This window comes from Perca fluviatilis, chromosome 2 (assembly GCF_010015445.1).
Source record: "Perca fluviatilis chromosome 2, GENO_Pfluv_1.0, whole genome shotgun sequence".
In the NCBI taxonomy this organism is placed as follows: domain Eukaryota; kingdom Metazoa; phylum Chordata; class Actinopteri; order Perciformes; family Percidae; genus Perca; species Perca fluviatilis.
This window is the reverse complement of record NC_053113.1, coordinates 35,113,955-35,224,063: the sequence shown is the minus strand read 5'-3', so window position 1 is coordinate 35,224,063 and position 110,109 is coordinate 35,113,955. Positions and strand designations below refer to the sequence as shown.

At 40.3% G+C, this 110,109-nt stretch overlaps 3 protein-coding genes and 1 pseudogene across 18 annotated transcripts; 2 read left to right on the top strand and 2 right to left on the bottom strand.

The window, feature by feature from the left end:
* Positions 1-2,889: 2,889 nt before the first annotated feature.
* On the bottom strand, positions 2,890-28,921 carry sytl2b (synaptotagmin-like 2b). Of its 3 annotated transcripts, XM_039777826.1 has the most exons (20): positions 27,971-28,921; positions 25,746-25,954; positions 21,331-21,482; positions 20,660-20,771; positions 18,466-18,514; positions 18,245-18,347; positions 17,703-18,132; positions 17,398-17,609; positions 13,610-16,057; positions 12,223-12,336; positions 12,083-12,133; positions 11,887-11,981; positions 11,676-11,792; positions 10,307-10,476; positions 7,628-7,730; positions 7,336-7,497; positions 7,017-7,101; positions 6,797-6,899; positions 4,774-4,979; positions 2,890-3,214 (listed from the first exon to the last, which is right to left on the bottom strand). In XM_039777826.1, exons 2-20 carry the CDS (start codon positions 25,844-25,846, stop codon positions 3,066-3,068), a joined length of 4,962 nt encoding a protein of 1,653 aa, XP_039633760.1. In that variant the 5' UTR covers positions 25,847-25,954; positions 27,971-28,921; the 3' UTR covers positions 2,890-3,065. The 3 variants fall into 3 exon arrangements, with proteins under 3 accessions (XP_039633760.1, XP_039633768.1, XP_039633776.1); XM_039777834.1 differs by lacking the exon at positions 11,676-11,792; XM_039777842.1 differs by lacking the exon at positions 25,746-25,954 and having other exon boundaries at positions 27,971-28,911.
* Positions 28,922-31,577: 2,656 nt separating this feature from the next.
* picalmb (phosphatidylinositol binding clathrin assembly protein b) lies at positions 31,578-55,985 on the bottom strand. Of its 14 annotated transcripts, none has more exons than XM_039782138.1 (24): positions 55,199-55,984; positions 49,046-49,188; positions 48,863-48,938; positions 46,958-47,060; positions 46,411-46,504; positions 46,124-46,235; positions 45,916-46,022; positions 45,761-45,802; positions 45,175-45,186; positions 44,509-44,594; positions 44,049-44,172; positions 43,823-43,950; positions 43,234-43,334; positions 42,929-43,081; positions 42,468-42,551; positions 40,993-41,085; positions 40,654-40,764; positions 37,076-37,192; positions 36,924-36,954; positions 36,618-36,717; positions 36,396-36,455; positions 35,299-35,451; positions 34,842-34,947; positions 31,578-33,050 (listed from the first exon to the last, which is right to left on the bottom strand). In XM_039782138.1, exons 1-23 carry the CDS (start codon positions 55,326-55,328, stop codon positions 34,855-34,857), a joined length of 2,253 nt encoding a protein of 750 aa, XP_039638072.1. In that variant the 5' UTR covers positions 55,329-55,984; the 3' UTR covers positions 31,578-33,050; positions 34,842-34,854. The 14 variants fall into 14 exon arrangements, with proteins under 14 accessions (XP_039638072.1, XP_039638062.1, XP_039638089.1 ...); XM_039782128.1 differs by having other exon boundaries at positions 43,823-43,956; positions 55,199-55,983; XM_039782155.1 differs by having other exon boundaries at positions 35,347-35,451; positions 43,823-43,956; positions 55,199-55,983.
* A 6,265-nt stretch (positions 55,986-62,250) lies between these two features.
* On the top strand, positions 62,251-68,876 carry LOC120548790 (zona pellucida-like domain-containing protein 1). Its single transcript, XM_039785275.1, has 10 exons — positions 62,251-62,469; positions 63,821-64,041; positions 64,154-64,335; positions 64,709-64,781; positions 65,459-65,556; positions 65,871-65,951; positions 66,173-66,344; positions 66,425-66,530; positions 68,338-68,367; positions 68,568-68,876. Exons 1-10 carry the CDS (start codon positions 62,331-62,333, stop codon positions 68,738-68,740), a joined length of 1,275 nt encoding a protein of 424 aa, XP_039641209.1. The 5' UTR covers positions 62,251-62,330; the 3' UTR covers positions 68,741-68,876.
* A 5,844-nt stretch (positions 68,877-74,720) lies between these two features.
* LOC120551719 lies at positions 74,721-79,575 on the top strand (annotated as a pseudogene).
* The last annotated feature ends 30,534 nt before the right edge of the window (positions 79,576-110,109 follow it).

Sequence of the window (110,109 nt, the reverse complement as noted above, 5' to 3'; positions counted from 1 at the left end):
ATTAGTTTTCTGTTGCACAACTAAAACAACCTTTGAACGTACACACTTTCCACCAAAACAAGTTCCTTCCCGAGGCTATTTTGCTGCGGCACTGTGGCTCGTGCAGGATTCGCGGAGCTCAGGCCCGCCAAGACGCACCCCCCCCCAAGAAATTTTTTGGGTTGGGGGTGGGGGGGGGGGAGGGAAAAAAAAAAAGAAAAGGGGGGGGGGGGGGGGAAACCCCGCCTCTTGCGCGGGGGGGGGGGGGGGGGGGGGGGGGGGGAAAAACACAAAAAAAAAAATATGTTTTTTTTTTTTTTTTTTTTTTTTTTTTCAACAAAAAAAATAATATTTTCTTTTCACGATGAATTGGAATAGCAGTTTGTTCATTAACTTTATGAACAAATACCTTTAAAACTCATGACATTCCAATCAGCTTTAGCTGTACTTTGCGCTAAGATGGTAAATGTGGTTTACAATAAACCCGCTAAATATTAGAGTAGCATGTTGTAGTTGTGAGCATGTTTTCATGCTGACATGAGTTTAAAGCACCACTGTGTCTAAGTACAGGGTTACCGAGCTGCTAGCATGGCTGTAGACGCTTACAGCATATTCACATTATAGCCAGACAAACATAAGATACTGTATGAACCTAAATACAGGATGTTTTTTAATGGTATACTTGTATAATGTAAGCTGCTGCACATCACAAGGGCTGTCATAACTGTAATAGGCTTTATGTAATATAATGTAATATAATATATATATATATATATATATATATGGGTGTTTTCCTGTATTCATGTTATGACACGGACACCACTGTTGGGGAAGTTCTACATGCTTTGATGTTGAGGCCCAGCAAATGTTACTCTTTTGTCTGACAAGTTTCCTCTCACGCCTTTTTGTTATATACTGCAAGTATAAATGTAGAGATTTAAAAGCAGATAGCCAGACACAAAATGAAGGCTTAAAGGTGAATCGCTAGAATAACTTAACCATCATTTTCCATGTAATATACAGTACCACTATTGCAACAAATGGAAAGAATATATGTACAGATCATATACTGTTTCTTGATTTCTTGGGAGCCAATGTCACTTTTAACTAGCATTTTGTATCAAATTTATCTGATAAATAATGCATTCAGTGTCATTCTATTTTGTCTCATTTTGCAATTTGTAGGATGTGTGGACCAAATAAAGAAGTGCAACTCAGTTTGCCATTAATCATATCTTGAAAGATTTTGTTGAAGATGCAAGTGAATTCATAATAGTAATTTCATGTAAAGTTACACTTTTATTTGATACATGACCATGCATAAATCCTTACAAAGTCCAGCCAGAAATATGAATTTAGTTTTTTTCCATACTAGCACAGCCACAAGTGACATAAGTAAGGCTTTGTCCTTGTGTAGGTTGATCTGGGGTGTGTGATGATGTGAATGGTGCTGGTGTGTTTTTTCTTTTTCACTGCTAGCTCTTTGTACTTCCATATGTGCAGTCACATTACCTCTGGCCTACCTCTGACATTCATCAGAATTCCCAAAACGATAACAAAAATATACTTGTGAAAGTTGTTTTCTTTAATCCGACTTGTTTTTAATATGATTAAGTGCAACAGTTCATCCGGTGTCACATACTGTATGCTGTCAAATGAGATTTATAACAATACTGTCCAAATAAGAGTTAGTTTGAGGAGCAAGGTTTTCAGAAGATGCAACCGCTTAATGTAATGTCATTTTAGTCATGCAGGGACAGTGCACAATTAAACATGAACCTTGTATGAAAACAAGGAAAGATGCATTGCACCAGGTTGTAGCAAGATTGCTATTTTCAATTTGAAGTGAATATTTGCATTCACTGTGTGTTTACTGTAACCACTGTTTGCAATCACATGTTGGTTAATATTAGCCTTGCAAAATGATAACTGGGATTAGATCTTGATTATTTGGCTCATGAGATATTTAGGGAGTAATGGGTGTGTTGCGCATTGGTAGCAACTAACGAAATGATGGACCTTAGAAATATTGTATATGGTGTTAAATAATAAAAACTTGGTACAACTGGTGGTATTATTCACATGCCTGTGTGGATATTAATTAAAGCCTAACAACTGATGGTCTGTCCGACTTGCCTTTGTTAGTTTTTTAATGTTTTTATTCGGGGTTTACTGTACTATGATTGATGTATGATTTCTTGATTACATTTCCCTGTGTGCCTCAGTGCTTCCTTTTGTCCAGTGACATTCTTGTTTGAAAAAAACCATAAATGGCAAAAGCCAACACAAGCTGTAGACCAGCAGGTGTCTTAAATTTCTGCTTTTCTTCTTGAACAAAAGCTCACAGTTGTTCCAGCGTCTGGATTTACACACAACTCAATCTCCAGTGGGAGAAATACAAAATAGTATTTCCTTGAGCACCTGTGGAGGTTAAAATTACAGTCACATTTTTCACTGTGTGTTTATTTTTCATTTGACATTTTTAATCCTTTGAAAGCTTTTCCTGACTGAATTTGAATCTTTAAAAGTACCCTGCCACACTTATTTCATTACTTTGTGGTAATGTCTGAAGTTCTACCATGGACTCTGTAACATTTTTTGTGGAAACAATGCCTTGGCTACCTTGTTTCAAGCCATTCTAGCGTGGTATAGAAAGCCTACATGAAGACTCAGCTCAATTTGTGGCAGTTCTCATTTATATTCAACAACCTAAGCTGCTGGACTCTGATTGGCTAACAGCTAGCCAATGAGAGCCTGGCTATCAGCAACCTTCATCCAGCGCAACTGGGCGAGCTAATGAATAGTAATGAGCTCAGGCAACACCACGTCAGACTGACCAGCTTTTGTAATTGGCCTGATTTCTCCGCTTATTTCTTTTCAGCGGCTAGAGCTGACAGAGGAGGTAGCAGTTCATTTTCACATTCACGACTTAACACAAACACATATGGACCTAACATATTTAAAAAAATGCAATTAAAAAGAGTTTTGTGTGGCAGGGCGCCTTTAACACTGTTACTACCACTCTGTGTTTTCACCTCTCAAATATATGTCTGTCTTTGCACTATGGCAGTTTGGTATACTTTTACTTATTTGAAACCAGTTTTTGCAGAGTTTATCACTCTTAAGGGGAGTACGTCCTCCACCCATTCATTCGGGGTGGCCATCATGCGCTCCCACAGGGCTGCCTCATAGGGAGTAGAGTCCATCCAGTCCACCAGTGCTCCATAACTTTTGCCTATAGAGAGACACAGAGACACAAACAAGCATTAAAGGCACAAACATTACACTTCTCATATGGTTTCATTTAAGTAAGTTTTTGAGCCTGAGAAGCCTGACCTTTGTTTTCTTCTTTTTTCCCCATAAATCATCTCACAACCCCTCCGATTTATTTAGGGACTTTAGAGGGGGCCCGTCCCTCAGGTTAAATGCTACGTGTGCATTCATGCAGCTGTATTAACAATCTAATAATGTAATATCATTAATGTAATATGATAATAACATATCACTGACTGGGTCATTTTTCTGCCTAATGAGAAGTATTTTCCCTATATTTTGACATTTTTCTGGCCAACCGATAAATCGAGAAAGAAATGGCTCAATTAACCGATAATAATTAAAATTGCAAGTTGCAGCCCTAAATTCAGGCAGCTGCTGGATGAACATTGACCTGAGGAATGTACAACATTTAGACCTCGCCATCTGACAGACTATCCTCTGAATAGAAATCTCTCTCTCTACAGTATATGAGTCAATATATTGTAAGTAGTAAATAGTAAATAAGTGAACAAATTGTCGGCTCAGCGATTACTGCTGTTACATCACAATGAGACGACCCTGGTTTCAAACCCCGCCAAGCTGCCTGACACCAACCCGGTCTCACACCAGGTCATGAAATAGTCACGTTATTTTGATTTATTGATTTGTTTACAGGTCACGATTTTGACGTTTATTTCGTGTACACGTCACAAATTTTGAACGTGTACAAGTCACGATTTTCGAACCTGCTCTGGGGGACGCAACAACAGGGAAATGAGGTGCCACACGCTGGCCACAACAACAGGACTGACCGCCACATGTGGGACGTGATCCCCGGGCGTATCCCCAGGCGCAGGGGCACACAACAACGGGGAAACGAAACGCCACACGCCGGCCACAAAAACGGGACGGGCCGCCACTCGTGGGACGCGAACCCTGGGCGCAAGGGATCACAACAAGGGGACGGTTGTGGTTAGGAAGAGAATAACGAGGAAAGGAACCGTCACACGCGGGACACGCCGACAACAGCGGGACGGTTGTGGTTAGGAAGAGAATAACGAGGAAAGGAACTGCAACACGCGGGACGCGATCCCCGGTCTCCGGGGTGAAAGTCCTGTGTTGTTTGACCCATCCACCCCCCCCGGCCAAACTCCCTGTGCGGACTTTCGCCTTATCAATACTACTCGCTACTGTCATCGTTCTGTGATCACGAAATATGCTTCCCATTGAAATACATTGCTTTAAAATTCGTAATCACCACACGAAAAAAAAAAACATTATCGTGTCCTGTCCACGACTCAATAGATTCAATAACGTGACCATATCACGAACTGCCATGAGACCGGGCTGCTGACACATTTCTGCTCTTACAAGTTCTCAAATAATAATTTTCATATTACACCACATTTTCTGCAGAAAGTGCAGTTTTCTTATTGATACATAAAACAATGTGATGCTCCAGCTATGATCACTAGCATTGCAGGAGTCAGATTGGTCATCAGTTTGTGTATTTCAAATTGGGATGGACCTCACCAGTACCTGTTCCAGCTCCAAGCCTCAGGCCCCCCAGCAGGTTGCTGGCTAGCCTGTCTCGGTCCCACACGGTGAGCTCCACGCAGGCTTCCGATAGATCAGCCTGCCTGATGCCGTCGTACACCATCGTGTGGTTAAACACCGGGTCTACTGTCCTCCGCAGCACACGGGTCTTCTGGCGACTCTTCCTGCTCGTGTCCGGCAGCACAAAGCTTGAGATGAGGAGGGAGGAGGAAACATGTTGACTGATACAGTAGAAAACATCAAAACTAATTGATTAAGGAGTTTGTTTTATTTCTTTTATTTGGATCCCCATTAGCTTCAGCATAAGCTAAAAGCTATTCTTCCTGGGGTCCTACAATCTATCATGTGATAATACAATTTACAATATTATATTACACACCATACACACAAGACATTACTTCACATTACACAACGAGTAATTTCGATTTAGTGCTTAACCGCTTTCTTGCTGAGAGTTAGATGAGAAGATCGATACCAATCTTGAGTCTGTTCATTCAATATGAGGCTAACGTCACAGCTAGGAAAAGGTTAGCTTAGAATGAATGAAACGGGGAAACTGCTTGCCTGGGTCTGTCCGAAGAAAACAAAATCAACCTACCAGGACTTCTGGTGATCACTAACTAACATGCTACATCTTGTTTGTTTAGTCCGTACAAATCAAACTACAATTATTTGTTAAAGGGGAACTAGGCAGTTTTTTTTTAGCTTGATTTACCTTAACTGAACAGCTTCGGAGTCATTGGAATGGTTATATGACTTTTTTTCGGGTTGAATGGTGGTCGTCTCGCTCCCCCCTAGTGCCCGTGAGCGGAAAAACCACCCTTGCAACTTTCGACCGGCGGGCCGCCGGCCTCAGCGTCAGGAAGTATCGCGTGATATCAGGTCTCGCGATGTAACGGATTGCTTCACGGCACTGCACACATACGGCCATCCAGGAACCGGGTAACAAGGTAGCGATGGAGATTTTCACACTATCGTCATGGCTGAGCCAGCAAAAAAGAATCAGAAAGCTAGGAAAGCATTGTCAGAGGAACAGAGAAAGAGGAAACGGCAGACTGACCGAGCAAGTTTTTACATTGTTGCCAAATATCTATTCCGAAGCTGTAGGGGGAGCTCTGTAGAGAAACCTGCGAGCAAAAAGTGAATAAAGAAATGGCCAAAACTGCATAGCGCCCCTTTAAACAGGGAGTTAAGTGGAGACACCAGGAAGGAAATAATCCAGCACATGTCCCACTGTTAAATTGTAAATTTATGTTTTTAGGCTACTGTTTTTATACATTAAAAAAACAATATGTAATGTGTTAATTAATGAGCTTTAAAGGTGCTGGTAGGTGATTTCTTAGTCTTGCTTTGCCAGACCTTCCTCCACAGCGCTGCGGAGGAGGGTCTGGCTAGTCCACACAGCATTCCGGGATGGGAGAAAAACGTGCTCTGGTTTATTGGCATTTCTTTAAACCAATCACAATCGTCATGGGCGGTGCTAAGCACCGGGAAAAGCAGCGGTGCCGCTGCAAATTAGCCTCGGGAAGGAACTTGTTTTGGTGGAACGTGTACGTTCAAAAGTAGTTTTACTCGTGCAACAGAAAACTCAGATTGGACAGATAGCCTAGCTAGCTGTCAGGAATTACCCTGCAGAGATCTGAGGAGCAGTTAACCATAGTCCTCAGAAATCCACCGGAGTTTAAAATGCCAACACAAAGGAAGCCCAAGGCAACGGATATCCGGCCTAAATGAGTGAAATCAGGCGGAATTTCCTTCGGCAACGGAGAAATCCCGGAAGTGGAAGGATATAGACTGGTGATTTCTTTACTTGTAGACAGAGCCAGGCTAGCTGTTTCCCCGTTTCCTGTCTTTGTGCTAGGCTAAGCTAACTGTCTGCTGGCTGCAGCTACATATTTAACAGACAGACTTGAGTGGTATCAATCTTCTCATCTAACTTTGGGCAAGAAAGCAAATAAGAATGACAAACTATTCTTTTAACTTAAGATGAATGTTGTGTGCATACCACTTGACATATGGGTCGATGGTGGCCCTGATTAGAGGCAGGTTTTTGCATTCTTTCACCCAAATGTGAATCTCTCCGGTGTTTGGACCCTCCTTAACTAATCCTAAGAAGAAATGACAAAATATACAAAATATTTTAAGAACCTTGTCTATAGAAAGGGTGTGACTGCGGATAACTAAAATCGACATCAAAAAGCAATAGAATAAAGCCGTGTGCGGACCTTCGCTGTGGATGATCTGTGGCAGGAAACGTACGGCTAGTCTCATCTCTCCTCGACCATGTGATGGCGCCAGAGTGGGTGCAGTCTGAAATGTTTGAAAGAGTATATATTACATAATCAGAAGATCCAAAATCCATCATGAAGCTCCAAAATTCCTTTGTGCACAGGTTATACAGCAACTACAGTGCATGTGATATTGCCAGCTCAAATAGACTCCGGGAAGGCTGCCCACATACTTGGATAACGCCGCTGTTATTTGATGAGAAAACAACTGCTGCAGATAAAGCAAGCCTGTGTGTGCTTTTTTTCCCCTTCTTACCCTTGCTTTCAATGCTAAGTAGTTCATCTGGGTGTGGTCAAAGTCCCACTTTGAGAGGTCCACGTCTACCTCGCCCAGGAAACTGTTCCTGCCAAAGGTGTCGTGATGCCAAACGGAGAGAATGAGCGTCTGGGTTCTGAGGTACTCCATGCGAACTCGATACTGGAAGGACAGGGAAGAGCGAGCTGCTTTTGTTTGTCGTGTCTCACGCATGCCAAGTATTAAACACTACAGTGTGGGAAAGTGTCTGTGTTTGTTTAATATTACAGGCATTATATCTGTGGATTCTTACTCTGAGGATCTCGTTGAAAGTTGGATTTAGTGTCTTCTTTTTTACAGATGTTTTCCTCTTTCCCAGATTAGCTTTGTCAGGAACCAGGTAGCTTTTGACATACCTTAAAAAGCAATAAAATAGCAACCTTAAGAACAACTTGAGTTGTAAGGACCTCAGGAAGAATAGCACCTGCGATGCAGGAGCTAATGAGGATCCTAAATAAACAAACAAACAAACAAACTTCAGTATATAATACCATGTGGAAGTAGTCACAGTTAGTGGCCAAAATGCACTTTCTGACTCAAGTGCCAACAACTGGCAAACTACTTATAAATTACACGCCGGCAATTATCATCCTAAAATGTAACCCTACACATTTACAGTTTTGCTGTATTACATCATACCTGCAAACTCAGAAGGGCTGAAAAAGGTGACACATTTTTTTTTTTAGCTGTCAGCATTTTAACCGTGTTTACTCCAGCTGCTAGCTAACAGTAGGCTAACGTTACCTGCTGTCGAGTGTAGCGTTAACTAGCGTCCCATGCGGCGATGTTTCAGTTGCCTCTGGCTCTAACGTCCGTTTTCGGAGCATCAGAGAGAAGCGCAGGCATTTAAGTGGCACCTAAATAAGGCCCCAAAATCTGCGGTGCTATTCGGTCATAACGGTCATGCCGTCATACCTGTCAAGTTTTGGATTTGAAAATAAGGGAAATTTTCCGGCGCCCACCGCGAGCAGTCCCACCACCCCAACCAAGCTCCAGTATCCCTTACATTTTAAGACAGGTGTACAAGAAAGCTAAAATCACCACTTGATGCAGAATGCTGCAAACATTTACAATTTATAACATTGCTTGTCTTTACATTTTATTTTCATTCCACACATTCTTTTCATTTCATATTGCTTTTCTTTACTCTTTTAGTGAGTTATTGTACACATTTGTTGCAGACTTTGCATTCTTTAAGACTGTTTTGGAAGGAGTGTATTTGTGGGCTGGGCCAGAGTGGTTCATTTTACATGAGAGTAGAGCGCAGACAGTTCTGTTGTCTAACGTCTTCCTATTCTCTGTAACAATCTTTCATACCATGCTAAACACCCTTTCTGAACTTGCATTGTTATGGGGAATGCATAGTAAAGCCTTCAGAAGTTTTGGCAGCACACCGTCTCTGTCGTAGCGTCCATCATCCGTCTCTGTTTTTTTTTCTTTTTTTCCCTGCATTGTCACTCATCATCTGACCTCACACACTAACCTCCCGACAACTGTCACCTACAGTACCTGTAGTAGGCTACTGCAGGTGGCAATTATCGCGAGGCTAGTGGGCTAGTGACAGAGCTCAGATTGGGAATGTTTTTTTTTTTTTACTCCACTCGGGCCCGGGTTATTATTATTTTTTAATAACGCAGGTTAAAATACGGGAGATTTAGGAAAAATACTAATACGGGAGGACGGCGGGAAAGAAGAGTAAAATACGTGACTTTCCCGGCCAATACGGGATACTTGATAGGTATGCATGCCGTATTAGCACCGGGTCTCGGCCCCCCACCCCCCAAATAAAAACTCTCCGGAGCTACACGATTCACGTGGATGACATTTTCCCATTCAAAACAGCGATTTTTGCCGAAAAGCGACTAGTTTGCAGGTATGTTATATACTGTAGTAGTTTACATGAAGTAGCAAAAGGCATTGTATTAATTCTGAGACCATTGAGAAAACACAGTGCAACACATGTCCAAATATTATTGGTCATGATCACACGTTTACATGGACGTTAGTAGTCTTACAGTTATCAGGTTTTTCGAGTATCCCAATTACGTGTTTGTGCGTGTCAACATCATATCCTGGTTTCCGCCCTCATCTCAGTTTCAAGAAACCCAAATGTGCTACCGGGTGTACTCCCATAGAAGCAAATACATGTACACACATTATCCACATCTAATTACAGGCAGGTATTTCCTTAGCTTGAGTTATGTTAGAACGCAGTTAAACAGTAAAGAGAAATAAATATGAAGATAAACAAGGTAATGATGACCTAAATGCTGAAATGAAATTGAAAATCCACAGGCACAAATTCCAATGGCAACCCGGTGGAAACCCAGTGAAGTGGAGTTCGTGCATAACATTGAATCAGCAACAACAGGCAGCAGAGATCTTCCATTATTCATCTCTTCACAACTTTTACATGTTGGTAGTGAAACTTTTTTATTTGAATGTAGCCACTATGAGCCATATAAAATGTTTTATTTTGTTTAAGTGCCGAACAAATCCATCAATTAAAGTTGGCAGAGACAAAAAATGTAAGCATGCGCCTCTTCAACTTACAGAAAATAATACAAAAACAAAAAAATGACGAGCCCCCATAACCACAAACCTGGATACTGTTAAGGTGGAATTACATAGGCTTCTCCGTGCTGCACGTTTTCTTTTATTGCATGTAGTAGGCCTACGTTTCCATTTGTTTTGTTTTAATAGCCAATAAGCAGGTTTCTCTATGCTCCATGTGAGCATCTTGATAATGATAAAAACCAGGATAAGATTTAAAAACTAGAGTGCATGGAAACATGCACTCATTGTACATACTAATTGTCTTTCAGTGGTGGTTAATTTCAGACACATCAACAGTCTTACTTACTTAGCAGAGAATGAACACTACATACAGTATAGAAATATGATGATAGAAAATTCCAGGTACGGTACTCACGGATCTGAGCGGCCCCTCTTTGGGTCGACGGCAGCCAGGTCTTGGCACTCGACCACAAAGATGTGGAACTCTCTGAGCTTCTGGATGTAGTTGATGGAGAACTTGATGTTTCCCTGAACCTCCACATTCCCAAAGTCCCCGCTGTACATGGTCATCACACTTCCACTCAGCTAGGAGCAGACACAAACAGGTAGGCAAACAATTTACGTCATCAATCATAACTGTAATTATTACATACATCTTTTTAATCGGATAATTTTGTGTGTTTTCTGAAAATCTAATCCATCTCCTGGCGATAGAGGACATGGACGAAGAACTCCATCAATTTTACACATCCAAGTCTGTTGGGTCTTAGGAGGGTCTACTACATAATTCTGTATTTGTAAGTTGCTGCTTGTTGTTGTTGGGATGCTTTTTTGTGTTTTGTTTCAACTTTTTATTTTTACATTTCAATGTTCTTTTATACAGCACCTTATTGCTTCTTTGTACAGCACTTTGGTCAACTTAAGCTGTGTTTTAAATGTGCTCTAGAAATAAACTTTACTTACTTACTTTACTTAGTACAGTATATATGAATTACGTTCTACAAAGGCTTTTGTATAAAGCCTGTGTGAAATTTGATACATTGCCTTAAATGACGTCAGTGTCGGTTAATGCTGAAGACTTCAAGTTTGAAAATGAAATCAAACTGGAGCTGTGCAGTTAGAAAGAAGTGATCTTACCAGACCTCTGTAGGTCATCTCTGTTTGAGGCAACATTAGCCGCTACCAGGGGTGTCAGACTGGGAGTGGAAATGGGACTGAGTACCCAGGGCCCTCATGTGAGGAGGGCCCAAAAAGATGCTAGAATGAACAGCTGTGGATGCGGAGAGGGGCCTGTACTGAATGCCTTTCTACAGGGCCCAGAATTTTGTGCTACGCCCCTGGCCGCTACTACTAGCAAAACCCGAATTTCTGACCAGTCAGCAGTCAAGTTGCAATATGGGTAATGTAGGCGCCAAATTTTGTCAAGGAAGCAGAATGCGTTGAATAAAAAAAGACTCTGGTTCTGCATCAATTTCTTTTTTCTTCTTCAAATTGTCAACTTCACATTGCAAATCTGTTTTAGGAGTGTGATGCTAAATGGGTGGAGAACACTTTTAATGGTTGTGCTTGACCATCTGGTCCATACCATGAGTCTGATGGGGATGGGAGTTTAAAACGGGCATAACATGTGATGGGCCTACCACTCCTAACAAAAATAAAGTATGGGTTAATGTCAATCACAATTGAAGCTTAAAAGCCAACGAGTAGCACAGTTGAAGAGAGCGGTGTCTGTGTGTTAGGCGTGCTCATGCGTTAGCAATGCGTGCTGCTGTGTGCGAACATACAGAAGACAAAGACGCCATGCCAGAGGAGCCGGTGAGATTATTCAAAGAGCTGCCCTTCATTAGTCTTCCTGGGGGGTCACTGTCCTCGCAGGCGGAGTCAGTGTCTCTGCCCACGTCCTGAAACACAGACAGCAGGCACGGAAAGCTATGTGCACAGGGATGCAGAGCAAGATTTGACCTACTGGACTAAAAGATGCAGGGGTGGTTTTACCTCCTTCTGTAAGAACGAAGGGACCGATTTGCTCATCTTCTTCAGATGCTCCGGATCCGAAAATAAGGAGGAGGAGGGTGACGGGATGGATGAAACTAAAGAGCGGTGGATTGGGAAGCAGAAGATACAAAATCTTCACTAAATTGCTTGCAAAGATATCCATAATAAAAAGAATCAAGCTTTTTTTTTTTTTTACCATCACTAATCCGTCTCATGTCAGCAGTTGGGTCTTGCCTTCTTTCTTGTCCTGTGAGAAACAAATCGAAATAAATCACAGTGTCCCAAAATGATCTGTGCATATGGACAATCTGACTCAGAAGTTATGGACATGCTCACGTGGCGATAAGGATGCTGTGATGTCCTCCATACTTTTAGCCAGATTTTTAGGCCGTGCTTCTGCTCGCCTTAGCGCTTTCCTTACAAGGCTTGGGCCGTCACCGTCATTCTCACCTACAGTACGTATTGGATAGAAAAATATTGAATAATTTTAATGTTTGTTTGCTTACGGTAGTAAGGGGCAGACAGTATGTTTAACAGAGGAAAAAATTATTTTGAGCTGTAATCTGATCTGAATGCTGAGATTATTTTACTTAAGCAAGTTTATTGCTCACATAACTTGTCTGTCTATACTTATAATTAGGGCTGCATCTGACAATATTCCCATGTTCGATCAATATGCAGATTATTTCTCAATTAATCGATTCATCGTTTGCTCTATAAAACGTCAGAAACCGTCACAACATCACAGAGCACAATGTGACATTATTAAATGGCTTGTTTTGCGAGTAGGAACTGAAATATAAAGGAGATGATGAATGGTACTTTTGTAATATAAAGTGTACTTTGTTAGCTGTAAGTCTTCAATTTGTGTTGTCATTATCCTGCACATTTTTTTGTTTGATTTGATTGCTCTGGTACACATTCATTAGCAAAATATGATGATTTTTTACTGACTAAAATAAAATGCTGTCAGTAATAACCAACAGTGCATTAAATATGCAGTTTAGTGACCTTTGGAAATGGTGTGTACTTGTTTGAGGGATGTATAGGTACAGCTCCTGCTTCAAAGCCAATGAAACTAGCTTCCTAAATTGTAAGCTGGTTTAACACGTCTTTATCTCTGTGGTCTCAGTGAAGTAAGAGTGACGAATCGCCCAGCCCACAAATTAAACATGGGCAGCTGACCACAGGTACACACAGTGTTTACAGAGATTTGCTTCTGCCAACACAGATAACTTGACACGGACATGATACCAAGGATACTGCTGTATAAAACACATGACAATAATCGTCCACCAGTCTGCCAACAGAAAGCAAAAGTTGGACTACTTAAAAACAGCTTTATTTTCAATAAAATGTTCAACACATTGTAAGAATTATATGACATTTCGAAAAGTGAAAACATTTGTTCTGTCTGCTAAATGTTGACTGTAGGAGATCTTCATTTTGATTCATTTTTGACTTAAACTTGTTTTGCTCTCAACATTTACTCCCTTCTTTGAAAAAAGTTGTTTTGATTCCGTTTTAGTTTATTTTCTCCCCAAAATTGATCTCATTCTCTGCCTGTGTTGTAAAAAAATATATTTACCAAAACCTTGTTGTAAAATATCTATCTACATAAAATTGACTTATTATTAATATTACCTATCAAAAATAGTAAATACCAACATTTAACTTACTCTTTCATATTACCGTGTAAAAAAAAACAAAAGTCGTTGCTTACGGTTTGAACCGTTCCTGGACCAGGTTTCGGACGTGCTGCTCACCGAAGACTCTGGACCTGCGTCTGAACTGCTGTAGTTTGGCCACAGGGGGCGCTGACTCGCCTTGCTGCCCCTCCTGCCGTAACGCTCCTCTGAGCTCACCGGAGTGCTGGCCCTCATCGGCCCACCCAGGTCAAACTCATAGGCAGACTTCCCCTCGGACCCCTGGTCCTTCACCGGCGGGGCGAGGGAGGTGTGGACGCTGGTCTCATCGGTCATGCCCAGGTAATGGCGGTAGTCTCTGGGAACACACGCCCGCGCACGAGGAGTCAGAGTCTCCGTTTCCTCTGACGATCTCCTCGGCAAGGCGCCTTTTTCCACGTTCTGCCTCTGCTTCCTGCTCTGGGAGTGGACGGGGCTTACGTCCATTTTAAGCTCTTTTTCATCGGGAACGCTCAGAGCGAACATGCTGGTGGCGCGACGCATGGAATTTCCACGACTGCTCGAATTGCTGAAGCTGTCTTTTCTGCTCTTTGGAGAACGAGTCTCCTTTCCTGAACTGCTTGGCGGTTTGCTGGATTTCTCCTCTCTGCTAGAGTCTTTTGAGCTCCTTTTGGACTCCGCTGTCGTGTAATTAAACTGGCTGTTTTTGCCCTCATTCGCTGCCCTCGACCCCGTCTGTCTATCATGAGGCGACTTCGATCGATTCTGAGGAGGTGGAGATGATTTCGTGACTGCTGGTCTTGTTTTCTCTGATACGCAGTAAACCTCAGGGTCAGCGCACTTTAACTCCTGAGATGAAAGCTGGGCACTTATGGGCTCTTTCCTTTTGGGGCTTTTGGGTTTGTCGAAGGAAAATGATCCCTTGGTATCTGACGTGGCCTCGCCCCAGAACTCGCGCAGAGTGTTAAATTGTGTTCGGCTCGTGCCCAGGCTAGGGGATAACTTGTCTAGTCTCTGATTCAAGGGAAGAACAGTGAAATTGTGACGATTTCTATCAGAGTCTTCATCACTGCCTGAATCATTTCCAATTGACGTCAGGTCGTACTCGGACTTCGTATATCTTTTATTCAGTTTCGCTTGATTTGCGCCACGAGCGACTTTACCTTCCCCAAGAGCTTTAGGTTTGCCGGTGTAAAACGGGGACTTGTTCCTCTCATTCTCCCAAAAAGATTTGAGCTGCTTTATCTTCTCTGCAATGCTTTCTTGATGTGGCAAACCTTGTCTGTTTGAGTGAGTAATTCTGTCTTTATTAAATGAATCCTCTTTCCGTTTGGGAGCCATGCTTGATTGCACGCTTTTATCTTCACTGTCCATTCTCTTTACCTCTTCGCTTGAACCTCGACGCATTTGTGTTTTGGGGGTGATTTGTATATCATTCCCGCCTTGCTTGTAGTCCATATATGGGTGGTTTCTGGACATGTGGAGCTTCTCAGAGTCTGGATCTTTATCCAGCTGAGACACAGGAATAGTCTTGGACAGTTCGTTTTGCAGTGAGGTTTCTCTGGATTGGGAGATACTGTCAGGTTGTGGACTGGACTGGATGGGTGTCCTGGGCTGTGGACTAAGTCTGGTTACACTTAAAATCTCAGTCTCTGAAGCTCTTCTGTCAGATACTTGGGGACCGGCTGCTAACTTTAAATAATCTAAGTTGTATGTTGGCTCATTATTGTTCCTTTGAGTTAAAGTATTCATCCCCAGACTGTCTACCTCTGGTTTATTATTTGATTGAACATTGTCTCCAGTATCTTTCTGTTTTTCTCTCTTTTCCTGATGATTTGAAGCGGACTTATCATAAATCCCCTCCCTGTTGTATACTCCGGGCACAGAGGGCATATCAGGTGCTCTGTGGGGTTTGTTTACTTTTTCCTCGTCTTTCTCCACTGAGAGGTGAACAGGTTTTTGTTTGTTGTGGCCGGGCGTGATTGATTTGCTGATAAGTATTTTAGGTCCCGGGTTGCTTTTCTCCCAGAATGACTTCAGATGACTGATTTGGGGAGGTTGGCTTTCATCGTTAATATCTTTAACGTCCTGTGACAGCATTCTTTCTCTGGTATCCTTATTCACCTCTTCTTGTGTTTCTCGGCCTGTTGCTCTTAACTCTTTATCCTCATTGGTCTGTCTTTGTAAGTTATTCCTCCTCATCTCAAGGGTTTCATTTTTCCGATCACTTATAATATCCCCAGCATCTTTTCGTAATGAATCTTCACCTCTTAGTTTGCTGATTTCGACATGTTTGTCAGAGCTCTTTGTCGCGCTAGGACCGCCGTCTGTCTTTAGCGAATCAATGCTGTCTGTGCTGCGGCTGAACCAGTCCAGCACCTTCGCGATGGAGTCCTCCTCATCACCAGTGGGACTGGTGGTCTGAGTGGATAATTGAAACGCGTGTTTCTGATTGGATTTCTTCTGTGTTTGCTGAGCAGACTTATCAATGAAGTTGAGATCATAAGATTCTGGAGGATGTGGATCTGAAAAGGTATGAATTAAGAATTAAATACTTGTCCAAAAATAGTCAGAAAGCTACTACTGTCTGTGCTGCAGCAGGTTGGCCTTATCTTCCAGGAGTCAGCCATGCTAGCTGCAATGTAAGGCTGTACGTTGAGCCAAATGCTAACATCCGAATGCTATAATGCTCAATGCTAACATGCTCACAATAACAATGGTAACATGCTGACATTTAGAAGGTATAATGTTTATACCATGTTCACCATTTTAGTTTAGCGTGCAAGCTTGCTAACATCAGCTAATTAGCAATAAACACGGTTACATGCTGCCAGTCCGACATGCCGCTATTCCGACATGCTGCTATTCCCTAACCCTAACCTCTAACCCTAATGGAAACAAAAATTGTCGGAGTGGTGGGAGGTTTGAAGACAATGGAAGTGCCGCCACTCCGACAATTAGACGTCAATGTCGGATAGGGGTATGTCAGAATGGATGGCGGAACCCAATAAACACAATGTAGAACTTGATGGGACTGCCATTAGTTTTACAGGTTGTCATGAAACAAAGTATTGGACAAAATGAACTTAAAGTGCTCATATTATGCTCATTTTCAGGTTCATAATTGTATTTAGAAGTTTTACCAGAACAGGTTTATGTGGTTTAATTTTCAGAAAACACCATATATTTGTTGTACTGCACATTGCTGCAGCTCCTCTTTTCACCCTGTGTGTTGAGCTCTCTGTTTTAGCTACAGAGTGAGGCATCTCCCTTCTATTCCATCTTTGTTGGGAGTCGCACATGCACAGTAAGTACTGCCAGCTTGTCAGAAGCAGAGTATGAGGGCGTGCCACGCTAGCAGCTAGGCGAGCATTATAACGTGTGTTACAAAGTAACGCACGTTCGTCACGGAAGTAAACGCTGGACTACAATAGAGCTGTTTGGAGCGGTTTGTAAACAGTGTTTTCTGTTGGAAGATGGTAAGTCCCTTTGGGGTGGACTTTGGGCTTTTTCACTTTGTAAACCTATAACGTGCACAAAAAAGATATATAACACAACAAAGGAAACAGAAAAAGCTAAAAAGCATAATATGAGCACTTTAATCAAGATAGATGAAAGGTTAAGGGATTACCAAAGGTATTAAAAGTATAGCAAATTTCATGACACTCCAGTCAATGAGCCTTGTCACCTTCAGCTCTGGATCTACTTTTAAAGCTACTGCAGTGAGGGATTACACTCATGTTTATTCCCTGAAAACAGTATGAATCGGTCGATCCCTAATTTTTAGGGTCCAAAGGTTAGAAACCACTGCCTCAGTTGACACTGAGGGACAGTAAGTAGAGTTATTTCTTGTTACTGAACTCACCCACAATGCTTTGGGGCAGACTCAGCTCTTCCTGCCTTGTTGCTGTTCCCACACTGCTGTTGTTTTCTCTGTCGGGATCCTGAATGCTGCCGGTGTGCAGGGCAACAGTGTTTACCGCCACGTGTTCTCTTTGTGTCCGATCATCTCGTGTATCGCCCTTCTTTGGGATCTCTCTGCCAGTGGATGCATCACTCCTGCTAAACGTGGCTGGTCTGAAATGATGCAGGTTGTGAGTTGCAGTGGAAGGGTTAGAGAGTTGAATTAAAATGTTGGGGTCAGAGTTGCGGGAGGAAGCGTCCACTGACCTGTCTCTTGTTATAGAAGGTGGGTTTTTTTCTCTCTCCAGACTGGAAATAGACGAAACCTGCGATACATCATATAGTGTATGCTGGGAGTTTTTGTCTAGAGGTTTGAATGGCTGAGCAGACTGAGATACTTGATTAGGAACAACACTTTTCTGAGGTATTTCATCTCGGCCCGTCAGGTAGGACTGGTTAGAGCTGTCACTGGACCCTCGCTGGAGGCTCTGTCTCGGGGCGGGAACAATCCCCGCTGAGCCTCCCTGAGCGTCTGACACAAGGCTGTTGCTTTCTGACTGACTGGAGCTACGTCTTGATAGAAATGTCCTTTTCTTTGGCACTGGCCTGAAAGCTACAGAGGAGCACTCTGATGTGAGGGAGCCCCCTGATGTCTGACTGGCCTCTGCTGGCTGGCTCTTCAGTGGAGATATGGGCTCTGACGGGAAACAACAAAAGAAGCTGCTATAAGTTGGCACTTTGATTTTTTTCGTGTGGTCAATCTCAATTCACATCCTCACAAATGTCTTTTCATGTGTTTCAATTCCAACCTGTCTCAGATGACACCTGGTCCCGACTGGTTGACATGTCATCATTATTTCCAGGTGGCTCAACAACAATAAGGGAAGGGCGGTTGAAAGGGTTGTGCCTCAGCTTGAAGGAAAATGACCATGATGAATGTTTTTACATTGCAGGAGCTACAATATGACTGTTACAAGATGGCACCAGAGAATTTACAGAGAAGAGGCTAATTTCTAACACATATGCCTACCGTTCTTGGAGAGCGGACTGCTGAATTTAGATTCTCTTTTTCTGCATCGCTGTGGGGGTGAAAAAAAAAAATTGAAATATTAAGTTAGAAAAGGTGCATTTAAAAGAAATACAAGCACTATAAAGCATCAGATGAAGTGCAGTTTAACATGATGTGCCTGCTGCAAAACATCTCAGCAGCGAAGTTTTTTCCCCTCAATATTATACTGCAGTGTGCATGACTGGGGCTTGCTGACTCGTAAATAACGCTGATGAATGAACGAAGAGAAGAATGTCTACCCAACCTCAACAAAGGAAAGGAGACAAAACTCGATAAGATAAACTCACAATATCTGGAATTCTGTGGCTGAATCAAAGGATTCATATTAAAGGAAAGCAAATCTTAAAGCTATAGTGCGTAGTTTCTGTCTCCCCCATTCTGAGTCATGACAATGAAACTGTCGGCGCGTCCACATGATACAAGCCTTCCTTGATCGCGCACCACCCCCACCTTTCCTCCACACAGTTGCTTGTAACCAAGGAGGACACGGAGGAATACTCGATTTTCTGCGTGCGAAAGTCGCCGGACGACACCAGTTTCTGAACGTAGCCATACTGAGAGAGTTTTGTGGAGTTGATAGTCTTAATTCGCTTTGTAGCAACTCATTTGGCAACGGCTTTAACGAGGAAGCGAGATGACAAAGTATAAGAGAACCAAATTCTGCATAAGGAGGCATGTTGGGGCTGCGGATGGACAGGCCGTTCACTCACGAGGTTTTACGGACCTTAGTCCGTAACGCAGTCACGTTATGTCCTCATTATTCAGTTTCACGTGACTCATTTTAAGCCAATCACTGATGTTTTACTAACCTTAACTAAGTATTTGCCTAAAGTTAACTTGCTCAGTTTCACAACGTTAAATGAGTGTTTAAAACAGTGGCCGTTATATTTAATAGAACAGGCGTGTTAAAAAATGCCCACCGTGACGCAGTACTGTAAATACAACGGTCGTATGAATTGTTTGGGGAGTCATTGGAAATCAACCTATTCCGTCGTTTAGGTATGAAGATGTGTTGTGTTAACACAGGCTGCAAATAGAGTTTGGGCAGTTACATTCTTGAGTCTATTGTGTGCTTAGGAAATGTGTACATGAGTACAGAGGCTTGGAAAAATCAAATATTGACCCAACTTGTTATAAAATGTTAAATGTGTCTCAGCTGTTGCTGTTATTTGAAGTTACTCAAATAGTCTGACAGGCAAAGTATCTTTTACAGCAGTTAGTTGCACACTGTATAGTATGTACGGTACTATTCATAATGTCATAATAATACAGTTACTTTGAATAAAAAAAAACTCCTGGTATTTCACCTCATACAAAATGATGAGAACATCCTGATCCTTTTGGTGGACTTTCATTCCAGAAATAACCACCACAGTAATATAAACAGCCACTTCTCATTTTTCAGTTATGCCCAGAGCTCTATTGCGTTAAATACTTTGCTAAACTGTCGGTCTGCTAATCCTTTAATATGTCAGACCACATCCTGCAGTGTGAGCAGTAGCTGCTGCTGGGCTAGCACCACCTATGTTTACACAGGCTGAGTCACAAGACACCACACCACACCCCCCCCCCACACACACACACACACACACACACACACACACACACCACCACACACACACAGCGCACAGACAGACAGTGTACACACACACCCCCCCCTCTCCCCCCACAGACCCCCCCCCACACACACACACTCACACACAGGTTTGTGGCACTATCTTTGTGGGGACCCGTCATTAACATAATGCATTCCCTAGCCCCGTAATCTAACTTTAACCATCACAACTAAATGCCTAACCTTAACCCTTACCCTCACCCTAACCATAACCATAACCGAATTCTAACCCTAATCCTAAAACCAAGTCTTAACCCTCAAACAGCCCTTTCAACTTGTGGGGTCCAGCATTTTGGCCCCACAAAGCTGTCGGGACCCCACGAATATAGTTAAACAAGACTACACACACACACACACACACACACACACACACACACACAAATTGGTCGAGTTATTTAATGTTATCTAAAGACTGTTATACGTTGGCATGCCCTTTCAAGTCAACACCGTGGCAGGCTAAATAAGAACATGAACATAAGGAAATGAAAAGGTAAAAGACAGACAGATTGGTAAATCTGTGAATACGAAAGGATTGTGTACTTGATCCCGTGCTGTTGTGGTGGTTCCAAAAATCTGGCAGGTTTTGGTGGAGCGACGATGTCTGAACCTCGACTGCTGGGTGTCTTGGATCTTTCAATTCTGAGGGAACCATCTGCAGCAGAAAGTTGAGAAAAAAAGTAGAACGAGATAATAGAGTTAATAACAACTCGCTGCAATCAAAATATCAGGTTTTTATATGCATTATGTTTCAAATGCTGTATTATTTTGATTTTGGGCAGATGTTAGGTTGATTTCTTCCCTAGCCCGCTGTATGTTACTCAAAAATCTACATGTTATAGTTTCACTTGTTATCCAGCAGCCGGTTTTTATCCTCCAAAGTGTTTTTGTGATCCCACAGTTGTTAACGGTCTGCCCTAACATGGATAACATGTTTCTCAGGGGTGAAATCAGTGTTTAAATCCAATATTATCACAAACTGTGTTGCTTTCCTCTGATCTTCTTCTCATAGGCAGTATTGGCATAGTTGGCGTATAAGAAAGGTATGGATTTTAACTTTGGTTTAGCCATTAAACATTTTATCTTTCAAGGTAGACAGAAGACATCTCAGGGTATGTGAAAATACCTCTGAAGATATAACCGGGTCACAAATGGTGCTAGAACATGTGTGTTAAAACAAACAAGCCCCCCTCAACAGTGTAGAATGAACACACCTAAACCAGCTTTCCTCTTTTTCATGGAGGCCAGGATGATCTCCGAGCCGTGGATCTTGTCCATGTGTCTGCGAGACTTGGCCTCGTAAAACCACTCTCCAGTCCGGTACTTCCGCTCGGTGTCTGGCTGTGATCCGCTGTCCAGAATCTTCCTGGAAGGGAAACACAAATGGGACATGTATAAATGCTTAAGTCAAGAGGTTTGTATAGTGATTAATTATGTTTATGCAGTATGTTCTCCTAGCTGAGAAATACAAGACTTATACATACTGTATATACAAGATTTATGTGTATCAGCTGGTGAAAACCATTTTATTTCAGTTTGAGCAGCACTAATCTCTAAATATGAGGTGAAATATAAAGACAATGGTAGACACAGAAGAGGCAAACCACAAAGTTTGCTCGATGGTGTTTTAAGCCCCCAACTACGACTTCAAGGCAGCGTTGCAACCGTTGACTTTGAGGCACCTAACACTAACCCTAACCATTGTCTAATCCTAGGGCCTTCCAGGCAGCGCTGCCTAACCATAACCCTAACCATAGCCATTGCCTAATCCTAGTGCCTTCCAGGCAGCGCTGCCTGGAAGGAGACATTGGGGGCTTAAAACACTGATAAACTGTTGCCACAACTAGATATAATTTTGTTTCGGAGTTGATTTATTTCATTTGTCACTGCTTGTTTTATACTGTTTTCTGTTTTTAAATTTGTTTTTTTTATCTCTTGAGACACGTTATGGAGTCAGTTTGGGAAAGTGAAATGTAAAAGTTATTTAATATCACTTTTAGTACACCATGTTTCATTCTTCTGCTCCACTTTATAGCGCAACACCAGCTTTACATAACAGCTGCACATGATCTATTTAGAGGAAGGAATTCGGAAAACATTCCCATCAATTTCAAATTGAATCAAAGAGAAGTGACCACTGCAACTCATCTTCCCTCTATAGACGGAGAAGCACAGCAGTCATGTGAAAAAAGGGTAGCACATTATTACAGGCTGTTGGCTTAATCCTTTTACACCAGACCGACTGAGACACAGCGAGCATTCAAAAAAAAAAGGTCGCCTGGCGAAATCTATTAAACTCACAATGAAAAGCACATCGTTTCATGACATTCTTGACTCTTGTAAAATGCAATGAAACCCATCTTCGAAGACGTTTTGTTGTTAAGTTTACATGCATGACTGCAGTTTTATTGGGAAAGAAGAAGAGTTTTCCTTTTGTATCTGCACATGGGAGGGATCAGAAAACATGCTGGGCCTTTGTTTGTCTTAACAAGCCTTGAATATACACTGAGAGGAATGTTTGACCCCTCCCAAAGGTCCAATGGAGATCTTAGGAACAGCCGACTTCAAATTTAAGCTGCAATAATCTGACATTTCTCTTTTATTTCCAAGATGACCGGAGGCAGCATCAGGCATCACCCTCTTCACAGGTGAGGTGTCTCTCATCATTGGGGCCTTTAAGGGTTTCTATTTTTGTTTGTCAGAACAGCATGACCCTCTCTCCCATGTGTGGCTTTCATCTGGGCTGTAATCTAATTGTCCATCACCCATCGAGGCTTCTCAGCGTCTGTTATTGTGTTATTCTATTATGGCGAGAGAAGTATTATTTTCCCTGTCCCACAAAGGCCTCTTCTCACAAAAAGAGGCGTTGGAAGGACTAAGGCGTACTTATCGAATCATTCAAATTACATTAGCTGAACAACATGACATGAGCTTAAATGTCAGCCAAAACATTTCTGCTCGTGTAAAATAAGCCGAGTTGGATGCGGTTGACATTTGAAACCTCTACCAGCCTAAAACGCAATATAAGGATGCCAGATGCTGATTTGTTTTTTCGCTGACGCATATTTCTACTAGGGTCGCGCAATTAATTGCAATTTCATCGAAATCGAAGCGCAGTATATGTTAAAGGCAAAATATGTGTCAAACCATTCTGAGTTAAGTATTGTGGTGCTGCAGAGACGTCCCTGCCTATAAATCGTATCCTACAGTATAAAGAAGAAAAGATAATCTTTGTGTGGTACAGATTCTCGCATAAGTCACACTATAATCATTTCAATTTTTAAAATTGTAATATTTTTCGATGAAAATGAGAATAATGATACAAAAATGATCATTCCCTCCAATATGGTGAATCATATCGCAATCGCAATATCAGTCAAAAATAATCGCAATTTCTCTTGACGCGGAGAAGGCATTTGACAGGTTGGAATGGCCTTACCTCTTTTTCACACTTCATAAATTTGGTCTGGGGGATGACTTCGTAAAATGGATCCAGATCTTATATACCTCACCTCTTTCTGCTGTAATTACAAATGGGCTCAGGTCTAGCAATTTTAGTATTGAACGAGGAACCAGGCAGGGTTGCCCCCTGAGCCCACTGTTGTTTGCCTTGGCTATGGAGCCTCTAGCTGCAGTTATAAGACAGGATGCCAACATAACAGGAATTACCTTAAACGGTCAACGGCACAAAATTTCTCTGTACGCCGACGACGTTTTAATCTATCTCGACTCCCCAAGACAATCAATTCCCAATTTGATAGAGTTAATTAATAGATATGGCTCCTTTTCTGGATATAAAATAAATTTTTCTAAGAGTGAAGCCATGGCACTAGGCAAATCACAATTGTTGGATCCAAACGTCTCACAACCATTTCGCTGGTCTCCGGACGGCTTTTCCTATCTGGGTATTAAAGTTTCTCCACGTTTGAAAGATCTTTATAAGCTTAATTTTACTCCCCTTCTACGTACCATAAAGTACGACCTTGATAGGTGGTGTGGCTTGCCCCTGTCTTTGCTAGGCCGTATCCATCTCATCAAAATGAACATTCTCCCGCGTCTCCTGTATCTCTTCCAAATGCTCCCAATTTTGTTGTCAAAGAAAATTCTGGCACAGCTAAACAGTTCTATCATATCATTTATCTGGTGTAAAAAAAGACCCAGGCTAAGATACAGTTTTCTTAGTCTGCCGGCCAAGTGTGGCGGCTTATCGGCTCCATCATTTTCATTGTATCAACTGGCCGCACAGTTTAAATATCTTGTAGAATGGTTCATACAGGACTCTAACTCTACTTGGCTCAGTTGTGAATCAGCCTTTTTGGATGGTATCCCCCTGCGTAACCTGTTATATATTCCCCCTGAAAAAGTATCGTCATTGATAAATAACAATTGGATCTTAAGGAATATGTTAAATATTTGGAGGCAGATCAGGAAGTTAGAAGGGTACAATAATTGTTTCTCGCTATTAACCCCTCTTCATGATAACCCAGACTTCCCACCTGGCCTTCGGGCTGGTCTAGCTGACTGGGGCCGCAAGGGCATCAAGGTGGTGGGGGACATGGTTCGGGGTGGCTCAGTCCTCACATTTCAGCAAGTTATAAACAAGTTTGGTGTCTCTAATGGTGACTTTCTTAGATATCTGCAAGTTCGGAATTTTATCCTGTCCAAATTAAAAGTGTTCGTTGGGGGTCTTGCCATCTCTCCTGTGGAGTCTCTGTTGGTGGATAATTCACGGCTTAAATTCCTCACCAAACGGCTTTACGGGATACTGTGCGGCTTCAAGGAGGACAACTCCGATAAAGTTAAAGGCAAATGGGAATCTGATCTAGGCACTATAATAAAACCAGAGGACTGGGCTGCCCTGTGCAACCAGCCATCCAATGTCTTAGCTTCTAATTCAGCCTGGGAGAGACAATTTAAGATTATACATCGTCTTTATATTACTCCTGAGGTCAGACATAAAATGAATCCTGCCATATCAGATCTTTGTATTAAATGTCAATCTGCTGTTGGCTCTCTTTTTCATTGTTTGTGGAGCTGCCCCTATATCCAGCAGTTTTGGATCGCAATTGCTCAACAGCTCGACAAGGTCTTTAAGCACCCTTTACATCTGGGAGCCAGGACTTGCGTATTGGGTCATCATCCCTTTTGAAGCCTTTTCCACGGCCTTAAAGGACAAACCCTTTACATTCTACAGGATTTGGGACTCTTTTTTTTGACTACCTGGGGTCTACTAAGGCCCAGAAGTTGAAATCAGGACTGATGGATCTGGCCTGGAGGGGGGCAGGGGAATAGTATCATTCGTCATGGTGTAGATGCCTAGATACAGTATCCCAGATGCAGAGTTCGCTTTACAATACATGCTCCCTGAAACTCCTGTTTCATTTTTTATTTTTTTTTGTTTGTTTTTTCCTTGTCTGTTTATTAGTCTGTTTATCTAATTTTAACGTTGGTCTCATTACATATTGTTTTTAGCTGCCTGTTTTCACCCTGTGCTATTTCAGTGCTGTACCTGTTTTTCTATCGTTTTTGTGCTTTGCAAAACTTGTTCAATAAAAAATATGTTTAAAAAAAAAAATAATAATAATCGCAATGACATATTTTCCTCATGTCTTGCAGCCCTGGCTTCTACCTGATTCTCTCCTCCTCGGCTTTCTTCAGCTCGGCGTCCCTCCTCAGCACCGTCATTATCGCCCCCTGCTCCTCCTCCGTCAGGTGGCTCAGGTCAATCATGGTTCCTCCTCCCCCCCTACACCCCTCCCCCCCTCCTGCTTCTCTCAGCGGGCAGGTGTGTGTGGAAACGCTCAGCAAGCAGGGAGCAACCACCAGCTGGGTCCGTCACTGCCAGGCAAATCACACTGTCAAATCCTTAACCGTTGTGATTTTGTTCCTATATTTCACAAGCGTGTTGAGTACACCAGCACATATTGATGTTAAATGAATTACAAGGGTAAGAATAACATGGGCAGACAGTCTTCTGTTGTTTGGTGAGTTGTTTCTAAAAAAATATGGGAGCAAAATTACAGCATGCCATTCTTGCCCAGCCATTGAACTGCTGTGACGTCCACACAGTAGCCTACAACAGGCTTCTGATTAAGGACAGTGAATGCAGGGGGGCGCCCATTAGCTCTGTTTGAATCAGAAATACTGGAAGCCGTTCCGACAATTCCACCAAATGATTGTAAAGTGAACCACCGTAGCTTCTGTATCTGTTCAGAAACAGTGGTGGAAAGTAACTAAGGAGATTTACTCAAGAACACTTAAGTCAAATGTTGAGATACTTTACTCCAGTACATCTATTTATTTTACTTTATACTTTGACTTTACTACATTTCAGCGGGAAATATTGTATTATTTTACCCCACTACTTATTTGTTATTTGACAGCTAGTTACTTCACAGATTAAGACTTTACATTTAAAACATATGATGAGCTTATGAAATACAAAGCATTGTTAAAAAATAAACTTTTTAACTTAAACCCTTTACCATTTGGGGATTTATGAGTTGATGTTTATGAGCTATATGAGCTCAGATGGTTTCATTTAAGTAACAGTTTGAGGCCCAAAGAGGTCACATTATCTAATATTTCACAAAAAAAGCAAAGATTAGGGATGAAAACTAATTTGTTTAGCAGAACTTTGTTTTATCTCCCATTTATCATCGCACAGCCGCTCAGACTTATCTTGTGACTTTTTGAAGGGGCCTCACCCCTAGGTTGGGAACCACTGGACAAAATTACCAAAATATTTATAAAGTAGTTAAAACTAACTCCAGCTACAACAGTAAAATGCTGCTCATTCATTAATGCATCAGTGTTAAATATCTAATAATGTCATGAATAATAATACTATTACTGAAGAACAACTACTTTCCGCACATTTGTTCTGATAATACTCATACTGTACTTATATTTGAGTAAAGGATATGAGTACTTCTTCCACCACTGCGTCTACACCATAAAGTATTGAAATATACCTTGTGTGCTCCTTTAGCAAGTTTATTTAGGGAACTGATTGTTGACACCACGGGTAAGAACTCCATATAAAGACAAATTCACTGACTGTCGGAGCATTTATTCTTTGAAAAAACACAACACTTTACTTAGAGTAAACCAATACAATGTGTAAAGCAACACATGTACATGGCTTTGTGCAGCTGCAGTGAACAAGCTGCTGGGAATTTTCGGTTTTCTGTCTGTTTAGTAAACTACATTTAATTTGTTTCCTAGAGTAAAATTCAGTGGTAGAAGAAGTGTTCGGATCCTTTACTTAAGTAAAAGTATATAGCCTACTAATACCACACTGTATAAATACTCGGTTACAAGTAAAAGTCCTGTCGGGTATTTTAATTTATAATAAACCATCCTATGTTATTAACTACATGTGGTTTGTGTGCAAAAATCTTAATTCGTAAAATAACTAAAGCTGTCAGATTAATGTAATGGAGTAAAAAGTAGAATATTTCCCTCTGAAATGTAGTGGAGTAGAAGTGGAAAGTAGTGGCATGAAAAGAAAAGACTCAAGTAAAGTACAAGTACCTCAAATTTGTACTTCAGTCATTGAGTAATTGTACTGTTTTACATTCCACCACTGGTTACATATTGACTTTTATACCAGGGTCCAGTCAAATCTTCTACCTTAAAACTAAGTGTAGTTAGACTTGTTTCTACAGACGTTCTAGCAATGGATTGTCAAAAGTAAGGGTTAGAAAAAGTTAAATTATGCGACTGATAACATTTTCTGGTTTATTAGCCCACACTTACAAAGTGTATTTAGGAATAACCTACGATTATAATGTCAGCAACAAAAAAAGAAGACATCAGTGTCCCTTTAATGACTCAGAGTATGTTGCCTACCTTACAGGACGCCTGCAGGCTTGTTGCAAACCGCTCCTGTAACTCCCATCCTGATGTGTCGGTTACAACAGAAAACAGGTGAAGTAGGAGTAGAAGTGTTTGGCTCCTCCACAGGTCTGATGCTGCTGAATGTGCTGGACTCCCCGGACAGGAGCTGAGGAGAGGGGGCGGACTCTCACTCTCTCTGTGTGTTTGTGTGTGTGTGTGTGTGTAGGAGTAGTGAAATACTTGTTTCAGTGAGGTATGTCATCTGTGCTGTAGTGGCAGGTGGCGTCCAGCAGGTGTGCTCAGTTTCCACACGTTGACATCATCAGTGTGTTTGCCAAAAGGGTGTGGACATCCGCACAGGCAGACCAGCTGAACCTGACGTATTTCAAACAGCAATAACATGCTCACAGTACAAATAATAACAAGCTTGTAAGGCCTTAAAAGTGTTTGGAGAATACTGTAAAGGTTTCTCATAAACTCTGTCGATCAGCTCCTTTCCATCACCATCCTCCTCGAGATCCTTGTGAGCTTTCTGTAGAGCCTCCTGAGTTTCAGTGAGTGCATTGCGCAGGGTCTTGAGATTCACCTTGATGTCCTCCGATAGCTCTTCATGCTCAAGAATCTTTGCTAGTCGTTTATGGATTAGAGGCTCTCTCCGGAGCAGGATGCAGTGCACGCCCCGCCTGTAGTGCTTCCCTCGTAGTGCTTGGTCTACAGACCCCTCCACTACTACCCCTGCTGTAACCAGAGGGTCTGCCATTCCAGAGCCCTTGAATCTCTTGTAGATAGCATTAATGTAGGACACATGTGTCAAACTCGAGGCCCGCTGGCCAAATCCGGCTCGTTGCAGATTTAGATCCGGCCCGTATATCTATTTGGGTTCACAATACATTTTGGCTCGCCTAGTTGTGAGCCAAACCAAAAATAACAGGAAAGTGTTTTTTTTAAACTGCACTTACGTGACATTCAAAGCAGAATATGGAAGATTTGCCGACTTTGAGACTCAGAAATTCCCCCAGAAGAAGCAGAGAGAGAGAGTTTTCATATTCAGGCTGAGAAACCGGTTGTTGTTAAAAAAAAAAAAATCATTGTTTTGCTTGATTTGCTAAATTCTATGACGGCTAAGGAACTCTTTTGTAGGGCTTCACGTCAACAAAAAGCGTACAAAAATGTCGGAAAAAGCAGCAAATTTACAAAAAGGTGACAAATGTCTGAGAAAGCCACAAAAATGAGGAAAAAAAGCTACCAAAATGTTTTTTAAAAAAAGTGACAAAAAATCACATAAATAACCTCTACATGTCTGGCCCTGGGTGTGATTCTCTTTTTCCAGTGTGGCCCCTAGTGAACATGAGTTTGACACCCCTGATGTAGGACATCTGTTGGTGGAAAGCGCCGAGGATTGGGATAATGTCGTTGGAACATTTGCGTATTCTCTGCCTTGAGCTGAACGATCGTCTTGTAGGTGGGCAAGTTCTGGAGGGGCTGCTCATCGCTGATGCCAAGGGATGAGACCGCAGCCACTCTGGAGATGCATTGCATCATCTGGCTTGAAATGTGCATGGTGGATGTGCTTCATCCAACAGACATGGTGGTACATTATGTCATTTGCAAAAGGATCGGACAGTGCTGACGTTGACTCAATGAGCCTTGTGAGACGGTCCCTCAACTCTTCATCTTCTATAAGGGCCGCATGGCGCTTGAAGGCGCACCATGCTGTGTGTTGATTCTGAACAGCTTGCTTTGCACTCTATTTGGGTGCCTCGTGTCCTCACCTTGCATGCACCACACCTGGAGAGGCCCATCCACAGATGAACGCAGCCTGCTCTTTGGTGATGGTCCCTCTGACTCTTTGTCACACAGAGCCTTCTGAGCTGGCATTTCAGAACTTGAACACTGAGCAAAGCCACTTTCTTTCTTTGTGCGCCGTCTGGCTTTTTCAAGCTTGTCTAAAGATGAGATGGCGATATAACATGACTGATGTACGAAGTGGTGGTGTAAACATGACCAATTTGTCAAGCCCGGACCAGTTTTTGGCATTGGATTGTATACTGACCCATTTTCCTTAGTTGACTAAGACTCACAACTGACTCACAAGGCTTGCCACATTTCAGCACACATTCATAGGACATTGTGCCTTGTTTTTCATGCTACATTCACATAAACCTAAAAAAAGAGAAGAAAATAAACTAGTGTAGAGTACCAATAGAAGCTAGTCATCAGCTATCTAGCTAGGGTAGGCCTATTGGAGCTGAATCATGTAAGTAGCTAACAGTTTGAGGCCCAAAGAGGTCAAATTATCTAATATTTCACAAAAAAGCAAAGATTAGGCATCCCATTTATCATCGCACAGCCGCTCAGTTATCTTGTTACCTTTTGAAGGGGCCTCACCCCTAGGTTGGGAAACAATGGACAAAATTTCCAAAATCTTAGTAAGTAGTTAAAACTAACTCCAGCTACAACAGTAAAATGCTGCTCATTCATTAATGCATCAGTGTTAAATATCTAATGTCATGAATAATAATACTATTACTGAAGGACTACTTTCCGCACATTTTTTCTGATAATACTTCTTCCACCCCTGCGTCTACACCAATAAAGTATTGAAAGAGAATCATGTAAGTAGTTAGGTAGGTAGCTAGCTAGCTAACTTAGCTAGCTAACACTAATTATCAATGATAACTTCTGCACATAAAGTTATCTCTTTGCTGTCATACATTCATAATGACAATATTCTCTTTGGACTAGTGAATAATGTTGAGTATAACTTACCTCAAACAAAGTGTCTCAATGCAGCAAGGAATTTTCTAGTGACATGAAACCGTGGAAACGTAAACACTGGATGTGGGGCTGACTGATTGGGAGTGGGGTATGTTGACTTACTGCAGAAGACAACTTGAGAGATATCTTATGGCATTGAGAAATGTTTAAAAAAATTGACATTTAAAGAGCCAAAAATTGGCAGCCATCTTGAATTTGAAGGTTAAAAATGGGTCAAATCAATAAATCTACATCATGTATACATCAGAAACCATGTATTATGCAGCACTGTGGGCAACACCATTAAAAAGTTCATGTCCTGCTCAAGGGGGTTTTACCTTATGATTTATCAATCAATCAATCAATCAATCAGCAGTTAGTCACAGCCCTAGGTGAAAGTATCCAGTATTTGGCAAGACAAAAAAGACAAAAGAAATAAGAAAGAAAATACAATTTTGAGACCCCTCTCTTTCTAGGCTGGATTATGAACCACAACTGCCCCAGGGTCTTAAGAATTGTAACTTGGTCTAGGAATATGGCGATCTGCACCACTGAAGCAGAATATCAAATGACATGGTATGATCCTGTAGAAGGGTCCGGTCCAGTCTTACAATGGCAACACATAATGTACAATGGCAAAAGGTCTCTTATGCAGGACCATGTATTTACAGTATTTCAAATTAGTAATAGCCTACTTTGTATGTTGTATAATCTTAAACCAGAAACATTACTGGTTTATAAATTGCCTATAAAAGTATTTCTACTTTCTTTAACGTCTTGCTGTATGCCACAGTGTAAACAGTTAAAATTCAAAAGATTTAACATTCACCCTGATAAAAGAAATACATAAACTGTACAGCAGTTTGTGGAAGCTGCTCTTTATTTGTAAAAGAAAGAAAAGACTTCAGTCATTGTCTGCTACACGTTCTAATTACATAAAGAAAATATCTGCGGAGACAAACGCAGAGAATATCCTGAATCAAACTTAGGTAGAGTCAAATTTGATTGAATTGCTTTCATATTTCATACATCTTTCACTTTTGAACTCAAAGGACAGTCAGTTTTTTTTTATATACACAGAGCGCCGATCAACAGTGCTCCTCCACTCCACCCTGGTCCTCTGGATCTTTTTATACATTAATTTACATCGAATCTGTGACCCTTTTCCCGTTAGCGTGGCGACAGCTAACCAACAAGCAGACGCGCCCACATGCTCTCGACCCCACCCACCCACCAACCAACCCACCCACTCCCACTGAGGAACTTCAGTGGGGAAAGATGTGTGCAACATGAAGACAACTCTTTCACATTCAGAGTAAAGGCAGCCTTGAATACGGTCAGTGAGTCAATGGCATGCCAAGCTTAAAGCAAATGGAGCCCACCACCCAGTGCGGCGCTTCAGATTCATGGATTAAGTGTTTTTCAACTAGACAGGAAACTGATCCATTGCAAAAAACCCTAGGCACAGAATCGACTATATACTGGTAACTGACTCGTACTCTAACCCCTGCACTTTAATTACAATGGAGATTGTGAAATCTTTCATCTAGTAAAAAAGTTTCTTAACACAAAACTCATAGAATATTTAGTGCTCTATCATTCCGCTTAATAGGTGTAATTTATAGAATAGCTATTTTTAACTCTACCTCTCAATGATAGTCTGAGATCCTTGTTTAATGCTGAAGCACTCCCACAGGTGTTCAATGTACTGTAGATTTTACATTATTTTTTCCCCCCCCAATCTTAAACCAATAATCATAAATAAATACAAACAACACACAAGGAATGTCTACTGTAAACACGGTAAAAAAGACAAAAACTAAACAGGTGTAAACGCCATTAGCATCACTACTTAGTGACAGTTAAATAACTGTAGGGAGTGGATGACTGATGATCGGATCAAGAAAGGGAAGGACCGCTCTCCTTTTTCGCTGAACATCAAACCTTTACATCCAACCACAGTATTTCCAAATACATAACATCAAAGTTTCTCAGCACCCATATCTATCTTTACAGATTACACTGTAAAATGGACACGGAATCCTCTTTAAGGGGGGGGTTTAGACAGCAGCATCACTCGACGTCTCGGACAAGTTATAGAATAATGGGTGTGAGCTATCGCCAAACGTTGTTTGGACATGGTTGCCATGGTTTTGGACAGTCGTTGCACCATTGTGTTCTTGACATGTGTGTGTGTGTGTGTGTGTGTGTGTGTGTGTGTGTGTGTGTGTGAATATTTCTCTGAAGAGTTAGACTGCAACGAGGAGGACAACGCTTTGCTGCTAAGTGCTTCATCTTCCGAGAGACACATTTCTTCAAATTACATGAACTGCATCTGCAAGAAAGGCAACAGACCATGGTAGTTAGTTTGGCTAAAATGTGAACAGAAATAGATAAAATAATTAATTAGTCAATTGACTGTTCGCTAAACCCTTCCCCAGAACAGCGTTGGCCAATAGCAACCATAACGAGGCACGGCAGGTCTTTCAAAGCTTGGAATGTATGATGACGTGGTGTTAATGGGGCTGTTCATTGGCAGGCCGTGCTCTTTTAAGCCTCAAAAACAAAACACAAAAGCGTACAAATGAATTAAACTGTTTTTCTGCGCTGACGTAAACCGCAATGGTCAGATGGATAAAATCCGTCAGTATCAGTTTTCATTTCAGCTGGCAAAATCTACAGTCGGCAGTTCAAAATGAGAAGATTACGCCCGACTACATCTGTGGCCCATTCGTTTTAACTAGGACTTCGAATTTAGATGGCAACACTGCCATCTTTATCATTATAAACTGTAAGTATATACATATATGCTGTGTGAGAACGGACAGCTTGACAGTAACTCAGAAGGACCGGATCATAGTGAACAGTCAATAACTTAAATTCAACAACGGCTACAAGGTTCACAGGAAACAGGTTTGAGCAATATGTGATGACAGTGGAAGAACAAAGGGTCAGAATGAGTCTGGCTATGTCAAAGACACAAGAAATCCAAGCAACAAAGGTCAAGATGAAACAGAATAAATGAGAGAAATACATGTAGCATCTAAATGAGAGGAGGCATTAAGTATGTAAAGATAAAAAGAAAGAAAAAGGGTAGTAGGACATTAGAGTTGTTCCGATACCAGTATAAGAAATACCTCCGATACTGCCTAACATGCAGATATCGGTGAGTACGCGAGTCAATGCACCGCTCCGATACTATGTAATTTAGCACCGTGAAAAGTCTATTTTAAAAGTATGTTTAACCCTGTTTTTGCTAATGTTAGCTCTGACTCGGGCTGCAGCTATCAATTATTTTAGTAATCAAGTATTCTACCGATTATTCCATCGATTAATCGGATAAGAAATACTTTTGTTTTATTGAGGAGCAATAATATACAATAGTTTGGTTTAATTTTCGGAAAAAGCTACATTTTTATTGCCTACATTGCTTACAATATCATCTCTCAAAAAACTCAACATATTAAGTGCATTTAAGTGCCATATTACATTGTTTTTAAAGAAAACATTTTCTGAAATACAATAACCTCAAACTAAGGCATACATTAAACATCTAATAATACATAAACATTACCTTAAGTTTCAACCTGAGACTGATCTGTATATATGCCTATATGTAAATATTAGTTATACTCAACCTATTTTCATTTATACATTTGATTACAATGTCACACAGCTCTGTTACACTTATGCTAGTTGATCAGCTGTTTCTCCGTGAAGAGAGAGAGTGAGAGAAAATGGTGCGCAACAATCAAACAACTGTTTTTCCCGAAGGGATAGTCAACAAGTCGGCTCTTTAGATCAAATTGTGGTTAATTAATAAAAAAATTTTAACCTGACCTTAAGCATATAACAATGATAGCAACACACACACACACACACACACACACACACACACACACACACACACACACACACACACACACACACACACACACACACACACACACACACACACACACACACACACACACACACACACACACACACACACACACACACACACACACACACACACACACACACACACACACACGGTAGTCGGAAAGTAAAATATAGTATCGGAACATCTCTACTGGGCATGCAACACATGCAGGTGCACCCGCTAGCATAGAGCATGCTGTACCTAAAGAGACGCTCTACAAGAAATCCTTGAGAGAGAGGTGTGCAAACGGGTCCTGTCCAGGGGCTCGGAGAGGACTCTGGCTGGAAGGACTAGAGGCTGCGGAGGGCTATTTCAGGAAGAAATACAGGAAGTAGGAGGACCAGAGGAGAAGTCAGAGAGTCAGTACAGAGACTGAAGGAGGGATGATATTAGTTTGGAGAGGCTGTGATGTATAAAAGAAGGGTTAATAAAAAGGAGTTGTTGGGGGGGACAGGGGAGTCAAAACAAGGGAGATGATTCACAGTTTTGTCCCCCTTTCAGCTCATGGGAGTGAAGGGTCTATTGTAAAAACTGTCATCATCTTCAGCAGTATTCACACCAACAACAAAGCTCACACAGTGACTAATTATGGAACACGTCACAGCACAATGGATACACCTATTTACTCAACCTGATAACTGCGCAAATAGATACTGACTTCATTGTGCATCCGCTCGGTGGCGTGGTCGGACGGCAGTGCACCCACCTGAGCACTCGACACAGAGCCAAAGGGGTTGGGTGGCCTCATCACAGGCTGGGAGTACATCATGGTGGGTGGATTCATCATCCCCATAGAGCCCATTTGTGGAGGCTGCAGCATGTTGCACAGAGAGGATAACAAGTCATTTCAGTGGTGGTGTATTTCATTTCATTTGCTTTACAAATTTAAAGCCACTTTGTGTAGAATGTGTATGTGTTTAGGGCTGCAACTAGAGATTATTTTCTTTCTCAGTTAATCTGATGATCATTTTTCAGATTTATTGATTCATCATTTGGTCTGTAACATGTCAGAAAACAGTGAGAATTGCTCAGAGCACCAAGATTACATATTTAAATCGCTTGCTTTGTCCCAACAGTTAAAAAATCCAAATATTATATTATTATAATAGAAAACTTACAGCAGCCACATTTAAGAGGCTGGCAGCATTACAGTTTGGCTTTATTTTTGTTACAACTAAACACAACGATTGCAGTTTAATTTCAATACTTGTTTCTTTATCGGTTGATCTATAATTTATACAACCACTAGGGGGCACCCGAAACAGACATTTTCAAACTCTACACATACTGGCTTTTCATTTAAACATATTTGAAGCAGCATTCTTGACTAATAAACGTTGCACTCTAATCAATATGAAGATTAATCACATTTGCTCAAGACGTGTGCTGAATAATCTTTGAACCTTCCAGTTTTCACTTCCAAATCAAAAAGTAAATCATTAAGAAAACCTGTGTGCCTGACAGTAAAATTAAATATTTATAAGCGGAGTGTGCTTTAAATAAAAACTATTGAGACTCCTCCACCCTTTATTTTATTCCTACAACTTTAAGATAATATTCATAATAACATTGGCTTACTTGACCCAATTAATTCTCTAAATAATGAGCAGGTAAAAAAACAAGACATTTATCTGAAATGAAGTGTTTTACCAACATTCAGAATGTAATATGTGCTTAAACAGATAGGGTCTGAACAGAAGCTACACAGACTGTTCTTAAATGCTACACATACTGTGTATTTGCCATAATACTGACCATGCCATATCCCATCATGCTTGTGGGCGTGGTGGCAGGGAAGGCCATGACTGACGATGGCTGAAGAGACACAAACGGGCCAGTAAGAACACAAATGACCTCAAAAACAATAAAGCAGCGTAACATTACAACATCTCCAGTTATCTGGCAGTGAAAATAAGACAGAAATACAGCAAGAGCAGAAATCATCAGCAGCACTACAGTTAAAAAACGACATGTCACCATGGAAACGGGGTTCCAGGTCGTGCTCGGTGCTGCTTTGGGCTGCCAGTTGGTGCCGCCGGTCATCCTCTTCTCCCCCGGCTGGCTCCAGTGCATGTCACTGCAGATTAAGACAGTTGATGTTAGCACCAGCTTGTGACTGCCCTGAAAGCACAAAGCTGCTGCCTTTTTTTGTGCAGCTGTGTGTGTGTGTGTGTGTGTGTGTGTGTGTGTGTGTGTGTGTGTGTGTGTGTGTGTGTGTGTGTGTGTGTGTGTGTGTGTGTGTGTGTGTGTGTGTAAGCCACAGAGCGCTGATCCATCACTTACTTTTTCATCATGCCGTTCCCGATGCCGAGGTCTAAAAAAAGAAAAGACAAATTCATGGGGTAGACGTCTATCTGCAAAATCTTTGTCGTTCTTGTGCCTTAATGAACATGCGCTTTAATTAGTGCAGCTGAAAGGCAAAGCATCACACTCACTGCCGACAAGGTTGGCCAGGGAGGAGTCGAGGTCATCTGACACCAGCTTATCTGGCAGCTGACCGGACGCCTGGTTGGAGCCGGCGAGAGTCGGTTTCAGGATGCCCCCAGAAATATCTGACAACACAGGCAGAGATAATAAACCTATTTGCACTTACAAAAGGTACAATTGTTCATTTGAAAAGAATTGTGTATTTTGTCAGTTGTAGTTTTACAATAAAAAAATAAATAATGGAAATCGTTTCTGGTTTGATCTCTGATGGAGTTTGATACGTTGTATTGTACAGTATTATTTTTCATTCATTTTGTGCCTTTTATTATATTAGATAGCCGACAGTGAGAGAGAGAGGGTGAACACCCCTCAATACACTGTGTACACCACTGTAAATACCACTGCTCATGTGATAAGAGTGGTTAACTTGAATACATGAATGCTAAACTGCAAAACCATCAGTCTTAAAAAGTGAATTAGTCTCATATTTCTTCTTCAAGACCAAAGAAATGCTGTCAGCGGGGAGAGAAAGTGATGCAGTTCCTGTGTTTCAGGATCTTTCGTCTACAAAAAGGTTGAGTAAGATCACTATTACATTACATGAATCTGGCTTTGGTCCCAATAGACTTTAACTAAATAAGTGACTTATGTAAAAGTAAATTGTGAAGTGAAGAACTAGATGTTACCAAAGCTAGAGGTACAACTCTCCAAATAAACCAAAAGAGTGTTCAGAAAGCTACTTTGCAAGCGCTTAGTGTTCATTTTAAAAGAAATGAGACACAAGTGCTACCATGAGCTGTCGAGATGTACTCTGAAAGGTGTTTTTGATTCAGTATTACCCGCTACATATACCCATTACATGTTATGTCTGCAACATAACAATGGTTTGAGATTGGGCAGCGTTAAATAGTGGTATATTGCACTTATGTGCTGTTTGCAGATGCTGACAGAGGTGTGGTAAAAGCAGTGCAGAGAAGACAACAGTCTGTTCTTGTACTGGCGACTCTCAAGACAGGGTTTCAGCTGTATGCGACATCTGGACGTGATACAGCGCTCCACTATAACTACTATACTAGATAATATACTATACACAAAGATTCTATGTTTCACTGTTTTCTGCATGACTCCTTTTTTTCCTTTTCACAGCTGAGTGACTTTTATTTGATTTAGTTTGTTATCAAACATTGGACGAGGGCTTCGTGCTAGACTGACTTTTGAGTCATCATCTGAAAACACGTCTACCTTACTAAAACACAGAAACCTATTGCACAGTTATTGCATGTTCACTTCAGGCTTGTGCACAATTCAGAATTGAATTGAGAATGACTCCTAAATTCCAATTCAATTCTTGAATTGATGTCAAAAACAGGATCTAGAATTACAATTCGAATTAAAGGAAGCAGAATTGCAATTCAATAAAAATTCAAAGAAATTCATATACATAATTTAAGTGGAGTGTTTAACAATGAAGCTTTACAATATATGTCAGATATGATTGCATTACATATTCTATAAATGATATTAGTTTGAACTACTTGTACAGATTATATTAACAGGAAATGTTTTCCCCCCCAACAATGAATGTTAAAAGCTCTAGTCACAAAACTAAATAATTAAGTTTGATTTATTGTAATTGTAATTTTGTGGAACATGATGGAACATGACTCCATTTCCCAGAATGCTTTACTTTAACCAAGTATTTAAAATGGTTACCAAAAAAATTGAGGTGGATGTTTGTTTGAAAGCTTCTTTTCTACACAATTTGATGGTCAACACTGGACTTTTTAAGTTTCAGAAGTCCCTTACAACTTCCGATTACAAACGTTTATAGATTTGACACCTGTAATAACATGGAAAATAATAGCAGGCCTAAAAGGTCATCTGTACTAGTTCATTTTGAAGAACCAATTCCAACACGAACACCTGGAAACCGCAGAGCCATATGCAAGCACTGCAGTGCTCCAGTCTGTGGCTCCATCAAGGCTAATTCAAATTTCAAAAGGCATCTACAAGGAAGTTAACAGACAGTCTTTTATTTTGAAAACCATCTCTTGATGTTATTATGCTACTCATATTTGATATAATCAGTGTTGGGGTCACTACTCAAGAACGTGTAATACACATTATTCACTTAAAAAAAAAGAAAAAAACATAATGCATTACCTTACTTGTTATTCTCTATGGATAGTAACTCATTACTCTACTCATTACATTACTGTAGCGCAACACAGCAAGAGCCTGGCATATAGCTCATAAAGGGCTAAAACACGCCTTCAACTCACAACACAACAGTAACAGTAAACTTAATGTGTTACATTACTCAGTTATAGCCAAATGTGATTATATTATGGCATTACTTCGCAAGGAGTTACCCCAACACTGGATATCTTATGTGTTTAAAATCATGCAAGCACACTTTTTACTTATTACTTGTAAATCAAGAAAACAATTATTGTCAATTGTGGAATTAATATACATATTTGTTCTCTTAAAGAGTGATCTACATTGAGGGACTTTTTTCCTACAGAAGAAACCTCAGGAAATCTTGATGGACTGTGAAACCAGCGATTACACAATCCAGCCAAACCAGAATGAAGATGATGGTGGTGTTATTTGATTACTTTGAAATGAAAATAACATTGGAACAAAACTAATTAAACAACATTGAGGGGGTAATTTATTTCAAGAATTTGATCATTATCTATATTCTGGAACAAAATATATGCAGGGTTGAGGAGTGACTAGTTACGTGTAATGAAATTATGTTATTAAATTGCAAAATTAATGTAATTGTATTTAGTTGTATTACTGAGGTAAAATGTGTAATTCAATTAGTTACTAATCAAATCGAAAGGAAATTGCTTTACACTGATAAAGAAATCCAAATAAAGTAATCCAAACCACATTTACAATGGGTAACTTCTAACAGTAAGCAATTACATTTGCAAAGTAACCTTCCTAACACTGAATGTACACTATGTGAGATTCATCACATTTTTTCTGTTGTGTGACTGTGTGGAATTTCTTCGAATTGCAATTAATTTAATTCCACTTCCTGTCATTCCAATTCCAATTCAACTTCCTGTGGGGCTGAGTCAATTCAATTCAAATTCCAATTCATGAATTGAATGGAGGCCAATTCTGAAATTCTGAATTTTGCACAAGCCTGGTTCACTTATCATATGTAGGGCTGCATGATTAATCTAATCGCAATTGCGATGTCACTCCGTGCGATTACATAACTGCAAACATTGTGTGCTTGATACTGTGTGCACTCCACGTCTCCACGTTGTAACACCCAAGGGCGTAATTTCCACTGGGGACAGGAGGGACACCCCACTTTTCAAAATCTAGTTTGATATTATTATATTTATAAGTCTTGGTGATCAGCCCCTATTTTAAAGAATAAACATAGTAAGACATCTTTTTCTTATACATAGTTTAGTACAATTTTTTCTGGAAGAATTTATCATTATGGTCAACTTAATTATTTCCTGGATTTTGTATCACCATAGTCCCTGAACTTATAACATTATATTGCAATTGTAAGCGCAGCCCTACTTATATGTAAACACAAAATCCTCACCATCAGAATTGAGGATGTTGCTGCCTGCGGCCTTGGCTCCAAAAACAGACTCAAAGTCCACTTGGAGTCCCCCTGCTGACTGTTGTGGAGGAGCCTGTGGCGTCGAGTATCCTTCATAAGACATAAGAGAGACGACAGCTGCAGTTACAGAGGTTAGATGAAGTAAAATGACTCTGAAATCTAACCTGGACTTTTTTTCTGCACTGGCCCTTGTAAGTACAGTGTCCATTTATCAATCACTGGTTACTTGAACAGAGAGCTGAATACCACTGCTTTCTCTGCAGGATAGAAAACTAGCATCGATCTACTGCTGAATGTGCTGGAGAGAGCCTTGAGTACCTCTGAATAGACCTGCTACAGTAGAGGGCTCAGTGGGGAAGGTAGCCTGGTGTGGGAGGTGCTGGGCAATGGACACTGGACCACAGAAGGAGTCTGACACGCCACAGGAAGCAGGAAGACGAGAGAGAGAGAAAAAAAAAGAGAGAGAGAGAGAGAAAGAAAGAAAGAAAGAAAGAAAGAAAGAGCAAAAGGAAAAGGCATTTCAAGGCCCAGCCAGAGAAATATGTGGGAAATGACATACAGGCAATACAGGCAGAAAAAAAAGACAGCTAACATGTCTAACAATTTTGTAGTTGTTCTGGGTGTTTTAAGTAAAGTCTAAAAGTTGTAGAGGGATAGAATAATGCAGAACAGTATTGCAGCAACCAAGAGGGAGGGATCAAAGGAATAGTTTGACATTTTGGGAAATATGCTTATTTGCTTTCTTGCTAAGAGTTAAAAAAAGGAGATCAATATCACTGTCATGTCTGTATGCCAAACAATAAGCTACAGCCAACAGCCATTTAGCTTAGCTTAGCATGAAGAATGGAAACGGCTAGCCTGGCTCTGCCCAAAGGTAACAAAATATGCCGTATGTTGCGGCTTCATACAAATATGGTTTAAAATGAAGCTATTTGAATGGCTGTACGGAAACATCTACGTAGACGGAGAATGGTATTCCAACTAATTAATGCTCAAATACGGGGCGCCATCACGTAACGAAAAAACAAAAGTACAAATTTCTCCGTTTTGGTTTCATATTATTTCTTACAGGACAACACAGCATTTTAAACTCTGGATTTAAAAACTGGATTTCTGAGGACTATGGTTAACTGCTCCTCAGATCTCTGCAGGGTAAATCCAGACAGCTAGCTAGACTATCTGTCCAATCGGAGTTTTCTGTTACACGACTAAAACAACTTTTGAACGTACACATGGTCCACGAAAACAAGTTCCTTCCCGAGGCTATTTATGCAGAGGCACCGTTGCTGCGTCTGGCGCTTAGCGCCACCCAAGGCGATTGGGATTGGTTTAAAGAAATGCCAATAAACCAGAGCACGTTTTTCTCCCATCCCAGACAGCTGTGGGGACTAACCAGACCCTCCTCCGCAGCGCTGTGGAGGAAGGTCTGGCAATGCAAGACTACTGATTGGGTAACACCTCTGACACACCCACCGTTCAGAGGAAACATGTCGTTCAACCCAGATACCGTAGCAAAGTGGTGCACACCGTTGAGATTGAACGTGCCCCTGGACCGTATCTACAACGCCTAATCTGGCTCAGAACTGGCAGCCATACACAGGCCAGAACCCGTTTTGGTGCTGGCAGCCATGTATAAGTGTATTTCCCAAAATGTCAAACTTTTCCTTCAATATTAGTTTATGACTACATTTCTACCATGTCTATCAAAATAAGAGTCCTTAGGGTATTGCATAAGACCCTATGTTTGCCAGGGTTTAGGAAACATAGGCTGAGATGGTGAGCCATCATAGTACCTGAGATGGAGTGTTCTATCCGCACTGTGCGTTTGAAATTGGTTGAAACGGATGAGTTTGTGTCAATAAAGGGATTGTAACGATCTGGAGAATCAAAAATAAGGTTGGCACAAGAAGAACAGGTTTCAACTTAAAAGCTCTACGGCATGTTTGTATTACAATGCAACACCAAACGGTTCACTGAAAGAGAGGATGAAAGGTAACTGTAAAGCAAAATGGGTGTATGGCCTCTACAGTGGGACATCCTAGTTGATTCATTAGGAGGTGTTCTCACTAAAAAAGCAACATAATTGAAATTGGTATGAACTGCAATGAGGATCATTGTACAAGAAGACAAAAGAAGATCATTTCAATCAACATTCAGAACAGTAAACATGCAAGCTAGTCATGCTTATCAGGGACAACAGAGAAATGAGCAAGAGTGACAAGACTTTTAAAAGAGAAACAAAATGAGTCGTTACCACCAAACACTTCATGACCAGGTGTCCTAGAGGAAAAGCTAACACCGTCTGAAGACACGACAGGTAAGTGAGTGGCATCGACAACGAGTTTTGAGAGGAAAGGGTTAAGGTTGGGCATGGATTCATCTCCTGCTTCAGCAGAGGTGAAAGGATCTAGGCAGGCAGAGGAGAGAGAGACAGAGAAAAGACAAAGACAGAAAAGAGTGGAGAGGAAGAATCAGACAACAACAAGAGAAGGAGAGAGAGCATGCAGAAATGGTCCAAGTCCAGAAACACGGATGTTGGTTGGATGGTGTTGAAGATACCTGCCCACGCTGTTGCCACTGGAAGCCCTGTTGAGCCTGATTGCATTGAGGGCTGGAACCCTGACTGCAGATCAAAAAGGTCACTCTCCATCTTCACTGCGCTGCAGACAGAAAAAGAAAAAATTTAATAAATTTCTTTTTTTTTACCCCTTTAGAAGCACCTCCACAGTCCTGATTCTGCATTTATAGAAATACAAACATCGTTTAAATGTGTTTTTTCTTGCCTATTTAATTCATTTTCAAACTTAGTTGATTTTTTCTTTTTTTATAACTGTTGTGTTTTGCTTGCACTCATCTGACAAATTAGTTTTCACAGTTTTTGTTATCGTAAAATGGTGAACACAGGTAGAATCACAGGGCATTGTGCTTTCAGTGTAAACATCATATAGCTTCAAAGAAGAGTGGTAACAAGCCAATACCGAATATATATATATATAAATAAATAAATAAATAAATAAATAAATAATCAAAAGTAGATGGAGGCTAAGGGACTAAAAAAATGTCCGAATGGATATAAAATAGTTCCAAAATAAATTGAAAAACATATTTCCTAACTAAAGAGGGGCTATGCTGTAGATGAATGCCGTACCCATTAGAGCAGCTGGGTGTAGAGAAGAGGTCGATGGCTGGTGCTGTGCTGATAGTGCCCCCGGTGGTGGAGATCGGTGACGTATCAGTGGTGGCAAAGGAGGGCCTCTTGGAAAGCTCTTTGAGCCTCTGTTCCTGAGTGAGAGTGAGACTTTCATTCAAACATACAGGCAACATCAATGCACGTTTAATAGTAAAGCTTTGTCTTTTGAAAACAGCAAAGCCACCTTCAGAGCTTTGAGTCGAGCCTGTTCCTCTTCGAGAGCGGCCTGCTTCTCCCGCTCATCCACTTTAGTGAAAGACATCCCCGTGCTGGCCAGTGATGACACTGCATTTGATAGAGTGCTGGCCCTGCAGGAAAACAGACACAGATCCACTCTAGATTGATTAATTTATGCATTTTTTGTTGTTTTATTATCACATTTCCGTCATTTTTTTTATCTCGCAAGCCTTAAACTGCTTCACTGATTACATTTGTACTGTCTGTCTTAAGATCAGCTTGTCAGTCATCTGTAAAGCACTTTGAATTTGCTATACAAATAAAACTGGACTGATTGATTGACAAAATACAGCACGACCACAATAAAAACTTGGCATCTTTGAGCAATATAAATGGGAAAGGCAGTCTCTGAGATTCAAGGAAAAGATGAGAGGAATTCAGAAATAGGGATGGGAGGATTAATGTACCTGCTGGCTGCAGTGGAGTCTTTGACCTTCTTGCCCTCTAAAGACGCCAAGTGCTGCTCCAGAGCTTCGAGAAGGCTACTGGGAGCCTGCCGTGACAGAAAACACACAGTCAGCAAGTTCTTGACACACAGAAAATGTAGTCTGCATGGACATTAAGACCATAAACGACAGTGGTGGGCAACCAAGACAGAGCAGAAAAAAATAAAAAATAAATCACACACCACGACTACACATCGAACAACCAATTTATGTCTATGATTAGGAGGTTTAATTTTGCTCCACAAAGGTAAGCTAAAACTACCAACTTTGGGCTTTTAGTTACCCACCACTGATCGATGACTGCATTCCAGCCAAAAAGCTACTTTGGATGAGAGCAACATCTGTGTGGGATGACGTACTGCACCACGGCACATCCAACAACCTGGGCGTTGTTTGAACCGGCCGTGTCTAAGCACAAACGGGGCAGCCACTTGACAGTAGATGAGCTACACTGGTTCAAAACCTCAAAAACGTGACCAAAGTGAACTGAATTTACCACAGAGAGTGTTTTTTCCTTCAACTGTTTTTCACCACGATGTAGGAGACAGAGTCAGAGCAGAGGCATGCAAAAAGACAACACTGAAGCAAGTCACAGACATAGAAGAAGAGTGAAATGATAGTACTTACACAAACTGTGAACTAGTGGAAAAATAAGGGGAAAATACAGAATATAAAGGTGGTGACAGTCAGAGGGGGAATGTGATTTTAGCTGCAGTTCTCTCCGGACTAAAATATTGTAAAATTGGACCCCGTAGCACAACACAACAGTTTGTGCAATTTACTTTTAAATAGGAAACATCTAACTATCCCTGTGCAGATTTACTGAGTCGATTGCAATTACAGTGATTACTCTAAAACACTTAGTGTGGACAACACCTTTATTTGCTGTAGAAAGAAGAAGAAGAAGAAGAAGAAGAAGAAGAAGGGCAAGAAGAAAAGGAGGAGAAGCAGAAGAAGAAAAGGAGGAGAAGCAGAAGAAGAGGAAGACCACCTCCTCTGGCAAACATGCGCTCGAGAAGGAAATCATGCAAAGTGTCTCATGTTAAAGAACATTTGTTGGTGTGTAGGTGTACTACACTCTAGTTTGACAAAGACAACGCTGATGATAAAAGGGGCGTTAGAGCTGGAAATAGGAGAAAGAGAGCAAGGAAAGACTTTCTATTAAGAGTGGAAAATCTGTGTTTTCAGATTGCTTTGAAGGATCGGTGCTTACCTGTGAAAGGTCTGGGATGTCTCCTCGATCGATGCCCACCTGCTGTTTAGACGAGAAAGAAAACCAAGTTACAATTGTGTCTCCGCGGCATTAAGACGCATGTGACAGCTGGTGCATCTGTGACAAAAACTCTACAAACATTTCGTGTAATTTACCTCTGCTACTTTGAGGAACTCTGATATCCGGGTCATTCGGGTGAGAAACTTCTTGTAAATGTCCAAACCTTCTTTACACTGAGTCTTCTTCATGTCAAAGTATTTCTCTATTTGGTGGTAGGGAAAAACGGAATTGGAATGATGGACCAAAAAATATATTGGGAAAAACATGAACGGAAGAGAAGGTTGAAAGTGAAAGTGTTCTTACCAAGCAGGTTGATAATGCCTTCGTTATAAGCAGCGAAGAGCCTGATGGAGTCTTTGAAGAGGAGCATGAAGGCTGCATTGATGACTCCATTAGTCAGCTCGTTGGCATTGACCTGAGCGGAAAGCAGTCATTTATCTTACAGCTTCTCAAAACAAAGCCTGTATGTGTGAACTACGATCACGCATTTGTGTTTGCAGCAGCCGCAGCGACATCTGCACACTCCAGACGAGCAGCTTCTTACTACACAGGCTGCAGAGCTGGGGGGGGGGGCTTCACCTTAAACTCACATTGAAATCGAGGAGGGCATCCATCTGGTTCTGAATAATGGGGATAGTCTTGAGCAGCTTCTCTGTGTTCATTGTCCTCATCACGCCGTCCACTCTGTGTGGACACATGGAGAGTCGGAGCAAGAGAGGGCGCCGAGGAGAGAGGGAAGATGGAGAGGAGACAAAGAGATGGATGAGCAGCTCCTAAAACACGATAACGGACCGACTTAACTTTCCTATAATGTCCCACAAACTAAGGGGATGTCTGCGGATGTCTTGTTCTGTCTGAACAACAGTCTAAACCCAAATCATAATCAGTTTGCGATCATATGTGACAAAGGAAAGCACCAAATCCTCACATCTGAGAAGCTGGAACTCAAACACCTTTTGGCATTTTTGCTTAATAAAATGGCTAAAATTATTATTTGACTATCAAAATAGTTGTCAATTAAATTTCCAAAGAGCAATTAATCGATTAATTGTGACTGAATGTTTGATTTTCTTTTGCATTTAAATCTTTAATAATAATAATAATAATAATAATAATAATAATAATAATCATCCTTACCCGCGTTTAACTTTTGTGAAGTCAAAGGCGACCTGTCTGTACGAAACGGCTTTCTCGTTCAGGTATCGACTATACCTCCTGATAAATGTGGACATGTCATAACCTGGAACGGAAAACGACAGAAGAAAAATTACTCACTCACACACTCACACACACCACACACCCCCCCCCCCCAAAATTTCCCCCCTTTTTTTTTTTTTTTTTTTTTTATTACTATTTACACTTGTAGATTCTAACTGAATGCATCAAAACTATGAATGAACACATATGGAATTATGTACTTAACAAAAAGTGTGAAATAACTGAAAACATGTCTTCTATTTTTATTTCCCAAGTAAGCCACCCTTTGCTCTGATTACTACTTTGCCACGACTTTGGCGCATTCAGCTTCAAGTGGTTACGTCACCTGAAATGGTTTTCCAACAGTCTTGAAGGAGTTCCCAGAAATGCTTAGCACTTGTTGGCCCTTTTGCCTTCACTCTGCGGTCCAGCTCACCCCAAACCATCTCGATTGGGTTCAGTTCCAGTGACTGTGGAGGTCAGGTCATCTGGCGCAGCACTCCATCACTCTCCTTCTTGGTCAAATAGCCCTTACACAGCCTGGAGGTGTGTTTGGGGTCATTGTCCTGTTGAAAAATAAACGATGGTCCAACTAAACGCAAACCGGATGGGATGGCATGTCGCTGCAGGATGCTGTGGTAGCCATGCTGGTTCAGTATGCCTTCAATTTTGAATAATTCCCCAACAGTGTCACCAGCAAAGCACCCCCACACCATCACACCACCTCCTCCATGCTTCACGGTGGGAACCAGGCATGTAGAATCCATCCGTTCAACTTTTCGGCAGTTGGAACCAACAATCTCAGATTTGGACTCATCAGACCAAAGCACAGATTTCCACTGGTCTAATGTCCCTTCCTTGTGTTTCTTGGCCCAAACAAATCTCTTCTGCTTGTTGCCTCTCCTTAGCGGTGATTTCCTAGCAGCTACTTGACCATGAAGGCCTGATTCGCGCAGTCTCCTCTTAACAGTTGTTCTAGAGATGTGTCTGCTGCTAGAACTCTGTGGCATTCATCTGGTCTCTAATCTGAGCTGCTGTTAACTTGGGATTTCTGAGGCTGGTGACTCGGATGAACTTATCAATTCAATTCAATTCAATTCAAAAACATCAGCAGCAGAGGTGACTCTTGGTCTTCCTTTCCTGGGGCGGTCCTCATGTGAGCCAGTTTCGTTGTAGCGCTTGATGGTTTTTGCGACTGCACTTGGGGGACACATTCAAAGTTTTCGCAATTTTCCGGACTGACTGACCTTCATTTGTTAAAGTAATGATGGCCACTCGTTTCTCTTTACTTAGCTGATTGGTTCTTGCCATAATATGAATTCTAACAGTTGTCCAATAGGGCTGTCGGCTGTGTATCAACCTGACTTCTGCACAACACAACTGATGGTCCCAACCCCATTAATAAGGGAAAAAAATTCCACTAATTAACCCTGACAAGGCACACCTGTGAAGTGAAAACTATTTCAGGTGACTACCTCATGAAGCTCATTGAGAGAACACCAAGGGTTTGCAGCGCTATCAAAAAAAGCAAAGGGTGGCTACTTTGAGGAATCTAAAATATAAGACATGTTTTCAGTTATTTCACACTTTTATGTTAAGTACATAATTCCACATGTTCATTCATAGTTTTAATGCCTTCAGTGAGAATCTACAATGTTAATAAAGAAAACGCATTGAATGAGAAGGTGTGTCCAAACTTTTGGCCTGTACTGTGTGTGTGTGTGTGTGTGTGTGTATGTGTATATATATATATTTTTTTATTTATTTATTTTATTTTTTTAAATGATGCATAAATTAGGAATGATTTAGAACCGAAATCAACAACAGCGAAAATCAAATTGTTACCTTGTAACCCACTTTTGTCCAAAAAATTACTGAGGTTGAAAAGTGTATTCCTGGAAGCCAAGTACTGGACAAAACGCTGTAAGAAAGGGGGAGGGTGGAAGTGGTTAGACAACACCACCACACTATAAATTAGTAACACCCTAATGCTCAAATAATCTGCTGGTGTGTGCTGAAGCATCTCACCTCGTTGCCGTAGACCATGAGGTGGTGTGTGGTGATAAGTGACTTAAACACAACCACCCAGCTGGTGTTGGTGGTCCTCTCGAACAGCGAGTCAGCCAGCTGGGGAATGTTCACGTTCATCTCGTTGGTGCAGTGGATCAGATCTGAAAGCAAATAGAAGTTCATAAGATCAGGAGGTTCAGCTGATCATCATAAAAGGGACTGGATTTTGTGATGTGTGGTGAGCGTGTGGCGCCGTAAGGCTGCCGTGCATCACCCAGGTGGGTGCTACTACACATTGGTGGTGGTAGAGAGTAGCCGCCCCCACCCCCCAAAGCGCTTTGAGTGTCTTTGATAAAGCGCTATATAACTGTAAGCAATTATTATTATGATATTAACAATCAATCTGCAAAACAAGCCCATCAAAATGAACCAAGTCAAACAGCTCGTCTTCAACAGACCATGCTTTTCCCCCTCAAATATTTCAAAATAAGTGAAGGCTAGAATATATTCTTAAATCCATGAGTCGATCAACAGAGTATTAATCTGAAACTATTTTGATAATCGATTAATCGTTTAATGGTTGAAAACCCCACGTGTAATTTGTCTATATAAAATCACTGAAATTTACCTCCGTGTCCCCAGTTTCATAAATGACTGATTGACTAATTAAACAAATAATCAGATTGTTAATCAATATAATGGTTAGTGGCAACTAACTACACTATATAGGCCTACCTGAGTTATAATACTGTAATTATTCCATTATAAGTAAAATGGTGCAGTATGTTAAACAAGGAAGTTTTGTACATACAATTAGCATAATAACCAGCAAATCATCATGAATGCTATCAGGGATCCCTGCAGCCAAAGTAGAAACTGATATCATTCATTTCCATTGTTAATGCTAACAATACATCCTTTTAACACACCAACATAAAGCGCAGGGGCATTAAGATGTTAAGCATACATGTTGTGTGCCCCACTTCCTCTGCTAACATGTTCATCCTACATCCATGTGCTGGTTGAATGAGGTTAGTCAAAGTGCTAATGACCCTGCCATTCACAGCAGTGATCAGACTGACGGGGTAATTGGGCCTTCCTTTTTGTCCTATATTTGACTTTTCAAAAGGCGGGGGACTTTAAGTAGGACAGGATAACCTTCCAGAGAAGCAGCAGCAGCAGCTAGCATGGGTGGCTCAACTGCCCAGAGAAGAAGATGACGGAGATGAGACGAGTAGGAGGGAGGGGGAGGAATAACAGTGACAGCTCTGTCATGTTACAATCAGCCCGCAATATATACATATTCACAGTGGTTGACTAACAATTTCTAATCTAATTCATTCATGGGACACAAATGTGTTCATGTAACAGTCATGACGGTGCATGCTGCTGCTTAACAGTGTGTTAATCACCGTTTGTGCGTAACTTTTTTTTTTTTTTTTAATCTTTTTAAAAGAAATTGGGCATTTCTGCCTAGGAAAGCGAAGATATGAAAGGGGGGAGAGAGAGAGGGGAAGACACGCAGGAAAACCGTCACAGGTCGGACTCGAACACGGACCCTCTGCATATGTGCGCCCGCTCCACCAACTGAGCCAACCGGCCACAGCGCGGGGCCTTTAAGGCTTTAAGGCTGGGTTATATGGTGGGAATCAATGTAAATTACAATTAATTAATTCAGGATATTATTTAAAAAGTGTGTTAAAATGTCTTCTGAAAAATGTTTTTTTAATTCATGAGAATATTCAAACCAATGTAAAGAACTGTGTGAAACAAAAAAAAATGTGAAAAACTTCATTTGTTCATGTTACATCCAGGTGAGGTCTAGGGGTGAGGAAAGCGATTTAATTTGCTTGAAATTATTTCGTAAAAAGACTATACTGTAGTATGATCATAGTGTCATAATACGACGATATAATAGTACCATAATAATACTGATTTATCACCCAACAGCACTATGTGTAGGGCTTGGTATCAAACCTTGAGGGCCCTATCTTGCACTCAGTGCAATTGCCTTTGTACACCGACGCATGTATCATTCCTATTTTGCACCCGACGCACAGCGGACTTTTCCCTCCACAGACGCACGTCGGTAAATTAGGGAATGGATTTGCGCTCCCGGGGGTGGTTCAGCGAAAAGAGGAGGCGTGTTCCAGCGCAAACGTTCCCTGGTGCTATTTTGCAGTTTCAGAAAACAAAAAAATTCGCCACTGACCAGGAAAAACCTGGTCTAAAGTCAGTGTCGCTAGTCTAAAGTCAGTGGCGCGTTATTCAGATGCTATTTTAGGGCGCGCATGGCCGTATATAGCGTGCAGTACACAAGCCGCGACATATACTTTGCTTCATCATAAACGGACACAGCGTTCCCATTTTTGCAAACCATACATAATTACAAGGAAAAATATTACTGAAAATGCGCTTCAGGTGTTTGGATAGGTCAGGAGCACTTTACAGTACAGTCCGCAAAAGTCGCAGCATTCTTTGTGGCTTGTTGTGTTTTACACATTTCCATGAATCATGGATGTGTTGATGACAAAAAATGGATATTGGAAATATAGAACTTAGGGAGAGATGTTCAACTACGTGCGGGGATTGGACACTCTGGCGGAACCTGGCCCGGAGTAATGCGCGGATCGCTCCTGATGGAGCGGGTGGACGGAGATGGAGTAGGTAGAGGAGGAAGGGGCACAACAGGTGCAGGTGGTGCGGGTTTGGAGGCCCACGCTCCATGGCTGCAGCAATCCTCTCCAGACTTGAGGAGATGCGGCGCGCGAGAGCAAACACCGCCACCCGGCCAAGACGGGCATTTGTTACTTTGCCGCATCTCGGACAGCTCCCGCTGGCGTGCGCCAGGCAAATCCGCCGTCATAATAGCAATCCGCCATGGAACGAGCGCGCCTGCTCTTAAAGGGAATGTGAGATTACGCTCCGATTGGTTTACGCCCAAACCACACCTAGCTACTTCAGACCAACCCATTTTAGATTTGTGTCGGGCGCAAGAGTCATTTATCCCGCCGGTATAATAGCAACAGCGCTCGAGATCCGCCCACAAAGCTACTTGCGTTTTGCGTTTGATACTTGCGTTTCAGATCGTTAAAATAGGGCCCTAATACTGTTTTGGTACAAAACATGTTTGTAGCAGTGATTAGCATCAAATGTCAGATTCATAATGTTGTTTACTTAAAAAGGTTCCCTGTGGAGTATTTGACACTATGCCATCAACAGGTGCCCGGTAACACACCACGATACACACTAACGCGTGAAGAACACAAGGGAAGAAGAAGATCGCAAGCTAGTACTATAAACATAGATGTTAACTATGCTGGATTTAAAATATTAATTTAAAAAAAATGTAAAAAAAAATAATCTTTGAGAATCGGCTTTGAGGAAGAAAAAGGGCTTCAACATTTGTTAGAGCTCAATGATGCACACAATGCATAACACTAAATACAAACATAACTTTTGTTTGTTTATTAAAAAGACTCCATATTTTTATCAGACATTTTATTTTAATCAGAATTTTGCCAACTTTAATATACACATTGTGAAAGGCTGTGACATATCGCGAAAGACACTTAGAGCTTTTTTGTGTTAGTAAAAAAAATATATCAGCAGAAAACTGTACTTAAAATCGGTCACCTTTTTAGTGGTGCCTTTTTTTCTTCAATTCAAATGTTAAATTTGCTCAATAAAAGAAAGTTGGATTTCCTTTTATTTGTCTTAAATTCAACAAGCAATTTGTTGAATTTTAGCAGAATACTGAAAGCAGCAGAACTGGGGAACTGAGTACACTTCAGTGTTTAATAAATTAATATAATATATAATATAAAAACAAATAATATTATTGCAATATTCAACAAATCTATCTCGCATTGCGTATTTCCCTCATATCGTGCAGCCCTAATTTAGACTTTTAACATGAGAACTTTGGCTTCTTTGTTAAATAACAAAAAAATATTATTTTGGTATTTTATCAAAACTTGGGTACCTTATTGACACTAAAATCAAAGCAATCGGTTAATCGTCAAAGTCATTTTTCCAAGCAAAAATGCCAAATTCCCTTGTTCCAACTTCTCAAATCTGAGCGTTTGTTTCTTTCATTTGTCTTATATGACAGTAACCTGAATATCTTTAGGTTTTAGACTGATGGTCGGCCAGAATCAAGCATTTTGAAGACATCACATTCAATACTGTCCAAAACCAAATTATTAATCAATTAATTGAGAAAGTATTTGGCAGATTATTTAAAAACAAAAATAATCATTTCATTGCCCTGGATTCTACTTAAAGTTAATAAGATAACACTGAATTACTGTCCATCCTTAAACATGCTTAAGGCTGGGACTCAAACTTCAAAATACATCAGATGAAGCTAGTAGTAGAGCCCAACCAATAAAAAAATGTTTTGGCTTATATTAATATTTGAGTTTATAAAAAAAAAAAATTATATATATATATATATATATAAAATTTTCCTGATTTTAAATCAAGATTTTGCCAATTCTAGAACAAGATCTTCTCGTACAACTGCTTACATTTACACTTGAGTAGGCCTACCTTTTCACGTTTATAGTTCTTACAATGAGGTTATAAAAAAGGAAAGAAACTCATGTGTGTATCGGCACTACTATTATCAAAAGATTTCAAGCATATCCAGCAATATTTGTGCATTCCTATACTTCCAATACTTTCTCTAAACTCTGGTTGTTCCCCATCTCTCTCCCCCCACATTTACAGTAACATATCATCTCTTGAACGCTCTTCTAAAGGCATAAAAAGACCATAGACTTATAAAACATTAAGTAATTATGCAAAAACTGTTGCTTCTATTCTGTCAGAAGGGGGTATGAGAAAACATTAGCTGACATAAAGAATCCCAAAAAAAAAAACGTATAAAATGAACTTTTTATGTTCCGACATAAAAGAAGAGGCCAACGTGTTATTATCTGTATACATTATACACTCTGTTTAGTTGTGTCGTGAGACACGTCAGTCACGTTTGATAGCTGGCTTGGTTGAAATGAGCCAACATCACTGTGTCACTCTGCCAACTTTTTACTCATCTCACCTCAGGGAGTCACCTGAGCAGCACAACAGGTGTGGAACCTGCAACTTTTAACATGAAGCCAAAATTTTCACCACTTACCAGTTAGCCTATACCAATTAAGAAATCAGATTTTGACTCCATTTCACTCCACAGACCATTACAAGGAGTCTGGAGTCTGAAGATACAGCCTGAACCCTTTTTCCTGGACTGTTACTAAACTCTTGTGATGACGCAGGACCTTCATTAAAACCACATTCATTGCCGATATCATGCATTTGCAAGAGCAGATCAATATGCAGAAAATCTTTCACTGCATCTCCAAGTACAGACGGATAGTGACTCCTCTGACTCTGAGTGCATCAGACTAATGATCACACAAGGATTTAAGCTTTTGTGCTTACATCAGGTGCAGAAGTGTGTTTGGTGTTCTGAGTAAAGAAGGAAGGAAACTCACAAACTGTCACGACCCTACCATGAGACACAGCAGGTTATTACACTACTATTCAAATCGGTTCACCATGTAGCCTGAGACAGACACTTGTCCTGCTGCAGGTGCACCAAGATGGGAGATGAAATTGGATTCCTGTAACATTAGATGTTAATTTCAGGGCCTGTGAGTGGCAGGGGCCCACTTGCTAACACTGATTTTAAAAGGTGTTCCTGTTAAATACTGGTCAAATAAACATGTATACGGATTGTTGATATGTAGGCTAAACATTCAAGCTATAGTCCAATGAGTAGCCTAACGTTAGATATGAGAAGGACTACAGAAAGGGGTGAACAAAACCAGACAGCTAGACAAGCTAGTTTGACAGCTAGTTATGACAATAAATGAATAGGAAACCACGTGTAAAGCATTAATAAAGGCTGCTACCCCTTTAAACCCGTCTTAAATCACGTGTAGCACTATGTCAACAAGACCTGAGCTCGATGTTATAACAATATAATCTCCCTGACATGAACAAGCATTAGCATTTAGCCTACCCTGAGGCTTTGAGGCCTTGTAGCTCCTCCACCGCCATAACTCAGCAAGTTAAAGCGGTGTTTCCGCTTGCGAGGAGCCTTTGGTGATTTAACACTTGTGCGCTGGTTTAAAAAAAAAAGAAAAAAAAAAAGAAGATACTCACAGTCCAAATGTTTCTTTTTCGGGCCCATTACTTCGTGAGTGGTGGCCTTGCATACTGTTTTCGACACGGCGGATCCCGTTACACTGTGCTGGGCTGCAGTTATCCTGTCCGTAATGCTCTGCCCCGACATCTTCACACACTGAATGCAACAAAAGACTTTGCAAAGGTATTCTGGGTGTATCTTCGGGTGTGAGCTTTGAATAAAGAAAGAAAATAAAACCTCCACCTCCTCCGCAACCTTGCTGGACCCCCCCCCACCCCTTTCCCACCTTGGTGATAATAATAATGATAATAAAAAATAAATAAATCTAAACTAGGCTATGGCAGACGCGGGCCAGGGGAGGGCGGAATAAAAAGAAGCGGAATCTGACAACAACAACAACAATCAAAAAATGTTAGACTGTTTCTTTTTTTGTTGCGCCGCTCAGATTTCAGGGATGCCGTGATTGCAGGGTCCACTCGCTGACTCATCCGACCCGGGTCTGTGTCTCGCTCTCATCCCGATGTGGCACACCGGATCCCTGCGTCTCTCCTCCTGCCTGCCTGCCTGCCTGCCTGCCTCCGCCGCTCCGCCAGTCGTCGCCGCCGCTTCTTCTCCTCCTCCCCTCCCGCTCCGCTTTAAAACGCTATGAAAGAAAAAAGACCACCAGGGAGGGGAAATGGCGGGCCTGCTCTTATGAAAAAGGCTACACACACAACAAACACCGCCCCTGCAGAGCCTGAATCAGATGTTACACCGCTGAGCTCCTATTAGATATGCTCTGTGATGCAGGTGTACACGTACTGTAGCCTATACCAACTGACCGCAGGCCAGCTGAGGGGAGGGCGGGCGGGGGGGGGGGGGATGCACAAATGCTCAGTCACAGGAGTGCCAGAGGCCTGGCTGAGGATGAAGCCTGTATTGATTTAGGAGTGGACATAGGGAAGTAACAGCAGGGTGCAACAGGCCTGACAAAGTGTAGCAATTAAGACTTTTTGGATGTTTTGAACTGAATTTAGAACTCTCACGTGAAATCACTGTAATAAAGAGTTGTTTTATTCAATGATATCATGATATATTTTCATAATTTGTCTCCAAAGACAAACTGAAAAATGTCTATAAACCAGAAATTTGACACATTAACAGTCTTGTTTTCGTTAAAGATGCTGATAAAGGCTACATTCTGGTGTGACAAAAAAAAAAAGCCAGATACAAATCACCCTTTACCATCATTCATACCAGTTTGAAACAATTCAACCAAAACTCTTGAACTGATGAGGCGACACAGAGACGTTTTTTACAACATAGGAAATGTGTGGAGAACTAAACAAGCATGTGTTGTGTTTTTAATTAACTAAACATCCCTGGGAGTGTATTGAGATTTCTTATGCATATGAGTCTATAGGCTTGGTTTTGGCGTTAGTGGTCCTTCTGTTCCCTTGTCTCTTTTAAATCTTAATGTTCAACGTGGGTCATGTTGATCAAATGTATTTGTAATCTCCCAATCATCTCATCTCTTAACTTTGTTTTGAAAAGTTTTGTAAAAATAAAGGTTAATATTGGTTCCTCAAAGTATATCAGCTGCCTCATACATCTTAAAAATCCACCTAAATAATACCTGTTTGACCCTATACACAGATATTTTAGTCCATCAGGACAGAATTTCTTGTCTTTATTTAACTGTAAAGTTCTGGGGGAATATTGATGCTTGCATAGGGTTAAAACTCTTTAGAAGTATAAAATGAGGCAAGTGTAGGAAATGAAAGCAAAGCAGTGGCATTTCAAACTATGATGAAAGCCTAAATGTAATGCTGACTGAATGTCTAAAAAGCTTTCTTTTGTATCAGAGTCATCCATCATTTATTTCAGCAGGTTACAATAAACTCTGTTATGTCAAACATTTTAAATGCAATAATAACTTGCTTATCATTCAATTTGACTGGAAACCAGTGGAGGAGAAAGTACTCAGATGCTACTCCGTCCGGCATTCAAAATAACTTAAGTAAATGTACAAAAGTGTTTGCATCAAAATATACTTCAAAAAATAAAAGTACTTGTTAAGCAGAATGGCCAATTTCAGAATCATTGGATTATAACTATGGATGGGCAATGCATTAATATGTAAGAATCCTTTTAATGTTAAAGTGTTAAAGGTGGGGCTAATTTTAAGTTTAATTCATAATAATACATCATAATTTATAAGTTGTTAGTATTTTGTGTTAATAATTTGGAGCGAATAAAGTATCTTAAGCTGTCAGATAGGCTAAATGTAGTGCGGTTAAAAAGTAGAATATTGGCCCCCGAAGTGTAGCAGAGAAGTATAAAGCAGCATAAAATGGAAATACTCAAAGTACAAGTATCTCAAAATTGTACTTAACCACAGTAGCCTACTTTAGCAAATATATTTAGTTACTTTTCAGCACTGCAGCTATTCTGCAGTGTGACACTGTGAGCACAGGGGGGCAGCACAGTGCCACCAAGTCCATCATGTAGCTCACTCATGGATTCTGTATCAAACTTTCAAATGTCATGTTTTAATGAAACTGATACTGCAACAGTGTATAGTGAATAATCCAGTCAAACATTAGGAATTGAAAAACCATCCGGTTCTTATCATCTCAGTACTGTTATAGTCAGTCCTGTGTCCCAGTCCATGGACTGTCAGTGAAAATATAATAAAAGACTGTCATGTAGCCCAGTACTGTCTTCTCTCACTGACTTATCTCTCATGTGCACATCCTCTTAAATAGATGTGCAATATAAATGTACAAATGTAAATACATATTCATGCTGTATATTGGTTTTAATTTATTCAGACATAATAACACTGTACAGTTGCAACATTGTTGTGCATACATACTTACCTTCAGTATTCTATTTATTGTTCTTATTTAATTGCCCTCTTCTTTCTGTTTTGAGTGATATACATAAGCTAAACTGGAGTCAAATTCCTTGTATGCAAAAGGTCACTTGGCCAATAAAACTGATTCTATATATCTAGCTATATCTTTCTGCTTGATTACTAATTTAAACCCAATTCAGTTTTACAACCTATCAACTAACTTATTCAGTGTATTACTTTATCTCTTAGTTTTAAAGAACAATACCTATCGGCCTGATTCTTTAGTCTCATAAATATTCATGTTAATTTACATTTTGTTTTATCACAATTAAACAGAGAAATCTGCATTACCATGTATCTAATCTTGAATTCCTCAGTGCGTGCATGTGGATACATGAACTGTGTGAAATACAAAAATAGCTAGTTTCCTCTGACTGACATCCTCGACAAGGTTATGTTAAGCTCCTACAATCTCATATTTTATGAAGATAGTTCACCGAAACGTGTTTCTGAAAACATTTTCAGCGAGAAATAGGCCATGCAGTTGCTGAATCTGTCTTCATTTCAGAAATCACCTTGAGAAACAAACCCTGTTCTTTTAACAATCTGCAGCTAATAATCTGTACTAAATATGTAATCTGTGGCAACACATAAACAATCTTTTTTTACCTGAGTACATTGGAAAATTGCCATATTGCTGAGGTAAAAAAGGAGGTTTCTGGCTTTCGGAAACATTACTCGCTGAGGATCAAATCGCAGCAAGGCCCATGAGGAGGTCTTCACTATCCTGCCAGTGTTAAAACTGGAGCGTCAGATTACAGCCGTCACTCTCACGGGTTTTGTGAAGCAGCCCAGATTGTGTTTATTTAGATGTCCGTCTGTTGAGTCTGGATGTTTCAGGTTGATCCGATAGAGACGGCTCTATCAGACGCGTGGCGGTGGGTCCGGAGCCATTAAAAGCACAACGACCTGCAGGAAACATTCACAAAGCTCAGGAGGGATGCACGGAGGTGTATGATAAGAACGTTTTCCTGCAAACTTGACAACTGGGAGATGAGGTTCAACATAAGGTGAAATAAGGGGAGCTTCTAATGGAGCTTGCTATGATTTTAATGGCAAATTAACAGGTCAATTATGATGAAAATGACTGCGAAGAAAATCACCATGATACACAAGACATTGAGCACTGCTTTAGGTGTGTGCGCACATGTTTTTCACAGATCCACACGGGTATGATTTCATCTCATATCTCAAAGATACAGAAGTATACTATACATTGGCTACATAGGTCATTTGCTGGGTGGGATTTGTAAAATAAGCAGGATGGTAAAGGGTTCACCATATGTATTCATTTCATGTGCGTGTGACCATGTGATCCTGTTTGCTCTGGGTGGCACTTGTCTGCTTGCAAGCGTTTCAGCCCTACGTCACCAGAGAGGCAGGTGAGCAGCAGTGAATAGCAAACACCTGCAGCCAGCTGAGGGTTTCTCAGGGCTCTGCAGAGGGAGACGTGTCTGTACGGCTTCAAGTCTGGATCTGAGTGTGACACGTGATGCCACAGGATGAGTCTACACCGAGTGACACACAGATGCATTTGACGAGGGCAGCTGTATCAGGGGGTTGGAGGAAAACAACAATTAGCTCTACTGGCTATGACTCTTTATAGTGATATATTTTTATTTATCTATTTATCTCACTCCATTCTCTCATATCCCGTATCTCACACCTTTTTCGCATTACATTTCTGCAAAAGCGTTGGATAAACTTATCACTTACTTTTACACACTTGACTCATATTCATATATGTATATAGTGATATATTTTATTTTTTGTTTATTTAGGTCATCTCATCCTACATCCTATTATCATTGAATCTTATTTTATCTTCATATGACTAGTGCTTTTGTTGCTGTTGTCTCAACCAATACATTTCAGTGTACCGGTAACCCTGTGTTAATCTACACTTGACTAATAAAGTAATACTAAAACTGAACTGAAAACCAAAGTGAATCCAAGCATATAATGTTCCGACATAAACAATATCCTTTTTATTGTTTTTTTCCTGAGAGAATTACTGGTATATTGTTTTTACTTATTACATTTAAAATAAAAACAAGTTAGAAAAATATGCACATGGCCAGATCAGCCACAGGGAAGCCCCAGGGCAAAATAAACTGGGAGAAGCGTGAGTGACGTCACATGCTTCGTGTTCTTCATGATTTATTTAAGTATGTTTCCACCTTCCGTTTGCTCTTCTCTCAGGGTTTTTATGTGCAAACTGAAAATGTACGTAAAAACAGGTGGATGGAAACACCGGCATGCACAACAACAGGTCCCTGAAACTGAAGCAGCTAAATATAATTCAGCCATCATTCATTTTTATTATTTACACCTGCATTCTTCAGTGACAAAAGGTCTTCTGTGAAAAAGGCATACATTCTGCCCAAGTCTTTCTGTATATCAGTTAGTTTGTGATCATTTGTGAATCCTTTCCTAACCTGAACAAAGCATTGTAGTATTACAACCTTCACCGTTCCACCAAGGACTCTACAGCCATGCCAGCAGTTCTGTGAGGCCGTAAGGAAAACCAAACTGTTAGATACAGTACATAAATACATGCACTGCACACATGTTGACCATGATGAAAAGTCTGAGATCACCAAGGTCATGCAGACAATAAAATATCTGCACCAAATCCCATCAATCCCAGCAATGCATCCAACATTTGTTGTTTTTACTCTGAACTAATCAGAGTCATCTGGAGTTCAATATATTTTGACACAGAGCTATAAGACAGGGCATTAATCTTTCTTTAAATTATTGCCTGTGTCGCCAAAGCGTGCTATTGCTTATTTCTCGCTGCCATAGAGCTCCATTGTGTCCAAAAACTAAAGTGTAAAAAGAAGCCACACTGTTTCAATGGGGTGCATGTTTCTTCATTACAATGAACAGTTTATTTCAAGTAAATCCCACAAACACCATCCGCTGCTGTAAATATTCACTAGAGCCCCAAATGTGTAATAATGCACAACGAAAATAGTCCTCAACAAATGCACTATTTAAACTAATTTTAGGAAACTAGTGGTTCTTTTTTTTTTTTATTAGTAACTTTACTTACACTTTTGTGACCTGTTTTTAAAAAATGAATGTCTTCAGTAGGAACCAATAATGCTTGGACTGAGTAAGTAGACAAAGTAGTTGAAAGTTTTTACTTATAAGTTGGAAAGTATTGGTATCTGGTTTTGGTCTTTTCATAGGATTTATTAACAGTAAGAAAAATATTGTCTAAGACTCCAACGTCACTCATTACACCTCTTTGATAAATCAGCTTAAAGGTCAAAGAAATTCAGTTCAACATATTAATGTAACTCTTGCTTTGCTAGAGGGACTGCAGTAAAATAAAAGGTGAGTGGGTTATCACAAACCTTTTACCTTCTGCAGCGCTGAACACACCGTGCTGGAGCTTTACCCTCCACTGAATGTCTTTACTCAAAGTGACGCCTTGTGCATCACAATTACCCACACACAGCCCTGCATCAGACCGTGAGGAGAGTTTTATGTTCATGTGAATGTGGGCCGCAGCAGCAGCCGATGACAGCTTAATTCCCTGACTGGGCCCCCCCCCCGCTGAGGCCCACCGTTTGTGTGAGCTGATCGACGGAGATCAGACCGAGGAGAGATGAGTGGGAACCCGCTGAATACGCTCAGGTTTCTGGGCGCTGTCAAAAGATTTGCCCAGGCCATTCAGATCTGATGGAGTTTCCCATGTTCTGCACTGCAGCGGGGGTTTTGTCAAGCGTTTGGATAATGAGTCCCTCTATCTTTCCCATCTATGCACACACAAAACATACACGCAAGGCTGACGTTGTGTTTAGTTCAGGGCCTCGATTCCACCTGAAACTACACGGCACAGTGTTGAACTTTTCTCTCATCACAAACCAGTGGAAGAAGGGGTCCATCCAATTACTTTGGGAAAGGCAGGAAACGGGTAAACAGGTGTAGAAAAAAAGTGGGGATGAAATGAGCTGGAAAGACGGGTGACCTCAGTTTAAAAGGGGTTGGGTAATGGAGGTTTTGGGCCAACATGAGTGCCTGAGGTAAAAAGGGGACAGAGGGAGCAGGATAAGAGGGATTAGGGGACCTGGGGAAAGAAGGTTGTACTACTGTGATAGAGGTCAGAGCGTGCAGCAGTCGAGGGAACAGGCGAGGCTTTGGGGGCTTTGTTTTTGGAACATCTAGTTTTTGAGATAAGTGCTGTTTTTTAACAGGTACCTGAGAAATGTGGTTAATGCAATGTTGACCTTCTGAAGATGACAGTGGGCAAACCTCTCTCAGGTGCTGAAATGACACGAATGTGCTTTGTCTTCCTGCTGATGAGTAACGCCGCTTCGGTCTCCTCTCAGTTTAATGGATACAACTGTGACGCCAGCTACCACAGCAGGTTTCCTGGTGAGAGAACTTTCACATAACATGTTTTCTCTTTACAATCCATACACTCTACTGCCTACAGGTATGGAATACAGGCAATACTTTAATGCACGGTTCATAACACCTTATAACACACTGTAATGTATTGCGTGAGCAAATATGAGGACATTTCGTTAATGTATTTCTCAACAATTATACCTCCTCCTATGAAGTGTATTTGTAACTGGTGTATGAATAGTTAATGAATGCAGAACAACATATGATAGGGTTACACACATGAGCAGGGTTTTCAGTGTGTAATATGGCATGTATTAACTGTTTATATGCATGTACAAATCAATGTTTTCAAACTGAATGCATTTGAAACTTATTGAGATAATGTATTATTTATGAGTACAACGGTGATATATTATGTTATCATGCATCGTGCTTTGTGGATGCCCCATAGGAGGAGTTTTAAAGGAGGAATTATAATTTTGACAAATACATAAATTAATAGAAAATAATGTTCTTATATCTACTTAAGACTACATTATATGTGTTTAAACCATTTATTAATTGTGTATATACAATTATAAATGCTAACTTGGGCAATTCAAACAAAGTGTTATCTGAAGGAGGGAATTCTGTACAATGAGATCATTACTTTACTTAAAGTATATTTTTCTAATAAAGTAAAATTGTTTTACTATTGAGGACACTTAGATCATGTACAAAGTTTCATACAGTAGAAAGAATTGAACAGCTACCTGAACAGATGAAATGTATAAAAAAAAAAATCAAATCATTTAAAATTTTTTAGAGACTTTATTTTTTGTTATCTATAATCCCGCCAATCTGATCTAGAGAATAGACAAAATAAAATAACACGTAATCAATAAGAACAAACTTAAAAGTAACTATATCACCCAATATGATCCTAAAAATAAAAGATCACATTATTTTGAAAACTATTTGTTATGGATGCTTCTGTAATTTGGGTGATTTGAGCTCTGCTGGTTGTCTCATATTGATTTGAAAGTTCACATATTAAAAGGGCTGATTATCAGACTTATTCTGCCTCACATGTCTCACCTTTGCAGCAGTGCTTGTGATTAAGTTACAACATGTTTTTTTCTCAGCCCACTGTATCTTAAGTTATAGGTGGTTACCAGCACCTAATCAGGGACAGGAACAACAACCGTATAGTTGTGGCCCATGCATGAGCATATAGATTGCAATTTGAGTATCAGTGATTGGGAAGCAGTGTACACAAATTGCTCTTGTGAAACAGACCCTATGATTGTAAAGCACTGGTCTAACAGCTTTTTTTTTAAGTTAAAAAGGTATCGCTAACTCTACTCTCTGTTTCCCCTCCTCTCTGTTCCTCCAGGAGAGCGGGACATCAGTGTGTACTGCGGGGTTCAGACCATCACCTTGAAGATCAACTTCTGCCCCGTGCTCTTCTCCGGCTACACTGACGCAGATTTGGCCCTGAACGGTCGCCACAGTGATGCACAATGCCGCGGCTTCATCAACAACAACACCTTTCCCACAGCGGTGCTGTTCAGCATCAGTCTCAGCACTCTGGAGGCCTGCGGTAACAGCCTGGTGGTAAAGAATACACAAACACGAGCACATGGTGTAATCAATAAGCAACTTCATCATGTTGTTTATTGACTCGGGAGAAAGCAAAGCGATGTTGCTGAGATGTTTCTCTCTGCAGGTCAGCACAGCCTACGGGGCCAATGCATATGGGAACATGTCCCTGGTACAAATTGGGAATGTCTCAGGCTATATCGACACCCCTGATCCGCCAGCTATAATCAGCTACCTTCCCGGTTTGTTGTATAAATTCAGCTGCAGCTACCCGCTGGAGTACCTGGTCAATAACTCGCAGCTGGCATCGTAAGTTGCTGCCCTTAGCGTCGAAGAAGACAGCTTAACCTCAAGGAGTTACTCACTGGATTTAATATTAAGATGTGTTCATTTAATTAGGAATTAATTCAGATTTGTGGATTGTTCTCCTAAACTGCCTCAGTGGGTTTGTGTCCAATGGTATTCTGAGAACAATTTATTTTAGAATATGCATATTTTCTTAATGACTTAGATGCTAATTCACATGCATACATTCCTCTAAATGTTCAGTCACGTAAATAAATGAGTGTATTATAGCCTCATTGTTGCACTACATCAAAACCTGTTCTTTTAAAAGCAATGGTTGAATACCCACAAAAGAGGAATAATAGCACTTCAATAAATGTGTTAAATCTATTTACAGCTCCTCGGCTGCTGTATCTGTCAAGGACAGCAACGGCACATTTGTGAGCACATTGAATATGATCCTGTACAATGTGAGTACACAGCTACGTTCAACTTCTTATGTACAATAATATCTGTTGCAATGCATGAACTTTGAAGCTTTGAATTAGGGTGGATATGTTTTTTAATGTCAGTAATCTTTGAATCACGTTAGTGTTTTCTTATAATGAATCTGTTTTACTATTTTTTTTTTTATTTATTTAACTGTGCTATACAACAAAGGTGCCATGATGCCAAAGACCAAAACCAACAATGAATTGAACATTCCTTTATTACAATGAGCGTGGTGGGCCACTGTGGTTTGTTGTGACTCGATTCCACTTACATGCTGCAAATGCTCACTAGAGTACCAAATGTGTATTAATCCGCTGCAGGTGCCCGGCTGTTTTAGGGAATTAATAAAAAATCCTTTAAATGAAAGTGTATATTTATGATGTGTTTTTGACAAGTTTTCAGTAGGAACAAAACAGAGCTGAGAGCCACAAACAGGCTGGCAAAGTTAGAAAGTGTTGAGAGATGGATTTACAAACTGTTGCTCTTGGTCTTTTTAATGGATTTATTAATAATAGCAAAAATAGAGAATATCGCCAGCCTTATAATGTAAATGCTCATTATGTCCACCTGTTAATTTAAATTTTCCCATTTTATGTGACGAGTGGAAAAAAACCTTTTTCTTTTTCTCTTCACATTGATTTTTTTTCTTGAACAGGACTCAACATACAATCAACCTCTCTCTATTCCAATGGCTGGACTGGCTCTGAAAACCAGAGTATTTGCTGCTGTGAAAGCCACAAACTTAGACAAACGGTACCAGATAACATTCGATTATTCACTATTGAATATACATTTTCTCCCGATTTTCAGATGTTTGACATTTTTTTCCGTTGCAACAATTTCAGCAAAGCAAAGTTGATATTTCGATCAATCACAGCATCCTTCCCGCCATCATTTTTACAGATTTAGGCCTTACTTTCTATGGTTTGCCTATAGTCATTATGCCATTATGTTATTATTCTACATGAAGGCGCCAGTCTGCAGCAGAGAAAGCCATGATCTATGCTTTCCCATGTGCAGTTAGATCTTTATCGTACATGCCATTTGACAGTTTTGTCCCTCTGCAGGTGGAACATCTTGATGGATTACTGTTACACAACCCCCTCAGGGAATCCTAATGATGAACTCCGCTATGACCTTTTCTTTGGGTAACTTCGCTTTTTCCCTCTCCTCAAGATGATGGCTTGATAAACCACAAAAGGGAGTCATTACCTATTCAGGCTCTCCGAAGGGCTTAACCCAAATGAATGCTTTTTTTTTTTTTCTCTTCTCAATGAGTGCTTAAGCTTAAATCTACAGTGGACGAAAAATCTGTCATTTTCAGTGTGCGCATGTACGTATATCTGTGTGTTGTTCTCTTTTGACACAGCTGCTACAAAGACCCACAGACGACAGTTTTCGAGAATGGGAAGAGTCAGATGGGACGTTTCTCCTTTGAGGTTTTCCGTTTTGTCAAACACAGACACCAGAAGATGTCAACTGTGTTTCTGCACTGCGTCACCAAGCTTTGCCGGGCAGACGACTGCATCATGCTCATGCCTGTGAGTGTAAAAATCGTGAATCTCAGTGTGTGTCTCTTGACCTCAATGTGGACTATATAATCTGATGATGTGATTGGTAGATTTGCGGGCGACGGCGCAGGCGGGGTGAAGAGGAGAGCGTTGGTCCCCCACCAGCAGCGTCTGGGAACGCCGTCATCACCGCTGGACCAATAATCACCAGGAGTGGTATGAGCAATAAACTCTTAAAGGAACAGTTTGACATTTTGGGAAATATACTTTTTTGCTTGCTTGTCGAGAGATAACAAGATTGATACCACCCACTGTTAAATATGAAGCTACCACCAGCAGCCAATTATGTTAGCCTATCGTAAAGACTCACTCATTTCGTTGGTTTAATCCATACGAATACAAACGAAGAATAAAAAATTGTGGTTATTGTTAAGCTTTAGAGGAGCTGGAAAGTAGATTTTGTTACATTTAACAGAGCCATGCTAGCCCCGTATTTCAAGTATTTATGCTAACCTAAGCTAAATGGCTGGTGGTGGTAGCTTTATACATAACAGAAAGACATGAGAGTGGCATAACCAGACTTTCACCCAGGATACCTCTGTTTGTGTCCCATATGAATCTAAAAGTCAACATTGACTAATTTTAACTTACGTTTTAACGTAAATTTCCTTGTAAGTTAAGGTGCTCTTAACGATGTTGGGTGACAGCACTTCTTGTTGACGTTCAAAGTATTTTCACACAAAACAAGGCTAGCTCGCCCCTTCCTCCTCCTCATCCCGTCTCCTCTCCCTCACTTCCGTGCTTCGGCGTCTTTTGTTGTGTTTGATTGCTAACTTGTAGCCAACAGTGAACTGATTGTTTGATTGCTAACGTTAGCTCAAAACGCCATTCAAGTGACAGCCTTTGTTGTGTTTGATTGCTAGCTTGTAGCGAGCGGTGAACAAACTTTGTTATGTAGGTCCATTTTTATTGTATTGACATTACAGAAGTCTCTCGTTTAGGTTCTTGCAGGTTACTTCAGCCTCTAATCTAGAACTGACATCAGGGATCATGCCGTGAAAATGGGATGCCTTACACTAAATAATAAATTACTGCTATGTAATGTACCTATATCATTATTCTGTGGCTAACAGCAAAACAGATCTGCGTGAAATCTGGTAATTGTTGCAAAATGACGCATGCGCAACTCACATCTGCACTCGACTCACATCGGGTAGTGACAGGCTGTCTACAGAGACCGCATTTTTTTACAGTGTGTTCAGGGGACAGGCAGCTCGCAGATAGTGAGGAGATGTTTGCTGTATGTGACAAAAAATGTTGTAGCCTAAAAAATGCGTGACATCGCTTAGAGCACCTTTAAGTTTACAACTTTAGTAGTCTACGTGACATAGTTCTATGTTACGTAGACTACTACATTTGTAACACAAATACTTGTTTTTAGCCAAACAACGGTCTTTACCTAAACCTAACCAAGTGGTTTTGTTGCCTAAACCTAACCAAACTGCAACCGTTTAACAACGACATGTTTAAAATGTTACATTGAGGTGGGTCGTATTAGCACTAACTTCTTTGCTAATTATAATTAGGAGAGGGCCAGTTTAGCTCTTAGCATAAAACTGGACAGGGAAACCTGGTCACAAAAATAGTCTCTCACATAATCTCCTGTACAAACACAACTTGTAATTTTTTTGTACAGATTAAATAAACCTGATATAATGTGTTAATTAGTGAGTTCAAGAGGTGCTGGTAGGCAGACTTTGTTACCGCTGGGCTGAGCAAGGCTAACTGTTTCCCCTGTTTCCAGTCTTTATGCTACGATAAGCTAACTGTCTCCTGGTTACAACTTCATAATTAACGGAGAAATGAGAGTGTTATAAATCTTGTTATCTAGCTCTCTAGCTCTCAGCAAGAAAGAAAGGAAGCAAATTCCCAAAATGTATTTTTTTTTAAATTTAGAGCCATTGGAGATTAAAATATCTTTAAAAAATAAGTCTAATGAACACTTTTAAAAATCATTTTTCAGATGAAACTCCTGTCAACAACTCGCAACTTGGTAAGCACCCTTCTGCAATATTACAAAACAGAAAAAGGTTTAAAATATCACAGGTGACTAAGTCCTGTAAAGGAAATTGATGATTTAAGGCAAAAAGTTCCACTTCTCTTTCTGAAAGTAAAAGAATCAAACTCAGGTGTTGTATTAAGCCCTCGTCAAAGAATTGTCTGTTTCAAGTTTCTGCTTTTTTTCACCTCAAGCATCTGGTGACCCCTCCCCGCCTATGAACCCGGTGACCAGTGCTCTGATCTCAGGCGTGGTCATCCTGGGCGGGGTCGGTGCGGGCTTCTTCCTGCTGTCACTCCGTCTCCTGCAGAAGTCCCGCCTCCCAACAACCACAGCCTCAGGTGTTTGGAACCCCACCTTTAAATGAATGAACATCTGTATATAATGACATCGTGGAACCGACAATATGTGCAGAATGTGTATGTTGGGTACACAGACTGATAGTGTATACATGTGCATGTGTGCTTACCCATATACACACATTATTAAATGTGTATATTTTATTGTTGTAGGTGTCGTGTATTTATTGCCTTCAATACCTCAGCATTCTTGTTATTCATTGTCATCTATTGTTTGGTCAATCCCAGTGTTTACAGACGCTTTTACACTCTGATGCAAATGGGAAAACGTTAACCTTTAGAACTTGTAATAAAAGATTGCATCAGAAATATTCCCTTTCTTTTTTTTTTATGTTAGCCAACACCTCGCTGAAACAGGCGTCGTCTTCAGTTCTTCACGTAAGCTTCCTAATAATAATTAATAGCATTTCAATATTAAAATCAACAAAAAAGGGGAGTTCTCTAGCTCACCCAGTAAGAGCGTTCGCCCCATGTTGGCTGTGTCCTGCAGCGGTGCAGGGTTTGAGTCTGACCTGCTGCCCTTTTCTGTGTGTCATCCCCCATCTCTCTCCCCCTTTTGTGTCTATCCACTTTCAAATAAAGGGGAAAGCCCCAAAAAATAATCTTAAAAAAAAAAATCAACAAAAAGCATTCCATTTTGGATATCAGTTTAAAGCTTTCTGTTTCATTATCGAGTTTAAAAAAGATATGTTTTGGGTTGTAGAATATGGACTTTTTTTCTAGCTTTAAAATAAACTTGGGTACTTCATAATTGAAAATTTCAAAATTGTAGGAAATATACGCTTATTCACTCTCTTGCTTGATGATTTTCTAGAAAAAAACATTTAAAAACCCATAAAAAAAAAAAGTAATATTCACAAAGCTTCTAGATCACAAAAGTTGATGTTTTGGAGATACATGACAGCAAGTATGTAACGCTTACAGATTTTCTGAATTGCTAAAACACTAAACCTCATTCTCTGAACCAAATGCTCAGTGGCCTAAACCCATTTGTCCAATCAATCACTCTTTTGGCAAAACTCTAAACACAAAATGGTTAACACAGGCAACAAAAGTTAAACACAACTACAATACTGTTGTCATGGTTTACACACAACGACTCAAAATTGTACACACGGTTCTTCTGAAGTGATCGATTGTAGAGAATATAAGCACGTTCAGAGTGCAAAGACATGATGCTGAGGCAGAATAAATCTTTCACTGACTTTGATTTTGCGGTTTCACAATATCTTTTAGCGTACTGCCATGTGCTTTTCATTTCGTTTTCTTTCTTTGACTTTTTGCAGTTGGACGACTGCATTGTTCTACAAGTGCCTCATATACAGACGTTCAATACTGTTGTTACAGTTTTTCTCGATTGTTTACACACATTTTCTGAAAGCATGCCTCATATTCTCAGAACTCTACACACAATTCCAAAGAACACACACACAATGGGCAAAACTCCTCAATGCTCCTGCAAAATTAAACTTTACATTCAAAATAATGTTATTTCTTCTCAAAAGGGTATTTTGTTTTCAAATGACACACACAAACCATCACATGAATAGACATTTATAAGAACCAGTTGAACACTGATGTGCTCAATGTAAAACACTGAAAACACTTCTCCATTCATCATAATGACTTAGGCCTTTTTTTTGGTTCAGTGTTACACTTACTACAGACAGTACATAAGTGTGTTGTAAAATATTTGAGAATATTGTTCTTATACTCAGAAAACACAAATACACGGTAACAAAAATATATTTTATTTTTCCCACAAAAACAATGTACACTGTGTACATCCCATTCCAAACCAACACAAAGTTGCACATACAGTGGTCTACATACAAAACAACAGAAGAATTTACTGTATACAGTTAGATAAAAAAAAAAAAAAAAAAAAACCTATGTTGCATCCTCTCTTCTGTTTCGGTGTGGCCACAGCACCTCATCCACGTCACAAGCAATGTTTTCCCTGGCCAAGCAGCGGGGGAAATATCGCCTAGCATGGCGATTCCAGCCATGAAAAGGATCAGCTGCTATATCTCCACATGAGTCTTCCATAGCCTGGAGAAGAGGTATACGCATTTGTGGATTTCTGTCGTACACTTTCCATCTCCAGGCAGAAAAAAAATTCCTCAATAGGATTGAGGAATGGAGAATATGGAGGGAGATAAACAACTAAAAAGCGTGGGTGGGCAGTGAACCAGTTATGAACCAGAGCAGCCCTGTGGAAACTTACGTTGTCCCAAATGACAACATACCTGAGCTGCTCTGGGCCATCTACCTGATCTGGTGGAATGAGTGTGTTGTGTAGGGTGTCCAGGAATGTGATCAGATGGGCAGTGTTGTAGGGGCCAAGGGTAGCATGGTGATGGATGATGCCTTGGTGGGTAATCGCTGCACACATTGTGATGTTCCCTCCGCGCTGGCCAGGGACTTCAACAATGGCACGCTGGCCGATGATATTCCTTCCCCTCTTTCGTCTTTTTGTGAGGTTGAATCCAACCTCATCAATGAAGATGAACTGGTGCTCCACTGCAGCCACCTCTAGCTCGAGGACTCTCTGAAACACACAACAAGATCAGAAATAGACATGAGTGGTCACTATTGTGGAGCACAATCATTATGATTACAATACTGAAATATGTATAATTTATACAGCGTTGAGAGTATGCATCAATTGTGGGATTGTATAGGACTCACTTGCACATAGTTATGTCGCAAATTCTTTCTGAATTGCGTTCAAATGGCACCCTGTAGACCTGCTTCATCCTCAGATTATTTCTGCGCAAGACACGGTCCAGTGTTGATAAGCTTACCCTATCAATATTTTGAAACATCTCATTGTTTTCTAGTATTTTTCTTTGTATTTGCCGTAATGTTATAGCGTTATTTTCTAGGACCATGTTGATTATTTCAGTTTCCTGTTCAGGAGACAGAAGACGTTCCCGACCACCTTGTGTTGGTAATCTTTCAGTTCTGCTAAACAAATAGTAAAATACTGTAAATACAAAGTAGGAATACATTTCCCAAATACTTGAAACACACTTTATTTTTACAGTCCTACAGAACAGTCCACAGGCAATACTGTACTACTGTACTCACTGAGTACTGTATTGATATGTAGTACTGCAATTGTCTAGTGAGAGTATTTCTTACCTATTCTCATTTCGGAAAGTCTGGATGATGGATGCTACAGTGTACCTGCTCAAATTTGGCTGTACTCTTTGCCCAGCTTCCCTCATTGTTAGACCATGGTTGACCACATGATCAACCAAAGTGGCTCGGATCTCATCAGAGACTATGGTCCTTGGCCTTCCCCGTCCTCGTCCTCCCCGTCCTCCTCCTCTTACTCACACTCCTCTGGCTCTGCCTCTGTTTCCAATGTTGCTCCAAAACAGAAGAACTCACCTGTTGCCCTTTTATGCTAAAGCTCTGATTGCTAATTGTAAAACTGTGTGATGGGTGTTTGCCCATGTGATGAGTCAGTGTTCATATTTCAATGTCAGTGTGTTTCTTGTGAAAACAAGAGATTTTCTGCATGAAAATTGTGCCAAATGCAGAGAAATTGTGTGTAGTGTTTTGAAAAAAGTGTGTTCTAGAACTGCAATTTGAGTGTAAAGCAGGAATTGTGCTTGTAGTTTAGCAGAATTGGTTAAGGGGGTTGGTGCATGAGTTACATGTTGTGCTCATTGTGTCTCAAGTACCAGTAATTGTGTGTAAACAATTGAGAAAAACTGTATTACCTGCACTACTTGCAGTGTATCTTCACTGTACAAGTTGTGATATACTTTTGGTTTTCATTGCAAAATGTGTTTACTACATGAATTACAGTAAACATTCATTTTTTTCTGTAACTACATGCCCTGGACACATGTATTCTTGAATTTTTAAAGTAATGTCTAATGAATGCTCTGTAGTGTTTAGTTATTGACTGGCAGTGTGTATGATCTGAGAGCATTGTTTGATTTTGCCAGCAGAGTCAGGTGTTTTGTGAATATAGTTTGAGAATTTGGTTTTGTATTTACAGTTTTGAGAAAATGGGTGAGGGTTTCAAGAAATCGAGAAAAACTGTAATATAATGTACAATTTTATATTTAGACTTGTATGCACAACCTGGCTTTGGCCAGTCTTTTCAATATCTGTAAACAGAACATCCTATATGGCTGGCTGCCTAATGAAACACTTTTGTATCGTGGGTAATAAATAATTCTTTAAATAGGTTTCATGCCATTTCCATTATGATTTATCCACAATCAGTAAAGTTTTATTATTTCTCTTTGATATTGACACATATCTGTGAAAGCTTTCCAAATGTCATGGCCTCGTTGGTGTCCAATGTCCAGGAAAGTGAACAAAATACCAAACACTGCCAGAGCTCATTTTATGACGGCTAGAATTAATCTTTCAATTTCTGCCATATTGATTTTCTTTTCTGATGACCTATGTATAAATGTCCGTTTGGCGGCAGCTGTGTCTCACGTGTCTGACTCTGCGGCTGCTTGTGTGACCTCGCACGGCTCTGCTGCATTCACTGCTCTTTATCGCTCTAATCCCTCATTTCAACAGTCATTTTGTGATGTATTCAGCGTCCACAATGACCACAGATAACTGAAATGAGAGGAATAAATGCTATCATCCCTCCTCTCAGTTTACTATCAGGGATAATTGATTCTACCCTCCTCCCGAAATGGAAATGAGGCTGGGATTTGGCTTTGAATGCTGAAGCCAAGTTCAGGCAAGTCACAAGCAAAGAAAACTTATTCTTTAAAGACCTGAGGAAAATATATGAGGGTGTGTATGAGGGTGTGTGTGTGTGTGTGTGTGTGTGTGTGTGTGTGTGTGTGTGTGTGTGTGTGTGTGTGTGTGTGTGTGTGTGTGTGTGTGGCATGTTTAAGTGCACACGTCATGACAATAATAACATGTCCAGTATTTGACAGTGTGGTTGTGTACTAAAGATTGACAGAGACTCGCATCCTTCAACTTGATGATTAGAGCTTTCCCTTCCCAGGTGGCTCACCTGACAAGATAAGGTTTCCAACTGTCCTTCAAGGCACTTCCGCATTTGCAGCACTTCGCCAAACCGGATGCATTGTCCATTAATATTTACAGTCTATGGTTAAACCTAAACATTCACCTCATTTCAAATGATGCTCTAAATGTGTGTTAATATCGACTCTTCAAACACAAATATTCTAATGTAAATCGTCATGCTATTTGCACTCAAAAAATAAGAAATTCATAAGCCTTAAACATGATAAAAGTGAGTCATATTGTCAATCTAACTAACATGTTTGTTGATACTAACATGTCAAGAGAATTATGAGAATCAAAAGATATCATATAAAAGGTCTTTTGTGCCAATTTGTCACATTAACGGTCACACAAGTCACATTAAACCACCAAACACATCAGAAGACAACAGCTCCTCTTTCCTCTATTAGGTGTGAGGCCCCAGGTGAACACAAACCATACATACTCTTACTTGGTTAAGTTTCATATTGGCAGGTAAAGTAAGCTGTGTTTCACACATAAAGTCACAAAGCCTTATGGACATTGTTTAAGCATGTAACTTTGAAGGGGGCTGTGTTGGGTCTCATCATTTGCCTCCAGGAGAGGACCTCAGCCACAAAAAGTGAATTGTTTACGCGAACTGAGGCAGTCCCACCATAGTGACATTGAACCTGTTACCATCCAATCCTAAAACAGTGTTGTGACCCCACAACGGTCATGTTTACCATATAAAAAAGAGCCCATTGCTCTCTTGTCCTAAACCAGATAAAAAGACTGACAAGGCAAGATTCAGGCTAAAAGGCAAATAAAGTTTTCTTAGTTGACAGCTACGGATTCAGCATCTAAATGTGGCCCTTTGTTGTTAAAAAAAATAAAATAAAAAGGCCACTCGGGACTTCTTCTGCATTGTGCTGGATTTATGAGGATTTTCTGTGTTTGACATCTGTGTGTTTGCCTCAGCTTGTTCACAGAGGACAGAGCAGTGAGATGGCTTTATTCAGCTTCCTCACCCTGACCTCCATGTGTACTGCGGCCCGAGAGGCCCTCAGCGTATCTGACTGCCAAGCATATGCCAGACGACCAGGTAAGATGAGCGTGATCTTCAATCTCACTCATTTGTTTTGGATTGCATCAATTTTATTTCAGATGTAGACCTTTAGGCAGGCCATATTGATTATAATTTTCACTAGATATATTTAATAAGGCTACCACACTTGTTAAATGCACTGGTAAATGTGTACAGAAGAAACGTAGTTGTTGAAACAGCCATAACGAGTTCACTATTTATGATTTTATTACAGTTTTTGCCGATTGCTTACACGCTGAAATCAAAAGTATTACACAATTATCAAAACCTTACACTCAAGGAGCAAAACATTGGCCCAGATGTGCACCACTATGAGCACAATGTCAGCCTCACACTGTTTACGAAACAATACACACAGGGATTTGCAAAACACTACACACACGTGTATACATTAGACACAGACTTATATCATGATGTCACTTCCTTGCAGTTCCAAAGCACTGACTGTCAAATGACCACACCTATAAGCCAACCTGTGAAACACAGCCATCAGGTGCGCAAACACATGATTGCTTAATTGTAGACACACCAATCAGGTGTAAGCACTATATAAAATGCAGCAGGTAAGTCTAGTATTTTCTGTACTGTATTTTCAGTTTTTTGTAGATCTTTTTTTTTTGTGTTGTTTTTTATTACTGTAATTGTAACCTGTACTGGATACCGTATTTTATGTTTGTCTGTTGTTTGCTGAGCTAACAGTGTTATGCAAGCTACTGTAGTATCATGAAAACTGGGACATGTTTTGTTGTTGATTCTCCACGTTGACATGTTGACTGATTTGGGTCTATGGAGAGAAATACATTATATATTTTCCTCAGTCTGTAGCATTGGTCTTGTGTAGAGTTTGGTGGACTTATTGTATATTTGCACTTTCTCTGTGTACTTCATTTACAGTTCTCTAATCACTGAGAAGTAGAATGGCTAAAAGTGTTTTCGGTTTGCAACAGCAGTGTGTATCTGGTTCGAACAGAATTAAGTCATATGGAACGTGTGTGTTTCATATGGTAACAAAATATGTTTTTTATGAATTAGTGTATAGTTTTTGCAAGAGTGTTTCATTTTGCAAAGGGTCTGAGGTGTTCTGCTGATTGGGTGCGTGTTTGTGCTAATTGTGTGTTCTGAAAATCTGGTCCCTGTTTTAAAAATAGTGCTTAAGCAATCGAAAAAAAAACCTGTAACTTTGGTTCTTCTTGTTCTTTGGTTCAACTATTTATTTCACTTATGTAATTTTAAATGTATTTTTAATATAATAATTGCAGGCTTGTCTATGCTACTTGTTCACACAGGCACAATATATTTCACAACACAATTCCAATCTGAATGTGCATGTTGAGCAGTAGTTTGGATGAGCACGATTCTATTAAAATTAATGAAAATCACATGCAAATCTTTCAATAACAAAGCCATCTCATCACCATCAGAATACACTGATATCGCTGTGGTGTGTGGCACATCTGCCATCATTCAAATCTGCCCGGTCATCTGGGACAATGTGGACTGTGGGGGGGACGCTGGACACCTGGGTGGCAGCTCCTGGGGTCAGATTCAGCTTCCCCATCGAAGAGGGAAACACCTGTGGGGGTAACTTCTTGGTAAGTATTGCATCATTGAAGTGTCCTGATTGGAAGTCATGGCCGATGGGGATCATTGGACTTGTTAACCTTTAGCTGGGGAGAGTTTGAGTGGATTTAAGAAGTTGAAAGGGTATCGGAGTGTTTCCAGTCAGCCAAGAAGTGGGAAAAAAGGGTAAAGAAAAGAGAGAATTTCACTCTGCTTTTGACTTAATATAACACAGACACATGCAATCTCACAACTCTCATTTTCAGAGGAGAATGAGAACACTGTTCCACTTTCTGGGTGTGATTTCATCACTGCGGCCCGCTGTGCTAGAGACGTTGGCTAACATTTATTTTTCAGCATTTCTTAAATAATCATGCCTCCATTAAATAATTCCTCAGACCACGAGCGCGCCAGGGACGGAAATATTCTCAGACTTCTCCAACATCCAAAGAGTTAACTTCAGCGCGGTGGTGCGAGCCTTCGACCCCACCATCGGGACGATCACCTACAACACAGAGCTCAAGTATTTTCTAGTATCTCATCAACAACACCCAGGTGGATGTGTAAGTGTACATGTGGGTTAAGAAATACATGAACTCTTCTAACATTTCACTTACGTGCCATGTGTGATCTGATTCTTCTCTTCCTCGTAGGTCATCCTCCTCCACTGCTTTGAAGGATAAAAATGGGAGCTTCATCAGCACCCTCAGCATGGCCTTGTACCAGGTGTCACCTTACACCTCTCCTACAGACTACATGCCCTCATTTCTGTGACGTAAATTGATTGATTTTACCTCTGGGTGTCCAATTGGGAAAAAACACCTATGTGCAGGTGGCTGCATCCAACCTGACATCACAGTAAGAACCATTATGTAACATTACATGACACCCGCAGCTTTTTCTTCGGCTGGTTCAGAACTGGACCCATATTTGTTACACTTACGTAAAGGTGTAGAGCAAATAACAGTAATAATAACAGTAAAAATAAGTGCTGTACTTAAGAACAACTTTCAGACTTTTATTTTTCGAGGTACTTGCTTGCTTACTTGCTTTATGCTTCTTAGCACTTTTACTCCACTACTTTTCAGGAGGGAGATACTTTACTTTGAACTCACCTACATTTATCTGGCAACTAGTGACTTTTCAGAGTTAGACTTTGGTTAAAAACACCTAATGAAGATATCAAAGAAACAACAATATACAGATGAAATAAGAAACTGGCAAAACAAAAAGGAAACTGGAGCAGGAAAGAAATTCTGCTGCTAGTAGATGAGTACATTAAAGGAGTCATAAGGAGAGTTAAGTAACACATTTACAAGTGCAAACAATAGAGAATGCAGAAAGTGTGTCAGGTCTGGGGCATAGCAGGCTTGGACCCAAAATGCAGAGTGTAACGACGAGGAGGCAGCAGGCAGAGTTGAAGGATTTATTAAACAAACAAAAAAGGATTACAACAGAAGGTGTCCTGTGGCAGGCAGGCAGGCAGGGAGGCAAAAGAATCCAAAATAAAAAAAAAAAACACTTGGAAAACTAAAGCCTAGAAAAGGCAAAACCACAAGAAAGGAGCGACGCAGGGAATGACACAGGGAGTGAAGACGATGAACCGACAAGAGACAAAGAAAGCACAGAGACTAAATACACAAGGTATAAGGGTAGTAACGAGAGACCGGTGACATGAGGGCTGATGAACAGGTTGAACACATCAGGGCAGGGCAGACAATCACAGAGGCCGAGAAAACACAAGGCAGGAAGTGAAACAAGACATGACACAGGAGAAACAGAGAGACTACAAAATAAAACAGGAAACCGAAGCATGAAACATACACACGGATGGAACAGGGTAAAACACAGAGACTACAGGAACACATGAGACGGTACACAACAAGGAATGAATGAACACAATAAAAAAGGAAAAACTACAACTGAAAACTACAACCATGACAAAGGGATTGTAAACAAAAGCAACGGCAGCTTTGTGCTTGTTGCTAAAACTACCCTATTCCGAATTGTACAAACTGCTTTAGCTATTACCAAAAATATTTTGTACATTCACTCCATAACAAGTCTCAATAGGAGTGTGCTCACTTTTGTACTGCAGTCATCTGAGTCTACTCTTAACCAACTTCAATTTAAAAGTTGTTTTTAGTTGCAAGAAATTTGGTTGGCAGCTTTTCATTTTTGGTTTGCGAAAAGTAAAAGTAAGAAGGTTTTACTTTTATCTTTGAAGTTTCACAATAAGCAGGACTATACATACACAGCCTGGCTGTCAGTAGTATGTGAAAGGCTCCATGCAAAGAAACCTGAGTGAATGTCTAGATTTGAAGAAGATTTCCATCTCTCCTAGTCCCCATGCAGCTACGTGACTGCCACGTAAGATTGTAAAATTGAGGATTCCACCTGTGACCTGGAGTCTCTGACTCGGTGCTGGGGACCTCATTCTTTCTCCACAGGTACTTTGTTCTTCTGGGCCGGTGCTACGCCTCGGTGAATCCGCAGCCCTCCAACTCCTCCATCTTTAATCTGTTTGTCTCGTAAGTCACAAAACCCTCTATATTCTCTGAACAAAAAGTAAGAGCTTCCTACTTTTTGTAACCTGTGAGCTTCTTCCAGTCCTTCAAGGCTTGGGTTCTGTCTCTCAGTCCAGCAGTTTAAATTTGAACTTGTAAACATATCTAGGTCTCTTCCTATAATAATATAATAATAATAATAATATGTGCAATCCAAAGGGAGCCCTAGTCTTGATTTCATCTTCCTGCCTTTCTATCATTTATGCACTGCCCCTATCCGTGTGATGTTCAAATGGGGCTCTTGTGAGGTTCGCCTTTTATTGAAAGGTGCGCCATACATCAGCTCACCACCATGCTGGAAAACGGGGGGAGCCAAAAGGCTCTACTTCCCCGGGTTCCGCTTCATCGAGCAGCAGAGTGAGACCTTCTCCACCTACCATCTGCACTGCGTCACTCGACTCTGCGAGCGCAGCACCTGCAGCACCTTCAAAGTGGGAAGGCACAGCATGCATTCCAAGCAGAAATATCCAATTCCATCCAGATCATCAGCTCATGTCTCTTCAACCGGTTTGAGCCACAGCAATGCAACAGGCAGAGGAGTGTGGAGACCCCGAAGGACCAGGAGAGCATCACTGAGCCGTCTGTGCTCACTGTGGTTATAAAGGCCAATACAGCGAACCGTATGTAACCTACGTGTCTTTCCTTTTGTGCAAATGAGTATAGTTAAATGAGTCAGACAAAATATCAGCACAGTGTAATGGTAGCACCCAGTAGATCTAACAGAAATCTTCATCAAACATTGTCAAGTAAACACCACCGTGCAGAACAAGCCAAATATAGCTCAGACACCACTTAGGTGCTTGTGATGTGCAACTCTATATTGCGTGGAAATACACTTATTTGCTTTCTTGCTGAGAGTTAGAAGATAGATAACACTTTAATGTGTGTAAGCCATACATGAAGCGACAGCCTGCAGCCAGTTAGCTTAGCATGAAGACTGGCAACAAGGGAAAACAACTAGCTCTGTTCAAAGCTAACAAAATCCAACAACCAGCACCTCTAGAAGCAGAGAAACTAAGTTTAAAACTAATTCCTGGCTGGGTGCAGTGACTTCCTGGTGTTCTGTTGTTATCCTGAGATTGCTAAGCAGTAACTGCTCATTTTTATTTCTTATTATTTATTTTTACAGATTAAACAATCAAGATATAATATGACAGGTAGTGTGTATTAGAGGTGCTGATGAGTGGATTTTTCTTCTTTTTTTTTACTTTGGATAGAGCCCTTTAGGCTAACTGGCTGCTGGCTGTAGCTTCACATTTAGCGTATCTTTTGATCTAACCCCTGACAAGAAAGGGAATAAGCATCATTGTCTGAAACTTTCCTTATAGATGAGGAAGTATGCCTTTATAAAAAGGGCTAAAATAGAAAATAATTCTATAAGAAGTTGTGTCTATGAAAAAACTTGCAAATAGAAATAGTCTAATTCCAGTCTTCAATCCGTTTTTTCTTTTTTTTTATCCAGTCTCTGTAAAAACTGTAAAAAGTGTTTTTGGCACATCACAATTATCTGGCTTGTCGCTCCTGCTTTCACTCTCTCTCCCTCTGTAATTGAATTTAGTTTTCCAATATATTGGCAAATATCATAAATCCCTCATAATAAAAAACTGACTTTTCCTGTCTTCCTTGCAGCCATTCAATCCAAAGAGGGTCAGTATGTTATTAATTAACACGACTGCCATGAGAACAGCCTTTCACAAAGTTTTTACTAATTACATTCCTTCAAAAATGAAAAGCACTTCTTATCTGCAGCCAGTCATAATGTATTCTGTTGTCTGCTGGAATATAGCATCCCATGATGGTGTCACTCTCATTTGTACACAGCGCTGTCTGGTGGCCAGTCTGATGGCAAGGGCAAGTCTGTTGGCCTGGGAACCGCTGTGGCCGTCCTCGTTTGTGATAGGGGTGGCAGCCATTATGATGGCGGCATCTTTTTATCTCAAACTGAAGCGGCTAAGCTAGCAGTGGCCCATAATGTTGATGAATGGAGGTCAGCACAGACTAAATGGCATCATGAGTTGGACAGGGTGACATTCACATGCTGGTGGAGGTGCATAATGTATGCATGTAGGACTCTACTGTACTGAATCCAGCTATTGATTTTAGCACTTAATGTTTCTTTCCAATCCTTCATAGACTTTTAGATGTTATGGAGGGTGAAGTCTGCATAATCCACCTATCATGATGCACTTCATGGTAAAAAGGAAAGAAAGAAAGACATTCAGTCGTCATCTTGAATGGGTAGCTTAACATTTTAGGGAAATACTCTTATTTGCTTTCTCCAGAACATTTGGTCCCTGCCAAGAAATAGTCTGGCACCTAACTGGCAAATTCTCAATTTTACACTTTGACCTTTATATGAATTAAACAAGTAAGGTATAACGTTTTTAATTGGGGAGCTTTAGATGCACTGTTAGGTGAAATGTGTTACCTTTGGACAGAGCTAGACTAGCTGTTTCCCTCTGTTTCCAGTCTTAATGCTAAGATAAGCTAACTGGCTGCAGGCTGGAGCTACAGTACGTTTAGTGTGCAGACATAATATTTCCGTCGATCTTCTCTTCTAACTCCCGACAAGACAGCGAATGAGCGTATTTTCCACAATGTCGAACTATTCCTTTAACTTACAGCTGGGGTCAAAGCAAAATTTTAATTGTAATACTTTTGTCTCACAAATTTGGTTTATTGTGAGTAGGGTTGGGCATCGAGAACCGATTCCTACTACTACCTAATTCCTCCATCGGAATCGTTTCTTTATTGGAATCGTTTGGAGGATTTGGTTTCAAATCTGATCATGGATTCCAAATTTAACATGTGCAAGTTTCCGTAGAGGCCAGGCACTTGTGTTGCAGCCATGGAGCACAGTAAGCGGTGCTCTAGTGTGGCTTTATTTTACATTGAAAAAGCCCCGTCAAACTGCAACCCACCTTTGAATCAATATAAAACTTTCTTATTTGTAAAATAACCATGTGACCCATTACAACTCCACCAGTCAAAGAATCGGAATTGAGAATTGATAAGAACCGGAATCGAAAGGAAGAATCGGAATCATTAATATCCAAACGATGTGAGTGAGCAAATATTCTCTCATTCAAGTACTTCTTGTTTATAACTGAATATCTGCATCTGAATCAATCCTGAACATGAATGGCACATACAGTACATTGCACACCTTGTAACAGTTTCTAATCAAATATATTTATGGTTTTACAAGCTGCACAGATTATTTGTTGTGCAAGCCAGAGCTGACATGTTGCATGTTATATTTAGAAACGTATATGTAACTAATTAAAGTCTGGATCCAAAATGAGTGCTTTTGCCTTGCATTGTGTCGGCACAGACTACACGGATTCATTAAAAACAAATCCTGTGGTGTGTGTAGGGCGGAAGAAAGAGGACCCAAATGCAGAGAGAGGCAGGAGATGGTTGAACTCAGGGATTTAACATAACAAAAAACGGCAGTACAAAGACTGGAAAACTCACGAAATAACAAACTGATGGGCAAAACACAGGCAGGAGAAAACTGATACATGCAGGAACAGACACAAGGCACCACAAGATGATCTAACAAAAGACAAAGGCAACACAGAGGCTAAATACATGAGGTGATGAGTAAATCAGGAACAGGTGAGACAACAGGTGAAACACATCAGGGCGGGGCAGGACAACCAACAAAGGAGGGAAAACACAGGAAGTTAACTGGACAAGACAGAAAACAGACTATCAAAATAAGACAGGAAGCAGAACATAAACAGGGAAATGCACGACAGGAAAATACACCACTAAATACACACAGACCACAATACACAAAACAGGATACATCAACACAACAGGGAACAGAAATATACAGAATGAATATACAAACACAGGAAACATACAGAAATCAACAATACAGGCAACAGAAATGAACAAACAGGTGACAAAAATGTCCATAGCCATCAAAAAATACAAAGGTATCACATAAAAATGCAAAGATACCAAGAGAGTGAGAAGATATATTAAGATATTTATTTGCAGAATTTGCTTGTTTGAATGATCTATTCAAACCTACACTATATCAGGGGAATTTTAATATGTGTAATAAATACTGTATACTCTACTTTGGCAACTGTTTTGAGAAAGTTTGTATAATTCCACACAGTGAATGATTTTTGCGGTGTGTATTTTGTGCCATTTGTCCATGCCACACATGCCACATTTACTATTACAGCATGCAACATATGAAACAAGAGGTTGTGTCTTCCAACAGCAGATGCTCACCTGCAGTCGAGAGTACTGTATACTCTGCATGCAGTGGACTGTAATCCTATGTCAGAGTGCATTTCACAGTCCACATGAAACAATTCCTGACATACAAGAAGGCTTTGATTATCTAAGATTATTTAATCAAACTGGCACACACACATGCGCTTCTATGCTGTTTTACAACTGGACTCTGGAGGAATGTGTATCATACAAAAAGTGGAGCTGTTCAATATGAATCAGTATTTCATATGATACTTTCAGGGCTTGTCTTCAGTTTGAGGTTTGATGTTATTTGGAAGCAGAGGATAAAAGAGAGTTTTTATTGAGGTTTGTGGGGTGATGTTTTTGTAATGATCCTCCACTAGAGGGTGTCTAATCACCACTCTTTTTTCATCTTATTTCTTGAGGGCTTGTAGTAGATTTGCGATTTTCAAGTTTACCTGTCCACCATGCCATTAATAATACATTTTTGTGGAGACTTAAGCACCACGAAATATCCAAAATACTGCCTGAGAAACTTTGAGTCAACCAGGATTAGATTAGTTGTGTTGCTCACCAGTCACAACACAAGCTTATTTCTCTCATGTCAGCTTTCTGATGGGCCGGGAAGTTCAGAAGCTGCCTTTATTTCCAGTGTATGTATATTAACAGTTTATGTGGTCATGGGAAGGTAAGATCGCTGATTTTCTGAGTGACCCTGTAAAAATTGAGATGTCTCTTCCTGTACACCATAAAACGAACAAGCAAAGCAATCGGCTGGCTTGAAAAATTATCTAATTACTATGCTCCTGCACTGTTAAGGAGGCCATGACAAGCTCCGCGACAAGACGACCCACTTTGAAACGTGAGGGGGATAAATCAGCTGAGCTAGAAAGGTAGTGCTCCATTAGGACCGCAATCCCCCATTTATGAGTTTGCTGTAATTTAATTAAACCAACAGGGATAAATGCATGCTCGGTCGCTCGCTAATGGTGTGGACATTAACCTTTGAATCCAGCTGCTTTGCCCTCTTTAATGTTAATAGCTGTGGGGGAACCGCAGTGAAGAGCAGCTACAAATTTCTAAGGCACTTTTTTGCTTATGTTGCTCTTGACAGTGCATATTTTCTTGTATTTTGCCATATTCAAAGTCAACTCATGTTCTGATACAACTTTGTCAGCAGCCTTCATAGCTGCCATTTGAACTTAAAAATTCTCTGCAAAAGACAGGAACTCTCCGTCTGTGAGGCCTTAATATTTTGGCCAGTTTTGTCCTCAGCTAAAAGAATAATTGTCTTGTCATTTCCATTCTAATTAATATGCATATGAGTCTGTCTGTAGGCTATACGTTAGGTTTAGTAGACAGCGCAATCATGAAAAATTGATGTACCAGCTGTAATTTAGGGCTGGCATATGAACATGAAGAGTCTTGGAATATGATGACTTTGAATAAACAGTGTCAGAGTCGTGCTAATGGGCTGATGTGATGAGCTAAAAAATAAAGCTGGGATGGGTTAGGCAGGTGAATGTGAAAAACCTAACAAAGGTAGGACTCTGCTAGACTGCTGAGCAGGCGAAGTCACGCTAGAGGTCCAGCTGTTCCATTAACCTTTCGTAATGAGACAGGGAAGCTGGAAAGGTGTGGGCAAAGTGTAATGTCATGTTCACATCATATTTCAGGCAGCAGAAGAATAACCAACAGCACACCATTCTTTTTGCTTCGTCCTGTGGCCTACGTGTTTAAGGGAATTCTTCAACATTTTAGGAAATAGTACTAATTGGTTTCTTGCTGAGAGTTATATGAGACAATACTGTCACATTTGTCTGTCAGATAAGATAATCTAACCGTCTCCTAACACACCTAACCTAAATATGCTTATCGGCCAAGAAAGCCAATAAGAACATTCCCCAAAATGTCAAATTATTCCTACTTTGCCCACATTAGAAAATCCAAGGTGGAGGATACTGGAGCCTGCAGAAAAGAAATTCCAAATATCCTACCTGTGATTTCAACAAAAACTGGACAAGGTTTCCCCAGTCAGCAGCTGGTGTTTATGTGATATAATATGTACGCACCATATGCCCAAGTGTAGATACAGCATCAGTGCAGTCAGTGTTTGTGGGGTGTGTGAGTTAGTGTTGGTCCAATTAGTGGCGAAAGAGGGTGAATGTGTAACACTAGAACATACTGTTGAGCCTTCAGGGGGGTGTTGTGGTATGAATTTGACAAACTATCTATGCTGGTGCTCGCTTGCCCGTAAAAGTCTTACAAGGCAAGATTATTTCCAATCACTGATCACTCCAAATGTAAGATAAAAAGAGTACTCAAAGTAAGGGGAAGACATTTTGAGTCCATGATGAAGACAGTTTGATTGGCATGTAGCTTGAAGCACAATGTGTGATGTGTGAATATGAGAGCTTGAGCCTCTAGCAATCATTTTCAAAAGTAAGTCAGTTGCCGTGGAAAAAGACATGACTTGTATAATTCAAGAGAGTAAACTTAGAGCCAATCAGATTCAAAGTGAGTGCAGTTCAGTGAAATGCCATTTGAATGACAGCCAGACAAGTTTGAGTCACTGTTTTAGTCACTGCTGTTTCAATTTTTGGAATTGACCAGATCTAATCTGATTGGCAAAACCAGCAGGGAAATTTGGCAATGATACAAAGTGCTAAAGATTGTTCATCTGAGCAATATATTTATAGAGTTTAGTTAAATTTAATGTTAGCTATCTTTGATGCCCTAGAAATACATTTTGACAACTTTTTACATGTGAAACCAAATGTCATGTACAAACTCTGATTGCCTTGTGTTCATCTTATAATTAGAAATGTGCACTACATAGTGAGCTATATTGTCAAACAAAACAAGTTTACATAAAACACTTAAATATCATAAGTCAGTTATTATTCCATATTTTTCAACAAATCCCACAAAAGACCATAACCAACAATAAACTGATCCTATTAACAAGTATTGTCTGTGTAGCCAAAGCCTGATATAGCTTATTCCTCAGTGTCATAGACATTAATAACACATCAATGAGCCACATCGTTGCACTGGGTGACATTTCCCTTCATCACCATGAACATGGGCACTGTAATCTATTTTGAGTCAGTCCTAAACACCGCCATGCTGCTGTTAATATTCACTTTTGCCCAAATATGTATTAGTCAACGGCTAGAAAAAGTCCCCGACAAATACACTATTTACTCATATTTGGGTAGCATTCGCTAAAAGCTACAGTGCCCAGTTTTTTTTTCATTGTCATGGGATTTGTTGACAGTAAAATAACAGCCATGTCCTTTCATAATAAAAGTAAGTAAATACAATGAAAAATAAAGTTAAAGTGTTATCAACGAGTTGCTTATTTACACATCCAGCAGATATATGGAGCAACATTTGCATTCATTTGAAGTCATTTCTGTCCATCTGATGAATGCAAGTCCATCATTCCTTCTCTTTTAGCTCTGTTTTTGGTCTCTAGCAACTCATGAGGGAAATATCTGTCTCTTTAGCTGCTAAATGCTGCTTTACTTTTACCAGCTAGTTGCTAATTTGTCTGTCTGCCATTTATTGCTGCACAGCTAGTGTACAGTGGTTTTTTTCTCTCTCTGAAAACAGCCACCTGCTACAGACAAAAACAATGCTGATGAGAGCGGTGAGAGTGAGCCAAACCAGTGAAGATGCTAAAATGCTACCTAGAGCTGAGAAACTAATGAGGTGGGTGACAATTCTCTGACTCCCTTCACATTACACTAACCTTTAAATACTGTTGTTTATGTCTTTAGCACCTAATTACACAACTCATCAGGTACAATTGCAAGTAGGTGCAGGTCTTAAGTATGCTGACTGAGGATAAACAGATTAGAGGTTTAGGTCTTAATGCAAACTTTAGTCAGAATAAAGTCCGTTAAAATGTCAAATCCCTCCAGAAGGGGGAATAATCCTACTGGATGAATGGCTCCAGTCCTTCTCTGTACCTGCAGTTAAAATCCCCTCAAAGATTTCTCAGGATTCTAGATTATCAGAGTATGCATCTGCTAAACCTGGGTGAGTATGAAAAAAACACTTAAATTTCTCTAGGAAGAGCTGGCCACCCATGAGAAAAGTATTGAATGTCGCACTTCGGACTCCCTGAAAGCAACGGCAAATTCACTTTGCAAGTTCAGTTTAGGCGAGTTCCCTAAAAGCTCTCTGAGGGAGAAACCATTATCCATTATTTCCTACCATTTAGAATTATGGCAATTTCTATTCAGGATCATTTAATTGCCTGCATTTGTATATCCCAGTGCTGTGGCTTGAATAAATTGCCTTAAAAGTTAAAAAAAAAGAAAGAAAAAAAGGGCAGCATCACCTTGTCCCACTTCATCTTAACTTATTTGTCAAGCTGTCCATCATCCTTTCAACAGGGGGCTACTTGTTAAATGATTGATGCAGCACCTCCTAATGTGATGGATGAATCTCCTGCTTCAGGATGGGACGGGGGTGAGTCACTCACCCCTGCTCCCTTCCCCCACCACTCACCACCACTCTCCATGTAGGGGAGACACACGCCTCGTGTCCATCGATGGAGGAACAAAGGCCTGTTCAATTTAGGCCCCATCAATAATGTACAGCTGAGGAGGCCTTTTGCTAAAGGAGCCCTGTAAAAGCCGGGGCATTGTTGTGGTATAGAAATGGTTTTTGACTGGTTTATTAGCTCAGAATCTTTACAATGAGTCATGTATGGTGTCATCGTTTTATTTATTGTTGAATGGCAGCGTCACTGTGATGTCTGAGAGCCCTCTGCTTTGTTTCTCTGGAGGCTGCAGCCCGGCTCCTGGAAAATATGTCAAAAGCAAGATAAGAAGAAAGCCATAGTTTTTGATTTATCACCCATGTCATACATTTGCACACGCTGTCTATGAGAAATATTTCTGCTTTAAGTAGAAGTCGGACTGAAGCAGAGCTGTGTATAAAATCTGACATTTTGAGAGTTTGCTTTGTATATATTATTATAAAAAAACACTTTAAAGACACAGCATGATATGAGAGATGAAGGGAAAATAAAAGAAGCAATGAAATAGTAAATGCAGCAATCATGAAACTAAAGTAAAAACTAAAACATCTAAATAAGAAATAAAATAAAATCACAGAGGCACAAGCTAAAAAGAAGATACAACCAACATTAGTCTTTATCCAAGACTTTAGGACGTCTCAGGCTATACACAAGAATGCATTGAATGGGTAGTCAGGGTCATAGCTTGGGGATAAACTCAGATGTGCTTTAAAAGTAATCAATATCTACCCTAAAATGGAAAGATAAGCATCGCCTGACTCACTGGTTGGGCATGGTATTATCTGTTTTGTACAAGTAAAATTCATTTTGCACAAACATTTTTGCAGAACAGAAAGCTGCTGTAATACAAATTGGATGTGATGGAAGCAACACAAACACTTTATGGCAGATAAAAATGCCTTAATGTTTCCAAGTGTGGAAAAAGCATGACTCTTTAAATGTTTTGCACATGCAAAGAAAGCTTTCAACAAGAACAAGAGTCCACGGCCATGCTAGCAGCTCTGTGAGCCTGTATTGAGGCACAGCAATGCCTTGAGATAAATGCTAACATCAGCATGCTAACATATGCTAACAATGAAAATGCTATCATGCTGAGGTTTAGCAGGTATAATGTTTACCATGTTCACCATTTTAGTTTAGCATGCTAACATGAGCTAATTAGCACAAAACACAATCTGAGCTGAAGATGATGGGAATATCATTATTTTGGCAGGTATTTGGTCATGAACGAATGTATTGGAAAATTACATTTTTGAGCTGATGGTGGCTCTAGACAGATTAACTAAATTATTACAATTTATCCTATGAGCACCATGGATATCAGTGCTAGATTTCAAAAATCAAACAGTTGTTGAGCTATTTCAGTCTAGACCAAAGTGGGGGACCAACCTACACAAATTGACGTTCCTTGAGCCTTACGGCTAAAAAAAAAAAAAAAAGGGGAGAAAACAGTATTTGCTTCAATCCAAACCATGTGGCGTTTGTGTCCTACTTTGTCTGTATAAAGCTGTGACATACAATGTTTAGGTTATAAATACAGTGAAGGTGAGTTTCAATTATGTTGTTACATGGGACAGAAGATACAGCTGTATCATCTGCTAAGAGTTAAAGGTGAGATTACGTTTTTCAGTCAAGTGGCCTAAGGGTAACAGAAATGAACCTAGAGGGGAAGCAGAGCCTTTTTAACTAGAAATAGTCTACAATTTCCAGCCCTAAAAGAGAAAGTCAAACTGATTTAAAGCTGTTTCATGGCACCACCGTGTTTGAGCCTGTCAGGGAGAAATCTCATGATCAGTGGTGTCAAAAAAAATCCACATAAAGGTCTAAAAGGATCAAAACAGATGTTTTTCTTCTGTCGGCTGCTAAAAGACATCCATTTAGAGCTTCCATAACAGTGAGTTTAAAAGCCAGACTGAAACTTCAAAAAAGATTATTTCTATTCCTAATGCAATCAGCTGATTAGCAATCATTTGTTCAAGTATCATTGAGTTGGCTCTCTGGCTCCCTAAGACTGGATGAATAGCGTCACAATGGTCACACACTGGAATAAACCTAATATCCTGGTGGCCAAAAGTGACTGGATATCTTCGTTGCATGTCACTCCACCACTTCTCTCTTTTCACATTTCTGTGTCGCTGTCAAAAAAACATTAAATAAATGCTTTAATCCTCACTTCTTTTGACCCTTGCGGAATAGGGCAAACAAACATCAGACACACCTGTTCACATGTAGGAATCTTTAGCCCATTTAACCCTTCTTATAACTCGACACCAACGTGGTTCACAGAGGGCAATGGGACACGCAGCACTTCACACAAACAACTGCATCCCCTCATACAATACAAATGCCCTTCGACACCACCAGCTGAGATGGGCAGCTTTGCCCTCAATCCATCTGTGGCCACTGGGGAGCATGCGGGGATCATGGTTCATAATTCATCGAGCCAGACATCCAGAGAGAGACAACCCCAGGCAGGCCCTTTTCATTATGCATTGGATCTCTTTAAGACTCAGAAAGCAAACGCTGGATGCTCTGTGATTTCTTGAGAGCTGTGAATGTGGGTTATTAGCTTAGTCAGATGTGCACACAGTCACACTCTCTGGGCTGGCAGGATATGCTGAATATATAGTAATTGCATAAATTCCTATGTGAAATAGACTCTGCTTGGCGTTTGCATAGGTCAGTGATTAAGCTGGATGAGCAAGTGAACTCCCGGGATGTAAAGCAGCGATAAACAGAACTGCACTAAAGGTTTTGATGAATCCCTTCAATGAAGTTAGACTCCCACTTCTCGGTTAAATCCTGCAGAGCTGCATCCTGAAGAGTTAAGAGAGATGAGAAATGCTAACAGGGAGTTGAGGCCAGAATTAAAGTAATCTGCTTTCACCTAAGTGATTTTATTATTGTTTTACATGTTGTCTCTAATACCCTGTGTCGTTTTATGCCGCTGAGGTATAATATCCACTACAGGGCACAATAGAATTGCATTGTATGATTTGTCTGTTTTTAACTATATAGTACAGAGGTCTGCAACCCAAACAGAGTGCGACAAATATTGGTTTTCTTTTCAGCTTCAGGCTCAGAGCCACTTATTTCTCTCAGTAGTTGGTGGAGACCTAAAGTAGAACTAAAAGGACAGTGAATATCGGATGAATATTCATCAGGTGGCCAGAAACACAAATGAATGATTATGTTGCTCTACATCTGCTGGATTTGTGAATAAATAGCACATTCTCCATATCAACTTTGATAGTGTGCCAATGTTGTCTTTACAGATTGTTGCCACCAAATGATCAAAAATCTGTTATTGCAGGTGGAAAGACACAGATTTCTCTGTTTCAGGTCTGTGCAGAAGTCCAGCAAAATCAAACATACAACAACTGGGACCTCATGTTAGCAGGATTGAACCCTGCTGGAGTGTCTTTGAGCAAGGCACTAACTCTGCCAGCTCTAAGGGCGCCAGTCTGATGCTCGCTTTGCACTTTGACCTTAATGTGCGTAAAGTGAAACACAAATGTTCTAGTGGGACCAATGAAATATCAAATTATTATTGCACTGCTTTAAATAATTTAATGTGATGTAAAGCTGATTGTATCCGGTTGGTATTTCCTCCAAGCTTTCAATTGATTTATTGGTCGATTGGTTAAAATGAATTTGATAAACGTTGTTGTGCTATATTAGGAAGGACAAACACAATAAAGCTGTTAATGTCTTGCGTTCCATCACTGATAATAATGAAGCTATAACCAGCGGACATGATCGCTAATAACATTACCATTATGGTCCATAGATTGACAAAGTAGGAATGTTTGCTTGTCTAGCAATCACACACTCCATAACTCTCTCACACATTAAAATATTTGATTCCACCTTCAGTCGAGCAGAATGATGAATTGCATTTTATGCTCCTCATTTGTCTCTTCTGTCTTCATCAGCATTTCTTTTAAACGTCCTCTCATTTTTCTCTCTGATAGAGTGTGAAAGAGGGATTTCTCACTTTAAGGTGCAGACGTTCAATGACTTCCTTTTTGTCTTTTTCTTGTTCCACCTGCAGCATCTGTCTCCTCTTGTCTCGGTCTGATTGACTCTGTCTGTTTAGTTTTTCATAGTTTCTGCAATATTTTAGACTATTTATGCATACTAATACTGATGCAGCCTCTCTTTGTTGTTTTTACTGCTTGCTGATTGGGCCATGTATATGACTTCTACCCACTTCTCATATGCATGTTTGTATAATTAGGAAGAAAAAAAAACCCCTACTGCCTGTGTTTCTAATGTATTTTCTCTTTTCATCTTTCTTATACGTACATGTCTGCTCCTGTGAGTGCCGTGTGCATATGATTTTTGCAAAAGCAAAGACTCGAAGTGAGTAGAACGCAACCTCTTTGAAGTCATATTTCACTTCATAGAGAGAAATGATGACATGCTATATTGTGTGGTTGTACGCCTGAGTGTGTGGCAGAGTATTTTCAAAGATTTTCTTTTACTAAGTAGTCGTTTTTTTTAAGGGCACCAGCCTTTACGTCAACAGGAGAGAGAAAAAAAAAGAACTGCTGGCCTTTGAGTGTGTGTAGTTTGCAATCTTTTTGTGCTTTCGAGCTCCATGAAACCCTCTACAATGTGACTAAGTGCCTCTGATTTGCTGAAATACTTCCCTGTATGCCTGATGAATATCGTCAGCGTATTATAACACTTTACGTGAATACGGTAATTCAAATAGCACTCACTGATGCATTGGTTACAGCGTATGAAACCGTGTCTAAAGTCTAATGCACCACATGGTTACCTCTCTGCAACTTCCATCTCTTGCTGCCATTAATGTGTTCCATTCATAAATAATCACTTCCTCATTTTACTGAGGCTGTAATGCATGGTGTGCAAGCAGCACTTATCATAAAAATCTATGAACTGTCAAGACGCCTGTTGTCTAAACTACTAAAGAAGAGAGACACTCTTGTCGTTAGCATTCCAGGAAGTAATCAGTGAACAACAACTTAGATTTACATACATTAAAGAGGGGGGGGAATTGTCTTTTAAAACAGCAGATCTGTATAAAATAGGACCCCAGTGTGGAGGCATCATTTCTGTTTGCAAAACAAAACTTGAATCAGTAAAAAAAATCTACTTCTCATGAATCCTACATACATTCCCCCTTGTCATTTTCTTATTCAGCTCATCCTCAATTTGCTGTGAACTTAATAAACAATCTCACTTTTGCATGTTTATATTAGGACTGTTTTAGATATTTGACTGGAGGCAAAATGATTAACTATGTGCTTCAGTACCTCCTGTTCCTAAATCTTTTGAAAATGCTGAAATAGTGCAGGGTCCCTGTGGGAGTTTCTGAGGAGGGAACCCGAAACACAGCAGCTTTAGTGCACAGAGAGCCGCTCCCATGACACATTTGTACTGGAGAAGGGGATTTATCCTGTTTTGGGGGAAGCAAGATCTGAGATCTCAGCATCTGCTCTCCAGCTTGGCACTGTGAGTGCTGGAGGCAAGGCACATCGCCATCGTTTGATTAAAGATTTATACCCTTTCAGACATGTTTTCTCTCATTTTTAGCAAACCATATCTCCTGCGTTTTGCTGAGAGATGTTAAAGGTAAGGGAGTGGCTCTTGTCGTTATTGTTTTGCCATGGTTTTTCAGCATCTAGAATCTCAAATAACAGAGTTGTGGATTTTTAATGCATGTATTCAGTTGGGCTGAGTAAAAAAAAATAAAAAGCTGTAATAAATGATGTGCGGCAAAAATAATGACACTTTTCTCACAACTGTATTGATTTTCAGGTTTGGATTATCTCCGCTTAATGCATGACTGGGCCTGGAGTTGAGCTCCATTCACTCTCTATACTAAACAAATGTTTTAAAGCCTCCATTCAGCACATTTACATTTGAATTGGAGATGGCTCAGCACTGTCTGTAAATCCCGGTCCACTATTGTACTGTAGCTATTGTACGTGTGGATTCCCCCCCTCAAGTTCATTAAATAAACAGAAACTTTTAATTAAGCCATATTCATGAAAAACATCCTGCAGCACAATTTAACATTCTGAGAGATGGCAGTACATTTAAAAACACATCTATAAAAGGGGAATAATATGACCTGTAAAGAGTATTCCTGGATCCATGTTGTTACGTTCTCGGATTTCCTCAGATAACAGACGAAAGGACGGGCAGCAGATGTTAATATCTAGATAATTCAGTATCGCTGTGATACAGATTAATGGGACAACATCCTAAATGTCCAATGTTTCAGCGTGAATCGTTCCCAATTTCTGGAAAAAAAGACTTCTCTAATAAACAGGCTTTAACTTACAGCTTGCAATTCACACAATATTTTGTGAAAGTAGTGCACCAAAGATATATTTACTGACCAACCAGGGGGAAGGGAAGAGTAGGGGGGTAACTAATTTGCATTTAGAAGGGGCCTACTACAGAAATCCATTTAACCATAAGTACTTTTTAATTACCCAGCAGCAGTAGTAAGTACTTACAGTGTGCACAGAGAACCAACAGGCTTAGCCATGTCCTTTTCAAATAAAGGCTTTTTTCCCCAGCAGACGTCTGAACTTGTCATAATAGGAAAGGCACAGGTGTTACTAATAACATTAACAATGTCTCTGTTATCTTCAAGTGTCCAATCATGACAGTGTGACAGCGATGCACAATACCAGGACCCTGAAGCTGAAGCAGCTAAATCATATTCAGCCATCATTCATTAATTTACGTCTATGACACAGTTTTGGTCACCAAATGGATCCGTCATTGTAACCCAAAACTGCATCAATGTTCCCTGGAATGTATTATAATAAAAATGATACTATTTTACAGCTATTGCAGTGAAGGTGCACCCTTCTTCTTCTTCTAAGTACAAAAAAAATGACAATGTAAAGTGTTCCAAAGTGTTTTTGTAACAATATAGCATTTTATAAATAAATAATACTAATTTTAGTATTTGAATTACATTTAATTTTACACTTTTTATTGATTCCCCAGTGGGGAAATTACAGTTGAGTACTAATTGTATTACAACATCAGCACTGTCACACACAAAGTTAGTCATTTGTGCCAGCCACTTTACTCCAGACCGAAATATCTCCACAACTATTGGATGGATTGCCATGAATGGATGGACAGATCTCAAGTCTCAAGCCTTACAAACAAGTTTCATCTGTGTTTATTGCTCCAGACCGGATAATCAAACGTTGAAGTGGATGAGCCAGTATTATACCTTTACAGCAGGGCCGGATTGGGACTCATTTTCAGCCCTGGATTTTCATGCCTTAGACCGGCCCACTTTACTTCACGAATGACTATATTAAAAAAATGTAATCAAAACCTTATTATATAAGTCTACAATAGCGCCCTGTCCTCTACATCCTTGTAATTCTGTGTATTTTGTAAAATATCACTATTTCCAAGTGTTGCCTCACAATGTAGATTTATTAGAAAAGTTAACATCTTAACAACAACCCAATTATGTTGAACAATATCAGAATCTGTTTCTGTGCAAATAAGTAATCACAGATTAAATAAAGAACAAGATACATTGTATTGCACTTTCTAATGACACCATAATCAATTTTTTCCTTTGAATATTTCATACAACTTTCATTGTGGGTCACAAGTAATATTTGGTCACAAAAAGTGATTATATTGTAGCTAATCTGATCATGTTTGCTTGTTCACACACTGTGATACAACAGCTTACAGTAGATGTGCCATCCACACTGACAGCCATGCACACTACTGGCTCTGCTTCTGACACTAAATCACATTTTATAAAATGTCATAATTCTCAGCACAAATCTCTCCTTTCTACAAAGCTTTCTGATCAAGTCAAGTCAGTGTCATTATGGTAGTGCCGAATCATCTGGCATCATTAATTATCCCAGGGCATTTTTCATATAGAGCAGGTCAACACCACACTCTTATTAATTCTTATAATACTCAGTCAATGATCAACCCTACCTGCCCAAACTGGAGTTCTGGGCTCATATATCTGCTGCTTGGTAACCTTACTGGCTCTTCATTGTCACTGTTAGCAGCAAACTGGACTAGTAGGCCTACTAGCTGCTACTGCGGAGCTACAAGAACAAGTTTGATTTATAAACATAAACGCTGGTTTGCAGGCACTTCTCCTAACTAACTTAGCTTACCCGTCTCAACGTCTTCATTTGGCGTTTTGCTAAAAATAGAAAAAGGTCATCTGGCCGCGTCACTTTCTAGAGCTCTACTTTTTAAATTGACGCTTTTTCAGTGCCATTTTGCGCTTTCTATTACCAGTTTAAAACAGCTTATTTTTGCTCGCGGTGGCATCCTCCAACAAGCACCAGTGACTTGTGTACGATGACGTTTTTTCTTTTTTTTTTTTGCAAGGTGCTGCCGTCGGAGGACTCCGAACATAAATAGGTCATCATTAACCAGGCTACACTCTGCGAGTGGGCTGCATGAATGAAGAGAACGGTGGGCTGCAAGAAAAAATAAATACTGTAAATACAAAAAGTGGGCTGCGAGTGCAGGCAGCATAGGGACAGCATCCATAATATTCAACTATGATTTCAACCCAGTGCCATACCTGAACACCGGCCCTCACAACCAGACCGGCCCACCGGGAATTCTCCCGGTGCTCCCGATTAGCCAATCCGGGCCTGCTTTACAGTGATCTGTCTGTTTTCTGCTGGTGAGGAGAGGATTCATTCAGGAAACTTTTTCACTGATGTAATTCCCTTCGCTGGAAATGCTCACTGAAAAAAACGGTGGTTGCCATAGTCACACAGTGAACCCCGTCGGCAAGTTAACAAAGTTGAACCATGATAAACTCAGTTGGCAAACAGCCAAATAACCGTAGAAACCCTGTAGTCTTGTTTCTGTCCTTTCACATTACAATATTGTGATATGTAATAATGTAACATTATAGGTACTTAGTGATTAAAAAATACTTGTACAGTGTAATTTATTTTACATGGAAAGTCATTTTTGTGTAATATGTATTAAGTCCTGTATTCCCTAACCTGTTGTTTTCTTCCCTTACTACTTGTCCTGGAAAATGTACCCAGTATGTACAAAATAATTACACTGTAATTTGCGGGGGTGCATTCCGTCGTGACTGGACATAGTGCAGCTAAAAACCATGATGTGTTTTGAAAAAAGGATGGCTGACTTTTCGTGTTTTCTCCACTGGAAAAACTAGTTCTCTGATTTCACTGTCCCTGTTGTTATCGCTCTGAACCTACATGCAACATGCATGGGCGGATTCTTTGGGGAATGTTGAAAGTATTTCTGGAAAAACATTAACTGAGGATAAAATAAGAGCGGCAGGATGAGGTAAAGAGAAAACAGCAAATGTAAATTTAACCTGTGGATCATGAAATGACCTCCTAGAAAGCCTTAAACATCACAGACTGATGGTGCATGAGAGGAGTGATTTTGCTTTAAAGGCTATTGGTTAATGTCCACCTGAGGGTGTCAGTCTGTCTGTGCCCTGCAGCCTTGGACAACTCCAGTGACTTTTAATTGGTCTCTCTGTCAGAGAATCAAAATGCAAATCCTGCTTTGAGCCCTTTAATTATGCACTGGTTTGCAGGAGGAAGAGCTTCAAGAAATTTCACAGTTTTTTTTTTTTTAGAATGTCATAAGATGTAAATGAGCAAGTATAAATGTGTCATTGCAAACATTCCCTCATTAGATGTAAAATTGGTTTTGGTGATGTTTTGTTGAGCGATGTCAGGGATCGGGTGAAAAGAATCAGCTCATTTATTGATTTATTTTATTTTATCTGGCCATCAATATTTCCTCGAGGAAAAACACGGACACCATCAGGTCAAATCAGCAAACAAGAAATACGGGATTAAATATTGAATTCAGCGAGCGAGCTTGAGGGTTAACTCCAGGCTGAGTTAATTTTTTATACTACGTGTGTGAGAGTGAGTGAGAGATGAATGTGGAAGCGGTGGACGGTGATTCATTACTCAGGACACTTGATGGACTCGCTCACAAGCACATCATTGTTGCTCTGAAGCCTGTGGAAATAAGAGGTCTCCTCTCTGAATTAGAGAGGGTACCGGCTGTCAGGATTCAGGGGAAGGCTGTGGAGCTGACCTCTGACCCCTGTAAGAGGAATGTGGCCAGCGTCGGCGAGGGCGCCTTGTTTGGAGGGAAAAGAAAGTGCCAGAAGGCCATGATGGGGCCTCAGTAGTTAAACCGTCCCTGGAAGCAGAGATACCACGCTGGGGATCGTTTACTGGAGATGATATAACGTGACTTTTAAGGAAATTGTTACAACCTGTCTCATTTTTGCAGTTTTGGAGCCATGATTCCTTCAATGCTAAAATAACATTTTACTCACTAACGGATGGAGTCCAGTTGGACAACAAACATAAGTCATGAGGTTATAACGCAGATGCTAAAGAAACCTAGCCTAGAAATCTAGATGCACCCTAGTGGCAGTAAATTTATTTTGCAGCCAGCGTCAGTCTAGGCACACTCCGTTGGCTTATGGCTGCTGCTGCTGCTGGGAACAGCGGTCTTCTGGAAGACTTGGAGTTAAGCTTTTTATCCCGCCCCTCGGATTGAGCCCTGTCAATGGTGAGTTCCCAGACCCAACATCTTGATGTGGGTCTGGCTTGTCAGGCTAAAAGAAACCCCTAATTCACACAAAGGCAAAATTACTTGGAAGTGAGAATGAAGGTGAACGCACCTGGAATGTTTGTTACAACTGTGTATACAGTATAACATTAGAAAATGACCTTTAATGGATCAAACTCAATCCTGGAAGCATCTAGAAGATGTTCAAACTGAGATCAGGGTTCACATCCTGACTCCAACATTGGCAGGTTTAGGCAACAAAAGCACTGGTTTGGGAAATATCATGGTTTGGGCTTAATATTGACATCCTGTGTCATGCTTAAAAAAAAAACTTTCTCTCAAAATGTACATGCTGTTTCAAATTAGCAGAATATCAATATAATTCTTTTGAGACAGGGTTGTGTTTAAAGCAATATGATTTAGTGTGACACTTGCACAAAGTTGGGAAGCAGATTTTGTTTTTAAATAAATGTCAAAATTGATTCAGCAGAGGTTGAAATAACCAGACTTTTAGTCCCTAGTATGGATTAGGCTCCGAACAACACTTGGTGTTACTCGTTGAATCTTTCATTAGACTCTTTAGAAAGCTTTTCAAAGCTCTCTGAAAACCACCGAAAACATTAAATCTCAAAGTAGCTATATGATCAAAGCAATGCTAAGATGTTTCTACCTGTAGACACAGGAATAAAACAGAAATGTATATTTCAAACACTTCACGCTATTTCCACTGAACTCTGAGTGCAAGGACAAATACAGAAGGAGGTTTGGTATTCTGGCTAATATCACACATTAGAAATTATCGAGCGCAGAGGCTCTTGTAGGTGTTCTCAGGAATGCGACAGGCCATCATGCTGTCCACGTATCACACCAGATTAATGGATTGTTGTCCCTTGTGGCAGTTACCAAGGCTGCTGGAAGATGAATGAAAAGTGACTTGCTTCTGTAGAAAAGGGACACCGGGATGCACAAAGCGATTGTCTAATTAGAGATAGAGATAGGCAGTATTACTCATTATCAATCCATACAGACATCCAACATTAAAACAGGGTTGACAGCGGTGAGTAATTGTGTTACCCTCACCTCTATCTCCCCTATACTGCAGCTATATACAATATGTGTGCCGATTTACCCACATGAGCAGGACACAAGATACACCACTTCAGTGTGACAACACACACTGATGTTTTTTTTATGTTATCAGCCACTTGTTGTAGCGTATAGTTTGGATTACTGCTTACCATTTTCCAAAACAGTGTTTTTGAATGTATTTGAATGCATGAATGGCTATCTTTGGATTCCATTTATTATAAAAATAGAACCTGAAAGTCTCCGCCTGAGAGTTCATGTCTGCCAGTCATCGGAAATACAACTGCAACGGTGAGCTGCGTTGTTGTTGGAAAATCAGATCACAATATGACTCGATGATGTGAATTTGTTCCTTGTTTTTTAATTAGGCTATGTAAATGTTCAGCATAGAACTGCAACTAATGATAATTTTCAATATTGATTAATGTACTAAAGTCAAAGATGATAAAAATAGTTTGATCCAACCAACAACCCAAAACCCAAAATATCCAGTTTAAACTCACATAAGACTTTAGGTCTACAGCCACGCTAGCAGTACTGTGAGGCTGTATTTAGGCACAGTGGTTTAAGCTAAATGCTACTGCTAACATGCTCACAGTGCAAACATTCTGATGTTTAGCAAGTATAATTGTCACCATATTCACAGTTTTACCATGTTAGCATGCTAACATTTGCTAATAAGCACTAAACAGAAAGGTCAGCTGAGGCTGATGTTCTACAGGTATTTGGCCGCCAAACAAAGTATTTGACAAAGTAAAATCTCAATCAATTGAAGTTATTACAATTCATCCTTAGCGGGACATGCCGATCTGTAACAAATTTAAATGCAATCCATCCAATAGTTGTAGCAATAGTTCACATTGGAAAAGCTGGAATCATCGATTGTTTGGCTTTTCTTTCTGAATCTAACTGACGATTAATCGATTATAAAAATAGTAGCCGATTGATTTTCTGTCTACTAATCAACGAACTGTATGAGATATCAGAGTGTCCTTGAACGTACCGATGGTCAGTTTTCAAAACAGTCTTTAGTACCACACACCACATCACATAGCAAATGTATCACTGACGAAATCAGAGGCGGAAAGGTGGTCATAGTGATGGATTAGCTGTCTCTCTCGAGAGAGTTCCAAATCTCTGAAAGCTGATTTTAATAGCGCTCTGAAATGAATGCAAAATAATGGCTGGCTGGAAGATAGGAAATCAATCAGCAATCGTATGGTTTGCTCTGGAAAACAGCCAGTAGTGCAAAGTACACATGAGTTGTAGCTAATGGGATGGAAGATACAAAACTGCCGTTATGATTCTTTAAAGGCCTCTATGATAATATGGTGTGTGCTGGAGAAACTAATTCACACACCATGTGGCCCTAATGTTAAATACTTTGCAGTGTGCATGCATGGAGGCGTGGCAGGTTCACAGGAGGTGTAAGCAGCCCATTATCCATTAGAGCAGCCCCGGCTCGCTAGAGACAGCTAATCTTGTTTTACTTTGCAAATGCATTTGCCTGCACTTAATTGCAGCTGCAAGCTGTCTCTGAGTGGATCAAAATACGAATTTGAGCGATTGTTTGGCCTGATTTTGACCCCTCATAAATTTCAGGGTTAGTCTGGTTAAATTACTGACTAATTAATTAAATAAAAAAATTTTAAAAAATGTGGTCCTCACAGAAATACCAGTAAGCCAGGGAGAAAGCAGAGAAAGGTTTACATTTAACAGTCATAATGGACAGTGCAAAAGCTTTTAATGGATATCTCAAAATACTATCCTTCACATAAGGTATTTAAAAACAGGACTGTATCTTTTTTTTATAGATCCAAATGGTTTGCTTACGATGACTCTGATATTTGCATGGCTGACTCAGACACCGCAGAAACTTTCTCTGCATGATAAGATGCACCTCCTGATTCAGCCTGACAGCAGCCCGACAAGCTAATAATGGTTCAGTGAGACACTCAGGTTTCCTTTAATGTTTTCCATTTCAGAAATATAAGGATTATTTTAGATGGCAAATGCATCAGTCTGACTGAAATGTTTAGTAATGAATCTAGTGCCATCATCTAAAACTGACCTCTTGACCTAGCCCGACAAGCTAGACCTACATCAAGATGTTGGGTCTGGGAACTCACCATTGACAGGGCTCAATCCGAGGGGCGGGATAAACGATTGTCTTTCAAATTCCCTCTGCACGTAATAGGATAGCGCTACAACCAGGCAGAGCAACGAAGAAGGTAGAGCTAGTTGATAGATTAAACTTCTGTGCCGTTCTTTGTTCTTTTCTCAAAGAAAAGCTTAACTCCAAGTCTTCCAGAAGACCGCTGTTCCCAGCAGCAGCAGCCATAAGCCTGCCCACCAAGTCTATACACGATGTGATTGGCCTGACCTGAGTTTGGTTTTTCCAGCTCGCAAGCCAACGGAGAGTGCCTAGACCCCCCTGGCTGCAAAATAAATTTGCTGCCACTAGGGTGCGTCTAGATTTCTAGGCTACTCTTGACCCCTTCTTGGACTGAAATGCCCAATACTTCTTTTACGAATGTGCGTTTCAGAAATTTGAATTTTTTTTTCACAATCAAAAAGTGCACCTAAAACTGGATCAATCCACTGTGCAATATCCAGAGTAACTCTCTATCTTTATAGGACAGTAAAATATTTCTCTAGTTAAAGCACTGACCAATCACATGGGAACAGCATGCTGTAGACGCAACATTGGCACATTATCTGTCATAGTTTTGAATTTTGAAGTCCTCCTATTTGCTTAATTATGCCTGCGTCTAACTCTGCTGTCATTTCAGACCCTGTCACTTCCATCTGCCTGCCCTCCCATCACTTGATTCCCTTCACCTGCTCATCCTCCCCACTCAGCTGTTCCCCATTCGCTCATTAGCTTCCTAGTATATCACCAAGTCATTCCCACTAGTCCTCTGCCAGGTTGTCTCAGTGCTTTTGACCTAGCTCTCCACTGCTTGTTTGTTGATCTGAACATTTGCCCAAGCCTTACCCTTTGTGTGCTTTTGTCTACCTGGGGTCAAATGGAGACATTTTTTTGCTTTTTTTTTTGCCTTGTGTGTTGTGCTTTTGGGTTCCTTTATCTCTGATTCCTGACATTATCACCTTATTAAAGGGGCTGTGCTCGACATTCAGAACATTAATATAGCAGCAAACTAATATTTGCTATGTAAAACTATAATGGAGTAATAGTGCCTGAGCAGAGAATGAAGTCACCCTGCCTCTGTGTGTGTGTGTGTGTGTGTGTTGTAATCCGAGCTTCTCTGTTTGTTTTGTTTTGATAGCCGGTCCGGCCGTGCGTGTGTGTTGGTACATGCGGCTGGAAAAAAACCATATATATTTTAGGTATTGGGGAATGGCCTTTTTGCACATCCAACAGATATGGAGCAACACTATATTTCTTTGGTGTTGTGTTTCAGGACACCTTTAGCTGCTAAATGCTTCACTGTGTCTGTTGCCATTTGGTGCTGCACCGGGTCATAAACAGGTGGTTTTTGAGTTTCTTTCACTGAAAACAGCTGCCTGTTGAGGCTTGAAACAAGGTTGAAGAGCCTGAACCAAAAGACATAAGATTTGTGGGCTGGAAAACCAATTAAATAACCTGAAAGATGCTCTGCAGAGCTGAGGGGAACAGCAGAGTATGGTAAGACTGCGTGGGATTGTCACAATGAGTGACACCCTTGACAATATAGGAACAACTTGATCCAGATTTATTGATTAGTGCAGCTTTAAGTCTATTTAAAAACCATTTCATCTGTGCTGCCACGTACACAGTGTAAACATAACGCCCATTTAAAAAGTTCTCACTTTTTAATCTTGGTGTGACTTGTGTAACTCATGTGTGAAAGGGTATAAACTCAACGGTTTCTCATCAAATATATTTTGTCATTTAGAAGTTTCACTACTGTCTAAATGAGCTACTTAGAAATCACAGGCAAGCACCATAACCCTCAAAGTGTTTCTAATAAACACCTTCTGTGTTAGAATGATCAGGTTTTGCTGTCACTTCCCTTTCTAAAAGGCTATTTTGAGCAAGTCAGCCTCTAAGAAGTCATGAAATTCAGACCTGTCTTGTCAGAGCGCGTTTTGAATGGCACAGCTAGATAATCTCCACATGAAATGCACACAACAAAGGGGAAAATTAGCCGCAAAGAGTAATTGTTAAGAAGGAGGCATGGAGAAAGTAAGCACGAGAGAAAGTCAAGGCAGCAGGTCAGGGACACATCCGTTTTAGTCAAGTAATTAACTACCCTGTAAATGTCCCACGAGTTCACACGCAGACGCTGTTTTGGCCCAAAATATTATTAAAATATAAAATGTGTTGATTTCCTAAATAGAATCCCTTTGAGGAAAATGCAGAATCGATGCTGGAGCCTGGTGTATTTACGATCAAAAAGCCGTTTTTAAGCTTGTCACGTCTATACAATTCTTTATGCCATAAACAGTTCCTAGTCATTGGAATAATTTGGTCTTAATATTTTCATCACAAATACATTCACAGAGAGACTATAGCCAAAACAACGCATTTAAACAAGTCAGTGTTCCCTGAGGCGCCTTGCAGTTATTTACAGTAAATGTAAACCTGAACCACAGAGCAAAACATGTGGACACTAAACACAGGGAATGTATACAAGGGCAGGTTGTAGATGCTGTTTTTCGGCCTCAGGCAGGTTTCAGGGTCATTTGCATTCTTTGTATCAGTCCTAGAATAAAACAATGCCAAACACTGTGCCCTCCTGTCCTGTGAGCTACGACAGCAGCCAGCTCTGAACCATCCAGCTGTCTCTCTCTCTCTCTCTCTCTCTCTCTCTCTCTCTCTCTGTCTGCAGTTGAAGTTGCATTGTCATGGACACGGCATGAGGCGAAGGGAAAACCGGTTCGAAACCGATTGTTATGGTAACCCCCTTTTTGGAGGTGTGTTGTAAATGTAGGTGGGGCTAATTGTACTAATGTTCTCATAAGTCACCACTTGCGAGCATAAACTCCACAGTTTGTTATTCGGAGCCCGAGGGCATTGAAGAGATAATGTCAAATAGAACGCTGCTCCTGCCCCAGACTGGTTAACCCTTCGGGGCAAAGAGGCTTCAATCTTTCCACATTCCTGAGTCAGGGGGGCTTTAGTCGTCCCTCTCGTCTGCAGTGCAACAGCCTATGTTTAAACAGTCTTAATCAGATCTATGTGTTGGACTGTTGAGGGCAGGGTTAGATCCGCATTGTTGCTGTAGACAATGACGGGCTTTACAGCAGCGGTGTGGGGTGACACCTGTAAGGCGCTTCTTTCACACCCTGCAAACAAGGGTATAAGGAAGTCAGTAAGAAAGCAAACTTTATTTAAGTGACGCTTCTCAAAACAGGAGTTACAAAGTGCTCTCCAGACAGAGGCCAAAGAAAAGGTCATCAAGATAAACAGACAAGACAATACGCCAAGACATGGAGGCATTAAAAGCAGAAAACTATAAAAAAAAAGGTATCATCACCGCAAAAATCTAAAGTGATTGCAGAAGTGCTGTTTATAATCAGAAGTTCAATCTAGTCCCTAATTAAGTTTAATTTGTTGGCATTCTCACAGTTTGAAATCCTCAGGTAATGTAAAAAAATATATATAAAAAAACGTAATGATAAAATGATTGGTTGTTTAGTTTCTGTCCCTGGCACTTCAAACTGACTGATTTGATCGCTGCAGGATGCAGAAGACGCTTCATCTGTAATTGTTTTGCGAGGGATTCACGTAAACCATCCAGCAAACATCTAGCAATCAGGAGAGTGGCGAGAAATCAAACAGCATCTGATAGCAAAGATGTTTTAGAATTACAGAAATCTGTAAAGTTAAAGCCAGAAACAACGAGCAGTAAAACTGTTAACTCTGCCGCTTAAGGAACTTGCAATCGATGAAAGAAATCACAGCAGGGGTTTTATCAATGCATGCAATGTGTTGTTATTTGTGTGTGACTGTCACCAATTGGGACCTTGCACAGGGATCGTGAGCAGTGGTGCATTCAGAAATGTGACACCCCTCAGAATAAAAAGACAAGTCCTATTCTCAGTTGGAGACGAGCAGAAATACAAAGAAGGTTGGGGAGCTGCGGATGTTTATTTCCTTCACTGCAAACTAGCTTCACCGGAGATGAATGCAGGCTATTTTGGAAACAGCCCTGGTTTTATTACATGCCAAACTGGAATAAATCAAGAGAGGGTTCGATCAACAGCAGCAATAAAAAGATAAAACCATCAACTTCCCTCTTTAGGTCAAGATTTAAACCAATAAAACTGACTAACAGGAATATGCTTTAAGACAACAGCACTCCGTGGTGGAAAGTACATTTACTCAAGTACTGTACTTTAGTCCTATTTCGAGGTAGTTGTACTGGAGTATTTCCATTTTCTGCTACTGCTACTCCACTTCTTATTTGATAACAAGTTATATTGCAGATTCAGTAAAAAAATATAAAATATAATTAACAAATAAAATATGAAATAGGTTAAGATAAGAGGGGGGGGGATTCACAAGCAAGCAGTGAATTGAGTAATTACAATATAGTCCCACGTTTACCATCTGCAACATTAAAACGATGTACACATATATGTATAAATAATTATAACCTAATAATATAATATATATTATTCTGTATGAAATGGGCCGTTCTGCATAATGAGTACTTTTTACTTTTGGTACTATACGTATATATTTGGATGTTGAGCAGGGTTGTAATAAACATTGAATACTGCTGATGCATTGCAGTTATATTCATTGGATTATTTATATTACATTTAAAGCTGCTATAATTAATAAAGTTTTGGTAACACTTTACCTGAAGGTATCTACATTAGAGTGATATGACACATGACACATGACACTGTCATGACACAGTGATGACACATGAACCCTAACTCTAACTCTAACCATAACCATGACTTGTCATGACAAAAACCGAATGACATAAAAGAAGCGTTATGTCAAAAACGTTTATGACTTGTTTATAATGTTTATGACACGTTCATGACAGTGTCATGTCGCTCTTATGTAGATACCTTCAGGTAAAGTGTAACCACAGTTTTTATTTCATGACAAACTTCTGATAATCATCTCCCAACACTACAGTTCCACTCAGCTCTACGGAGCTTTTTTTTTTTTGCATCTTTCAGCTTATTGTTTTAGTTTTTTACAGCCTGCAAAGTTTTTGTTCACTCTATGTGACCTCATCATCTCAAGCCCTAAACTTACTGTAAGCTAGGCCTACCCAGCCAGCACCAAGCAAACAGACAGGCAAAGTTAGCAGCTAGCTGGTGAACAAAGTGGAGCATTCTGCAGCTAAAGAGCCACATGTTACTCTTTGGAGTTGATGGAAACAAAAAAAAGTGGGTGAATGTTGGACTTCCATCCATCAGGTGGACACAAATACAAATCCAACTGATTTGTTAAGGTTAAGTTAGAGTGCAACTTGTACATGAAGCATCTTAACATGATTTACTGTATAATCGTGTGTTTTTGGATAGTTTGCAAAGATGATCTTACATCGGGGCCACCTCTAGCTAACCCAGTAGAGTGTGCGCCCCGTGTACTGTAGGCGGAGTCCTTGGCAGCGTCCAATCCGACCCACGGCCCTTTGCTGCACGTTGTCCCCCCTCTCTCAAAAGCCCAAAATAAAAAAAAAAAGAAGATCTCACATCATCATTTCAAATGCGCGAATATTAAACATATCTGTAAGTGGCAACACAACCAGGCTCCTCCGGCACTCAGTGACATGGGGAAACCTCTCGGGGTTTCTGGCGCAGTCACTCAGGGGCATCTTCAGGGCATTGTAAGGTGCCATTTTGGAAAACATTATCTTTCTGTGCCATCCTCACGAATGCTAAAATTTCAGTTGAAACAATTTGTCAGGATCAGATATGTAATCATAGATGATCAGGTGCTTTCAGTTTTTAGGGTAATTTTTTCTGGTATTACTGTGCTGTTTTGTAAGGGTTTTCCAGTTTCGTTGGGTGTATTTGTATCAAGTCCCAAGTAGGAGCCAGTTTAGGCTATTGATGCTGTGTTATTTGGAATTTGTCAAAGCTATGTTGAATAAACTAAGTTATAACAGTGACACAATCAATCAATATAGCTACTTCACAACAAATAACCTTCCAAACTCTCAAACCCCATCTGGTGAAACATTATCAAACAGCCATATGAGAGCAGGATTATTGTAATGTATGCAAAGCTCAAACATCCTCTCTGCGACTGAAAGCAGGAGTCCCTCTTCTTCTACATTGTACAAAATACCTTTCGATTTTTTTTTTCCCCACCCACTATTTTCGGGCAAAAAAAAAAAAAAAAATTTTTTAAAAAAAAGAATTTTTTTTTTTTTTTTTTTTTTTGTTTTTTGGGTTTTTTTTTTTTTTTGCGCGGCCTTTTCACTCCAATATATCAAGAGATTGTATCTCACATTGGCTGGTATCTACCCCTTCTTTTTTAAAGATTAACCGGCGAGCAGAATGTCAACTTGCTTTCACCACTTTATTGTAGTAAAAAAAGGAAAGAAATCACCAGCAAATGACAACTTTTCCTTTGAAATCCCTACGCAGCGAGGAGTTCTAACTTTTTCAATTCTAATAACAGAATTGCCATAACATGACTTATCTTTTGTTTAAGAGTTAATTTCATGGAACATTTGGGTGTTGTGCGTCATTATAAGGCAGTGGCAGAAGATGTATTCCCAAAACATTTGCTGCCATAGTAAAGAGGGATAACAATAATCTGCCGTTTGTGTTTATTCTGGGATGTTGCTCGAAGCATCAGCCTGCAGCAGGCGGCATTTAAGTACTGCCGATTCCACCGGCAACGAGCCACCATTAACTGACAAACCAACAAAATAGTGTCAGCCTTAGCTGAGGAATAAACAATACTGACAGATGACAGATGCCTGAGTTGTAACAGACCGGTCTACATCTTCATGAATAATTTCCCTGCCTTTCATGTTACATTTATGCATTCACAACCAGGTAATTTGGGGAAACAGACACAACCAGCAGCCAAGCCTGCCAGACTTTGCAGAATATATCACACAACAACAGCTGCGTCCAACACAGGATGCAGACACAGACAGACTGTGAACATTTCACCTGTAACACGTCTGAACTCTATTCCCCCCCCCCACAGCTCTCAGTGTAATTGACTCTGCCTCACAGATTGTATCCCTAATCAGCAAGGTTGGTTTCCTTGGCCTTTATATGAATTCCTCAAATAATCCTTGTTTCTTGTGTTAAATGTTCTCGGTTAATATTTGGATTTTTTTGAGACCCAGAAACCTGTTCAACTACATGCCAAATATGGAAATGTTTTCATCATAATCACTGTGGAGCAAGACTTTGCAGTCTTTGAAGTCGTGCTTGGGTGCCTTGATCTAAATGTCAAGGTAAAGGAAATGTTTACTCCACTGTATAAATGTGTGTGATATCCTCTTTAGAAGATCTATATCACATGTTGTATAATCATTAAATACATTCTGTTTATTTTGAATTGACTCTTCTCCTGCGGTAGTTACTCTGTAGCATCAGGCCATGGGGCCTGAAGGAATCGCTTTCTTTAACTAAATGCAGTGGTTTCACAAGGAATTTGTCTCGGTAAATTTGCGCTGATATGATACAACACGGTTCCACAATACAGGATTAACTGACTGCACGCAGGACAAAAAAAAACCCTCACACGTAGTGAAAAGACATACAGTGTTATATTAAATTAGAAAAAAAGAAAGAAACTGAGAAACTGTACCGGCGGGGCATCAGGTTAATGGCGTCAAAGTGCTAATGTAATGATATAGTGTCGTAAATAATGTAGTTTATCGGGCTTGTTATTCGAAAGGATCTTTACAAGCTCATTTTCATTGTCTTAATGCACTCAAAACCACCTTTCCTATCTGGGAGGAGACTAGCTTGGCAAAACCTTTCGCTATTTAAACTGCTACCGTTCTACTATCAATGGATTTGACAAGAATGTCAAAGAGCCATGAAAGACGGTGAAAGAATAGATTATATAAAAGCCAATGACAAAGCATCAGTCAATGTTCTGATAACACTGCAAAGCTGACTCCTTCGGACGTCAGATATTATAACCTGTTAAAGGGATGGTTCAGAGTAATTTCACCCTAGGGTCCTTTGCACCATGACCTCGAGCCAAACAACCCCCCAGAAGCTTTTAGTCCCTTGGTCTAGCATTAGTAGAGTTAGCGCTATCAGCCAAATGGCTTAGTGCAGGCGCTTATGGAACCAAAGGTGTATCTTGTAAATTACCCCACTAATAATGCCCGGAATGGTACCAAAGTTCTACAGTAGTACAAAAAGGTTGTATCCATTGGAAAAGTTTGTAAGTACACCAGGAGTTTATTTAAATAACACTTGCCTGATGGCTTCTGCTCTCTGCTGCTAGCGCTACCGCTGCGTCAATGTCACTTCCGTGATTTTTTGGGGGGGAGGGGGGTATGGCTCGAGGTCATGTTGCAAAGGACCCTAGGGTGAAATTACTCGGAACCATCCCTTTAAGAAGCAAAAACTTAGTATGTAAAATTGAAAAGCTGCCATAATCAATACGTATGTATTAAAATGGATCAAATAACTACATGCAATGTGGAAGGGTCCCTCGTAGTGACAAACCCACAGAGAACTGTCACCCGACTCTGCAGTTCCCCTCAGCTCTGCGGAGCGTTTCAGCGTCTTTCAGCTCATTGT

What these genes read in the sequence shown, in the direction of transcription:
- sytl2b (XM_039777826.1), bottom strand. Translation starts at nt 25,846, where the DNA reads ATGATTGACCTGAGCCACCTGACGGAGGAGGAGCAGGGGGCGATAATG. An exon ending in CTTCGTTCTTACAGAAGGAG is followed by an intron (nt 11,793 to 11,886) that starts GTAAAACCACCC and finishes TCTGTGTTTCAG; the next exon opens with GACGTGGGCAGAGACACTGA. An exon ending in GCATGGCGTCTTTGTCTTCT is followed by an intron (nt 10,477 to 11,675) that starts GTATGTTCGCAC and finishes GTCTGCTCCTAG; the next exon opens with CTGAGTGGAAGTGTGATGAC.
- picalmb (XM_039782128.1), bottom strand. Translation starts at nt 55,328, where the DNA reads ATGTCGGGGCAGAGCATTACGGACAGGATAACTGCAGCCCAGCACAGT. An exon ending in TCATGGTCTACGGCAACGAG is followed by an intron (nt 48,939 to 49,045) that starts GTGAGATGCTTC and finishes CCTTTCTTACAG; the next exon opens with CGTTTTGTCCAGTACTTGGC. An exon ending in AGGCATTATCAACCTGCTTG is followed by an intron (nt 46,023 to 46,123) that starts GTAAGAACACTT and finishes ACCACCAAATAG; the next exon opens with AGAAATACTTTGACATGAAG.
- LOC120548790 (XM_039785275.1), top strand. Translation starts at nt 62,331, where the DNA reads ATGACAGTGGGCAAACCTCTCTCAGGTGCTGAAATGACACGAATGTGC. An exon ending in AATAACTCGCAGCTGGCATC is followed by an intron (nt 64,336 to 64,708) that starts GTAAGTTGCTGC and finishes ATCTATTTACAG; the next exon opens with CTCCTCGGCTGCTGTATCTG. An exon ending in CGCTATGACCTTTTCTTTGG is followed by an intron (nt 65,952 to 66,172) that starts GTAACTTCGCTT and finishes CTTTTGACACAG; the next exon opens with CTGCTACAAAGACCCACAGA.